Source organism: Athene noctua, chromosome 8 (genome assembly GCF_965140245.1).
Source record: "Athene noctua chromosome 8, bAthNoc1.hap1.1, whole genome shotgun sequence".
In the NCBI taxonomy this organism is placed as follows: domain Eukaryota; kingdom Metazoa; phylum Chordata; class Aves; order Strigiformes; family Strigidae; genus Athene; species Athene noctua.
In genome coordinates this window covers 7239306-7346843 of record NC_134044.1, presented here as the reverse complement: position 1 = coordinate 7346843, position 107538 = coordinate 7239306, and the positions used below count along the sequence as shown (strand labels likewise).

Here is a 107538-nt window from a genome sequence, read left to right as displayed (position 1 = left end):
CTGATTCCAGGAAAAAAAATAATTTTGGTTTATAATGTCAACTTCAACCTTCTGCAACATTGTTGAAATATTTTGTGCAGATCCCTATACTTAAGATATATCTACTTCTGAAATGCATCCATAAATTTGGATTTGCATCTCTCTTATCTTGCTGCTTTATTCCTTCCCCATAAATCCAGTCATTTCCTTGGAGATCAGAGCAAGTACAGCTTCGATGCTGAAATTTTTTCCCGTCCTGGGTATTCAACCTACTGTTAACTTACTGCTCTTTTAACTTCTTCCTGTTTCTCTTCCCTCTTTCCCTTCAACTCACTCACTATCCAACAGTGTTGCATAGTCTGAGTAAGAAGGTCTGGAATACAGCTAGTTTTCTACTGTCTTTCTTATCATTCCTTCCGCCCACCCAAATTTCACAATTGTAGTATGTGTTTCTATAACTGTTCTCTCTGGAAACTTCCTTCCTGTACACAAGGCTTACTTTTTCCCAGGGAATGCTCCCAGTAATTAGATTATATCCTTTCCTGCTCTGCCCTGTCCAGCAAAGGACGTTCTGCTCATTTGGACAATGCACACATTTGTGGCTCATTCCCACCATGAGCTCCAAGATGCCTTCCAAGAGGAGCAGAGCATACCACATTAGTGGCACTCTCCATAGCACCAAGTTCCAGTGCTAGAACTGGGCCCAGTACCCTAACAGCTCTACCAAAAGCCTACAACTCTAGGCTGGAGGCCACCTGGACCTCAGAAAGCTCCCAAACAGGGAGCTCCATGGAGGTACTTGCTTAGAAGCCCTAACCTCATCTGATTTTACAAAAGTCCTTCCTATAAAGCAAGGCACATGGAGGTGCTAAAAAGTAAACCCATGGTTTTGGTATAAATTTGCAAAAAGGGACTTCCTGGCTTATGGCTAGTGCCATAGCTATTAACCACAAGTTTTGTACCTTTAGTTGTAGTTAAAAACATCAATGCAAAAGACTGCTTGCTTGATCTCAGATCCTTGGTTATACGCATTTATAATTGGCCTCTGGGCAGAAGAGAGGACAGATGGAAGTTAAAATGAAATATCTCAAGCACTGATCTCTCAAAAATTATATTTGCTTAAGTTTCACTTTTGTCAGTATAGTTGCAGTATTACATTACTTATTTCTACCACTTGCTGCAAGACCTTGTAGTAAAACTAAATAATAATAATAATAATAATAATAATAATAATAATAATAATAATAATAAAATTGTTATTTAATATTTAATTAAATTAATTAAATAATAATAATAATTAAATGATAAAATTTAATTAAATGAATAGTTTAATATTTAAATATTATAACTAAATAATAATAATAAAACTAAACTCTGGTTTCAGTGTTCAGACCACAGAGGACAGATAAGTTGGTTGACAATTTTCTACTATCCAATTCTTAGGATGGCTCCACTGATACAAGTAGTAGGAGGCCTTAAGCAGCATGTCTCTTAGCAAGTATTCACAGTATACTGTGAATTCACAGAGGCGCAGACATACACCCAGGATAGTTTTCATCAAAACACAGACCAAGTTTGGAAAAAAAACTGTACTGGTGGTACAAACATAAATGTACTGAATTTGTGGCTTAGTTTAATCTGCTATTCATTAGAAACTTTCTTAAAGCTTGAGGCATAGCAAACAGGTAGTTTCCACTCTGAACGTAACACTTAGTGTAAAATATGTTAAGCACCAAGCCTGATTACTGATTTACTATTAATTATTATTTTACAGTACTCCAAGTTACTTCAAGTTACAGTTCCAAGATCCCACACAATTTAGAAGTGTTACTGTTCTAGACTACTCATGGAAAAGTTCAGTCCATCACTGTGCATATGTTACACTCTCTGTGCAGATCAGAAGTAACATGTAAGCAAGATTAGAGGAACTGCCCAATCTTGGAGTCAACAATCCTAATGCACTATGGCAACACACTGCCCTCTGTTCTAGTACTCCAGGTAGCAGATGATAGCCAATATCATCCAACAAGGTATTTAAAGCCTAATAAAGACAAGTCCAAAGAGAATACTTTCTGAGAAACCAGCAGAAACGACTGGAATATACTGGAGGACCTAGGAAATGAACCGAGTTTATGAAAAATCTGTGTTAGCTTTGCAGGGGGGACAAGATAATGCCGAGATGAGTCTCTTGAGATCCAGTTCAAATTTTCAGATTACACATCTGTCTCCTAATTCACAGATATAAATGAAAGATTTCATTCACATATTTTGAAGACAATTCTTACTTTTTTAGAGGTAAGAAAACTAAGACCCTTTTTATAGCATGAAAGTTAGGAAATAGCAAATTACCTACTTGCCAGAATTATACAAACATTTATTTTAAATTTCAGTGTGCTAATCCAAGGTTCCAATCACTTTAGTAAGTTCTAAACATGCTTTATTAGCAGTACTGTACATTCTTACAGGTTCAAGCAGTAAAATGTCCACTGAGACAGTGGACAGCAGATTAGGCAGAGCAATAGCAGTTTAAGAGGCTCCTCACAGAGAGGACACTTCTGCGTCCTGTGATTCCTCTTCTCTTCATCTGTTTTTCAACCTATTTTAGTAATAAAGATTAAACATTTAGTGTGACCCTCAGCTGCCTTTTTCATGGTATTTGTGATTGTTCATCACCTGATTTACCCAAGTCACTACATAACAAAAACAGGAAAACGATCAATTCAGGTTGTGTGCTTAGAACATGCAATGATTAAGAAATAAGGTTTTCACAGAGTGGAACATGAAAGAAGGATTTGAAAAGCATAAAGTATCTGCAAATGCAAACGACCAGGTACAGAACCAAAATCCTTTGTAGTGGCAGGACCTGTAAAGAAAACAGGATGGTCTTTTAAGAGTAGGAGGAGACAGAAGGGTGAGCAAGAGAGAAGAAAAATTAGCAGCACTAATATTTCAGATAATACAGATGATTCAGATGATACAGATTACTCTGGAGAAGAGGAGGCTGAGGGGAGACCTCATCGCCCTCTACAGCTCCCTGAAAGGAGGGTGCAGAGAGCTGGGGATGAGTCTCTTGAACCAAGTAAGAAGCGATTAGGACAAGAAGGAATGGCCTCAAGCTGCCCCAGGGAAGGTTTAGACTGGATATTAGGAAGCATTTCTTTACAGAACGGGTTGTTAGGCGTTGGAATGGGCTGCCCAGGGAGGTGGTGGAGTCCCGATCCCTGGAGGGGTTTAAGAGTAGAGTCAACATAGCGCTGAGGGATCTGGTGTAGTTGGGAACTGTCAGTGTTAGGGTAATGGTTGGACTGGATGATCTTCAAGGTCTTTTCCAACCTAGATGATTCTGTGATTCTGTGATGATCTTTTCATTTTAAAAATTAATTGTTTTCTGGTTTATATGAATAATTCAATATATACATATTCATTTTAGTGGGGCAAATACGGGTATAAAACATCTCAGTACTTGAAGACTGGATATTTGCTATAAGTGCAAATCTAATCTAATCTATACAAAATATATGTGTGTCTGAGGACTCTTAATTCTTTGTTTCTGTATTCTAGAAATCCAGGATTTCATAACAGATACCAAAATATTTGCTGGCACAAAACAACACAAAGTAAATCAGATTCCATTGCCTAAAGAGGTATGGTGTATAGATAATTAATATTATGAAATGAATTGTATTAATTAATCTTGTGAAATGCCTTTAATGTTGCTAGTACATTTCATCTTCAAATATATTCTGTACTACCATGTATGCAGAACAGCACCCTTTGTGATTTCCATGTAATATGACTAACATCATACCACAATATTCTCCCAGCATTTACTGATCTGTAGCTCAAGCCAAAAGATTTTATCTTTGTAATTAATATTCACCATATTTTTCTTTCATAAAATTCTCCAGTCACTTTTTGGATCAATTTAAACTTTTCACAAACACAACAGCCTCTGTCAGTTGTTGAGAAAATACCTCTTTTTGCTTGCTTGAACCTGCCATCTGCTATTATAATGTAATTCCTCCTAATTCTTGTACTGCAAGAGATACCAAAGAGCCATTCCCTATTTTGACCGTGCAACTCAGATTTTCTTTACCCCTAGTATCTCAGTAAGATAAGTATTCTAACAAAATCCGAGTCACTAGGCTTATTCCAGTGTATAAATTTGACTGTTTTCATTCCTAGAGGCTTTTGTTTAAAACACCGGAAGATCACAGTGTCCCCATTTCAGTCCACACCACTGAAATACTCCATGGAAACACATGGACTAAGAGCAACTCTTACAATCTAACCCATGGAAACCAGAACTGAAATAAGAGTTAGGGTTGCAGTCTACATTTATACAACAGTCAAATGATGAAAGACGGGAAAGAATTGCTTAGTGTGATCTATCTAACAGTTTTATTGTAAAATAAGCATGAGCAGGCTGAATGGCAAATACCTTATAACAAGAAGGTGCATTAGATTCCTAAAGAGCTCTCATGGGACTGAACAGTAGAGGCTCATAAGTCTACTGGCATGGCATGAATGATGTACTCCACTAGCTACATCCACTTTCATCAGTGTCTATCATTTGGTTGACTCTACTATATTAAATTTAAGTGAACAGTAACAGGAAGAGTTCTCCAGTACAACATGAATGAAACTTCCTAGTATGTATCGTATTGTATTGTATTCTTTTTTGGACGTTCTCATCTGTAATCACATAACAGATTCATGGCTATTCATCCATTAACACATTCCTCTATTAACACATTTGTCTTGGAATACTACCTGTGTGGTACTGCTATCAATTTTAAGGAGTTTTTTTAACCTCAAAACAAATGTTTGTTTAAATAATTTACTCCTGTCTAGCAAAAGTGCACACAAAAGTAGAGTCCCCTAAGGACCTTGTGTTTTATTATCAGAGCAAGCGTTTTCTCTATATTAATAGCTAATAATAAGTACCCACACTGAACGCTTAAGCAGAATGGCATTTCAGTTCTTCACAAATCCCTTCAATAGGACTGCCTGAAGATTAAGTTTCTACACCATGGAGGCACAATAAAATTCCATCTTTCAAGGGACACATTCTTATTAAAGGAGGGGAGAAAACAGGAATGGGAACACAGTCTATGGTTATTGACTCTGCAGTTATTTAGAGAACAAGAGACCGTTTTTCTTATAGTACAACACTATTCTAATGCTGAGCAAATTTAAAGGTCAATATTGTGACAAAAGCATTTCAAATTTAGAATATTTTATTTAAACGTTCAGCTATTTGACAGTTCAAGAGTGGAGCAGAAACATGAGGTGTTAGTTATGGGTGCATAAGCACTGTAGAGTAGCTAACATTTACAACTTTTTTGTGCATATGCGGAAATATAGAGAGCATGATTATCAGCAGTAAACTGCAAACGTGCAGTTCTTAAAAACGCTTTTATCAACATTGTGGAATCACTTTAAAAGCTTTCCTGTAACTGTTTGGCTGGCCTTTCTTTCCCCTCCCCTTTCGGCTATACAAAGCAACAGTACAGAAGTGCAGAGATGAAATACAAGAGAAAAGGTGAGGGAAGAGCTAATGCAAAATTGCACTGGAATTTGAAGTTACACTTAAACTGAAAGGTCCCTCTCCATCCTCATGTTCCCACCAAATTTTTCTCAAGTACTACTCAGTGCACTCACTACAAAATGAGGTATAATGCAATGCAGTCACCATTATGAGTTGTTAGGGCTTAGAACCATAGCGTATGGGGCGAGCCCACTGAAATGTAACATTCAATCAGGTGCAACAAGACTCAAAGCAGTTCATTGCTCCCCTTCTCTAATTCTAAATCAGCATGATTCAGTTTATCTTTTCTTATCAAGACACTGATGCTGATTATCCATAACCATTACAATTTCCAACACTTCTCTCCAGCTGGGCATGTTAAGGGCATGCAGAAGAAGTTAACACATTTCAGTAGTACTTCTGTGAAATGACTGTGTGATCTTTCACTCATCCTGTCAAGAAACATGCTGCCATTCTTGATGCTGACATTTCCAAGTTTATTTTTGGACAAGAAAAGGGGAGAAAAGCACCATTTTATACATGTTACAGCAACACAGCAAAGAACTTACTCAAACACACTATCAAGAAGCTCCTCCAAATACTCATTTTTAGATACAGCAATGTAGTTCCCTGTAATGCAGTCAGTCCTCTTCGCTGTATTGCTGATACCAGTGCTCATCAGGACAATCCTTAACGGCAACATATGGTCTAAAATACCACTAGCTAGAAAGCTAGTCATCCCTACTCCTTTATTCCAAGACATATGCTCCATTATTTCAGATATAAACACAGATACGTTCTCAGTTCCTAAGAGCTGCTCACAGATTACTCTGAAAGAATTCTGAGAGAATTACTTGTGAGTTTTAGACCTAGGATACCTAAGGAACAGCAGAAAGCACAGAACAAACTTTCACAATGCTCTGCAGAAGCAGCACATCATACCAACTTTGTCTGAGATCAGCTTCAACCAATCTCAGACACGGGGGCTGACTTAGGAGCTAGACAAACAGAACTGCAAACTAGATTTCACACTGTCCTAAATGATGCAGAAACAGATGACTCATTCCCTATCAAGTGAAACAAAGAATAAGTAGAGTTCCATAGCAAAATAGTCTCTGAACAGTCTGGTGCCAGCTCTGTAACGACCAAAACACACCAAATTTCCATTAGAAACTTTCTTTGTAATCTTTTGTGCAATGAAACACAAGGCAAGTATTTCCCAAAAACATACGCATGATTATTTCAGAGAATGTTTCTTGCAACATATGTCCTTTAGAATGTATTTTTCTCACACAGTAAGTCTGCCTTGTAGACATTTTAGGTATCACATTACAAAAAATTTAATTTCTGTTTCCAGCTCCCAGCATGACAGCATATATTTTTGACTATATTTCCAAATGTATTTTGGTGACCAAAGAAACAGATAAGCACTGCTGAAGGTCACTCAAAAACCTTACCAGGTGCTTAATTGTTAGATAAAACTAACAGGTAATAAGTACTTCATTTACTTGAACATCACGTAGATTTTTTTAGGAGAGCCTTTTTTCCTCTTCAGCCACATAAATGCTTTGAAAAGCTGGCCCAGTGTCATGCAGCACTTCCCACTCCAGCTTGTGTAACTTCAGGAATATCTAGTTGCCTTCTCAGTCACATATTCCCCTGAGGTAATGAATGGTTTGCAGTACAAAAAGACAGACCAATTCATATTAATCAGATTCTCTCATCAGACACTAAAGATTTGAAGCAGGACTACCTAAATGTTAGTGAAGTCAAGGCAGATGTAGAGAACATCCCCAATTAAAACAAATAACATTGTTCTTTTCAGTTGCCCTTGCACAATGACAATAAAAAAGCTCCACCACAACAAAATCATCAATAGCAAAATAAATACAGCTTTCAGTAACAGAGTTGACCAACAGTTCCCTGCAGTTCATCTCTGAAGCATAAAACCTCAAGACTCTGGATCATGTGCCTAAATACAGGATGGCAGGTTTCTTATCTTGCCTGGTAATTCTTCCTCCTAAAAATGTTTGTATAAGTCAAGAGAAAAAAATAAAGGTAGTAAATATCCAAAGAAAAGGGCACTTATCATAAGAGTTATTTCTTTGTGAAGTAAAGCTCTTCCTGGCCTCCCTAGAACTTTTCTGGAGCACATTATGTGCTGTTGTGCAACATGTGCATTCCATAGGGGGGGGGGGGGGGGGGGGGGGGGGAAAGTGTTCACAAAACAGCTTGGGCAAAACAAGATTTCCCTTTCTTCATATTCCTCTCCTTTCTGGTACAAGTGCTCCTTATTTTCAGAAGATTCAGCCTTGTAAAGCTGTTCCATGTGTCATTTCCGTGCTTATTTGCTGATAATTTGATCTCTTCACAATGAAAGTATTTGCTGAAATAACACTTTTTTTGTTGGGTTTTTTTTTTTTTTTTTCCTTGAAAGGATAGCAAAACTACCTGTAATTGCACCAAGATTTCAAAAGTAGGTATTTCCATGTTTAAGATTAATGCTAATATTGTTACTTGTTGTAATGAGAAATCTAAATTCAATCTACTGTCTGCATTGTAAATGTGCTTGAATGGGATTCTGCAAAGTACTGAGATCTCCACCTTGATATGAAAACTGTTAAAACACAATGCTATCCACTGACAGAAAGTAAAAGTTATGTAGATGTGCTGGCTAGATAAAAGGCAGATTACTCAGCAGCCTGCATGGTCAGGCACTAATGAAAAATGTGTTAATAGGAGGAAGAGGAACAGTTTTGGGCTGCTTTTGATAAATCTGAACTTTCAAAGCATCCCATTAGAGACTCAGTCTAATGACTGTTCATTTAATAGACACTATATAAAAGGTTATAGTAATGATACGATGTCTTCTTTGAAACTTCAGATATCTTTGATTGCCACGCAGTAATATAACCTTTACTCACAAGTAAAGGCTATGTTGTTGAACAGAGATAGCAAATAAGCCTTCAAAGGCAATGAGCGTATTCCAGGCAGGCATAAAGCAATTCCACAGCTGTCCATACACCTTACAACCATGTTGTACTTTGCCACTGTCACTGTTACAACATAGTGCTATTTGAAGCCTTAGGACTGCTGGCTGAAGATATTAGTCACAAGGATGAAAAGGGATTATTTTTTCCCCTCTCATGCTGAATATTGTTCTAACAGACTTTTTTTTTTCTACCTTTAAATGCCAATTAGTTGCAATTTCTTGATAACAGAGCTAATTCAGGCAGCAGTCCTCTCCCCAAAAAGTTCACCTTTCAACTGAGAAGCCATGGAGCATAATACCCTGATAACGAATACACTTTCTTTTCCTTGACAGGATTGTCTTTTACTAGCAACAAAGGCAACAATAAACATAATTCTAACAGATATGTAGCCTACCACAAAAACTTCTAACTTTGGCAGGTTAGAAAAAACTAACCAGATATCTTTATTTTTGCAAGTAAAACACTTCATTTCATCACATGACTTTATTCTCCCACTGTCATGAAGGGAGACTCCTTGTAAGGAGTCTAAAGGTACTGAAGAAATACCTCCCAGCTCAAGTTCTTTTTTCACTGTTGCTATCACAGGGGCCAAAGCTGACACTTCGCTTGCACTGCTTTCACACACCTGACAGTCTGTGTCTATGTTCATAAAAAGGAGATACTGGTTTCCATATTGTTTTTTTCTCTGCTCAGACCTCAGATCATCCGGAAATTCCCATACTATCAAGGTGAATCAAATAACTAATAACTTCAAATACAGTCTGAAAGGGGCAAGTGGGAAAAATCTCTAGAGACCAGAGGAGATACTTTGATTTTGCATGAAGTACCAAATAGTTTTAGCAAGACAGAGGCAAACATGGTTGTTCTGCCTCATTCATTCAGCTTCCTTAAATTCCTTTTGGCAACATTCTAGGCAAGCTGTTATACTCATTACATAGTGGAGTATAGATAAAAATGTACTTTTATGTCCATCAGTAAGGATTCGCCTGCCTTCCTTCCTTCCTTCCTTCCTTCCTTCCTTCCTTCCTTCCTTCCTTCCTTCCTTCCTTCCTTCCACCAGTTAGTATATGAAAAAGCTCCCTAGTGCAGTTCTCACCATTTCTAGGAAGCTTTTAATGGAAATTTGGAAAAGTAACTTTCAAATGTTCTCTTAAAAGCATGTCTTCTAATCAACTGGTTAACTTGCTTTTCACATATAAGCTAGAGAAACACATCATCATGATCATGACTGAATTTCTGCAGAATCCTTTTCTAATCTTACATATTTAGGCCCAGGTTTTTCAGTCTGGATATCATTTAGTTCAATTCTTTTTCTGTTTTATTCTCCTAGTGAAAGACAGTCTGCCATTCTGTTATATATATGTTTTTGTATATCTATATATATCTACATCTATAAATTTTCTTCTAAAATACACATTTTAAGAAACTTTATTTTGATTTGTATCTTCTATATTAAATGTACTCGGTACTTTTTATTGAAAACTGAAATTACCATATTTATCAATTCCCTATTTCAATTCATATATCCAATGGAAACATCAATAAATCGGATATAAAAGATCCTTCCCCCTGCTTTGCATGCATGTGCATCCACTTCCTGAAATCACATGGTATCGCTGCTAGTAACCTATCCTGTCAGATGTCTGAGAGAAATCTGAACTTCAGAAATGTGTCCTGAGTTTATTACTTGGCCCACCACCAATGATTCTTAAATTGACTGGTTATATACATGCTTAAAGGCTCTTGTAGTGTCAAGTATGTTGCATTTGCATTTTAGTAACAGAAAGTATACCAATTCATTTAACTACATCAGACAACACTGGGACTTTTTTAAATTATGTTTTTTAAAAGATTACTATAAATGTCCATCTTAAATGTTAGTTCTATCAAATAACTGCCAACTTGAAGACAGAAATTCACTACAAGGACGAACAGACATCTAAACGCCACTGTTAGTACAACAAATTATTTTCTAATATGTTCCAGGATGCCCTGGAGAATTAAACACTGGCTTCATTTCTCGGATAGGATATGGTAGGATGAAGCCAGAGCCTTCCTCACAGCAGGAGTGCTGTTGTGGAACTAGAGATGCAGGCAGAAAAGAATAACCATAAAACACTGTGAGAGGAATAAATTTATGAGATTTACAACAGAGACCATCCCTTAATCAACAGGAAATAGGGACTTATGCCTATGTTTGGAGACATGCAACAACACAGGATGATAGCATGCAGTTACCTAGAAGATTTTGCTTCTGGGTTACTGAGCTAGTAATTTTTTCTAGCTGAAGTGGTAAAACTCATTTATGGCAAAAAGAAAGCATTCAGAAAATAGGTATACTCACGTATCTAGGAATTTTCCTAGGACTAGCATAACAGTTCTGTAACTGCTCTACACTGGTAGCAGCATAGGGAAAGAAAACAAAAAGACAGAATATTATTGTGGGGTTTTATAAATTTATCTGGACCTAATTTACAGTCCTTGTGGGACAGTGGCATTAGGTCTTTAAGATTATCGCAATAATAGTTTTAATCTTTTTCTAAAGGGCTACTATGAATTCAAAATTGTGCACTAATTGCAACAGCTGATATGACTTTTCCTGTTTATCTGGATTCTAAAAATTTAAGCAAAATCTTTCCATCATCAAATTATACCACTTATGAGGTATGAGAAGAATTGACATCTAACATATTTGAAAGTATCCCTATAAAATGTTCTCCAGATAAGGTAAAATGACTATTTCTGTTTGATAAAATTGACTCTTTAAAATATTATTCTAATGGATGAGATCCTGCATTAAAATGACATTTCAGCTTTCAGGGTCAGGCATGAACAAGCTAAAGGAGATACACATTTTCTTAGCTAAATTGTGCTTGTCATAGAAGCATCAAAGAAAAAACTCACACTGCTTTCTATAGATTCTTTTAATTCAAAAACCATCAATCAGTATTCCAGTTCAATGTCTAAGCAATGCAACCTTTATCTGATGAAGATAAGAAGTGGCAGTTGCAATTACAAAACTCTGCCACAGAATAAATACAATTAAGTTATAGATTACAGTTACAGATATTAATGCATAGCTCATGCAGGGAATTCAGATCCTGAAAAAATCTTTGAAGGGAAAATTTAGGCAGCCTTAATGGCAATAACAAAGCACTTAATCTGGGTTCAGGTTTTCAATCTACATTAAAGTTAGCCCCGGAGGAAGCATGTCTCCGTGGATAACATAAAGAGTTATACTCACTAACTTGCTCTAACCAGTGGCTTATTTCATGACCTTGGCCAAACCATGTTGTTCCCTAAGTTCTTCTGATTTTACAAAGGGTAATGATTTTTACCTGCTTCCTTGAAGCCTGTGGATAAAGAGCACTGAATAAGTGCTAAGGAGAATTAAGGAGCAAAAAAATTCAATATTGCATGTTTATTTTGAAAATTGAGGTCAGCTTTATCCATTGGCTATTATTTCTTTACAGCATAATTTTTCATAACGCAAACCACATTAATAAGAGTTCTCATGGCAGTAGGATCCACTGGATTTTTTTTACTATCAAACTCAGCAACATGATCACGAGTGACATTTTGAAGTCTCTAAGAGCTAAGATAAAGTCCTTAGAGAGGAGGAAGGCTTCTAATTAATAAAGTGTGTAACACCTGCATCCAACTTCATCAGCAAAAGCAGATGGAGTAAGAGAGATAAGAATGACTGAAGACAGGCAGTCATTGATTTAAGAAAAAAAAAAAAAAATCCAATGGCAGAAAGCCAATTATTTAATTTCTAAAAGGGTGATTAAAAACATATTTTTGTGCATATTTGTTTAAATTGAAGGTAAACACAAAATATGTCAAACTCTCATAACTACAAGCTATGTGTACATCCTCACCCTACCACAGCATTTGCAACCCATCCCTACTGTTCTGTCAACAACATGTCAGACATGTTCCTCTACTGAGATACAAATGAAGTAATTCTCCCTTCTCTTAGGTGTCAGCAAAAAGTTTGCTCCTGCAGATTTCTGTTTTGTCATGATCAGCTAAGAACTGACATTAAACAATAAACGTTGAGCCAACAACCATATGTACAACTGGTCAAACTTCCATTCCCTCTCCGTAGAGTTCAGACCTGAACAAGCAAGTGAGCAAAAGAGTCAGAAGCCAAAATTCTAATTAACTCCAGGACACTGAGGTAGGCTTGGTTATACTTAGTTGTGACTGACCTGGCAAGAAGGTTTATAAGCTAGGGGATATTCAAGGTAGTTTAGTGACTTTTGATATTGGGGGAGGGCAACCATTAACAACTGGGCAATCAAATACTATTTGCTGAGCCCATTTTGCAGGTAACACCTTTTGATTCTCTCCTCTCCTGCTGTACACATCTCCTCTACTGCTCATGCCCAGTAGCAATGACTATCCTCACCCAGCTGAATCCTCAAGGCCTACAAGCCATCTTACATACTGACAAGAAGCGGATTGCCTCCCTCCAACTTACTTTTAGTTGTCATAAAGTGACTACTTGTGTTTGTGCTGAACACAGCCCCAAGCCTGGTGAGATAGCACCTCTGACAGTTTTTGCAGTAGCAGCCATCACTGAATACATTTCAAATGATTAATTTCCTTAAAAATAAACCTAGTGAGTGCACATGTGCTAACAAGTTAAAAATAATAATAGGTGTCTGTGACCGTGCTGCTTCTGTCTGAATCCTTCAGGGGAATTCAGTTGCTAAGAACAACTTACACAGCTTGCCATATTTCTATGTGTTAAACAACAACCAAATAACTATAGGCAAAAGTCCCAGCTGTCAAGTATGAGGAGTGTAGGGGCTGATCGGGGGAGTACAAGGCATTTTTCTCCTGTGTTATATATGCATATTAGATAATTTAAAAGGAAAATGAAATGAGGCAAGGACAGAGTGGGAACATGCTACCATCACTTCAAAATACCATGCCCAAAAGTTTACAGAAAAAATTCTGTTTGACCAGTAGCTTTGTTCTTTATATAGTGCTCCTAACAGTGCCTCACAGCATAATCTTTCCCAAGGAGAACACACTAACAGCTCTTTCAGATAGCAAGAAGGCTGAACTTTGTTCAGCTACCCATATAGGATTTCTCTTCCAGGCAGGTCTCAGATACAGTGAGAAGAACTGGAGGCAAGTGTTAGAAGTAGCATCCATGACTGCTGACTCATTCCACAGAAACAACATTCGGGCCTCACTTCTCAACTTGTCAGTCTAGACTCTTTTTATGAGAAATTTTGTTTCAAACTGCTACTAATTAACATTGATTTGTAGGACAGAGGCAAGAAAAGCCATCTTTGTTTCTTCATGCACAAAGACTGAAAAGATAACTTAGGCTTTTAACAAAAGTCTGTTGATTTTTCATGGCTTTGCTTTATTTCCAAGGTCTTACTACTCAGCCATAAAACTTATTTCTGGGTTGAAACCAGACACACAAGCCACGAGCTCAGAGCTTTGGTTTTTAACATACATACTGGAAAACCTGAAGAAGACACCTCCCTCCCCATATTCCCAGGGTTCAGTACATGCTATACATGTATCCCTAGTGATTTTACTGGTGGTCTTGCAAGGAATGAATGCTGAGAATAAAATACTCATGATGATTAGGAGAGGGCATCTTTTCTTCATTTCCTCACATTTATACTTGTGGCATAGGAAGGAAATATTGTTTTGCCATTTTGAGTGGTTTTCTCTATGTATGTAGTATATCAACAATAAACACAGCGCAAATAGAATAATTTCTAAGATTTGAAGTGGATAATAAGTCACATTTTAAAGCTGAAATCTGATGAGAGGCAGATCAGTAAAATTAGCACGGCACAAACCCAACAGAATCTTGAGTATAACGTGGGTCAGTGATCTGCAGACTTAGGATTATCCACACAGGGCCCTAAAAAAATTGTTAACAGCATCTGTACTGTCTCTTGGCTCCATATGATTTAGGCAGGCACTTGAATGTAGTAGAGGGTTTATTGTCTATGAAGATATTGATTCGTAAATGAAAATTCTCTCTGTGGACCTTAACACAATGCTCTTTAAAAGCTCGTGAAGCATTACAGAACTCTGTCAAGTCAATATTCCATGTTTTATTAATTACCTACTTAGCCAGTTCTTTGATTGGTTAAATTTAGTGTCTGTAAACCTCCTAGCTGCATATTTACCTGTAAAGTCTCAAAAGAGCTATTTCAGGCTGATGGATAAACACATGCTTAGAGAATTCCTAATAGGAAGTTTACATAACACACAGAATTTTAAAAAAGTTATTTAAACAAATAATAAGGGATAGGTATTAACAAAACATCATTATGAAAACCTGTACAATCATATGTGTATGCTGATAATTAATTATGGCCTTATATGTAAAGGATGTTCTCATCTCATAATTAATTTTCTCTGAATGTCCCTAGCTCTGCATCTACAGTAACAGAACTGTCTATCTCTTTACTAGTTCTTAATGATTGTTAATTGTTGATCAACACATGATACAGTTTCAGTCAGTTCCACTTCTTACCCAAATGTCTGTTATATAGGAAGTATCCTTCAGAACTAAAATCAATGGGCATATAAAATCTCTCACCATGAGCTTCTAGCATATGTTCTGGTTTTAGAAGGTAATTGTAGACATTCAGTCTGATTCATTCTTCATAAATCCACCACTAGGTATTTGGAGAAATAAGGTAAAACACTGAGTACCTGCTTATAAATTGGACATCAATCTTTTAGTACACTGAAGGAGAGAACAACTTCCAGTTGGAAAAACAGTGTGATAATGCACATAAAGATTATTCTGCATGTGCACAAGTGAACTGATGTTGCTTACACAGCTGATTTTGAGTGGTTGTGACTGGTTGACTTGGGAACAATACCCTTTTCTTTTTCTTGTTTTTATAGAATCTTTTAGTATACACATAAATGTATAAATAATAATAACAACGTATTTATTAATGTTGATGCAATGTGGAAGTTAAGAAAGAAAGTATACAAAGATATGTAACATCAAACCTGTTGCATAAGTATTTCATAATATCACTACAGACCAATGTGTTAAGCACAAAGATTTTCAAATTTCTCTCTCAACAAAACATCATTCATAGTGTTTCATCTAGAAACTCTGATAGTGGAAGTAAATACATAATTAGATTTCTTCAGCCCAATAAATTGTGCTTGAAATTAGGCATATGTTTTAGAAAGCCACCCTCTGACTATTTAAAGATTTCAAACAGTGATTACCAATTTCCCTGGGTAAACTGGTCTATAGACAAATTATACTCTACAGTTAGGAATGCAGTTATCTTTCTATGTGCATTCACATCGGAATTCACCTAACTTCGGTTTTCAGTCACTGCGGTTCCTTGAGCCTTTGCCTGACATCTGACTGAAAACCCTCTTAATATCTCCTGTAGGTATAGATCAAGATATTTCTTTTTTTTCTTTTAAAATAGCTCCTTAAGTATCATGCAAAGGTATTTTAAGAATTTGGCTTCCAAAAACTCTCTACTCTTTTTAGTTTTTTCTTTTTTAATTCCTGTATAATTTTTCAGTATTTGTGGAATTTTACATTGGTTTTACAAAGTGAAAGCATACAGAAGACATCATAAGATCAGTAACTCTTCAATGTACTTATTTCTGAGTCAGAGTTCTAAACCTTAATACTTTTCTAATAAAATTTTTAATAACAGTCCCATTAATTTAAAAAAAAAAAAAAAAGAGAGAAAGACAAGCAAGGAGTTTTGGACTCCTGATCAATTATTTTATCTGTAGAGCCATATATAAGTTATATTGACTAATTAAAACCAAAGAATTTAAAACCTTAACTTATATTAATATGCTTTTACTGCTTACTTTGTTTACTTTAAATTCTGATAAAGTTCTATTGCACTTCCAAATTCTCCATTCAGAAGCATTCTGAATATGCTTATTTGCACAGCTGAAATCTGTGCTCATCCTCACAACAATGTAATGCTGCTGGATGAAAAATACCTTTCTAACACAAACTGCTATGTTTCAGAGTAATTAAAAAAACATTTTTAGAGTAGGATTGATACTAATTATGGTTGATTTCTATTTACCTTACATTTGATAAAATTTCTGTTAAACGAAAAGATAAATTTGGAAATGCAGTCAGTGTAAGTGCAGCTATTGGTATACAGATATTTTGAAAATCAAGGGAAAACAAAAAATATTTTCAATATTCCCTTTTTCATCCTGCCTTGCATTTGTACATTCAAGACTTCCATCAGTTTTAAATGGGAGTTCTGGGTGAGTCAGCTCTGTAAGACTGGTTCTTCGTAGGGAAATGTGACACATAGCAAGGAACGAAAAAGAGAATTCACCTGGGAAACTTTAACTGGGTTGCACACTTTGCCACTGTGTTCAATATATTCCAAAGGTATCCCATAATAGCTAGTAGTTCTTTACAAAGGTCACTGTAAAATCATATCCTGTGTTACTACATATTTAAGAACGTGTTCCTTGTTGCCAGCTGTTCAACTGAACTTTGTTAATGAAGGCAAAGTTTTCTAGGGTTATCACTCTGGCCCTTAAACTGTATTATCTAGAAAACCATAAACCTCATAAAAAAAAAGATATGAAAAGGTGTATAAAACCTTCTCCTAGCAGATCCTGTTTCCAGCCTCACTTTTGATCTGAAGTTGGATTTAAGCTCTTGCCACCATGCCTGCTGATTACAATGGGACATGGGAAATGGAAACAAATGAAAACTTTGAAGGCTACATGGTTGCCTTAGGTAAATGAAAAAAATATTAACTATATAGAGATAAAATGTTTCAATTATAAGTAAAATCCTTCTAAAAATTAATTAGACTATTTCTGTAATGTGCATTGTGGCATAAGGGTTTCTGCCAGTCACATTCAAAATCAAGTAACTGTATTTATAATTACAATGATCTAAGTATATAAGAGATTTGTAGCCAAAGATATTAGTCTTTATTTAGATAAATGAAAAAACAGATACAGATGGGAGAAATAAAAAAAAATAAAATAAACAAACAACCAGACTTTCAGATACAGATCTTTTTTCTTCCTGGTATATACTTACTGTAACAGTCAAGCTACAACCTGATTGGCTCTGTTAAAAGAGGAATAGATATTCTATATCACTAAAGAAACAATGGTGTTTAGGACTTAATCAGTGCTTTGCACTAGTAGAAGTTACATGTACCAGCTGCATGGTAAAGGCCTTTAGAAGCATTCAAAGATAAATGGGCAGATATCTCTGTAAATTCTTTGTGGGACTCATCCTTACACAGCAAGGAGATTTAGGTCACAGGAGTTCTTAAACATATGTTTACATGGTTAACTAAGTTTAATTTCATTTGGCTATGACCATCATTGATGACAAGATATATGTACATGCAGAAAGAGATTTTGTGCTCTTTAAGCAACTTTCATTTACTACTTTGTTAGCCTCTCTATCATCAGAAGCCTGACAGCTACAGTTTGTATATCCATTGTATAGGATATTAAGCATAGTCTCTGTAGATGCTCAAATAGCAAAACACTGTTAACTGAATGCAAGCAATATCGTTGTCGGTTCATATTAAGATCAAGTTTATGTTGTTTGTAGATTTATTTTTCCCCACACTGACAGACTCAATTTTTGTAATGACTGGAGATAATTTTATGAGAGAAATGCCTTCTTCTCCTGCACCTATTACTTTCAGTGTAAATTGCCTTTCAAGTATTTTTGTTCTCATAAAGGCATAAACTTTTTGCTCCAGGTCATTATGATTATGCAAGTAGTGTGCAGGAAATTCTTCCTCTACTTAGTTTAGCAGAGATGTAGATCTTTAATTTGCTGAAAAGAAGAAATAATAGAAGACATCAACATTTCTCAAGAATTTCTTCAGTACACTCTGGATTATCATTGAAAGTACAGTTATCACCCTTCCACCACTGCAGTAATGTAGCTGCATTTCAAAAACCTCAAAAAATATGGGAGTTAGATTTACAGATGCATGAAAAGTGTAATCTTTATAATCGGGAATCTTCTCCCAGCTATACTACATCACCAATGAAGGACATAAAGGACCATTGCTTCCTTACCACACATGGTGTCTGTAAATCTAATACAAGAAAAGTAGTCATTAGAGTTGGTTAATTTAACCTAGATTGGAGGAATCTGTCTGGCTCTGCATCATAAAGTAGCATGTGGCAAAAATGAAACCTGTATTTTATTCTTATGCTTAAAATTGATAGCCCTCAGGGGCCCAACTGCGTCTATCCACTTCTCATTCCCAGATGTCTCATTGTTTTTTATCTAGTGGTCATTGATTTCTATCTTCTGTTCAGCATTTGCTCTTCTTATTTCTCTCCCTTTCTACAGCAGCTGACACCACTCTAAGAGTGATGCTGATAAACAGGAGCTTTTTCAGGTCAAAGTACCTGCCTTGCACTGTTCATCAGAAGTTGGGATCAGATTGTGGCTTCTTGTGCTTTGTTCAAAAGGTCGAGTCAAGTTAATGGAGATCTAAAGAACTTGTTCGCTCGGATTCCAAAATATTTACTTGTAAAGATGTAGATTATAAAAATAATTCAGTGGTTCAAAATCAATGAGTACACTGCATAGCCATCTTCTACAAGCTAAGAAAATGTATTTGTTAGGAAGAAGAGTCTAACACATGGAAGGTAATCAGGTAATTAAATCTAACAATTTTCAAGTAATTCTCAGTGTCTCAATGTCTACACTAGTGACTGACTTAGGGATAACTACCACAAAATCATTAACTGAGATGAAAAATTTGATGCTTTAACTGACATTCTACCAGTTTTACTCTCATTAAAGAATTTTAACCCTAATTTATTTATCTGTTCAGATTGAAAGAGAAGAAATACACATAAACACATAAAAATAAGATCTCATTATTCAACAACAATTGAAAATAGTTATCATTTCCTCAAATCCTCAATTCTTGTAAGAGAGAAAGTCATGTTTCACTATTCATAGTCCTTTGCCTTTGCATTGATGGAGAAAAGCTCAATAACCTTAAGAAAGCCTGTAAATACTATATACACATACACCCATGAGGCACAAAAAATTGTTACAAATGGTTATGCTAATATAATGAATTTCAGGAGAAAGATACTGAGTAACTGATTTGAGTACTGGGGTTTGACAGTTATGCATAAAGAATAATTACTGCTTTACAGGCAACTGAAATGTGATTTCAGCATTAAATATGCAAGTGAGCCATGGGGCCTGTTGTCAGCTCCTAGTTGTCACGAATTGACTATTCCAGGCCGTCTTCACCTACCTCAGGCTTCTCTTACTGCCTGCCTCAGCTTATGATCTCACCTACAATTCTTGGCTCTCACCCAGTTCTCTTTACTTTGGCTCTGCTTCAGTCCTGTCTCAGCTCTTTGCTCCAAGACCTGACCTGCTTTGATGGGGTGTTAATTTAACCACCGGTCATGATGGTCATCCTGCTCTAATTCTGCCTTGCTTTGTAGTGATAAATTTGATCGTATTTGATAACTTTTGATTATTTTTTTTATATAAATATCTCTTTTATTTTTTAGGTTTATTCCTTCCTTATTTTTTAGGATGTAAATTAGACACTTGTGGCGCACATACTTCTTTTCCAAAAGGATTTGCAATTATGGTGATAACTTTTCATTTGGTTGTAGTGGCCATCTCATTATTGTTCCTTTCTTCCTTTCCATGATATCACGGATGAGATTGTTGTATTGTTTATTTCAGCTGAGCTACAACATTTCACTTGTGTTTGTCTTAAAATTCAGGAAAAATGTCAGGGGAAAGGATACTAGCTGCTAAAAAGATGCATTTCTTTGAATTTTAATTTACCCACCATAGAATTTCAACTGTGATTTTCACTCAAATTCAGTAAGAATTTTGTGTCTGTCATAATACAAATGTTAATCATATTAGCTTTAAACTAAACTTCAATTATTGTCATCCTTATAGTCTGATCCCTTTATAAGAAGTAATCTCTTTTCCAGTTTTATTCTTTTTGTACCATAAATGCTAGCATGAGCTGGTCTACAGCAGTTCCTCATTGCATGTCAGTGGCATCCTTAGAACCATTTCAGTCAGTGGATAAATTGTGACTTTGTTATTATTAAATCAAGGGAATTTTTGATCCATTTCTGATCTTATATATCCCAGTGGAAACTGGGAGGAAAATGGATGGATTCAGCCTACAGTGGGGTCTGAACTACAGACATCCAATACTGGGAAGCCTGCTTAAAAAAAATATACTAACAGTTCATGAGAATAAAAGAACTTGACACACTTAATAGCCTGAAACAAAGCAAGAGAAAGAATGTGTTAGAATAAGGAATGCAATATAGATATATTTTTCCTGGGAAACACATTGCCTACTCTGGGCAAACTGTACTGGAGAGGTACTCACCAAACTTTCTGGTAAGATTTTGAAACAATTTTCCCAGTAAGAATACCCACAACTTGTTGGGATGAAGGAGCTATTTGCACCAGTTGTCTGGATCTGGATCTGGCCCTTCATATGTACATCACGATTTTTGTGTATATATACTATAAGTTATACTAATTAAAAACTGTCAATGAATTAGCAAAAAAAGACCTGAACACCATAAACAATGCAAAGATACGTATGGCTATAGGTAATGCTCAGAATGGAAAGAAATCACATGGAAAAGGTGAAAAGATATTCTTCTGTTTCTCAACATTTTCCGTATGGTTGATATTTTACGTATTAAAGTGCCCAGGTTTGAAGCATACTGAGACTTTGTTTTTTTTAAAATTCATCCATCCTTTTAATTAATGCATACCTATTTCTATACTTTAATTAAATAATATTTTTGCCCTTTAAGTCAGAAACTTTGATTTTATCATAAACATGTTACAAAGTATTTTAATCTACTATAATAGAACAATACATCATTTTTATTGCTTGTATTGTTCAAAATGCAGTTATGAAAACCATGCTTTAATAAAACCTCCCCTGATTTTTCTCCAGGAGCTACAAGACTAATATATTAGTCAGAAATAGCATTTCTTTAGAAGTCTAGACATTTTTTTTTCCTTAGAGAGAACTAAATTTTATTTTACCTGTCTATAATTCAGACCCAGAGATACCTTTAATCCACCACAGCAGATAAAATATACCCAAGAAGTCTTGAATATAAATACTGAACAAGAACATTATTCCCCACGTTAAAAAGTCACCATTTTTTTCAAGCCAATCCTCTTCCTCAACTCGATTAGTACTTTGCAAGTAGTATAATGAATCTACCGAAAGAAAAAGGGCTTCATTAGTATGTGGCATTGCTGAGCTGACAATGATTAACTCACATGCAAAACCACTAAAGGATGGCTAACAAACCAAAACCATTTTTCAATCTCTTGCAGAAGCATGTGAGATTATTTCATTTGCATATAGCACCATAATAAGATTCACTGCCAGCTGGTCAGAAATATTTATTGCAGATGGTAATGCAGCTGGCATTAGGTGGATTGTCTGGGGCAAACTGTCAGCATGGCAATATATATTCCTCTTTTGGTAACTTTCAATGCATTCAGTTGCAAGCAGTTGTTTACATTATAATGTTAGTCTTCATCACGAACAAAATAAGGATGTTAAGGAGATCAGTACTGCATAAAATGTTGACAGAATATTAAACAGGAACTGTCAAATGCTGTAGTTTGACACTTTTTTGACTTTTGACTTTGAATGTGTCTCCCTTTAACATCTAAACTACAATTTATTTCTGTGCTGTCTAACAATAATGAATGTCAGGCTTTTATTTGATTGTTTCTTTTGTATTCATTAGTATAATTTTCATTTTAAAATTAATTAATTAACCTCTTGTATACTCCCACAGACTATAGGTTCATCATAAAAGTAACATGCCCAAATCTCCTTGATTACTTACCCATTCTAACATGCTTATTTTATGAAAGGGCATATTATTCTCAGATCCTTCTTTTGGGGGTGGCCAACATTTATAACCCTGCAGGACATCTCACATGCCTAAGAGCTACACGATTTACACTGCATGCTTAGAAAAGGGAATGGCTCCCAGGCATAAGATGGTAATAGCACTCCTGGCATCCCACAGCTTCATGTGTGAGTGAGGCCAAAAAGTCTTAATAGCCCCTGTTGTTTCACATTCTCTGAGAAAACTAGAGATTCGGGTGATTTAACATGCCAGCATCTATTCACTACTAGTTGTATATTGTAGCTTTGTTCACAGCATTCCTACAGGTGTCCTGTTAATAAATAAATTTGTAATCCATGGAAGAACCTCAAATTGAAAGTCTACTTGCAAACAAACACAAGATTATTTTTATTAGAACTTATCTTTTTCTCTGCAAAATGTTGCAGGTAAAAGCATCATTTGTGGAGCTTTTTTAAAAATTATGTGTAAATATAAGTGCTGTGGGTTTTTATTTTTGGTAACAAATACTGGAATTTTCATTGTGATATTCTCTGTTCTGTTTTTTGGCAGACATTGATTTTGCAACTCGTAAGATTGCAAAACACTTGAAACAAACAAAGGAGATTATTCAAGATGGAGATAATTTTAAAACAAAAACAATCAGTACTTTAAGAAACTATGAACTGAATTACACTGTAGGAGTGGAGTTTGAAGAACATACCAAAGGACTGGATAACCGAGTGGTAAAGGTAAAAATTTGGTACCTGATATCTGTTTACACTACAGTCAGCACCAGGACTGAGCAGTTCCAAAAATCAGCTGAATACATGAAAAAAAAAACCCAAACCAATATTTTACAGACATCAGAGGATTTTTATAAAGCAGAAATAATTTGCATCTTGAGACAGTTTTCTTTCCTGCTCCAAGCATTTATTATAAATGCAAATCAGGATGGTTACTCAGATACGTGAGAACAATCATTAATTACAAGTTTTTCTAGTAGAGGATTTATATACCTTTATGTATTTAGAAAGTAGCTAAACTGTATTTTGACCTATGTATCTTTCTTAATAAAACTGTAAATTCATCCCTTTGAATTTAGGACTTTCTCTGTGTCAATATAAATTTTCAGTTTTGAATGGATAGGTTCATTTTTAATCTGAGCCTGTTGACCCTCAGCTGGGCAGTTTAACAGTTGGACAATGTTAAAAATAAACCTGAATTCAGCTATTAAGTTTAAAGGAGCTTTGGGAAGAGACAAGAAAAAAATGTAAGCCAAAGCTACCACTGATATAGGTGTCAGGCCTATTGGTAGTGGTAGACAGGTAAGGAGGCCCAGCAGTGAATGCTTTAATATTTTTAGGATTACAGGAGCAACCTGAGCTCAAAATTGCCCTAGGAAACTGTGGGCATATGTTCAGACACCTTTCAGTGAGATAAGTGGACAAGTAACGTTTGGATCAAGGACCATGTTGTGTGTTAGCCCACAGACAGAGTCAACTAGTAAGTCTGTTCCTGTGAGGCATTCAAACAAGACTATCAGTGAGGAAAAAAATATGTACAAGCACCAATTAAATTCACTTACTGAATGCAGCTTCATGTTTCTGCATCAATACTTCTTCTGTTTTACTCTCTTCTAACGCCTAAAATACTTAAGCAAGATTTTCAAGGGTAGAGAGGCCAGTAGATCTTAAATTTCTATTGACCGTTCACTTCAGAGTCTTGCCAATCTTGCATCATCTGCCTTTGTCATAATTCACTGTATCTACCCATATCAACTCTTCTGCCAATTACCACAGTTTTATTCTTCCACTCAGTTCTCAGCTCTCTTGCTCTTCTCCAAACATATGCTGTTTTTTCCATCAGTATCTTCTCAATAAACAAGGTTTCAGAACTTGTTGCCAAACTCTGAGAAGCTGAGATCAAAGCTCACTGTCAACAAGACCTGTTTTGTTTTGGCAAATGCCACAGGAAATTGGCAGCATAAAGGACATGTTTACATTTGAACTCACATCATCCTTCACTGCAGTGGCACAAATTTAACAGAAGACATTGCTGATTCGCTGTGGATCACTTATCATTCTCAAACCACTTCGTGCAGTGCAATTCCTGTGACTTCTTCCAAATTATTTCTCACTCACAGCACTGCAAGCCATCAAATAATGATCCGGGTTTGTGTTTTTTTTTCCAGTATCCTGAATATCCCTATCTCTAAATTTTCTTCCTATCACTTTCCTCAGTAAACACATATTCCTGCGACAGTTTATGCTTTAAAACATTGCTCCCACAGCTCTTTAGATCAGTTGAAAACATTACTGAGGATCTGAGGACTCAGTTGCGTCACTCCTTAAATCCATAGACTAATGCTCCTCTAGTGCTCTTCACCACTATCAAAGCCATTGCCTTTGTGTGCAAAATCATTTCACTTGCAGACTCTCCTCTTTATTATCAATTATTTGGAAGGAAGGAAACACAGCTTGTACAATTATAACCCTATCTGGTTTAATAATTTTTGCCTAATATTCTTTTCTAAACAAATTATTTGTTTCTAACAAGAGAAGAAGGGAAGAGGAAGCATGTCATGCCATTGTTCTCTGGACTGCTCTAAAAGAATGGTCATTTTGTTAACAAAACAATGCTTCAAATGCATTGAAGTTAGATGAAGGTAATAAAACTGCTAGGCAACATTTAAATGTAAAGAGGGCATGGATAATTTAAAGAGCATGTAGCTTAAAAATTCTGTAAATAAAAAAGAAGTTAACTGAAATGGAATGAGTTTTGTCTTGTTGTTAATAGAAAGCTCCCTCATAAGAGAAGTAAATCATCCAGTGCTGAACTACAGAATGAATTAAGCTCCCAATACTCTTGGAGGTTTTTAATAACTGAACTTCCACTGACTGTAACTGGTCTCTGATGAAGATTTGCCTGTGATACATGGTTAAATGTCTCCCTAAAGTACAATGGTTCAAATCTAGAACAATTCAAAATTGCTTTGAATGTACTCGAGCATATCTGAGTCGAGAATTTAGCCTGTAAAGAGAACTTTTCCTTACAGGTATTGTCATCCTGCTCCTGGACAAGAACCAGCATACCCAATACCCTGTTTATTAGTGACAGACAGGATCACACCAAATCATTAAATGGTTGGGGATGGAAGGAACCTCTTGAGATCACCTAGTTCAAACGCTCTGCTCAAGCAGGGTCAGCTAGAGCACACTGTCCAGCTTGTGATCATATCTCTTCAAAGGTCTCTTGTGAAAATGCATGAAAATACATAAATACATTTATTGTATGAGATGATATTAACGTATACTTCCTCTTGTTATTTTATGCAGAGCTAAGGAAGATGTTAGCATGGCACTAGTTGGCATAAGCCCCCAGGTCTTCACTCATGAAACCTTATAATCTTTTTATTAATGGCTTTAAAAGCAAGAAAAGAACAATACCACTTGCATACATTGCATGAGTACCTGTTAATTCACTCAGCAATTCACTAGTTAGCATGAACACTTCATATTCGTACATGTGAAGAAATACCTAGAAATGACAACAAAGCCTTGTAAAAGCTTCACATCAAAACCTTGCTGTCATCTTGAATGTTTTTTTGTTGAATGGCTGGTTGAATGGCTGGTTTGAGCTTTTTTAGGAGGAAGATTGGGAATGGTAGGAAGCAACTCTAACTGTGTCTTCTTGTTGTTTGATTGAGTTTATTTTCATGTATTTCTCATTAACATATCTGAGTTAATTATCTGATTCATGCAGACAATAGTGAACTGGGATGGTGACAAACTGGTATGCGTTCAGAAAGGTGAAAAGAAAAACAGGGGCTGGAAGCACTGGATTGAAGGAGATCTGCTGCATCTGGTAAGGGCTTCTATACAGATACATAGCTCGTAACTGAGACAGCAACAAAGGACAGTTTTCCATTTCAAAGGGTTTGTTATTTGTTCTCGTTAGAATGGTTTTTATTTAGACAGCTCTGATCTCTGAACTCTAAGGAAATCCCCCCTCTGCTACAAATTAGGAATGCTGAATTTCTTTCCTCCTGCTCCCAATTAAGTCATAACCCTGCAGTGGTTTTTTTGCTCCAGTCCACTGCCCTCCAGCTATTAACCCTTCTCGTTACATTGCACCTCTAACATCATCTTGTTCTTATATAATCAGTCGGAGACAAAAAAAAAAAAAAAAAAACAAAAGCAAAACAGTATGGGACAGGTTGCAGGAAAAATACTAATTTTTGTTCTGAAAGAAGCACTATGAAATTTTAGCATATTATGCTGTAATACAGATCAGATACCTCTGGATACTCAAGAGGATCCTGCAAACAACCTACACTGCAATTATTTTGTGCTAGTACAATAAAAAAGTCAAAACATTCATACATCTGAGTTAGTAAGCTGGAGCCCAAATATAAATGGCACGAGTCCAAGAAAGGCCAGAAGAGCTTGTGAGGGAAATAAACAGCCAGCAAAGTCCAGAATCATAGATACATAATTATAATGATTCCAGAGTTTCTTGGGAGAGTAGGTGGGTGCAGAAAAATTATGGAGGAGAGTTCATTGTTCTGTCTCATGATTTTCATTTAGATATCTACCCCTTCACAAGTTTACCCTACAGGTAGTTGGTATGGCCGCCACATTGCCTCAAGTCTGGATGCTTGAAAGCTCAAAGCAATGAATTAAAAAACCATCTGCTGCCTAACTGAAAGACAACTGTTCAGTACACTTTTTCGACTCTGATTTAACACATATTCAAAAACTGACCTAACAAAGGTTCTACATGCTGGCACCAGGATTCAGACTAGGACTGGTGGAAGCAGAGAAACCAGGGAGATTCTTACAGCAGTCTTCAGAAACTCTATTGCAGGTTTGGCCAACTGCTGGCCAAAAAGCCTCTTAACAGCTTACTTCAAAATCTAATTTGGCACAGGAATGCTGGCTAATTGGAAGACTAACTAAACTAACTGCATTGCAATGTGCAGGTGTGACACTGGGCAAAAAAGGTGTGTTGTTCTGGCCCCTGAAAAATGGCTGGGCACATCTATGAAGCAAATGTCCTCATCTTTTTAAAGCATCCTGCTTTTTTTTTTAATTTCCTTGTTTCATTGCTTCTCATGAATTATGAGGTAACATGTGAATTATAAACTATTACAGTATGTTGATTTAATAACAGAGTATGAAAAAGCCTTGCATTAAAGAGCAATTTTAATGCATTTTTCATGTTTATTCTTCTTAGAGCTCAATTCAAGTGTCAAAATCTAATTACTGCAACATGTGGTGTGTGCCTGCTGATTGGTTGCATATAATACACTATTCTTTTTGTTCTCTTTTTCATAAAAATATCTTTTTAATGCAGAGGTTCAGTTGTAGTAATTTGTGGTGGGGTCTGCTGTGTATGCAAAATACAACTTGTATCACTATATGCTTACTAATTGTTTTAATACTGTAGGAACTGATGTGTGAAGACCAGGTGTGCCATCAGATATTTAAGAAGAAAAACTAAAATTGACCAGAAAGCCACTCAGATCTTCATCGCACTATTATGCTGTTAGGTTTTGTTTAAAAAGAAGAACCAAGCCAGATCTGCAATAATTCTTTGATACTGCTATGTGAATGCATTTTGTGCTTGTTTATGGAAACAAACACGTTTTATAGAAATAACATCAGTTACAAACATCATAAATTCCTTTGCCTTTCAGTCTGGAGTTAAGTAAAAGTAATTGTCTTTCAAATAGCGCTTTCAACATCTTTGTAATAATTTCCAGAGAAATGTCCTTTAGCAACAAGGCTGAAAATTAGCAGTCATAATTATCTCAACCACAGTATATCTCTCCACAGAGCTGTAATGTCATAATATATTTGGATGACTGAGTAAAATTGGACATTCATTGGACTGTTTCTATTTAATTTTGTCCTGGATCACTAAGTCCACAGTCTCAGGCAACAGAATGGCTCACTGAACACGATACATGGCCTTTCACATCTAGGTTATTCATTTGAATTTGGCCCAGGTCTATAGCTGCTAGTAGTTATCACCTGATAAATGTCTCATGGCTGTAGCTCCTTAATATGGTCCTAACGTGGATCAGCGACAACGCTGCTAACCTGCAGTTAGAAATGGCATCCTACTAATAATCACAGTGGAGAAGTCCACCATCTGATGCCATCTCTGCATTCAAGAGTTGCTCCACGATATGAAAACTAAGGCATACTTATGGCCATAAGAGGAAAACTGCAGAGTATGCACAGACAGAATGTACCCTGTGCATAAAGAGTACCCAGCATGCTGCAATCTTCACCATGTCAGAGGCTTTAAAAAAAACAAAACAAAACATTTCCATACAACCTTTCTCAGTTTTATTTAGGGTTTCTCAAAAGAATTCACATCCTCTGCTAAAGGCAAGTTTAAGTTAACCATGGATGGTAAGCACTACTTCAGTGCATGGAAACCAAAATTATTCAACAAAATGTGTGCACATCTTCTGCAGAACTGAAGAAAGGCTTGTATGCCCAAAAGCTCATCTGTTTTCCCCCAACTATATGAATTATTGTAATAAAATATACTGTCTTTCCTACAGCATTGCCTTGCAGACATTTAAGCTTTCACATCAACTTTATCACCATTTCAATTCCCTCTTGTCCATTGGTCTCCATCTTCTGTTTAGTATGGGAGGAGTGGAAATTCACTAAACGGATCAGTGGTAGGGAATAGAGAAACGACGTGGAAAAAAACGTTGCAGAAATGGAGGAACACATGCTTTCTCCCCCTCCCCACCTGCTGCTTAGCCTACTCACTGTCAATAGCTCAGGATAGGAAAGGAGTGAGACAGTCTCCCAGCTGAAAACAAGGTTACATCTGCAAAAGCCCAAATCTGATTAATATGTCACTAATAGTTACCTGGCCATGGGCATATAAGTGCGGATGTAGATTTTTATGAATTGGACTTTGCTTCTCCTGATAAAGTCTGACCTGGTATCAAACTTCCTGTGTACTTCAACTGAACAACGCTCTAATGTTAGTTTGCATAGAAGAAACTGCACTTGGAGTTGGTAAACTCCTTATTTTTAATTATTCAGCCCTGACCTGCACTTTCCAGTAGAAACATATTTAATTCCTATTTCTAAGTCTATGATAGTTACTAGGCTAAGAAGTACCACAGTTCATTAAGCTTTAAAAATGTTATCAGAACTAAGTAATCACTAGGAAATAAAATGTGCATGTTTTAATCAGTGACATTTCTCATAGTTGGTTCTTGCCAGGCATAAGCCTGCTCAATGCAGGGTTTCATAACTTCACACCAAATCATAAAACAAAGGAAAAGCTTTCATGTATCACAAAGAACTATCATTGATTCACAAATGGTGAGTTTGAAGATGGAAAGCAAGCATTCCTCAATTGATTTCTTATTATGCTTACTAGTTTTATCTAATGGATATGGTTGGGAAGTAAATGAAGTAGGCAACTGGGGACTTGAGTAGACTGATTAGGAGAAAACTGGATCTGACCCTATTTTTTTCCAGAGATTTTAACAGGGAATGAGAAACTGTGCAAGTTTTTTTATGCTCCAAACATTTTCTTCCTGCACATACTGATAGGCAAGAACTTGCAGGATCCTTTACAACTGTATGCACATAACTGGAGACAGAGGAGATATTCATTATGTTGCACTATAATTACTTCCAAAGGTATATTTATTTGTATCATATTTGTGATGTTAGGCTGATCTCTAAGCTGTAAAAAGTCTCTTAAGTTCTTGTCAGCAGATTAAATACTTGCACTGGAGGAATGGACCTCGTCGGTAAATCAGAGAACATTAATTCACTTTTTTTCGGCCCTCTGGCATGCACTGCTGACTCAGGTGTTTTGAAGGATTACCATTTGCATTGATTCTTTTCCTTGTAAAGAATATTACTCAAATACAGCTAACAGGGAGGGAATTTACCAGCAACCTTCAGATCCAGAAAACAGAAAAGCCTGTACTATAACAAAAGCACTTCCTAGTGAGTACAGTACTGGGCAAAGAGTCAGTACCATCACCTGTCACCGGACTTTTCAAATTACAGTGATGAAAGTGTATGTAAGAAATGTTTATGGTGGAATTTCTAAAAATCCTTTGCATTGAGCCAAATCTCCCTAAAAGGCAACTAGCATTTTCTTATCAACTGTTAAAAGAAGAAAGCAACACTACAGGCAAACACTGTAGAAAAATGTTTAAAATGCTCCTACCAAAAACATTCTGTGGCTAGTTCCTAAGATGCTATCTTTCATTAAGCTCTGAAGGGTCACCTAGGTACTATGTGCATGGAATGTCTTTTCAATTTTCCATGAATATCCTATGTACTTTGCTGATTTGCTGCTTGTGAAAGACGTCTACTCCATTGCCATCTGGCAATAAGTCTGAGGTTTCTAAATCAGCATTTACTTCAAGATCTGATGAAGGCAAATAAAATGTCATCAAAAAAGTTGTTTACATTTATTTGTGTTGGTTTTAAGCAAGGGTACATATTTTGCCTCAGTGGGGAGAGATTAATAGAAAAGATTTCTTTGGAAAGTTTTTTTTTTCCACTAGAACACATTCTTTTCAGGTTTAATTTGTGATTGATTTGAAGGGCAGAGGTTGCAGATATTTTAATTTCAGCTTGCTGATTATACTTGTTATTCAGATGGTGAAGATTAGAAGAAATAATTTTGTGAAAAAGACATTTAAAATAAAATTAACCAGACAAGCATTTCAATAGCTGCAAAAATTTTGTCAGTTATTCTGTAAATACCACACTTGCTTTAATCATATCTCACACTGCTGTGCTTCAGCCATCATTAAAAAGAAATGGGAATGCAATAGATGATAGTACATATTTCAGAGTTCTTAGAGGTGGAGAAGACTAGGAGCTTTTCCTTATGTGACAGCAAACAGAGACTCCACTTGGCATAAGAACACAAACATGAAAGGCTGCTGCTCAATGAATAAGGGCACACTATCATCCATAACCAAAGACAGGAAAAGAAAGATGGGACGAGAAGTAACAGGCTTGAATTGCAGCATGGAAGCTTCAGATGGACATTAGACTGCACTCAAAAGATAATGAAGGACTGGAAGAGGCTGGGAGATGAGCTTGTGCAGTCTCTATGGTCCAACCATAGTATTCGCTTTCTTCCATCAGCAAATCAAGTTCAGTCTTTCATTGTACCTGCAGTAATAGTTTACAAAAAGATTGTCAGGAAGACCTCAAAGATATTCCATTCCTACCGTTTTTATGAAAAAAATGGCCAAATAGAGTACCTGCAGTAAGAGAAAGGCTACAGCATAAACTCATGTTTACCAAGACCCAGAAACAAGCCTTAAGAACCACTGGAAATTCTCCTTATCTGTTTTCATGTTGCTATGCTTTGAATCCCTGCTCGTTTTAGTTTAGGTAACAGTCTGTCATAGAAAGGCTTTCCAAAAATCTTATAAACCTTTCACAAATGCTTTTCCTGTAGTTATGATTTCAGAATTAAACCATGGCATCAAAGTTAAATAGGATATATCCCTGTGAAAGCTGCAAGTGGGATTTCTTTGAACTGCTTTTAATATGTAGGGCCCTTTGCTGCCTTTTGTCACTGCACCTGAAGTCAAGCATTTTCCTATAGTTTCTTAATTGATTTTTTTCTGTCTCCTCTATTTTTTTCACTTTTGCATTTATACATATGCACCTTTACACACACATGTATTTACATTTGGTGGGAAGAGGGGTTCGGTAGCCTCATTTGTTAAGAAAATTACGTATAGGTGTCCACAATATTTGTTTGTCTACACCTCCACAGCTGTTGAACTGGTTGCCTAGTGTAGATTGGCCAACCAAATCTGACAAAGACTCTCTAAGATCTAAGAGTTCTACAGTTTTATATGAAAATTAATGGCCAGATACAATGCCTCCAGTAAAAGACGGGCTACAGGATAAAACCACAATAATCACCTGTAACCATGGAGACCTTTTGGCTGCAGTTCGTATCTTGATGCCATGACACATCCATAAGACAAAATCCATGGGAAACCAAGCTTCAGTAGTTCTGCTGCTCAAAGTAGTAATTGTTTTATTGACTAACTTATAATATTTAATATTTTTGCTACTTACTCAATCGTCTGATTTGTCTTCTTCTAGCTATCTATCTCTAGTATCTGAGAACTTGTTTTTTCAAAATTTGCTCATCTCTTCCTATACATGTGTAGGGAAAAAAAAACTTTGATAACTGAAGAATAAGTATGTGTTTTTCCTGGAGGCGCCCTAAAGCCAAAGATTGCTTAAATCTTCTGGTGGCCAGATTAAAGCAATGTTCTTCCAACATGCCATCCAGTGCAGTAGTCCTAAACCACAACTGAATACTTCAGTATGTCTTTTCAACACATTGATTCATTCATTGAAAAATACCATACTCCACGGTCATACATTCTAGCTTGATCAGAGAAAGGCTATTGAGCCTTTGTCACAAAAGGATGACAAAAAAGTCTTAGTAAAATTCAGTTGGCATGAGAAGTCAGCCAACAGTATATTCTCAAAATATATACTTTTATCTTTTCTTTACACCTTTTTAATTAAATGTCAACTTTTGAAATAATTATAATGGCCTCTAACTTCAGACTGGAGCTGGTTTTGCAAGTAGTTCTACTTAAGTCAGAGCACTTCTGTGGAGCCATTTATTCAATTCAGCCAGATCAGATGCTGAGTCAGGTCATACACATCTACAGATAACACAGACTATAGACTCTGAAGCTGCAGAATTTAATGCATTCAAAGTATCAGTACCAGAAAAATGTGTATTGCTCTTCACTGTTATTGATATCTACTTCAAAGATTTAACAATGAAAGAATGCAATAAACTTCCTCACTGTTTAGGAACAAGGCTTTTAAGTTAAACATTTTTCTTCTCACTTACATGTTCAAAACACGCAACTAAAAATAAAAGCATGTGACATATGGCAATTTTTTCTGTTATCTCAAAAAATATTTGAGAATTTACATTTATTTATAAAAATATATATCAGATAATATTTTTTAAATAAATCACCAACAACTTAATCTAAATTAGACTCACATTTTCTAAACATTTTTAAGAAGCCACTATCAGTAAAATAGTCAGGAATAACACCTGGAAGATGAGCTTTACTGGTTAGAGGATTAAGGCAGAGTTGAATAGCTCCCTTTGTGAAATAACAGCCTTGGTTCTCTAAAAACACAGATTGCTGTTTGCTACTAATGGGTGCCTTGAGTAGCATTACAGCAAATTGCTTTCCTTGATGGAATAAACTGAATACACAGAAAACATGAACACTTAGTTAAAATGTTAGCACATCAAAAGTCACTAAAGGAAAATAACTGTTTTCCAGAGAAGGGCTTTGTATGATCATAACTGAACTATTTCTGTTTTAGTGAACCTGTGCCATTTAAAATGGGAAGCAGAACCAGATTTTCGGCTGCCATGCTGATTGCATAGTCATTCTGCAACAGAGCAAACCAAACACTTAACCATGACTAAATCACAATGGCAGGAATAAATTAAGTGTTGGCTAGCAGGCTGCAGGATACTATGTGGGCCCCAACGGAAGTCTAGACAGCTCCAGCCCTTGCCCCAGTATGGACTTCAGTTACAACATCTGCTCACAGCAATAGGGTTATCCGACTGTTTCAGTTACACCTCTTCCTACCTGATTCACTTTGCTTAGCTAGTGTTGTACCTGCACTTTGAGATTCTACAGGGGCAATGCAGTACTACAGGAGGGTAATATTTATCATGAGATGATCTCATACCAACTGGCTGAACTTTCTCCATGGAACAAGTTAACTCAAAGGGATTGCAGAACATATTTTAGTACAGTAGTTTAAACCTCTGTAATGTTCCAGTAACACAGCATGAAGTGCAAGGCAATAAAGATTCTGGCCCTTGAGCTCAGACTTGGGTTTACAGGTATTCATAACCTGTTTTTTCACAAGGATCAATCTCTATATTCTGTTGATACAGTTTATGTCTGCCTTTTGTTTCAAAGAAGAAAGTCAATCCTTCCCAAAGTCATAGATAAAGAAAAAAACCTGTTTGGCTTACTATAGATCTCAATATAAACAAACCATAAGTAAGGCTGTACATGAAAACACTATAATAACTTCTCAGACATGTGTTTTCATTTATAAAGTATATGACACAACTCTGTAGCTGTCCTAGTGCGAGTAATTTAAATAAAATGAGACCTAGAACATATTAGGAATCCTCCAGTGAAAAGCAGAACATATGTTGTCACCTTGGAATAGGGTTAAAAAAGGCCAAATAATCCCCCTTTCACTGCAAAATTGTTTCTTAATGGAAGTAAGCACAGATTAAAATTATTTCATCGAATAAATCAGTATCACTCTATTAGATATAACAACAGTGCAACAACTTATCCAAAAATGTGGGCTTGCAAAATATTTGAAACCTATGTAGTCCTTTGCCTAGATTACCGATAATAGTAACAATCAAGACTTCTAAATATATAGCCTCTGGATGTAACTCTGCAGTCACACACGTATGCAGATTCACACAGAATGGTTTCACCCTAGGCACTTTACAGTCCAAATCCCTTCCCCAAATGCTAGAGCTTTTGGGCTGTACACTTTAGTTGTTTTCTGGATTCCACTTGGACTGAACAACAATATATGGAAACATTTCAACCAATTGGTCTCAGATTGTTAAAAGATTACAACTTACCTTCCTGACTACTCCATTAGGTTTTGGTAATGAAAACCGTTACTACTCCTATCCTTTCCTGTCAGCTGCATCAGCAGTAATTAATCTCCACTGACTGAAGAGCATAAAAGTAGCCTGGTGCTTTTATTACCATTTTTTTCCGCTGCATTATAATGATTATGCATCAAAAAATATGTCAGAGAACATCTTTAGGTAGAAGAGGATTCAATCTGAGAACTTCTATATCTAGTCCAATGCCAGGTCTTATTATCTGGCAGTATTAATTAGAGAGGGGAAAAAAAAAAAAAAAAAAAAGGTTTATGTAGCTCTCCTTAATGTGTAAGACTGTAACCATGTCACTGTATGGTGAAATGAGCTGTGAAGTACAGCATGCCTGTCCTATCTAATGCATGATATAGGTAAGATTTCTTAAATACTTAATACTAATACACTCTATGGCCCTTTATGAAGTTACTTGAAGCCACAGAATAAATTTGCAGCATCTTCTCTGAAGTTTTAATTTAGTGATTATTTTTTAGACAAGAATTTATACAATCATATTTTTTAAAAAATGAGTAATACAATAAGCTTTTTTTCCTATACTATCATCTTCAGCAAAGAAAAATTTCCTCAAAAGTCTGCTCTACACTGCAAAGGCTTATTGCCAGAAACCTCCTTTGGTCACTAGAAGTATAAACACAAATCTGATGTAAGCTAAAAAAGCCCAGTTTTTCTCTCATCCAAATTAAATCTACTTTCCCAAACAACAGAATTCTCTCAGCCAACATACAGCCACCAAAAATACTGCTGACAAAATAACACTGGTTTCCAGTGTTATTTTATACAAGCTCTCATCTTCTACTGCAGTCAGAACCAGTCTTGTGAGTCCCATCTCTGAGAAGCCACTCAAACAACCCCATCACTAATTTTTATTACATTTAACATAGCAATATTCATCAGCTGTCATGAATTAGTTCACATTAAAAATTCAGATAGCATTTTCATTAAAGTTTATTTTTAAATAATTTGAAAGTTTCAAACGGTGTATAGCATCCCTTCCAGTTACAAATCCATCCAGTGAGGCTGGATGTTGCCAGCAGAACAGCCAAGTATGTATAGGAACACAGCAACATCCTATCACACAAGATCTGTCTTTGTAAAGGATGGCCTAGCGTAGCGCTTTGACACACAAAAACATTATCACAAAGTTAAATAGTTCCTGTTGGTCAACTTAATGCCAGGAATCACTCACATGCAACTGTCCAGCTGCAAATCTCTACACTGAAGTACTGCTTAACCAAAAATGAGGAAATCACCTATCTTCCATTGAAAGGGAGGCTGTTATGATTTTCCTTAGATTAATGGCAAGAAACTGCCAGGTAAAAACATGCACACAGTTTACTGTGGAGCACCTGACCCGTGTTACTTTGTTATACTATGGTAACCTACTTGTGCATCACAAACTACAGACATGAAGTTTATTAGTAACGAATGAGGAATATTAACTACAACGCTTGCCTTGATCTGTGGTTAAACAGAATATTTCAGTCTCTCTCTAGCCTAGTCCACACAGGAATTATTTACGGATATAAACATGTCAATACCAGGATCAGTGACAATTTTTACAAATGTATGAGTACATATCATACAATGGACAGTTATGCAAGTATTAAAATGCTTTACAAAAGTAGAGTTTATCCCCCCCCACTCCGGTATGGAAAAATGTGCACCAAATGAAGCATATTTATAGAAGCAGTTATCCACACATACTAAATGTCTGTTAATATGTGGTGTAAAGGACACTATGCTAACCTGCTTCTACTCTTAAGTTACAGCTGTAAAGCAGAGGGACATGAAAAAAAGTGGGGAAAAAATGTATGAAGAAAGACTATTTTTAAAGGGGTTTTGTCCAAGACAAATAAAGTATTAGTATAATAGAGCTGGCAAATTGATGACCAAAAAAAACCCCACTCCACCCCAAAACAGAACGGAGTTAAAAGAAGCAGTGAAAATTGGAAAAAAAAAAAAAAATTACTTCAGTAGAAGGTCTTCAAAATTATCGTTTAAAAATATGTGAAAAGCATTCTTTCCCAGACGGATTTGCTAAAGAAACAGCTTCTTGATTTCAGGTCCAGACATCAGCCAGGGGGGAAAATAAAAAACCCAAGAGTTTAACAGAATCAAGGCGTCATCTAGTGGCTGGTCTTTTAAACACTCAGTTAAGGGGTGCATCCTGTAGTTTTATTATCCGAGTTTCCTGTCCTCTTCATAGACTCAAAACAAAAAATACTGTAATTATTGTAATTTTATATCTCCATGGTAAATTGAATAACATTCTTTTTTTTTTTTAAGAACTATTAAGACATGTGTAGTTTAAACCACAACTTTACAAGCACTTTTATTTTGAAGGGATTAAATTCCAGCTACATACTAGCTACCCATTAAAATTCAACAGTTTTAATTTGGATAGCCATATAAAAACTGTACATATCTAGTTTTGATAGGAGAAGTCAATGTGCCTCTTCATAAAGGATATAAAAACGTGTAGGTGATAGTAATTATTATTGATAGGAGGGAGGAGGGAAGTTGACAATCTATTAGAGAATCATGGCATTTTCAAGAATAGCAGCATAAGAGCAGTTGAAACAGAAACCTTTAGGATTAAAAGCCTGAACTTTTTTAGCTTGAACTAAGACTCTATAGTGATGCTCATTCATCAACAGATACTTCATCTTGGAGAGTGAATTTGTCCAAATCCTATTTGGATCCATTTATGTAATATATTAAAAGAGGACTGAAAAAGGGCCATTCAAAGCTAAAAGCAATAATTGCTACAGTCCAACTTTAAAAATTCAAATGTTGGATAGGGATGATTGTGATAACTTGCAGTCTTTAGACCAGATGAAGAGGGTACATAGCACACACTGTTACTATTGAATTATATGACTATCTCTGAAAAAATTAATGATTCATGTTCTACTAGAAATGGGAAAACAAAAGAAACAGAACTTGTATAGGACTTGTATATATAAACACATTGCTACTTTTGCCTCTGGCAATACATTATTTATGTGTGATTATAATAAAAGAGCAAGGATAAAATCTAATACAGCTTTCACCACTGCCTGCTCTCCTATATAAATAACTGGTTACTGTGTCATTGTGAAGAAAAAGCTTCAAATACGAAGACATAGATTCAGTGTTACAAAAATGCCACACAATTCTCTGATTGCTAATTTATTGAACTACAGTGCAAACTGAGAAACCACGTAACTATGCAGCTCAAATCACAATGATAGAGTGGTCTTAACCTTTCCTAAAAAAACCATACATATTACAACTACTGAAAACAAATCAAAAAAATGAAAATAAAATCTTTTAAAAGCCCCAAATCTGCTGACAGAGACACTTTCCATTTGACAGGTATATCTGCAGAGAATGGTTCTGGATTATCATCATATTTTGGGTTTCTAAAAGCTTCTTCTGACACCCTACGTAAATTAGACTGACCTGAAAACAAAACACAGTAGCAGGGTTTTGGTTTTATGTGCCTAGCATGCCACAAGCTTGACCTGCATTTGAGTCCATGGTGAAACAACTGCTATCAAACTATAAAACACATAGCAGAACATTAGGTCATTGTCGCAGATGAAAGTATTGACACAGCAATGATTTAGTAAAAATAATCTAGATTTATTAATAACTAACAACAATTTGTCAATACAAAATAACTCAGAAAGAAAAGTGACTTATTCAGATTCTAAAACGAAAAGATTCACTCTAACTTAACGGTACCTTAATTTATTTATATATATATATATATATATATATACACACACATGCGCATACACAAAACAGACATACATACAGAAACAAAGGTATTTGGATTCAGTAAAATGAACACAGAAGGGACAAACACACACAGGAACAAGGGCAAGGGTACGTACCCACAGACACACCAATAAACAGGTGAAATAGAAGCTAGCTCAAAGAAAATTTCCCTCTTGAGAGCAAATACTCCCAATGCCTTGGCATTCCTCAATGGGCGATAACTGAGACTCAAGTGGGTGGACTTCGCCTTGGCCTTCCGTTTGGAGCAGACGACACCTTAAGGGTTTTGTTACCTGAGAGGCGTCCCAGCTCAGGGGAGATGCTGGTCACAGGCCGCTGCAATCCAGGAGAGCTCAAAGGGTCTCTCTGGTGGTCGCAGTTTATAGGGTCCAAGATAATTGACTTCTGTCAAATACTATCTGGTGCCTTCCCGCAGTTGCACAAGAATTTGAATAACATGCAACCCTGTTATTGTTCCATCTGAGCACATCCCAGGCAAGGTGTGCCAGACCATCAGGAGATGATGGGCCATTATAACCTTTTCCGAGCAATCAGAAGGGGGCAGGAGCCACGTTCGTTAACGTTATCAGTCCTTATCTCCACATCGGTGTATGGCTCGGGGGGGGGGGGGGGGGGATGTGGATAGCATCACACCTAGCACCAAGCAGCCCAACAAGGAGGGCGGGGAGGGATAAGAATTGTACCACCACAGTGACGCAGGATGAGTGCCTAAGCAATAGGATCTTAGTCACAAGAACTACAGCTACTCTTTAACCCCAATTTCCTTCCCACTGTTTGTTGAGAAACTACACAACTGAAAGATACTCTTATATCATTGCAGTCTCATAAAAGTAGTTCTAGCATCATTACTGTTCCTTTTGAACAGATCATAATGTAGAATATTTAGATATTAATACTGTTCAGTTTGTTTTAACTAAATAAATGTGTCTTGGCAGTTTGATTCTGCATGGTTATGTACATTGTATATGCAGATGTTACACCAGGGGCTGAAACCTCATCTCTACATCTGGAAAACACAAAACAGCCTGATCAAGAGAAACAAAACAACTTTGTTCATTCACAAACTACAGTCAATTATCAAAGTCTGGCCACTATCACATTGCCTAAGTGTCTATAATGCTGCTCCTAAACTTCTTTTTATTACCACTTTATAGTTGGATAAAAAGTAACTGTCAATCTTGTCTAACCTTAACAGAAAACAAACACAGTATTTTCAGTTTTCTAGAGTGCTGGCAACAGATCATTATGATGATTAGTAATACTATTCAATAAACATTTTTGGCAAGCTTATGGAAAGCCCTATGCTGAATCATTTCCCAAGCTGTCCAACTGTGGTTAGCAGTGATAATGTAATAATATATCATAGCAATTAAAAGTGAAAATAAATTAGTATATTTGTCCTGAAATCATTAATATCACTATAGAAATTTTTAAGTGGCTTTTGGACCGATGGTCCTGAGACAAGAAGATATCATTTTATAGGTTTTCTAGTTCGTGTTATCTCAAGACTATATTCAAGGCAAACTAAACTGCTTGCTGAATCAGATCTTAGAAACAGTTTGACAGATAGGTTTAAAGAAGAGCAGAGAAAATGGAGTAAGTTTATCTGAAGCCTCAAAATGCAATAAAAGAACATTAATAGCAACATTCAGCCACAGTGGAAGGCATTGTAAATCTGATAAAAAAATAAATTATATGCTCTAAATTTGGAATACCTGGGAGGATATATACTGCTGCATTCTAAAGCACTTCTGTGGTTTCAAGGCCTGTCCTTTTGCCACCAATCTTAATGGAAGTGGAATCATGCCAAATTGTGACTATGGCCTCCAGGAAATAAAACATGAAGAATCAAGTGTTAATAAATCAGAAGCACTAGTAGGTCAATCAAGATCATTCCTGCTAAGTGATTACATAAATGAAATAAAGATAGCACTTCTCTAATCAATCAAATGTACTCAAAGAAGCTGTGACACAAGGGGGTAAGAACTGGGGTCTTTATATACACTTTGTTCACTCTCACTGATAACCTCTTTTTTTGTCAGAGTTCCCTGTTTATGGACATCTCTCCTCATTTTTAGCAGGTGAGTAACCTCCTGTGCTACCACGATTAACACTTTATATTATATTCTCTGCTTAAATTAAGTCCATATTAGATACTGCTAAAAATATTGATGATTATCTTGTTGCTGATTTTTAAGATCTTTTTTGTGCTCCCTTAATATATATTTTTTAAAATTACTAAATCTTTATGTGTAACTTGAAAATACAAACTGATATAGGTCCCTTGTTCAGATGAAGACAGCCAATACAAAAAAAATCTAAACCTCCATGGCCAAAGTTTGGCAGAATTATAAGGTGAAAAGGCAGGTCTGTAATGAAAGGGTCAGGTGGTATTATTTTAGGTGACTTCACATATAAAAATCCCTTCCAATCCCTTCTTTACATACTGCAATATCTATTTTCTCTGTATGCACCACATATATGATTGTATTTGAACCCAAAACCATTTTTTCAAACTATCAGTTTACGCACCATCAGGCTGCTACTGGCAGGTTGCAGGTTTTGGACAGGACAGGGTTATTTTTTTTCTAATACAAACTCTAGGTTTTGACAGTTCTGCTAAAAGTTCTGATTTCTTTACTGGCATTTTAATTCCTCATTATGCTAATGAGTTTAATACTCTGACCTCTGTCATCTGTCAGGATTGCATCCAAGGCTAGTGTATGTTTCCAAGAGAGTGAGAAGAGACAAAGAGGCTGGGCATCTCAGACAGAGACAAACTCTATTCCACAACACTGATGCATCCCTGATCTGCAACAGAGTGAAATACTGGTTTCAAGGGAGCTTTTAATTCAGATTTACAGTGGGGTTTGTCTCACAGCTCTGCCACCTACATGTTAATAACACCTCTTCTTTAAACCTACTGTGTTCCATCAATCTTTACTATCTTCCAAGTTAAGGCTGCAATGAGTTTTACTTCAGTTCACTGCACTGCAAATATTAACTCTTAGCAATGAATAGCATTTCACGTTAATTTTTGCATATGAAATAAACACTTTACGATACTATAGAGTTGACCTAGACATCTAAAAGCCTCTGTATATTCTAAAAGAAAGGATCTAATGAGACTAATACAGTAATTTGGGTCACAAGGTAACTCACAGAATACTTAGGGAATTAGTAAGTCATACATAATACTACCTCAAGACAATAAAGTTAGTCAAGCTCAGAGACGCTGGCAAACTGAGCCCCAAAGTGAAATACAGTGATCTTGAGAGGTACCACGTATCCCATAAAGAAAATAAGCAATGGCTGAAGTCTGGAGAAACAATGAATTTACATAACAGGGGTGGTGTCCTGGGTAGAACAATCAAGGCAAAGAAATACTGGACCCTCAGGACTGAGCTGCCTACTGCAACAAGCAGCAGCACACACTATATTTATTACACTAGGTATGGATCTAGCTAAGGGCATCTGTTATATTTTTGCCCGAATATGAATTTCCAGGAATATGGATATGGCTCCTATTTACAGACTTCTAGTCTTTACCTGAGAGAAAAATAAAGTGGAATGGTGTTTTATTGTTGGCCTTCCCCTTCTCTGCTCAAATTCTTTTGGTACACTGAGGATAAACTATAGGTTCTTGTGACTGGTATCCCAAACTACTTTAACCTTTTTCTTTGGAAGAACAATATTGTACTATTTTTATTCTTAAAATGCTCTATCCTGTTTCCAGAAAACTTTTTATTGCCATATAAATTCAAACCCTGCCAATAATTTCATAGCCAAAAGGATCTAAGCTGAAATCTCAGAAAAGTAAGGTTGAATGGATTGGCCATCCTCAGAAGCAAGAGCCTTGTAAAGAAGAAATTACCAGCAGGCTGGAACAGTACTATAGTTGCTTCCTCCTTACAACTGTTGTATCTCTTGTTGCAATCTCATTATAGCTGCTGTGTTTCTCACTAAATCACCACCAACAAAAATGCGCAGAATTCTTCTATTACAGAACTCCGATCTATTTTTTAGTTTTACAAAATTTAATGTGTCAGAATGCAATTGCTTCAACTACCATCACTTAGCTGGCCAGTTGTCTAAAACACCCTTTTTTTGTAACAAAAAAGGTCATTTTTAATGCTTTGTGTTGAGAACTTTCAAGAGATTTAAAAGTAGCTTTGCACCTACAGGAAATGCGTCCTGCGACACCGTGTTACCAGTTCCTTTATTACACACTTCATTATGCACACATATCCACACTTTACAGAAATGCTGGTTGTGTTTCTAACAAGAAGACAGTTGTAGACCGGTAGTAGACACTGCACTGTAAATATTCTGTACAGCTTGCTTTCTGGCTTCTTAGGGAAGCAAGGTCTATCATTGCACTCTACTGATCTGTGGCCATCCCATCATTTTCCCTCCATTATTCTCCACCCCTTCCCTGTCTACGGTCTTAAAAGATACCAAGTAGCCACAAAACCAACAGGAGACAGACAAACCCAAGTTTGTGCCCTTCCTCCAAGGTAAAGAAAATGCTTTCAGGCCCAGGAGGAAATAGCCAAATCCCCAGCATCCATGTATGTTTCCCCAGGAACGCTTCAGCAAATGCTACTGCAGAGCCAAGCAGGCAGGAGTATAAAAGGGCCACTGAGGAAGTTCAGAACAGGGCAATGCTCACAAGAAGCAATGTTTCATGTTTCCTCTGTTCCACTACTCTGGAAGAAAACGTTGTGATGGGGTTTTCTACCTGAAAAATATCTTTCGTAAGCATAAGAGTAGCTGGGTCACATAAAAGAACCCAAAAGACAATCTGTTCTTCTTTAATATCTGTACTGAAAGTCTTCTTATAGACTCCATGTAGTTCTAGCTATTTTGTATATAACCCCCCATGAAAAGTGTCTACTACAGGATATATAGGAAAGAATATGAAAGGAAAACTAATACTTAATTTTATTTCCTCTGCATACCCATTTAATTTCCAGTAATTTGTGGATCATGGTCTTCTTGACTCAGAAGTGGTATCTTTGCATCTAACAGCTGTGAGGGATATTTCTTAATTTCATTGCTTTATTTCACTGCTTCTCTCCTACTATAAGGTCAGCCTTGGCTTATACCCCATGCCTCTTCTCTGCACTTCATTTTTTTCTGTTATTACAGCTTCCCAGGAAAAGCTAACAGCAAAGTATTTTCTTCCTTTCCCTGTTGTTATTTTCTTGATTAACAAGCTCTATTCCTTCATAGAATCATAGAATCATTCAGGTTGGAAAAGACCCTTGGGATCATCGAGTCCAACCCTCAGCCCTACTCTACAAAGTTCTCCCCTACACCATATTCCCCAGCATCACATCTAAATGACCCTTAAACACATCCAGGGATGGTGACTCCACCTCCCTGGGCAGCCTATCCCACTGTCTGACCACTCTTTCTGTGAAAAATTTTTTCCTAATGTCCAGTCTGAACCTCCTCTGTTGCAGTTTAAAGCCATTCCCTCTTGTTCTGTCACTAATCACCCGTAGCTACAGGTAGCTGTAGAGTGATGAGGTCTCCCCTCAGCCTTCTCTTCCTCAAACTGAACAGTCCCAGCTCCTTCAGTCGGTCCTCGTAAGATTTATTCTCCAGGCCCTTCACCAGCTTTGTTGCCCTCCTCTACATTCGCTCCAGCACCTCGATACCTCTCTTGTATTGTGGTGCCCAAAACTGGACACAATACTCAAGGTATGGCCTCACCAGTACAGAGTACAGGGGGACTGTCACCTCCCTACTCCTGCTGGTCACAGTATTTCCAATACAAGCCAGGATGCTGTTGGCTTTCTTGGCCACCTGGGCACACTGCTGGCTCATGTTCATCTTTCACTCACCTTGCTTGCTGTCTTTGATTCCCCTGTAAAATCCTCATCTCTCTCTGGACAGAACCTCGTTGAGGTTTTCAAAGAAAAATATACAATGTGTGCTGGTTTTCCTCCATTACCTACATTCTCTAATAGAGGTATCATTCCCCTACATCTCTTCTTTAGTGTTCCAGCCTGTTTTTTCAGTGTTCCATCTCAGCTGCCTAAAAATCATGAATTAAGACTCAAAAGTCATTAATTTCACTCATTACTTCTAAGCAAGCTTATCTAAATTGTACATCCTGAAATTCTGTTCTCAAATGTTTAAGCATTATTCTACAATCACTATTATAATGAACTGAACGTGAAAAGAAAGCCTTAAAGGAAGCTGAAAGTCACTTGTAACTGTTGACAACAAGGTGCCCCTATTTTCGCATCAGGCATTTCGCTTCTCACTTATTTTCATTAAGCTTTCATTTTTTCGGATTTTAGGTAATCTGTCTTTTCTGTCTTTGCTCTCTTAGAGTGAAAAACAAGAAGAGTTTAAGTAATCTCTGTCACCCTTTTTGTTTATGTCCTTCAAACTGTAAACACTCCAGGGCAATGTAATCCTCCTCACCGTGTGGTAGGGTAGACAGAGCACACAGTGCTCCTAATCCCCAGGTGAACACTTATCAAAAGGAGTATTTTCTTTAACTGAATCCTGATGAATGTAAACATACTCCGATCCTTTATACGATGAAACGTGGGGATTGCAGTTTTTAATTAAAGATGGAACATCAATCTGGCAGCAGTGCTGGGAGAAATTTTCTCAAAAGTGGTTCCTTCTGCTTTGGTGCTTCCCAGAATCTCATTCCCCACGGCGTTTCTGCTAGATGCTGTTTGGGGCTGCAGTATCGGCAGCTTCAGCTGACACAAAGATTAGGAAGTGTGCCAGGAAGCCTTTCACATCTGCAAGGTCTGCAGAACCGGCCAGGCTTGCGTCTTTCTTACGGAGTGGGAGAGGCAAGCTGGGCTCCGTGCAGGGGCTTGCTGCAGGGCCCTGCCGCTCGCAGCCACCCAGGGCCCGGCCGGGGGGCACCGTCACCGTAACGCAGCAGGAGAGACCCCGCTGAGGGGCAGAGGGCACCCGAGGCCCCGTCTCCTCTGCAGGTGCCCGACAGCCGGGCAGCGCCCGGCAGCTCTCCTCCTCCCCAGCAAGGCCAGGCCGCACACAGGGCTGTGCCGGACAGCGCGGGCCTCGCTTCGCCACGCGCACCGCCGCGACCCTCACGGCCGCCCTGCGGGGACGCTGCCGCCTCCCCGCTCCCCCCGCTCCCCCCGCTCCCGGCTCCCCGCTCCCCGGCTCTCGCGATCCCCGGGAGCTGCCGGCGCTGCTCTCGCGAGAGCGGCGCTCCCGGAAGCTCCACGTCGGAGGGTCGGAGCCTGCCCGGGGCGCAGCGACACCTCAGCCGTAGGTGCGGCCGCGGGGCGACGCGGGGCCATGGTGAGTCCGGGGGCCGCTCCGACAGCGAGGAGCGCGGCGCGGCGGGGGTCGGGCCTGGGGCCCCGGCCCCAGCGGGGAGGGTTGGGGGGCTGCCCCGTTGGGTGCCGCGGCCCGTTAGTGACGGGCTGCAGCGGGGCTGCCCCAGCGCGCTGCGCGCCAGCCCCCGGTGCACGGCGCCTGAGAAATGCTCCCTGAGCTCCTCGGTGGGGTCGCCCCGCCCTGCCCCGCGCTCTGGCCGGCTCCCCCCGCGCCTCCAGAACAACGGCGCAGCGCAGCTGGGCGCGAACTGAGAGCGAGAGGCCTGGCAGGGGTGGGGGCCTGAGCAGCCGCCCCCAGGACGAGCCAGGAGCCAGGCCCGGACCCTGCGGGGCCCTTCCGCACGCTGCTGGCCCGGCCTCCGGCACCTGGGTTTGCCTCTGGGCGGGCCAGGCCAGGGATGGCTGCGCAGGGTATGCTTGCTCTGGCCCGGGCTTCCCTGTTCCCGTGGTGTCTGAAGAAGGCGTACTGTTCGTGATTTCAGTTTAGTAAGAAGAAAGCATTTGCAAGTCGCCTAGCATCGTTATGCTTGAAGTCACAGAGCAGATCCCTTGGGCTGTGTTACCAGTGTGGTAGTCATCAGACAGACCTAACAGTTGTCAGAGTGTTTGAGTCCATGTTGCATTTAACCTCTTAGATCAGCCATAGTCTGGTCCTTTAGCAGCAGCAGCAGCAAAGAGCAGCTCCAATGATAAGCACAGAATCCCGTGCAATTATCTTGCCTGCTTTTCTGATATTTACAGCAGGAGAAATAAACCGCAAGTACATTATCTACCGTCAGATGCTATGTCTGTAAGTTAGAGGTACAACACGAGAGCTCGATATCCTTCTCCTTGCAGTGTGTAATATCTGTAACTGCATGTTTTATTAATGCTATTTAGCTACTAAACACATGCAGCATTCTTTGATCAGCTCTTACCCATAAGTTCTCTGAGGTAAAGTGTCAGCAGCATTGTGAGCCCAACAGTCTTTTGAGTGTCTCAACGAATCTATAATGCCTCAAATATTTTAGAAAATCACTTTGCTATACTTCATACCTTCTAAAGACTCTGACTTTACATTGCTAGTGGTGAAAGTGGAAGGTCAAAGTCTTCTCCCCAATTTTACAACATGGTGTTCCATTCTGAAACTTAATGTTGGAACTGTGAACAGAAGTAAGTTTATAATGGGCAAATGTTGTTGTGTTCTGTTGTGATAACTGTCGTTCTGCCTGTTTTTTCAGGTGAGGTAGCAGGAATATATCATTTGTATTAGAAGCACATTCACTTACTTCTTCAAGGACAACAGGAAGATGTGCAGTGCATCTTTTTTTGACTGTGCTGGAGATACTTTTTATAATATGAAAAAATTCAGAATTTTACAAAAGTAAATTAATGGACCTGTTGCTGTTGGTGGGGATGTGATGTTTCCAGAAACCACTACAAAAACAAATAAGCAGATGGATAGAAAAGAGTAGTAGTCTTCTGTCTGCCTGAAGAGCAGGATTGACTTCTTTTATTCCAAGGGTTATCTTCAGGCTTTCCTTCTTCTATCATATTTCTGTGCCAGTTTTATGTTGAATAACTCAGTATTGTCAATTCTTTTCCTCTCTAGCCTCTCCGACTTGATATAAAACGGAAACTAACAGCTCGGTCTGACCGGGTAAAGAGTGTAGACTTGCATCCCACGGAACCATGGATGTTGGCTAGCCTTTACAATGGCAGTGTCTGTGTTTGGAACCATGAAACCCAGGTGATGATTTTGGATTTCCTTTATCATGAAATCTTCATAGCTGACATATGTATGAATTCTATTTTTCAGTGCTAGATACATAAGAAAATTTTAAGTCACTGCCACTAATTGACTGTACTCCCCTGTCTTATTACAAAAGATACTATAATAATAGACAAGGAATATCTTTAGCTGTGACCTTAGTGATGTTTCTTTTCCTATAAATTTATTTTTCAAGAATTACTTCCTTTGTGGATACCTTGCAAACTAACACCTTTCCTTCTGAAAGATTAGATGCCTCTGTCTTGTACCTGCCATCTATATTTGTGAAAGTTGTAGGAACTGTTAGATCTCCACCTATCAAGTATAGTTGAAACTGGGCAGCAGCTCCAAAAATATTTAGAGGTGGGGTTGGGTTAAGAATGAAGGGAGTACATAAAGGTGATCTTAAAAGAACAGAGCAGGCAAGTATGTCCCTTCTTGTTCCTTTTAAATAAAAGTGTGCATGTAGTGTTGTAGGATTCTTGGAGAGCTGCCAAAGGCAATATACTGGACACTTAAGAAAAGAGCTGATTTCAAAACTGGTATTTTCTCCAGTGCTATAAACTTACTATTTTTATTTTTAGACTCTGGTGAAGACTTTTGAAGTGTGCGACTTGCCAGTGAGAGCTGCCAAATTTGTGGCAAGAAAGAACTGGGTTGTTACAGGAGCTGTAAGCTATCATTGTCTTGTGATTTCCATGTGCAGTAGTACTTTCTCTAACTGATATTCATGGCGTTCCTTTGTGCATCATATAATGTGATTTGATACGGATTTGTAGAAGAGAAAGGAATAGTTCACTATTCCAGTTTCCCCCAAATTTTCTCCTTTAAGTGAGCTTAGAAACTTAAAACTTTTCATTTCAAAGCAGAACAAGCTAATATGCTGGTTAATTCTGCATGGTAGGGCAAGGTAGATCTAGATTCAACTTTTACTGTCAACTGGAACACACTCAGCACCCAATTTTGACTAAATAGTAGTAGTGCTACTGTAACTAGCATGAAACGTGACTATCCTGGGTAAGATGACTTAGAAGTTACTTTCTACTTTTGTTCTTGGTTATATAAAACATAAATTTTTTTAGAGTTTTTCTCACCTCTTGAAAAATACTGTGCTTTTATTCAATGAGTCTGCTTTGAGGGGAATAGTTTTATGCTCATCTTGGTAACACATTTTTTTGATGGAATTAATGGGTTTTTTTGTCTAAATTGAGGTAATGCCTACGTTTTGTTGTCTCAGTTATTTTTTTTCTAGTCTTCTGCCCTGTACACAGAGTAAAACATTTCTTGTCATTTCACTGTCTTGTGCTGCCATGACCCAGTTACTTCAAGTGCACATAAGTTAGCACTGTTTCACAAGAAGTGCCTCTTTGGCAGCACAAGAGTTCAAACAGCTGCACAGGATCTGGATTAGTAACTGATGAATATTAGTCTCCATTTTTATTTTTATCAACTTAATTTCACCTGGATCAGTTTCTTGATCTGGCTCAGTGTGCAGATGTATTTGTCCTAGCTTTCTCAAGGGAGGCTGCAGTACAGTAGCAAGAAATGGTAAGGAAAGGGCAAGAGAGCTGCATTCAGCAACAGGGCCAAGTCTTAGTGACTATGAAAATGTGACCATAGTCATTACTTATTCTTTGTGTTCATGTTCCTTATGCTGATAGGCTGGTCTCAAAAGAGCATACTTGTCCTTTTCTGCCATTCCAAAGAGTGTTTTCTCTAGGTGTTGCTGCTTAAACAGGCATGTATGTGAAAGAGGAAAAGACAAGAGTGGAAAAGTAAATGCTTTGGATAAAACAAGTAGTGTAGAGTTTATCACTAAGTTTCCTTTACACTGGCCTTGTAAGTCATGGTTGCTTTTTAAAGTTTTACCTGGCATTTTATTCCTTGTCAGAGAGGTCTTCAAATTTATTTTTTAAAGGTTTAGGACTACTGCTTTTAATAATACTGTATTTGAAATAAATATGCCCTCCCCCAAAAAATAAAATCTCACTTCAAAAAAAAAAAGTTGAAATCACCTTTCCACTCGACTTAGAGCTACAACTTTCCTCCTGGCCCCACAGCATTAATATTGTTGGAAATTTTATGTTGGAGAACCTTGGTTTTCGTTTTCATACAAAGCATTAATAATTTTAAAAGCATTTCTGCACTTTCCTTTATTTTAAATACATCTTTTAAAAAGGAAATTTTAGTTGAAGTTTTTTTCATTTTGTAAATGCCTTGGTATAGGATTGGGTAATTTATAGACTTCTGAATCAGAGTATAATTTGTCATTAGCAATGTACAGAAAATACATTTTCTTAAACATCTCGATGTTAGAGGCTCTTCAATGATGGAATGTTTTTTCTAGCTGCCCTGAACTGAATATAAGGTGTATTATACAGAGTACTATTGTAATGGTGGCTTTTCTTCCCTTTCATAGGATGACATGCAAATTAGAGTTTTTAATTATAACACCTTGGAAAGAGTTCACATGTTTGAAGCACATTCAGATTACATTCGTTGTATTGCTGTGCATCCCACACAGCCTTTCATACTGACAAGCAGCGGTAAGAGCTCTTTGGTATATTCTTATATTTATTAACTAGCTATTTTTAGGCTTACGTTTCCTGTCTGATGAGGGATTGCATGTTTCTTCCTTTTTCTGCTGAAACAAGAATCCTTGAGTAAGTAGCCAACATGACAGTTGTCATTTTGTGTTACTTAATTGCCAGGTGCATTCATGGCTTTTTTTAATGGATTATCAACTGTACTTAAAATTTAAAATGTAATATCTTATGTTCTTGTCATAGAAGACCAAACAGCCTTGTTGCTTAATATCTTGCAGGGGAAAGGTTCATATATGTGCTAATCAGCTGTTATTTGAGAGTTTGCCACACTGAAGTTCTGTTTTTCGAAAAAATTATATAATCGTTTAGAGTATGTTTTCATCTGACTTGAAGCAATAGATAGCTTTCATCTTGTTTCCCAAAATACCACTGAGTTCTCTGTTATTTGAGGCAATCTATGTTACTCAGGATTGGAAGATCACAGTATCCTAACAGATCTTGCCCAAAATCTACATCGTGTTACTCAGTCCTTTTCATTTCTGGAAACTTCACTAATGAAGTCAGAGCTCTGCAAGAATGCAGAGAGCCTTGTGAGTCGGAAGCACTGTATATTTCTGTCTTTTGCTATTGAAGTTAATATACTGGAAATAAAGGTACTAGGAAGGCAGCTTGGTTGGCTCTGCTTCCTGTTCCTTAGCACTTATCAGAGTAGGCACTGCAGAAGAAAGCACAGGTCCAATTCCTTAATATCTACTCAGTATTTTAAGATTAATAATTCAATACCTTAATATCATTTCCTAATCTCTGTTTTTAAGACAAATTTATTTCTTACTTAGTTTTTTCACCATTTTACTGGACAGTCTTTCTGAGGAACTTGTACTCCCTGTGGTCCTTCTTCAGGGAAGGATGGTAATCTTACAGATGAAAATGACATTATTAGCAGTGCCTCTAATCAAGGGGGAAGGGATGAGTGAACCTTTAACTTGAAGTTATTAAGTATTATGTACATAAGGATATGTTTAAGAAGGTAAGTATCAGAATATATTAAACTAACTGAAGCTTGGTTTGGGGTTTTTTTCAGATGACATGCTCATTAAACTCTGGGACTGGGATAAAAAATGGTCTTGTTCTCAGGTGTTTGAAGGACACACCCACTATGTCATGCAGATTGTGATAAACCCGAAAGACAATAATCAGTTTGCCAGTGCCTCTCTGGATAGGACAATCAAGGTAGAGAAACTGTATTTTGGGGGGTTTCAGTCATTAAGTAAGTATATGACAGAGTACACAAACCAATAATACTGTATGGACAATGGCTCAGAATTCTTAAAAACGGGTGCAATAATAGTTTTTATAGAACAAAAACCTGAACGTTGGTCAAGTTACTATGCATCTACTATGTAATTCAGTAAATTTACAAGATTATATGTCACCTAGTCATGGAAATGTAGTTCTCTAAACTTAAAAGCACTGCATATCCATTATGTTACAAAGAAATATTGGGGAGAAGTAATGGTTATACTGTCAATGAGTAGTTTGGGAGAATTGAAGCTATTTATATATAGTGGGTAAAGCCTTTTAACTATGTGCATTTGAAAAAAAATAGTAAAGTCATTTCTCCCGTTATTTTCATGTCCTTGGCTGTCTATCTGTTGAACTGTTTCCAAAGGTGTCTTTAATCTTCTTATGGTAGACCCTGATGAGTCTCATTTGCTATGAAACTGTTACTAAAGTTACTTTATAAAACTGTTACTCATTTGCTATGAAACTGTTATCTGGGTCTATAGATTTACAGCCATCTGAGCAGTGAGACTTCCTCACATTCCCTATAAATTATTAGTATATTGGCTGTAAAAAGCCAGTTTTGATTTCATACATACTCACATGTTGAAATTAGGTACGTATAAATATTGATTTGATGTGATAATCATGGGAAAATAGCTGCATATCTACAACTTAACTTGCTTAATTTTGAGTCCTCATTTAGCATGACATTTAACATTAATTTAATGTAACTGGAAAAAATAAAATTCAGAACACAGTTGGGAGCAACCTGTGTATGCACAAGTAGTTAATTGATTTTCCTAGGTCTATTAATTAATTTTGTAAACAGATACTACTTACAAACAGTGTCTTACATGGGTTTATGTCCTTAAAAAAAAAAAAAAAAAGTTGAAAGAAACTTAATTCCATTATTTTGAGGTGTGAGCACATGTCCCCCTTGGCATGTTATTTCTGTTTATTTGTGGGGGGAGGATTGGTAGTTTGATAAAAGTTGTTCAGGTTCTTCACCTAAGAAAACAACCATGTCCTTGGAACTCCATATTCTGTATCTTTGGAATTCCAAATTGCATCTGAATACCTACTCTGTTTGGCAAAGTTGACCTGGGTGCAAAAGATTGATAACTATATGCAGTTGGATTTTTTTGTTGGGTTTTTTTTTTTGGGAAGGTGTGGCAGCTTGGCTCTTCCTCACCCAACTTTACTTTGGAAGGCCATGAGAAGGGAGTAAACTGCATTGACTATTACAGTGGAGGAGACAAGCCATATCTCATTTCGGGTGCGGATGATCGGTTGGTTAAGATCTGGGACTACCAGGTATGTGTTCAGCTCTTCATAAAATTTTATGCAGACTGCCATAGTAAAACCATTAGTGAAGAAATAGAAAAAGGGAGAAGGGACTTGAATACACCAACAGATTTTCCTCATTTTCACTTGGAAAGAAGGAAGTGGGAAGGAAATATTTCGTGACAAGTTTTGGTGCTTTTTTTTAAGTGAAGTCTTTGTTAACCCTTCAGAAAACCTGCTGTGAAGTTAAAGAGCCTCAAAGTTAAGTTTTAGAAATAAATTTGAGATAAGGTTTCTATGTTTAGCCTTATTTTTTTTCTTGTAACATAGTAATCCCTGACTTTTGCACTTTTTTTGTGGATTAAGGTGCTCCTCTTCTATGTTCAAATGTAAATATTGTTCATGTATCAACTCTTCCCATCCTTCTCACTAAATTTTTTTTTTTTTTAATTCCCTTCCCTCTCCTTTTTCATCCTATGCACATTTACACACATGCATGTGCTTCTACTTGACAGTGTGTAGGCGTCAAGGTGACTTGTTTGAGTGCTCTACAGGAAAGAGAGGTTGAATCCCAGGATTCAGTTCTGTGGCTGGAACGTAGAGCTCATAAGTTCTTGCTATATAGAAGTGTACAAATGGCCAGAAGGGCAAGACTAAAATTTGTTAGGTAGTAATTTCTGGTTGTTGAAGCATATCGCCCTAGAGTAAATCCAAGCTCAGAAGTTAAAGCTAGTGCTGTTAATTTATGTATGCACTGCAGTAATGACTGTTGCATAACAGTGCTTGAAATTTTGTCACCATGTACAGTTCTGTAGTCTAATCTTGATAGTCTAAAGCATAGTAGACTTTTCTTTTACAACTGTGTGAATGAACTTAGTGAAGACAATATTGTATCTGCCTTCACCTGTCATTAGATTCAGATGCATGTTTTGCTCTGATGTTTTGCAGTGAACTTTAGCTTTCTATCACTTTAATCTGTTGTGCTCTGAGAAAGCACATCATCTAAGCAGAAACCTATCTGAAAATAGGTCAAAGGAAATACTGAAAAACTGTCAAAGGAAATAAGTATTTTCTTCTGGGGAGAAGAAGTTAACTCTATGCAGTCACAGTTTTTAATATGTCTTATGCTGTTGTTTGAGCGTCTTGGAAATAAATGTTACTGTAAGAAATTTAGAGAAATATGTTTATATGTTTCCAGATAAATTTTGGATTTGGGGGAGATTTTTTTAAGAAATTAAGGCAAAAATGTACCAGCATGTTTATTATATGTACCTGTACTTTTAACTTTTTTTGCAGAATAAAACATGTGTACAAACACTGGAAGGACATGCTCAAAATGTGTCATGTGTCAGCTTCCATCCTGAATTGCCTATCATTATCACAGGCTCGGAAGACGGTAATTTTGTATTTTAATATATTAAATTTTATCATTAAATAATTAAATTTTAAAATATCAATTTTAATGATATATAAAGGACAGGGTGAGATCTTACAGGAGAACTCTTGGTGGTGTGGCTACACACCTTCTGCCTTCGCATTGTGAGGAGATAAAAGGCATGTCTTTGTTTTTCCTTTAGGAACTGTGCGCATTTGGCATTCAAGCACTTACCGCCTGGAAAGTACCCTCAACTATGGTATGGAGAGAGTGTGGTGTGTGGCCAGTCTGAGAGGATCCAATAATGTCGCTTTGGGATATGATGAAGGCAGCATTATTGTTAAGGTACAGTTAATGATTTGAAATGAGAAATGGTAATTTGTCAGTATCCTGTGTACAGAGCAACTGACTTCTCATTTGTGATAATGAGTAAAATGCTGAAAAATTGTCATTTCAATTGGCATTTTTAGGCAGAGCCAGGGTATTTCACTAGGTATGTTCAAATGGAAACAAAATCAAGAATGTGTTTTCTCCATCTGCTAAATTCCTCATGCTACACTTCCTAGCTTGGTCGTGAAGAACCTGCAATGTCCATGGATGCAAATGGAAAAATTATTTGGGCTAAACATTCAGAAGTCCAACAGGCTAACTTGAAAGCTATGGGAGATGCTGAAATCAAAGATGGAGAAAGATTGCCACTTGCTGTAAAGGATATGGGAAGCTGTGAAATCTATCCGCAGACAATTCAGCACAACCCTAATGGACGGTAATAGATTTTAGAACAAAATACTTCAAGATTTCTCATTTCTCTTTATTTTGAAAAATTTTTGAATTAAAAAAATCAGTTGCATGTGTGCTGGTAGCTGGTGGAGAACAGGTGAATCAGAGCCAGACACTGTAAAATCAGAGGAATAGATGGGCTTCACCTGTAAGGGCTCACAGCTTCAACACAGAAGTTGGACACTAGGCAGGGGAAAGAAGTATGCAAACAAAATGTTTAAGGTAACTGCAGAAAAACACATCTTTATTTATCACTTCTTTTGAATTGTTTTTTTGTTAATAAATAAGCTAAATTAAAAGAAAAGGTAAAGGGGTAGAAGGTAGAAGAGCCACTCGGTGGAGACCAGAAGGAAGAGGGAATAATAAGTAGCTAGCAACATGACACAGAAAAAAATCCAGTTCTGTGACTTTTGCAATATAGGAAGCTCTTTCATCCTGTCTGTGTTTGCAGTGATTATATTGGGCTAGGGGCCTTGAACTTTTCCGATGAATTTGTGTACTTGATCGTGCCTGTTGAACTGAACACAGGTACCTACCTGACAGATGCATCTTTCTCATGCTCTAGGTTTGTAGTAGTGTGTGGTGATGGTGAATACATCATCTATACAGCTATGGCTTTGAGAAACAAGAGCTTTGGTTCTGCACAGGAGTTTGTATGGGCACACGATTCTTCAGAGTAAGTGTTGCAGATTTTTTCTTTTGTATTAATTAATTAAATTTGCCGCTGCTGTTTTCAGGCTGTACAAATGGTAAACTGGCCTGAAGATGAAAACCTGTGTGGATACTGAACTTTCAATAACTGTCCTGCTTTAAAATTTTCCATTTGTAGCACTGTGCTGATTTTTTGAAGATAAATCAAATGTAGTTGTTTTGTAGCAATTTAGGATTTTAGTAATTTGCTACTTTGGAAGATGAGTAATTTTTTTTTTTTTTTTTTTACAACACAACCTCTGTTTAGATATGCCATCAGGGAGAGCAACAGTGTTGTAAAGATATTTAAAAATTTCAAAGAGAAGAAGTCATTCAAACCTGATTTTGGAGCAGAAGGTAAGTATTTATTTTAAAAATAGATATGTTGGCACATTTTTTGCACAATGTGGATTTCTTCCACCTTTATTTTCTTGCAGGCATCTATGGTGGCTTCCTGTTGGGGGTCAGATCTGTTAATGGTTTGGCATTCTATGATTGGGAAAACACAGAATTGATTCGCAGAATTGAAATTCAGCCTAAACATGTAAGTTTGTAGATGGGACTGAAGGTGTTTACCTGCCTGTTTACTGGGCTTTTTTTACTAGACTGCTGATTTTCTTGAATGAAGCTAAGCTGTCAGTCATAACATAATAACTTCTTAAGTTTATCTCAGTCATGCAGCAGAAAGGGGAAAAAAAAATCCCTGTGTGTGTTGGCTTCTCAGGTCCTAAAGTTTCTGTTAGAGTTAGTATGCTTTAATTTATATATCCTCATTTTTTAACCTGGAGTCTCTAAAGCAGTGCCATTATTGATTCTGGCGATACAGATTTTCTGGTCTGACTCGGGAGAGCTTGTCTGCATTGCTACAGAAGAGTCATTCTTCATTCTGAAATACCTATCAGAAAAAGTTGCAGCAGCCCAAGAAACACATGAAGGTGTCACTGAAGATGGAATTGAAGATGCTTTTGAGGTATCTCTATCTAAAAAACGGAATAAAACTAGAGATCATGGAAGCAGGTCTTCCCATAGTATAGCAAATTTAGTCCTTAACATAGTCCTATTAAAGTTCAGATTCCAAGACACTGAGTACCACACAGTATACGTCTGCCTGAGCAACACCACTAATCATTTTATTTGGGTTCCCTGGGGAGAGTGTCCCTGTTTGAAAGCCAGCATGACAGATCTTGATGCCTGCATTTCTCTTCAGATGTTTACTATTCTCACAGAGCTTAGAAGTTATGCTTAAAACACACTTCTGGGTAGTATGTTTACATAGGTTAAACTTTTTCTGCAATTTTCAAGTTTTGAAATTTATTGACGTTTGAGCAGAAGTGAAAAAACCTCGTGCTGTGAAACAAAAATTTCAGAAGGAAGGTTGTGTTTGATTATCTTGCTCAATGCTTAGTTTGGTGCATGTTTCCTAGCTTTATTAGTTCAGTTAAGAATTAAGGTAGAGATTTCATGTTACAGCATTTTTGTAAAACTGAAAGCATTATTTATGTACTTGAAAACTGTATCTAAACTTCTTTTTGCAACTTGTCCAACTATTTACTTAAATATAGAATATTCAATTTAATTTGAAAATACAGTTGTCTTACTGCTATCTAAAAGTATCTTTTTATGTATCTAAATCAAACTTAATTTGCAGGTTCTTGGTGAGATTCAGGAGATTGTGAAAACAGGTTTGTGGGTAGGTGACTGCTTTATTTACACCAGTTCTGTGAACAGACTCAACTACTACGTTGGAGGAGAAATTGTCACTATTGCCCATTTAGACAGGTAAGTTGCTGCATCAGGTTTAAAGAAACTGTTACAGGTTCTTTCAATGAAGTTAGGACAAGGTGAGCCTTGTCACCTGCTTGCTGTGCGTTACTACTTATTCTTATGTATAATGCTAATGTAGGTTCTGAGGCAGTAATGTAGTCTTGGAGGGAATAATCAGTGTTACTTGAAAGTGTCTATATAGTAAAAGTAGAATTTTTCATGTGAGTATTCTGGCAACTGTAAGAACTACTGGATTTATTTATAGACTGTTTGGTGGTAGATCTATTCAAGATGAATATTCTTCGGTTTGTTTCAGAACAATGTATCTTTTGGGGTATATCCCTAAGGACAACCGACTTTATTTGGGTGATAAAGAGCTAAACATTGTTAGCTACTCTTTGCTGGTCTCAGTGCTTGAATATCAAACTGCTGTGATGAGAAGAGATTTCAGTATGGCTGACAAAGTTCTTCCCACAATTCCAAAAGAACAGAGAACCAGAGTTGCACACTTCCTTGAAAAACAGGTAAGAAAACTACTTCCTAGTTATCAAAAACTTAATAAGTAAGTTTATTCACATTTCTAATTGGGTTTGCTAAGCAAAACCCAATCTTGTTATCTGTAAGCATAAACTCCAGTTAATCACTCGTATTTATTTGAGAATACTGTAACCTTCTGTTAAGAGTTTTTTTGTCAGAACTTCTAGGATGCTGTTTGACCTGATGGATCACAGCCTTACTTTCAGATTTTTATTTTAGGGCTTCAAACAACAAGCTCTTGCAGTATCTACAGATCCAGAGCATCGTTTTGAACTTGCTCTTCAGCTTGGAGAATTAAAAATAGCTTATCAGCTTGCAGTGGAAGCAGAGGTAAACATACAATTTTTGGTGATTCATACTAATTCTGAGTATTATCATGAATCTAAGAGGCCTTGTAAAAAAAGACTGGTATGTGGGGATGCAGTACAACTTCCTGAACACTATAAATGCCTCCAGCTTCCTCAATGAAGGTCTTCTGCCTGTAATTCAAAGGCATCTAAGCCATGGGATGGGGACAGAAGAACGTTGTCTGCTCAGAAAGCTACAGGAACTCCTGGAGAATATAAAACTTGAACCAAGCCTTAATCTTCAATATTTAACAGTGAGAGGAAGAATGACAGGACTGAAGCCTCTAGGCCTTTGTTCCAGCCTTGGCAAACTTTGCCTGCTGGTCTTCTTAGGGCATCAGTCTGTGATTTGTCCCATAGCCACTATTCCAAGAATTGATCTCTCAGTTCCTACTGTAAAATGATGAAGTTAGTGATAAGGAATGTTAACTTAGTTACAGACTTTCTTACATTCTAAAGGTTAACTTGGGAGCTTTAGGATATTGTTACTGTTTAAATTTCCAAAGTTATTTCTACCTCTTCCTTCCCTGTTTAATGAAAACCTGGTTTCTTTATGTAATGGTATAGCTGTTTAATGATCTACATATAACACTCCCTGTATCATGCTGTGAATCTGCAGTAATCATAGTATTTCAAAGGGAAGACTAGTGTCATGGTAGGATACAGCACCTTCATGAGTAAACTTACATTTCCATATTGAGTGCTCTGAAAATCTTTAAATGTGAGGGTTATTTTTTGTGTTTTCTTTCCCTCCCTCTCCCTTTTTTGTACCATTAGTCGGAACAGAAATGGAAGCAGCTTGCTGAGCTTGCTATTAGTAAATGCCAGTTTGGCTTAGCCCAGGAGTGTCTCCACCACGCACAAGACTACGGAGGACTTCTGCTCCTGGCCACAGCTTCAGGAAATGCTAACATGGTGAATAAGTTAGCTGAAGGAGCAGAGAAAGATGGCAAGAACAATGTTGCCTTTATGAGCTACTTCCTGCAGGGAAAGTAAGTACCAAACATGAGATTCAGATTGTTTTGTTCTGCTTTCCAAAATGCAAAGAACCTCAGGATCTTCAAAGGGTTAAATACAGCTAACTTAAAACTTCCTGGAGGAAGATCATGGCATGTGCCTTTCCAGAAAAGCCGACTCTATTTTATGATGGCTGCTATGTATAAAATCTGAAATGAAAGCACTTTAATGTAATAAACAGCTAACCTAATAGAAAAATTTGTCTTTATTAAACTTACTGGTTAAAATCACATCCTAAAATCTTCTAGGCTTGATTCATGTTTGGAACTCCTGATTAAAACTGGACGTCTCCCAGAAGCTGCTTTTCTTGCACGGACATATTTGCCAAGCCAAGTTTCAAGGTAACCTCAAAGCATATGCAGAGTGTGAATAGTGTTGCCAAAATTAGCTGTATATAACAGATACGGTTTGCATCCCCAGAGTTGTTAAACTGTGGCGAGAGAATCTCTCTAAAGTCAATCAGAAAGCTGCTGAGTCCCTTGCTGATCCTACAGAATATGAAAATCTTTTCCCTGGATTAAAGGAAGCTTTTGTTGCTGAAGAGTATGTTAAACAAAGTCTTGATGACTTGCGGCCAGCCAGGGAATACCCTCTTGTCACTGTAAGTAAGAAGGGAGCTCTTCTGTCATCTCTAGAAGGAAAACATTTGGTGCTGCGTGAATTCAGCTTAAAGCAAGTCAGTGCAACCACGTGAACATTCCATGAACATGTGTTTTGGTGCCTTTGTTTCTTTTAGCCAAATGAAGAAAGAAACTTACTTGAAGAAGCAAAAGGCTTTCAGCCCTCTGGAGTAATGGCACCTCAGGTTAGTGTTACTACTAAATTATGAACTCTGAGAGAGGCAGAAAACCAATTTCAGTTGCACATACAAACACTGCTCCAACTGCTGCAAGTTTTCAAAAGCTCAGTAGCTGGAACCTGGAAACTTTTTATATTACAGCAGTTAAAAATGCTTTCTATTCTTTGCTAGTGTACATGGTTATGAACAAAGACTATTCCATAACTGACTAGGAATCCTAACCGATTACTTGAAAACCTGTTCTAATCAGTATCTGAAGTAACTCAAACTGATTTTTTTTCTTGACCACCTCAGTTATCCACGTATTATGCAGAAAACATGTGTTTTATATATAAGGTATAAGCACACAAATTGAAACGAACACTTAAAATGCTTGTCAGAGCTTAAACAAAAGATGACTTCTAATTCTTGCTTATATCAAATACATGTTACATTTGAACATGAAAATCAGTGTGGGAGTTTCTTAAAGATAATGATATTGGCACAGCTCTCAGGCTAAGAACTTCTAAAAACTGCAGTGGAAACTGAGGGAGAAAAGAGTCACAACTCCATTCTGTCTGGGTTTTTTGGTGTAGGAGTTGCACTATGAAACTTCATTGACAATTTAGAGAAGCTAGCTTACTTTCAAGTATCTTTAGTGGCTGTTCACTTATTGTGTATCAAAGAAAGTATCATTAAAGCAAAATCAAACTTGTGTGCATGTTTGTTAAAGAAGATACAGAAATAGCATTGCAGAAGTTAGTTCTAATTTGGTTCAGATAGTGTGCATTAGAAGCTGAAAACAAGACCGCTGATGTTGGAAGTTAATGGCTTCTTAGAAGTCCTTAAATGGTTGTCTCTTACAGCCGAGGCTGAATATGGGAAGTTTTGTAGGATGTAATTATATAATTAATCTAAATACAGTTAACCACAGCTTCAGTAATGGTACTAAGTGTTGATTAATCTTAATACAAAACTTGTGCAGCAGTGAAATGAGGAGGGTGTTAAACCAGTTACTGGGTATAGAGCACAAAGGCCAGCAACAGAACTGATTTACCATCTTTGCTGAAAGGGCTGTGACAGTCTCAAGTAACCTAATCTCTCTTCTGCTGAGGTCATTGAAAATCACTTAACTTTCTAACAGCACTTCAATATTTGAAACTAACTGATACTTTCTGGAGATTGTATCAGTTTCATCATCAACTGCTTTAAATAAACTGGGTGGTGGAACAGTAGTCTCCAGTGGAATGAGGACTAGAATGCTGACTGGCTCTGAAGATGTGGCTCAAGAATTACTGAGGGAAACTTTGAAAGAGAACCAGGGAGAGAAGGGGATTATAGGTCTGCTGTTTACTTGCCTTTGTTGACAGAATTTAAACTCAAAAGAATTTATGGAATCTTTTTCATTAGAAGGCTGAAGAACCAGTTCCACCTCCTAAACAAGAAGTGATGAAGACAGTTTTGCATAGCTCTGATGTACTTCCAACAAGAGATCAAAAGGTACTGAAATATATGAAGGGAAGTATAAGCACTAAATTCATTTTACATTAAAGACTTATAATGTGATTAAACCAAGCTACTGGAAAAGGTCACTGTTAATAGACCCAGACAGCTTTGACCAGTACAGTGTATGGGTCCATTCATGTTGCAGGCAGAAACTGCACACAGTAATGAAGAGCAGGTCCTACAGCCTTGTCGATTTACAAGGAACAAGGGTGGAGTCCAAAGGTAGTTGGTCAGAACATGGTGAAAAGTTGCAACTCTGAGAGCTGCTTTCTTACCGAGCAGTCAGCTTCTCTGTACAGCTTATTTTAACTCTTATGTTCCACCTGACTACCTCAGCTTTGCAGAACATACCAATCATACATCCTATACACTGGCTAACATGTAACTGTAGTAGTATTCCCTGATCTAGTCTTTCCTTTTCCTAGACACTGCTGGACTTAGAAGATGACTTGGATAACTTGGATCTGGAGGACATTGATACCACAGATATCAATCTGGATGAAGAGATCTTAGATGAGTGAACATATTTTTTAGGTGACCACATCTATTACTCCAAACAAAGGAGTGAAGTTCTGTGGACTATGTCCCCCAAGTGAATTTGATTTTTATACTGCAAGTGGACCATGTACATGTAGAAAGATGGGTAGACCCAGCAACTTCAGTATGTTGAAGCTCAAGATGTAGGCCTGCTCCCATGCACACTAAAAGATGTTTTCATTTATCAAGCAGTTCAATAAACTTTTAAACATCCTATTCCTCAGTTCTCCATTTACTAATAAATCTACTACTCTCAAGCCCAGCTTCAATAGTGTGTATTGCAAATATTTGAAACAGGAGCACTCTCACCTTAACCTGCCTTTTCTCAGCATGTACACTTAGGTATAGGATTACTTTTTTTAGTTTGTCTAAGGATCAGTAGCTCAGTCTTCCAGACAACACTTAAGTCTTTTAGCTAAAACAGAACAGTACTATGGCTTAAGCAATGAAAGTGTCCAGACCCTACAGTTCAATAACTAAAATGAACTCAGGGCAATTCTATAGATTCAAGGTACAACAGTAAAGGAATTAAACTCTAGCTATATTGTCACCTCAAAAGTTGTGATGACTGATGTAAGTTCACTTACAGAACTTCTGAAAACAACAAGCTGCTGTAGAGATTCATACATTGTTTATTAAAAAAAATTCTTTTGTGGCATATTGAAAGACACAGACTCCTCCAGATGATGGTAAAGGAGAAGAGCATAGGCAGCTGTTTGAAGTATTTATTGTGGAATCCTGTACAGAGCATGTTTATAAACAGATTTAGACTTAATGGTGAACTAAGGTTTATTTCATGAAGCTGTAGAAGTAGCCATTGCTTCTTCATAAGCCTGGAGGGCCAGCTGTATGTAGCCTTCTTTCTGGGACTCAGTTTTCACAAATACCTGCAAACAGGGCAGGAGAGAGATCAATGTTCAGTATATGTTATGTGTAGTTGCATAATGAGCCCTTCATCATTCCTGTGGTAAGTCAGGCAGCTACAACTGAAATCCTGGTGCGGCTATATATAGTTTAAAAAAAAAAACCAAACAACCTGGCATGCACAACAGTTTCAGTTAAATATCTGCTTCTTAAGGTAAGGAGAAATTTAGACTATGAAGTAGTCTGCTGCTTAAAAGCTTTCTCTTCTGTAGTTAAGTAGCCTTAAAGTAGAAAGGCATACCTTGATCAGATCGACTCCCTGAAGTTTCCCTTCTTTAGCTTCTTTTGCTGACTGACATTCCGGATGAAGCATATGATACAGTGTAATTAAACTCGTAGTGTCATCCAGCCTAAACAAATAAAGGCCTATTTGTAGCAGTACTTTCTCTTACGAGTATTTAGAGAAAGCATACTTTGTGGTGTACTTTGTTCACCACAGGCATTCATAAATTTCTGCTTTCGCTGAGCATACAGTCATTAGAACACACAGCTAAACAGGCATCCCATCACCTACTGCAATGGCAGCCTGTTTGTGAGAAGGAAGAGCAGAAGCACACTAACACCTAGGTGCACCAGGTAAGGCACATAAATTTATCCACACTGCAGTTTAAACCTGATGTACTGTTCAGCCATAATACAGCTGAAATCTCTGTAAAATACAATTAATTACCCAGTAACAAGTATTTAGCAGAACCCTGCCAAAGAGAAACTTCCTAACACCGACTGCAGTAACTAGGATATTTTACAGTAGTATTAGAATCTTGTGACACCTAGCTCTCAGCTGAATTTAAACTGAAACAGGTGTTTTACATGAACATGAGCATAAGCAGGTAAAGATTATCCAAGTAATTTTAAATTGTCTAGATACTTGAATTTTGTGTTTAACAACTGTATTCCAAAATGAACTTGCCTGCGTTTCTTCTTAGCCTCAGGTGTAAAAGTAGTAATCTGACTACCTGTTGACAGTTTCTAACTTCAATGCCACTATCACTGCAAGTTGAGCGCTAATTGCACAAATTTCTCCTACTTCCAGTAACATTTTGAACGATATGGTTTGCTTCATGAAGTTTTGAATAAGTTTAGCAACATATCTTGCAGAAATCCATCCATTTAAAATGAAAGTCTATCTGTTCCTAAACTACTTAGAAATTGCTCTAAAACTCAGCATGTCAAACACAAAAATTGAGTTCAGTACTACAGAATTATTAGGCTTTAAGATCAGTAGGGCCCAGAGTGGAAGGGTACTGACAATTACATGGGAAACAAAAATAAAACCCCAACACTTACAAAAGGCTAATTTCTGCAGAAACCTAGTTTAATACCTCACAACTTCGCAGACTGCAGTTGGTGCTTCCATTCAGCATCTATATAGCTAACAGTTACAACTAGCCTGAAATTTCATGGCAATGAAAGCTTTTATACCTCCCAGAAATACTGTTTCTATTTTCAAACAATGATACTTCTTGTTTCCTATTTGTTTAGATAAGCAGAAATAAAAAAGTGACAAACACCACTTACAAGTCTCTGTGGATCATATCTATTAGCAAGCCATCCGTTTTCTTTCTGTTTACTAGATACCATACCATTCCTCCAAAGTGTCTTGTTGAACGGAGCAGATCATACTTGGCGTGTTTCTCAATGTCATCATATGTCCGATGATGAACCTATACACAGAAAACACTTGTTTCATCAGCATAACTAGAGCCCGATGACAGTTCCTCCCCTCCACCTCTTGCTGAGAAGCTTTTAATCTATTTTCAGACCTCCCTAAAGTGCAGGAATAAGCCACAGGCTGAACCACACTACCTTAAAACTATACATGTAATTCAGGGTAACAGTCAAGATTCTTAGTACTTATGCACACACATCTTGATGTTAAGAGAAAGCTAAATACTAGTTATGTACTGGAGATTCAGGGAGGGAGGGACAAAACCTCTGAACATTTCACTACTGTCAAGCTTTAATCTGTTTTTTTAATAAAGGAGAAAAATGCTAGAGCAAAGAGGTAAAATTTTACTTTGAAGAAAAGGTACTTGGAAAATTGCCTAATAGAAGTTATCTTCTTGCTGATTTGAAAAATTATTACATCTTAGAGAAGTAAAGATGATTAAGTCAAGTGTAGACTAACCTATTCACTAGTAACTGTAGTTATCAAATCTAAATATTTCAGATAGAAGTATGGTTTTGTACCTGGTCTTTTTCAAAAGTACTGTGTGTACAGTGCTCTCAGGTGCACTTCATCAGTTATCTACCTGGTCCTTTCAAATCCTAACAGAGCAGTTTTAGTAGCACAACTCTGGCTGTGCTCACATATTGTCGTTATCAATTCTGGTTGGATATCAAAAATACCTATAAAGACTATTTTTCTGCATCTGTGGTTCTTTCTATACTGTAGAAAATTAAACAAACAGAATCCTGTTTTACCTTCCTGCAAGAGAAAAAAAACAAGACTTATCACAATGATAACAGATAATTTATATGGGGAAAAAAGCCACAAGTGAACAACAGCTTTGGTGCCCAGATAATACTTATGTTTACAAAACAAACCCTTAAGTTCTTCACTAACACTTTTTTTTTTTTTACACTAGAAAAATAAAAAGTGAACTCACTCTGATATAGTCAGGTGAATCTGGCTCAAACTGAGCAATGCACATGTTAAGGATATCCTCATGACGGTCTTGCTGAAACACAGTCTAAAACAACAAATCAAATTCAGGAATAGATCCCACCATTCCAACTCTTCAACATCAAAAGAGCAGCCACAATATTTCTGTTCTGGGCAACACTTAAAGTGCGTATCCCTTTAACCACAAGACAGAATGAATAAGAAGTACAGTAACTGCCTTGATGACATTAGGACCATTTCTTGATTTTTTGTTTCTGAAACACCAGTTGACATCTTCAGATTAAACATACAATTTCATCAACACATAACAATTAAACTTAGTGGATTTCTAGTACGACTGAAAATTTATACTTACTCAGGATTTACTTGGCCCTAACCTGGAACTTTAAGTATTTTAGCTAAATTACAGTGATAAGCAATTGTTCAAAACAGAATTCAAGCATCTTGAAACATACAAGTGGACTGGCTTATACAGAGCTGCTCTGTCCAAACAGCACAGTTTTGCTATCAGAGCACATTTAAATAAAAATTATCACTTTTCAAAACCAGGAGGCTCTTACCACAAGGTGTTCGTCCTTGAATATCACTGGGGGAATAACTCTGCGCCCTTCTTTTGGGAAGAATATCTGTATCATTCTGTCTCTTTCTTCCCAGGTTGCTTTGCGCAATACACCATTTGGCTCTCTAACTACAATGAAACGTTCCTGAAAAGAAGGTAAAAGAAGAGCATTCTCTCCCAAAGTCTTCTCTCTTCACAGCCAGAACCATTGCAAGAAAGATTCTCATTTGACAAAGTCCTTCTATACCTAAACTCACACTCATAATACCAGTTTCTAGTTGATTGTTGCTATGTGCTAGATTCATCGTTTCTCCCTTGGTACCTGCTAATTAAGTGCTACATTTGCACCTTAATTTTACTCTATGGCATAACTGTGCATGGGCCTAGCTAAAAGCTATAGCTCTGAAGTTTAGACAGATAACATTAATACCCTAAGAAAGGTATTAGCTTTGCTGCAGGCCTGATTTTATGCATTTAATAACGCATACTAAGTTAAGAACGCAAGTGTCTTGTATTTTTAAACTTTGTTTCAGAGGTAGGTGCTAGAATCAAGTAAGGGCAAGTACAAAACAAAAAATACAACAAAACAATATACTCAGATCTATTCACAAGTACATTTAATTTAAGGTGGAAGATCGGAAAGTTTGTTGGGACTAGGAAGTTTTCAGTACATTGAGGCAGGAGAATAAAGAGCAGGTTCCTGGAGAGAGCTCTCAGGTGGATTAACAGATGGAAGACTCAGCAATTAATTTTGCAGGATCATCACTATATGCATGTCTGAACCATGGAGACTTCTTAGAATCATAACTACTGTTGAGAACTTTTCTGGCCTTTTACTACTAGTACTTAAAACAATCTAGATGTTTCATTATACAAAGAAATCTTTATCCCTATACTCCACAATTCTATTTGACAACTGTTTCTTCACAGCTTTCCTGTGAATTCATTTATCATTTACTCATCTTTCCACCAGACCTTTGCAACTGTGAAGTAGCTCCATCTTTTGGTTTATACACATTACTAAATAATCCAATTCCACAGAAAACTTCTCTGGGAAGCATGGAAGAACTCAGCACTCCTAGTATATACAAGCACCTGCTTTTAAAATAATTAACTATCCCACAGCTTCCCCCCCACAACATGCCTGCTTTTGAGCACTGGAAATCAATTTATCCTTATCAGTTAGAAGCAAACATTCAGAAATACATGTCTTTGTACTGCCTTGTACCAAACTGTACTAAATTTACAACTCCTCAGCCTTTTTGCAAACTGCTATATAACTACATTTTATTAAAACATAAAGCTTATTTTGAAATTAAGAATGGAAAGCTCTTAATATAAATTAATACACTGTTACTTACACGATGTGGAATGGAGTAAGTTAAATCTGTAAACACATATTTTGTAGTTTCAGTTCCTTCAAGGAATTTGTCTTCTGCTAAGACATCATCAATTGGCTCTCGTTCATTCAAAACCGGGGGCATGATCAATTTTACTTTAGCTTCCTCAATAGCTTTTTTTGTGGCCTTGGGGAAAAAAAAAAAAAAAAGTAGTTTGACAATTTAAAAAAATCATCCTATTGAAAAGCTAACATACAATTTTGGGACAGATGTTTTCATTTCGAGAGGAATTTAGAAATACTTTTTTTTCCGTATGCAGTTCAGAAGTGAGACACTAATTCAATCTCCAGGTAGATGAATCGCATGTGAACAATATACTGGTACCGTAACTGGGGCAAATTGCTGGAAGAGTTCCAAAACTAAAACCTACATATACTACTGCAAGCATCAAGTTTCATTCATGTATTTTTTCACAGTAAATTTCCCTCAGAGCATAAACCACAATCTACCGTTTATAGATAGCTGTGACTGTGGATAAAGAACTGGCTTAAGTCAGGCCCCTTTATCATCCTGGACCATGGTCAGACAACAGGGAAAAAGAGTATTCAAAGGATTCCTGGGGCTAAAATTTAAATATCTAAGAAACATGTTTAACACAACTGGGAAGCATAAAGAAAGAGAGTCTGTCACTCAAGAAAGCAAGCATCCAATTTCTCTTCATATTCCATAAAAATCAAGGAAAATTGGACAAGTAAAACTATATAGAGTGAAGAAACACTGATTCACACGAATTTAGGAAATAACCTTGAAACAAAGGAGAGAAACCGAAGTATTTATGCAGCAGCATTAAAGAAAGCAGATATATGGACTGTTACAGACTGTGCTAAAACCAAAATAAGTTGAAATCTCAAAACGGAGAGAGCAGCCTTACCTCTTCCAGCTGAGCTTCTGTCATCAGCTTGTACTTGGGCGGTTTCAGCTCCCTTTTCACCGGCCTAAAAACCTTCTGCAGGTTGAGCCCTGTCATTTTGTAGAGCAGATTTTGAACCGCTTCATCCGCAAAGGACGGCTTGGCGGGTTTTCCTTCTGCGGGAGGGTGCCACACGCTGTTAGCCCGCGGGGCTGCGGCGGCGAGGAGAGGGCCGCGGTCCCGCCTCCCCCTCCCCTCAGGCGAAGGCAGCCCCCCGCGCCGCGCCGCCGGCACACACACACACACCCCCCGCCCCGCAGCCCATGGCGCCCTCCACAAAGGGCGCGGGCGGGTAAAGGCGCCCCGCAGCCCATGGCGCCCTCCACAAAGGGCGCGGGCGGGTAAAGGCGCCCCGCAGCCCATGGCGCCCTCCACAAAGGGCGCGGGCGGGTAAAGGCGCCCCGCAGCCCATGGCGCCCTCCACAAAGGGCGCGGGCGGGTAAAGGCGCCCCGCAGCCCATGCAGCCCGCGCCCCCCCTCACGTACCGTCCGCGGCCCCCGCGTCCTGCCCGAGCCCCCGCCGCGCGCGCCAGCCCCACAGCGTACGCGCCACGCGCCCCATCCGCGCGGGCACCGCGGCGCAACCCCGCGCCCCCAGCGCCGCCATCTTACAGGCGTCCCCGCCCGCCCCGCCCCCGCCGCGCGCCGGGCGGTGCCCCGAGGCACGCCGGGACATGGAGTCGCGCCTGGCCTCGGCGGCCTGTGGGGGCCCAGCGGGAGCCGAGCGCGGCCCGCCGGGCCTTTTCCCGAGGGCTTCCTGGCTTAGTGGGCAGACAGAGTGGTAGGGAAGCAGAGGGATTTAGGGCACCGTGCACGCTGCCGAGATTAAACCCCCGGTAAACTGCAGCTGCTGAGAGATGAGGAAAGGTGCGAGGCAGTACGTGGGTTCCCTTCACCAGCAGCTGCCTGGTGCGATGCCCTGGTTCCTGGGCGGTCTGTGGTAGCTCACACACCTCATAGCCCGCTACTTTGTCACTTGCATGGTGACTGAAGGGACAGTCTCATCGGGTCGCAACTTTTTTTGTCTGGCCCATAATCTGTAGGAACTCCAAAGGATACAGCAAGTATTCATGCCTGAAAGTACCACCTGAGGATACCTGTGCCTGTATAGTGCACCGGCTTCCTCAGCCTGGTAAAAGCAGTCACTGGTGTTGGTGATGATGAGTTTAGCCTTCACGTGTTCAGGGAGCTGTAACATTTTTGTATAGGACTAAATAACTGTATTCAAGCATTAAACTAAAATTAAATTTTATATGCGAAATTAAATTTTATATAATACCAAAATTAAATTTTATATGCAATAGATCAGTAGATCAGATCTAATGGCTGTGCAGAGGGGGTATTCTGTTGTAATGGGTATGTTACGTCATTAAAACAATACCTGACTTCTTAAAAAACTTAAACCCTTCTTACAAGGGGTTGAAAGTTTATTATTACTTGAAGCTTATTTTCTCTAGCAGGTCTGTATCTTCTGTTGTGAATTTCAGTCTTACAGACTGTGGTTAGGGATGTGTGAAACAGAAAGAAAACCTACTTTCAGCAGGCAAGTCTCTGTACAGGGGCCCTGAATGCTTCCAGTTTTAAAAGGTTCAAAGCCACACAGTGATGCAAGCTGGCCGATGCCTTCCACTGAAACAGGAACTGTTTCATCTCCAGGAGGGAAGCTACGGAAACACAAGCAATGTGCTTAAACGCTGTAGATTTCCAATTGTTTTAGTTTAGTGGGTTGTCCATTGCTTTGCCAAATCAAAGTCAAAATTACGTTACTTTTGAAAATGGAGATTGAAGTCTTGGATAAAAGAAAGACTTTAGAGCATATATTGTCTTTCTTTAGAATAAAGTTAAGCATCAGCTGAAAAATGTATTTGTTTCTAATAATAGATCTTCATTGTACTAGGGAGTATTCCTATTTTCCTCAGCCTTATTCAATATCCAAACTCATGTGCTGGCTTGAATTTTATATTCAAGCTTTTCAACATCCTGGCCTTTGCATTGTGAGAAAGGTTACAGGACAGTGTATTCTTCTCATATTTGTAGTGGTACAATTAAGTTGGAATAATTGAGAACTGAAGAGTGCAAATGAACGCTTAATATTATTTTAATGTAATTTTGTGCATAATTTATTTAAATAATGATAGGAAAATGAAAAATAATTTTGAGGAAATGGAGAAGATGTTGTTTTTCAGTTCTTGCTTGGAAGATCTCCGGAGAGAGAGCTATACCCTATAAGGGAATTGGGAAGTTATTTGGCGACTTGCCTAAAAGCCGTTTCAGACCTGTTCATGAATTTGGATGGCAAGCCAACGTCCTTTTTAATTCACAGAAGTGCTTAGAAAAACAACAGAATTTATTGGTCTATATCCAGGAGAGGTTAAATTCCCATTCATTTTGTATTGGAGTAGTAACAGCTGCTGTGAGGATTAGCCTTTTGGCTGCTGGGATGAAAGGAAATATTAACTAACTATACCGTAGATGGAAGTACAGCAGGTTAACGTAATTTATAAAATAATATCAATTTATATTGGATAGGTTGATTATATTTTATTTATGGTTTAATATTTGTACTGAAGTAATTTTAAGTAGGATGGTTTATACTGATATACTTAAAAAGACAACACCATCTTGAAGAATCAGTGGTGTAAAAATTGATCATGAAATAAAGAAACTTTCTTAGCTTTTGTTACTATTTTGAATGCATCCCAGGACAGTTGCTGCTGGAAAATTACAACCATCTGATGATGGGTGGATGTCCCCTGTGAAACACATCGGTGGTCTAAGTCTGGATTCTATTGGAAAAGTGTCAATACAAAATCACCTCCACAGTTGGCATTAATTTCCTTTTTGTCGGTAGTTTCAGGAGAGCAAAAGGATCAGATGGCTGCTAAGAGTGAACCATTTTGGTTAACATCTCAGGGAAAGAGAAGGCAAATGGGGAGCTTAGGAGCTTGCATTGTTGCTTTGCCTATTTAATTGTTAAAATTAAAGGCTCTAGTTTACCAGTCTTTCTGAATAATAATGATGTCAAATTAGTAGTGAAAATTGTTAGGGAGAAAGAATTTTTTTCTTGGGAAAAATACAGTAAAAATACAAAATGTAAGGTTTGTTAACTCTGCCTCCAACCACTGTGAGAAGAAACAGAGTGAACCCAGTCAGGCTATGTGCATGTTCACAGTTGATGACACCACCTTTTTAAAATTAATTGTTGGTTCTCTTCTCCCTGATAAGAAATAATCCGGCAATCCTGTGGTACGTTTTGCTGAGGGACACAATGGACCAGGCTGGAAGCTCTTTTTACTAAACCTGTGTGGATTAGTTTGAAGAGAAATTATTTTTCACAAAGAAGGCAGCGAGTGTTGCTGTAAGAGAGGTGACACAAACCTTATTAAGTCATCAAATTAGTCTTTAAAGGAATAGTATATTACATGTGGTTGGTTTTGTTTCGCCATGCACATAGATCGAGTGGGGTGGACTTTTTTGCTAAAATTATTGGTGTGGTCATTTGTAATATGATTGTCTATTTTCAGGCATATTACCAGCAAGTAAATTCTTTTCCAGGATCTTCTGTTTAAGGAGAGAGCATTACTTTCTCTGGAATCGTCTTTTAAGGTCTGTAGCCATGGATTTGCATTGCCATCCAGAGCCCTGAGTAGCTGTTTTGATAATGGTGATGATGATGATGCATGAGCCTTTGCTAATACATCAAAATACCTGTTTTATATCTTAAGGACCATATAGAGTTCTGAAGCTGTTTTATTCTCAAATTTCATTTTGATACTTGACAGCAGGGATAGATCAATGTGGCTGTGAAACTCTGTCCCAAGCTGCTGCGCTTACCTCCAAGGGCAGAGTTATGGGTAGTTCTGCTGGACAAAGTCCAGTTTTTACAAATAGTAACTGAGATGCCCACTGAAACTGAAGTAGTTGAGCTCAACTGTAGCCGTTATCATCCTGCATGAACAGCTGCCTTCTGTAACCTATATAAATAACCTTGGTGAGACAGAATGAGTAAAACATTATGCAGAAGTCTTCCAAGCTTTTTTCTTCAGTGTGTCAGTTTTAGCAAGTGCTAACAGTAAGCTTAGGTTGAAGAGCAAATGTCCCTCTGGGTTTTATTTGTGCCTTGACTATTTGACATTTGTATTTCAAATTTGAAGGAAAAATGACAAAACAAAAAGGATTATATGTGCTCTTTATTTTTCATTTTCAGTCTAGTTTCGGACGAATTTACACTATGAATGTGTGTTATATACCTATGGGCCACAGGGGGGCAAGATTGAGATTTTAAATATGAAGAATGAAAGTGTCTGAGCAGTTATAGTGGATAATGTAAATGAACTCTTTTCAGTAATGACCCTGATTTGCCTCTGTCTCACATAAAGCTGCCATAATCTCACTTTAATAATGATAAATTAGATATATACAAATACTGTCTCCAGTAATTGAGATCACATACATTATTTATAGTAGGGATATAAATCCCACTTAAGTTTATATTGGGTTTTTTTGCTACACTATAAGGGCTTGAGCCAAAGCCCATTAAAACCATTGGAAGTCCTTCACTGACTTCAGCAAGCTCTGAATTAAGTCCATATTTTTCAAATAAATTATATTCTTCCTTTCTGCTCTTGTAATACTTATCTTTTAAAAAGGAATTGTCAGGAAAAAAATAATAGTAAATATTCAGTATTATTGAAAGTAAGGTAGGATTTGAGTAATTGTTGTTTTCCCCCTTCTTAATCAGTTTTTACCGTCTCTCTCATTCCATCTCTATTTGAAGTCCTGGCCGTCTGAAGCCAAGCACTCTCCAGGGCACTGTGAACTAAATCTGGTGTCCGGCACAAATTGTTACGTGTGAGCAGGATGGGATGTATCTGATACCTTTATTTCTACAGCAGAAGGGCAGAGCATGGATCCTGGCAGATTTGTCGGTTTGTTTCATTCTCTGGGAACAGGAACATTTGGAGGAGATAGCACACTCCAATTCAAAGGTTAATTACAATTTTTCCCTTTTCTCCAGTTGCTAACCCAGGTAGTCAGTACCTTGCTCTCATAATTGTACTTTTATCTGGTGTTCACTGAAACCTAACACCTGACAGAATATTCTGAAACCTAGACTGTCCAGATTAAACCTAGATGTGTATTAAGTGTATTGCCTGGCCTATTGTCAAAGGCTTCATAAAAATCCAAATCAGATGTGTCTACTAGTTATACTTTGTCATATTTTGTCACTCTCCCAAAATAGCCTGAAGATATGATTTTCCTGCTTTTTTTTAAATCAAATTTCATCAGAACTATTGTATCATTTTATGGTTTTTCCTTTAAGTATTATATCAATGAATTTACCTGACACAGAAGCATATCATCCTAGTTATAAACAGTTCTAATACCTATTCAATGGTAACTGCAAAATTTTTTTTCTTCCAAACTTTTCTGATAATAGCTGATTTTGTTAACAGACACAATCACTTCATTCAATTCTTTCTGAAGTAGGTGAATACATTTTTCTGCTGATGACTTGTCACAGTTAAATAGATTAATTTTCTGCAAAACTGATTCAGTCTCTATCATAAATTTCTTTGCTTATTTTTTTCTATTTTAAAGACAGGTTACCTCACAATTGGCCATCTTGTTGTTTAGTGATGCCAGGAAACCACTCTTAACCTTAACCGCATGCCATTCCCTTCTCACATTCTGTTTGCCTCTGATACTCCATCTGTCTCTGGGATTCTTTCACAAGTTCCCTTCTTCTGGTTTATGTAATTATTTTTCCTTAAACCTCCTAATTGTTCTTCATATTGCCCCTAAGCCTTCCTGTTTTCAACTTAGATTACTTTGAATTCATCTGGATTTGTTAGGATTTGTATTGTCCCCTTGTTTTCTCTTTCTTCTTTCCCCAAATTAATTTTTCATGGAAGTAAGCTCCTGTAATTTTCTATTTAACAATATGCATTTTTAAATTTACTTCCTTGTTGCTGTTGATAAGGGCAATGTGTACCTTTGGCTTGCTATTATATATTTAAATAGCTTACATGACAGGGCCAAATTTTATTAACCAATTTCTTACCCATACTAGACTAAAGGACTTTTTTACACTATTTAAAATAAAATCCCCACTCTTCTAAAGGTGGTGCTGGAGGGGTTTTCTGTTCTTTTATTTTTTTTTCTTTCCTTTGGGTCCAGAATGTAATACAAATTAAATTTGCTCAGGCAAACCCACTGTGCATTTTAAAAAGTCATTATAAAGACAGGATCCTGGGGGTCTGACAGAAAAGCTAAAACAGCTGCGCTCTCTGGTACAAACAACACATAAATCTACAGTATCTTCTCTTCATGATCAAATAAGTGAAAGAAAAGGCTCAGAAAGTAAAATATATTTTTATCTCACAGAAGCAGAGCTAAAAGAATTTAGGGTTAGTTTAAATCTCAGCCATTTCTACTAGTCTGTTAAAATCTAACATTTTTTCATTGGTTTTAAGCAGAAGTATTCTGATCTGCTAGTCAAACAACTCTATTTACCTGCTTGATATGAAGGGTGTCTTTAGGTCCAAGATTAAATGGTTATTCAGCTGTTTCGTGGAGGGTGTATCTCACAAGAACAGTTTCCAGTTGTGTCTATTCTTGTTACTTTCTTTCTATCCAAGCAAATCAAGAAACTCCTAGAAACAAAAATAGACATAGAATTAATTTGGTCAAATAGTTATCAGATTGTTTTTACCATTTATTTCCAAGTAAACCTCTTGACATTTATTAGATTGCCCACTAGAGTTAATAGGAAGAGTCCCATCCATTTTTGGATAAACTGTCTGAGTAGAGTACGAGATGTCACTAGATGATTTCCAGAACAGCATGAACAAAAATGATTCAGCTGGTGCTATACCTGCTTAATCTGGGGCAAAATACATATGTACATTCTTCAGAAACTGTTATAAAACTGTGCACTGAATGAGTGACTGCATTTATGCTTCTTTTTGTTTTCAGAGATTATGTATACAGATACAAACCTGCACACTGTGTTACCACAGCTCTTTCCTTGTGTACCCATAATCCCTGTATGCTTAGCCATGCCATTTTGCAATACATGATATGATCATTAACATATGTCAATGTTTGTACATTTGGACTAGAATAAGTGCTTGGATCTTTATGAAGGCACATATTACATATCTAAATAAATAATATAGCCGGGCAGCTGGAGAGATCTAGTAGTGGCTTTATAAAATGTTTCAATGGAAAAAAACCTGCAGACAGCCTAGCATGCCAGGAGAAATATTAGTGACAGAAACATAAAAAACACAGTCCTAACTCTGCCCCATGCACTGTGTGCAGCGTGCCCCCATTTGTCAGAGGGATGAGTGTATGAGACACAAAGTCAAAGCGTGGAATTCTTTCCTTGTTGGGGAAGGGGATGAAAAACAACCAGCAAGTAGACTGAAAATTAAGATGAAAAGCTAAAAGTGCTAGCTAAAAGCCCAAATGTTTATATCTGGCTAGATTTATTTGTTTTACAACTGCACAGCAAAAGGGGAACGTCTTGGTCCTCCCTTTTATTCACCCTGTTCTGGGCTGCCTGATTCACACACCCCATACACACACATCATATCTTTTCATGAACAGTCTCAGCTTATTATCCAAGTGGAAACAATGAATAATTTTCAGGTTATTGAGCTGAATCATATCACAGAGGGGTCTAATGAGTGCCAGAGCTTCTGAGAGAAAAAGAGTGGAAGCAGGATCTTCTCATTTCATTAGCAACAAGCCTCCAGATTGTGTCACAGCGTTTCAGGTAACTATAGCCTCAAGATGCAGTTTTATAACGAGCCAAAACTGATCTAAGACGATCCCACTCCCCTGTTCAAGCCCTCTCTTGGGCTGTTTTGCTTGCTGGAAACATTTTGGTCTTCACAACAGTCACTGAACAGTCAATGATTTTCTTCTGAGTTTTGGTTTAAAAAAATTAGTTTGGGCCGTGTACAAATTCAGGATCCGTCTCTGAAAGGGAGCTTATATGCTGCACGGAAAATTGAAACAGATTCTGTCCCCTTTGCATCTCTGCAACAGCACAAAGATTTCCTAAACCTTACAAGATATTACTGCGATGCAGCCAATCCACATGATATTTTACAGTACAATGCTGCAGCACTGAGATGACTTCATTTTCTTCCTGTATGCTCCAGTGCAGCAGAATTACTTCCAACCCAAGTACCATTTACTTTGTAAGTAGGCAGTGGAATTTTTGATTGATACTTACAAATAAGTAGGCTATTGCTTGGATGGTTTCAGTTTAGATCCAAAAACTAAAAGGACAATTTGAGTACTGAGGCAGCAGAAAATTAGGTCTGATCCTGTGAGCAACAGAGCAGTGTGAGAGCAGTACTGTGTAGTTTTGGATAACTATGTCTGAAATTAACTGTGCGTTTGCTGTACGTATTTCAGCCATAAGGACCAAATACTTGCCCTTAAAGCAAAGCATCGTTTTAATTAGTTCACTCTTTCTCCCTCTCCTCTCATCTCTTTTTTTATGGTATATCTGATCAAACTTCATCTAAATGCTGGTACAATATGGGATTATATGCAATATACTATAAGCTCTAAATATAATTATATCTCCTACTGATGACAGTTAAATGATGCTTACTTTATAGTCAGACATTCTTTTGCTTTCTCCTAATAATTTCCTCAGCGCCACCCAAAAATGAATGGTAGTTCAGAATATTATCTGCCTTGTCAACTATTATATTTGATTGTTTTATCGCATAGTACTGTATTTCTGAAAATCAAAACTAACCGGTGTTTATTATTGTGAAATCGGAATATCCTTTCGAAGGATACTTCGGAACGTTATTCCCTGTATGGCCACAGAACACTAGATGGCACTGTGTGGCTGCGTGCCATACACAGCGATGACCGTAGCAAAAGTCTCGTAACACATGAAAGAGTCCTGTCTTTCAAAAATATTTGTAATATTGCCTTTTTATTATGAAAACAATTAAAACGTGTAAATTCTCGGGTTTTACACTCTAAAAGCATTGCAAACCTTCTTTTTCCTTCATTATAATTACATGGGGAACATTGCTTAATGAGTGAGACTGGTGAGTACATTTGCTCATTTTTTGGTCCATTGTGTAAAGCTCTCCAATCGATTAATCTATCAAAAGGGAAAATTTTCTGTTCCTGATATCATCAGCATGCTCCTTACCATAGAACAGGAAGGAAGGAGTGACAGCTAGTGTGTTACCCTCTTCTATCTCCTCAAATAACCTTTACTTGGTGCCATGACATCGATGAGAATGGACATTTTAAAAAATTAAGTCAAAGCAAAAACGTGTTAGGTAGCAACAGCAACCTTATACCCTTATTTTGAGCTAGAGAGTCATCTTGAAGACAACCAGTGAAACAGTTTGTTAGTTTATCAGTATTTGGTTAGTTTTGGGTGGCTTGAAAAGAAGTGGTTTCTTAAATACTGATCTTACACTATTAACATTTTATTCAAAAGGGCCCGATCCTGCACAGAGTCTTTAAGAAAAAGATTGAGGGTGTTTTGATAATATAGTTAAATCACATGTGGTGTGGTGTTACTTTTCCATCTCATATCCTACCTCTGTTTCACTGGTTTGGGTGTCTCCCTTCCCCGCTCTGTGTGGGTCACCTGTTCTCAAGATAAAACCAATTCCTAGCTAGGAGTTGGGTTCTGTTAATAACTGCCACAGACTTCTTGGTGACTCTGGGTCAGTCACTTTCCCATTTTGTGTTTCTTAATTCCCCTAGGTTTAAAATACAGATAGGTTGGATGGATAGTAAAAGTGAAGTATTATTATATGTATTCCTACTTTAATTTTCATTAGGCCTAATGAAATATATTAATTTTTTAAAATTATTAAAGTGTTTAATGAGTAGCTGTCATGTAAGTTTGAGGGCTTTTGATTAGGTATTATTTTAAATTCTAATATAATTTTGCATTAACTGTGCAATGGCCTTTCAATTTTTCCAAATAGCCTGACTTTTTTAAATGCTGCCTCTTTAACCAGCCAGTCTCACTCTGTCCTATGTTTGGCAAAGTTAATTATCTCACCTGACAGAAATGCAGGCAGAGATAATTCTTAGAAGAATGAGATGATGATATGACTTTAATGTGTCTCTGTACAATTTTGCATGCAATGTATTATTGCTGTACAAAAACAGGGGTGAGATTTCTAGTGCTGGGGACCCACCAGGAGTATTACAGTTGGACATTATGCCTAAGACACCACAGAATGTTCCATTCCCTCTGCCCGCTGGTGTATTCTCAGCAGCAGAGGAAGGCTGTGTGTCTGCCTCTTGGGACAGGGGGATTAAAAGACTGCTTCGTGTTCTGTTTCAGTGAAACTGATTGAGGGACTGACCATGGCTTCTAGTTCCTATAGGATCTTAGGACTCAGTGATGGTAGGATGAATGTAGCGTTGTCTCATTCTTTCTCTTATTATAGGCAATGCTGCTTTCTAGGCTGAAAAGGAGAGGCATAGCATAGAGCAGCCATTTTATTTCCAGTTCCTCCCCCTTGTCCTTTCCATCCTATTGCAGCATTCAATGCTGTCTTGTGACAAACACCAGCAGTCATTCCATTTTGGAAACATGGCTGTCGGGGGGGGGAGGACAACGAACAGAATGTGAGGAAGAGAAAGTCTGCATGGGAAGAATAAGATGTTTAAGGCCTTTATTAATGACCCTTCTCCACCCCAGTTTCTTTTTTGCTGTTGGAGCTCTCTGCTCTGTATTCCCCACTGGTGCTTTATTTTGACATTTTTGATCCCTCATGCACTTTCTTTTTTTCACCCATCGTGCCTTTCTCTGCCCTTTTCCTGGTAGAAGAGCATACCCCTGTGGCATTTAGTTTTATTTGGTTGAATGTGATACCTGTCCCCACTGAGAACATTTTTTGGGGGGTACTCATAACCACTGTGTGTAAGTATAAACTGTTACCTCTGGTAGCTACAATCCTGTATTTCCAAATGAGGAACACGAGCAAGGACAACCCTTGCTCAGTGGAAATAGATTGGAGACTGCAGTTTATAGACTAATCAACTGTAAAATTAAAACTGAACGTTTTGGAGAGCAGTACTAAAGTAAAATAAATATCACTTATCAATCATGAAAGAATTTTCCTGATGTTTGAACTTATTGGTTGTCTTTCAATAACTCAAAATAAAATCAGAATCCAAACTAGCCACAGAGCTGCCTCCATCCTCTTACAAAGCAACCAGTCTCTTAAACTAAGCAAATATATGTTACGAACAGATGCAAATCTCAAATTGTCCCCAATAATTTAGAGCCAAGGATCTTTATTGCTTCCCTCCGACAGGGGAGGAGCATGCACAGCCTTTGCTGGGTCAGAGTGTGATGAGGCCCACCTGCTCTGACGGGCTAGGTCACAGAAGCACTGCTGCTTTCAGCAGCCAGCTGGGTCAGGAGCCCACCCGCTCTGCCAGAACACCACTGCCAGGAGCCCACAAGGCCTGACTGGGCTTCATTATGGTTTGGACTGAAAGGCAACCAGAGACATGGCTATTGCTTGGGAACAACAGCTGTGTTGCGAGATTATCTCAATGACCAGAATGTATCCCATCCTTACAGGATGAATTGTTTCCCCCCATTGACACCACCAGAACAGAGGACACTAAACCAAGTGTGCTATGTCTGAGGAGGTGTCCATGCCTCAGGATTCCCAGTGGGTGAGGAAAAAACCCTTCAAAACACCCTTTTGAAATCAGGTTGTTTTAATAGTAGCAGGACTAAATGCTCTCGAGTCTCCTACTTTTGCTTTCAATGAGAAAATGGCCAAGCAATAGCTGAAGCCCCTCACAGAAACAGGACATCCTGAGCTGTGGCAGATGGACTTCCTTTACAAAGGTTTCATGAAGTTTTCAACAATAGTTCTGTGTATGTGCTGGGGCGGGGGGTTAGCATGTGTACACACTTATGTACACACAGACAGCGCAATGCTACACAAGCTTTTTGAAATAACATGGAAAATACTATGGGGTGTGTAAATTTTGTTGGAAGAAATGTATTTTGTAAAAAAAAAAAATATTTATTCTGATATGGCATAAGGCAGGATTAGGTAGAGAGAAAATTTCAGGATGTGGGTGGACACAGTTGAAGGTCTTGTAGTGAGTGTTCAGTAGAATATCCTTGGAACATATAATAAATTAAGAGAAAACTTAAGCAGTGTATCAGTGAACACAGAAATCTTGATGCTAAATATATCTGATATTCTGAAGAAGCCAAGTTCAATAATTAGAAGGAGATAATTATGCTTTCTCTCCTTCCTGGAAGAGATAGATAATATTTTTTGTAATTATTTCCTAAATACATAGCAAAAATAACTAGTGTAAGATGCTAGTAAAAGATGACAAACCTCTGTAGAAGTTTATGATACACAAGAACTACTCCATCTGAAGGCCTGTTCCATGGTAATAATGACCGAGTAAAGAAAAAAAAAATTAAAATATTTTAAAAGTTTTATCTGCTATCATGTATAAAAAGATCTGGAAATGTCACATTTAATAAAACAAAACAGTTATATTGTAGTTTAGACAAGAATGGTGATAAAGCATGTTATTCAATTATTGATAAAGCTGTCTTTAGCTCACAGCTTTTCACACAAAAACAATGTGTTGCAAAATTCAAGGGGGAAAGATGGTACTGGAATACAGTTCTTCAAAAGTTTTTATATGTGTTCTGTACCTGGGTTCCAGCTCAAGCATCATTAATTACCTGTGCCTGCCCTTCTTTGCCACAGAAGGCTAGAAAGCCAGGCATGAGCTGGATTCCTGGGCCCTTTAGTCAGCTATTGCAGCACGAGTATGACTTCCAACACAAAAGAGCATCTGAGTCTCTGGGCTTGTGTCACTAAATGATCAAACTGGTGCTTTCCTCAGCTCTCACTGCTTTTTTTCATCAAACAAATGGTTCAAATCAATGGATAACTGTAAATGATATCAGTATGTCAAGGGCAATACATACCACATTTAAATGCAGGGTAAATGCTTATAAAAAGGAGGACTTTTAGTAATTGTCATAGAAGCTTAAAAGTATTCAGAGATTATTTAAAAAAAAAAAAAAAAAGGATTTGTTTTATTCTGTCCTTCACTCAGTTCCAGATAATTTGACCTTGTCGTGTTTCACATGAAGTAGTTGCAGATCAAATCATGTATCTTTAGTGGCAACCTCCCTGATCAGCACTTCTGGCTGAGTGTGGCAGTTGTTTTTTGACCTGGCTCTAAAGGAAAGTGGTTGGCACCCATATCCTTGCGCGTGTTCTTTTGCTGTAACTCAACTTTGGTTGTAAGGAATTTCATGGTGTTTCACTTCTGGATAAAGTTTTGCAGAACTGTTGGAGGTGAACACTAAAGAAATTAAAACCCTTTTAAGATCAGGTCATATAGAAAGGATGTTTAATTATTGAGGCATCAACCCACACATATACTTTTTACATGTCAGTACTTATTGGAACAAAAATAAACCGAGAGTGCCCTGCGCAGGCCTGGCATCTTTTCAGTGGTCAGGTAAGGAAGCCGAGTAAAGAAATTATATTGAAGAGATCAATATGTGGTGGGTTGTGGGGTGTTTTTTTTCATTTTTGTTAATAAACAGTAGGCTGATTTGTGGTGAGTATCTTCTTCCTTTTAGAATAATTATTTTATCTACCTAGTGGTATTTAATAGTATTTTACAAATATATATATAAACTCTCTCCTGTTTAGGATGTTGGCTTCCAGGAATTACTCTTCATAGGTTAGAAGAAGCATACAACCTTGTTAGAGAGTCCTGTGTTAAATGAGAATTCAGGAAGGCAAAGTGTAATTACTCCAACTGGAATTGGGCCAGAACCTACCCCCCTATGATTAGACCTTATTTCTTTACATTAATTAAGATAATTCTGTACCCATACCCACACTGAATCAATATAAGAGCCAAGACTGTGAGTTGAGCATATCATCTGAGACACAAGCACCCCTAAATAGCTGCCCTCAGGATTCTGGGAATCAGATTCACATGTAGAGCAATTGCATGTTTTGGAGGAGATTTATTTTTTTTTAATGTTGGTGACTGTTAGCTAGTTCATTTCTAAAGTGCCAGTTTTCTAGGACAGACAACAGATGGACACTGCTCTGATGTCAATTATCTGGTACAGCTCTGTGGAACTCAAGAGAGTTTAGATTTTCAAGGAATGCTGCGAGATAATAAACTATTCTTATGATATTTTAACAAAATTATATTGTTCTCAAAATCTAGTAACAGCATGAAAATATTTATTAAAAACTACTCTTTGCATTTTTGTCTTATATGGTAAACAATCTCGTCTTCTAATCCCTTCTGGATGAGTTTAGGTTCCTGCCCATGCTTAGGATACCCCAGTCATAACTGCAGTGGCACCTTTACCCTCTCTTCTATTTTAGTTTTTGTGGTACTGTATTCCTAGAAATCTGTGTCAGAATTAGAGGACCATCATGCTGTATGTTGCACAAACATACAGTAAAAAAAGACATGCCCCAAATTTGATACTACTGCAACTGAGAGACTCTTCTGTTGTTCCTATTATCACAATATATAGACTTCCCAAGATGCTTTAGACAGGATGACCAAGGCTAAAAGAGAACAGCACTGAAAGGAATGTTTGGTTTAGAAATTTTGTGTCATTATTGAAACTGTCATTTGTGTCATTATTGAAAAACAATAAGGTAAAGACTTTTTGTTTTTCTTCTCTTATACGAAGATGTGAAAAGTCTTTCTTATTTTTTATTTCCAAACTGGAACCTGGTTTTGCTATTCCTGGGAGACAATGGAACATGGGCAGGAAGTCTTTGCTGTTGAGGAGAAATGCTGTGGTGTGCCACATCACCTGGAATCCCTAAGCCCTGAAGGTATAAACCTGCGTAAATTCCACTTATTGTAGGTCAATAAGACCAACTCCAGGTAGGTTACAATTGCATTTAACACACAGTGATATAAATTAATAGGGAGATGAAGTAGCAATGCTAGTTCTAGAAAACATGGATAAATGTGAATGAGGTTTGTGTAAAGATAGATGGATTTGAATTCCTAAAACCAGAAAATAAAAACTTGAACAAAATGTATATCATACAGAAGTACGTTATAATCTTCTACTTTTGAGTTAATTTTTGTAGAGATTTGACTGACTTGCACCTCTGCAAAACAAGGGGTTTTTTACCATAAACTTAAATTTCCAACTGTCTGAGAAGATTCATAAAGATTCCGATACAACAACAAAGGAAAAAATTAATTGGAAAAATAAATGCCAGTCAGATACACTTTACTGGGACAGATTCTTATATGATCCATGCTATGTCCAACAGCAATAGAACTTAAACTGGAGACATGAGCCTGAAATCTCTTTATTGTTGAACTTTTTAGAGCTGTTACGGATTTAAACAGGAAAATTATGTCCAGGACATTTTTGTTGTAGTGTCCGTAGAGCCCTTAGGAAGAGAAAAGCACCCTGTCAATTAATTTGCTGATTTTTAATGCTGTATCTCTTAATTCCACTCAAGCAGTGGAATGCTTAATGTCTTCTGATGGATAATTAGGCCTGACATGTTACTTTGAATGCCCCTGTAGATATACATAGGAGCTAGTTAAGAGGAAGAGGGCTGAATGCTGGGCCCAAATCCGGAGAAGATTCTTTGGTTTGGCAAGATGTTGGAATCTGCATGGTGACTCTGCCACCCGGAAGGTGGTCGAGCTCTTGGAGGGTCAGGCTGCACATGGGGCTGAAGAGGAAGAGAGGATGAGTGTGAGAAGACAGTGGAAGAATGTGTAAGGATGTGTTTTGCTCCCACACCAGAAGGAGGAGACTTACAGTGAACAAAAGGACTGTGTGGCCCCGTATCATGAGCTTCTTGTTATATAACAAAGCTTTGATTTTGAGGTTTACGTTTACATCTCTATTCAAATCTGATTTCAGTCCTGAGCCTGAAGCCTAGAACACAAGTTCTTATCTTGCTTCCTGTTTTTTCTAGAGTTGTGCTGCTTGTGGGCCAGAATAGAACCAGCATCCACGTGTTTCCAGTTATAACTTTCAGTGAAATGACTGGTTTCTTACAATTGCCCAGCAGACCCAGTTGAGAGACATATTGGAAGAATAGCAACTGGTATCTCTGAGAAACCAGGTGCCTCATTTTCAGGGGTGAAATGTGGTTTCAGGTCTCCTAGAAATTTAATCACAGTCTATAAAGACAGTTTCTTAACTAAATTTGTGATTCAGGATTATATGGATGCCGCCATATGTTGTCACATCTTTCATTTTTTAGGGTGATATAGGAGATTGACATGTAATGTTGTATTATGACCCTAGAGTCTGATGCCAGTCTTCTTCCCTGAAAACAAAAGCTTGAGCAAGTCATTCTTTGGTTTAAAATTTGATGCAACTCCTAAAATAAATCAGTTTACTTCAGAAGTTTGGTAAATTCTTCTTCACACAGATCAAATTCAAAATAAGGCTTTTCTAGACTGCATTTTCTATTGCCCCAAATACTGGGTTTTATTTGTTTATTGACTATAAATAACAAAAGTTATAAATGCATTAAGTGCTCTGTTAGCATTTGAGCATCTACTACCATCACTGAACCAAGTAAAAATGCCTACTGTGGTTTAATGACCATATTGGCTAGCAGGTAGGAAATTCAGTTTATAACACCTTGTTCAAGACATGTTACACTCAAGCTGAGAACAACATTGGGCATCTTCTTGATGTTTTATTTCCCTTGTAGATAGCAACACTGAGTAGAAACAAAACAGCTCAGAATGTAGAAGATAAAAATGGATCATCTGAGAGTGACCTAAAATACAGGATGGTTTATTGTTGTGGGTTAGTTATTTTAATGTTGGACTAGTCCTCAGAGAATAGGTGGAACCTTCTCTCCAGCCAGAAGAACCCAAAAGGGTATGAGCTCACAACAGGAACATGTGGGATTTATTCTATTTTGCTCAAATCTGAGACTTTAAGCCACCCAGGACTGATAAATAAAACTGACCTGTTGAAATGACTGTAACACTTTGTGTAACTGAAAACTCTGTGCTAATTTTGTAATGTATGTGAAGATATCGTACAGAAGAATGAGTATCTTGGGTTCCCACCACTGGTGGCTAGATTTCATGAGGAGGATGTACTCATGTGTGAAAATAGTAAAGGAGGTACAAGGTTTTTTTGTGGTTTGGGTTTTTTTTTTTTACATTTTCCCCTTCGTTTTTCATCTTGGAAGGAAGCAAGGAAATGGGGTGTTGGCTTCCAGTGAAAATAGATGGCTGCTTCCTGATTCCACCTGTGTAACAACGGCACCAGTCAGTGGCTGCACTGCTTGTACTTTTTATTGCCTCCCTGCTAGCTGCTGGAAAGGGGTATGTTGTCTGCCTTTGTATTTGTACTTTTATTGCCCAGCCTGCTTTTGATCATAGTGTTTCACCTGTATTAGATCCTGACTTTGCTGTTGCTTATATACAAAAGTTGCTCTAATAACATCTTACCTTTTGTGTTAATTAGCTCACACTACAGAGGGGTTGTCAAGATATGGGTACAAGCTGCTCTCAGAGGAAAGAAAGCCTCATGGCTGAAGTTAACCCCACAGGACTTTCTCAAAGCCACACAGGAAATCTGTGACAGATCCCAGAATAAATCCCAGATTTCCTGTCTCCTCCACTTGTGCTGTAACTACAAGGCCCATAATTTCTTAGCTGAAGAAAGTGTTGTCCAATAGTATCTCTCTTTTTCTCATATACCGTTGCTTCTTTTTACTACACTAGTTGCTGCCATATGTTAGGCTGTGGTAGTTCATCCCTGTGACTCTTTCTTTGTTGTATTTTGTGGGATATGTGTGCATATTGTACAGTGAACAGTATCAGTGATGAGTTCCAGTACTGTTCAGCATAAAAGAAGTTATTACTAGTTAACCATGGGATATTTGCAGGTACAGATAATTTATTGTCTGATTCCCTCCTCAAAATAAACTGCTCATTCTTCTAATCCAAATAGCATTCAGAGAAACATTTTTAGTTTTTATAAAATGATAGCTGCCTGTGCTAAAATAATACATTTTGATAGAGTTAAATTATTTGAATAATTTTCATTTTTGCTTATGCCACTTTGTACTTTGTAAAATTGACAGATTCTGTCATTCTAAAGCATCAGTCCTCTTTAATGAATTATAAATTAATAGATGCAGTATTAGCAAGGGAAAGTAGTTCATTGTGGATCTATAATTGAATGAGAAACTCTTAAGATTTTATGACTTTTACTATGGCTTGATAAATGGAGATTAGAGGAATTTGGTGTGCTCATTAGGTATCTTACTTGTTCATGTATTCAGATGTATTGCTGAACATCTAATCTTTTTTTAAATACTTTGCCGCTAGGTTAAACTTCAATAGTTTTCATTCTGTGCTGCTCAATTTGCCCTCATATGGTTCTTCTTTAGATAACATTACTTGTACAAATTCCAACTGAAGCAGAATCAGTAATCTTCAGCCAGTCTTGACAGCATTTCTAATGCAGTGCAGCTATGGAATTTCATTCCGTTTTCTTGTTTTCTAAATTACATCTAAATAACTGAACAGAAACATGGGAACAAATAGCTTTGCTAAACACCCTCTTCTTAATGTGAAGGATGACATTCAGAGCACTTATTAAATGTGTAATTGTTTGGGTACAAAACCTTTGTAGACTTCAGTGGGAAATTCCACAAGTAGTAAGCTGAAGATTCTGGCTTTACAGATGTTTAAAAGCAAAAAGTAACTTCCAGAATATTTTTAAGTATTATCTCTTTCATTCTCAAAAAAAAAACCAAACCAAACATTCATCCCATGTCACAAGTTGCATCTGTCTTTAGAAGTAGAGTAAGGATTTAAAATTCTTTCTCTGCCCAGTGATGTCAAGGTCAGTTTTTACTGAATTTGGTGAGAGAAAGACTGCGTCCTAGAGACTCCATCTTAGTAAGGTCCCTGGGTATGCAGCAAACTTGCAGCATATGTGTAGTCCACTTGAAGTAATGATACTGCACCAAAGAGAAAAGTTGCATGTATGTCCAGGTGCCAAACAACAGGTACTTAACACAAAACAGGCTGTAAAAACATTTGGAGGAAAAAAAAGAAAAATGGACACTGTTGAGGTTAGGATAAATAGAAACATGAAACAGCTGTATCTTCTAAAACCAGTTTATTTTTAACAAAATACCTTTTTGCCCTTTTCATAGGATTTTAAGTATCTTTGTACTGGGAAGCCTAGTGATATGATATTAGCACATAAAATTTAGAATGCACAGGTGAGAACAATATCACCCAGTTGCTGGATTCAACAGATAAGTGAGATGTAGAAGACTCGCTTTTTCAGTCAAGTTGTGATAAAGTCAGCAAAACTGGCTCCTAAACAAAGATTTCACTGGCATGCTACATAGGCTAAAAGTGACACAAAATAGTAGTTAGAATATGATTTTCAAAGAGGCCAGAGAATATCAGAGAATGATCTGCAGTTTGGCAACTGATTCCTATCAACATCTTTGAATATCCAACACTTTTAAGTCTAGCCTACTAAGTCATTCATTAAACTCACTTAAGAGTAAAAATGATCAAAGATTGTGAATATATTCAGCAGAAAATCTGAACTTAGAAGTTTTTGTATGTTGCTATAAAACTCTGCAGGCAGGTTTATTTTGAGATTACTGTAAATGGAGAAGCAGAAGAGTGCAGTTAGCTAGGCCTTTGCAGATCGCACAAACTATGCCATGATAATTAGAATCCAGAAGCTGTATAGCTGTACTTGAAAAACTTACAGAGATATCAGACTGCTTAAACTGGAGCTGATTTTGTACAGAACAAGTCTCATCACTCTTTCTGGAATTGTCAACCCTGTGGAGTGAAATGCAAAAACACTTTGGTGGTTTTGCAGGAGTCCTAAGGGACCATCAGTTTGTTATGTCCACTCATGCTGGACTTGAGTTGGCTTGTGGTGCCACAGAAACCTGAGCAGCCTTCTGAGGAGGGGGCTTTAAAAGGATTCAGCACTGCCAACTCAGCGATACTAAACCAGAGTATATGATAAACGGTGCCAAGACTGACTCAGTGCTCTGCAAGGAGCTGCAAAAAACATAACCTAACAAGTGCTAAGCCAGAGAGACACCCAAAGAGAGCTGAGTGGGCCTGTGTGCACTCTCTCCAGTATTCTGGGTCCCAGAAGGCTTGTCCAAGAGTCAGACATGGTTCCATAAGAGGTCTGATGCTCTGCCACATCCCGTGGATCCTTATAACCAGGAACAATTAGCACTGCTGTGCAGAGACTCTTTCCTCTGCAGGAGTCATTTCAAACCCAGAGGGATGAGTTACTTCTAACTCACCATTGGCTCTGTTGGATCTAGACTGGCTCCACATAGCTGTTTCTGCACCATGCAGTCTGGTATCCATTTTATCCATATTTTTTCCATGACTTTACTGTCCCAGTTCCAATTTCAGTGGATAATGGAGAATCAGCTGTATTACACTCGTTTTAATGTAAGACTGGTACTCTTTGTGGTGAGTAGAGTTACTCTTTAGGATGAATGCCACCACTGGTGGCAACATGTGTACTGATCTGAACATAATGCCTTGCAAAATAAAACAAAAGATATCAAATTAAAGAATAACAGTGCTCACTTGAGCCCATTACAAAGGCAGAAGGATAATGAAGATTTGGAGGATGATGGTGTTCATTTTTCCCACACACAGAGCTCTGATGAACATGAAAGTGAAATGGCACAGATCCAGATATAGAACGCCAGCTTAAATTAAAGTGGAAGGCTTTTAAGCCATGTCATTATTACATTATTAGACTGTAACAAAGCATTAAGAGAGTTATCACACAAAAGATAAAACTTTAGCCTGAATATGCTTTTGAGGAAGGACATACTGTAGTTCTTAATTTTTCATTTTATGAAAATTTGTTGATATCCTACCTGTCATCTCCTGACCAGTGCTTTATATTGATCTCAGTATTTGCTATTCATGGTAGATAAAGGAGGCTAGTAGCTCACAGCAGATTCCAAATAAGGTGTGTGTGAACTGGCACCCAGCCTTTGAAACATTTTTCCACAGCTGCTTTGTTTCTGAGCTGGCTAGACTACATGATCTACCAGTCTAAAGCCTAATGTTCATGGAACTAACCATGTTAGCCTTTCGGTCACTCTTGTTAGAGTATCTAGGAAGTCAGTCCTGAATGAAGGCACGGTTTAGAACTGCTGAGTAGATGTTTCTGCATGCTGAGGAGCTTACAACGTCAATCTTCAAGGTAGATGCTGTTGGGAGAGGGATATGATAATATGCTGTCTGGTAACTCATTAAGAAACGTTGTACTTCTACTCTAAGAGGAAAAGATGCTTCCCTTAACACTTCTATTTACTTCCCTTCATCTCTGAGCTGATTTCTGACCACATTTCCTATAGTAGCCCAGAAAAGGATAGAGTAGTCCCAAAAGCAAGGTCTGCATGTGTGGGAGGAGCTCATCTAGTGTAGATACTAGATGATGTTCCCTGGTACATGGGACAAATCAGTACTTGGGCTGTAAGCATGACAGTCTTGCCAATAGCAGGCCTTGAAAGTGACTGAAGGCATTTGTCTCCCAGCTGCTCATGCCCACGGCCTCAGAGAGCCGGGACAGCCAAGCTAGCAGAGCTCTGTGCTGACACGGAGCTCCTGAAACTCTATCCACAACAAAATTTTTATTCACTTTTCTAAATCAAGTCATTACATTCACAGGAATGGAACAGTCTGCTAAATTACTGTATTAATAGGCTATTGTAATGAATTAACAAGTAAGATGAACAGGAACAGACTAATTATACATGAATAGACATGACATACACTTTTTGGTCTCATAGCACTTAGTGTTTAGCTTAGACTTCGAATATGGAAATGTATTTACAAGCTGTTACTCTCCATATGAATGAAGACATGGATCTTTCAAGGTTGGAGATTTAGATGATACCAACACATTTTTCTGGCCCATAATAGTCAATTCAGGCATCCTTTACTTTGATCCTTACTTGTAATACACAAAACACTATCATTTCTCATGCTGCAGTAGTACATTAGCCAACAAAGTAGTGCCAGCTTCCGCTTAGACCCAGTAATGTATTAAGGAATAACGGGATAACAGGCTGGTCACAGGTCATCTTAAAGGGATAAATAAGTTTCAGAGACACAGGATTTTCACTGACAACTTAGAGCTGAACTGCTCTGTGTTCAATAGTTATCTCTAGCCTCCTTTTTATCTTAGTAGTTTAAAAATACTTACATGTCTTTGTAGCTGCGCAATTGTTCTTAAGATTGTGATACTTTGTAAATCCACAGTGATATGATTAGCAATTTATCTCATTATTTTGATTGCAATTAAGACAGGCTAAGAAGAAAATAGTTCAACTTCAGTTAGAATGTAACATCTCTCATATAAAGTACTCCTTATTTAATCTAGTTGTTTATAATGGCTCTGTCTGATTAATGAAACTGCATGCAATAGTGGTCTTACTATAAACCATTAGGACTTTTCATGCTGCTGTTTTTAGTAAGTCTGATTTCTTTGTGAAGAACAGCTGTTATGTACTTGGACTATCTGAGATCAAAGACATAATGAACGAACCTCATAGATCTCCAGTCAGAAAGCTGTTCAGTTCTGAGTCTGTACTGATTGTGGAATTAGAAATATCCCTAATAACAGCTGGATGCATCTGGAGAGTTACAGAGCCACACTTTCTTTCTTCATCTCATTACAGTTGATGTTTTCTATCTTTGCATTTTCTTTCCAAATTGATCCGAGCTGCAAATAATTTTTAAATTTCAATTAAGTTTCCCAAATGAAACCTAACTGAGATGCCTGTCAGGATTAAAGATAGAAATATAACCATCATGTACCCATATACACTTTGTGAAGGAAATCTCAAATATTATTTGCTTTTTATAGCGATATAGGGGCATATGCATAAATCATTAATAATGCATATCATAAATTAGTATCAATTAAAACAATAAAATTTTAATCAGCAACATTTAACACAGGTACAGGAGTTCAATTTTACATGTGCGATGAAGGATATATACCTTAAATGGGTAGTGTAATAGTTGCAACCAGAAGTACTGCACCACCTAGTCAAGCACATAAAATTACAACCATTCTCAATTTACAGGCTAAAGTGGCTCTTTTTCTCCTAATATCCCTTTGTCCTTCTTAGGCATCCAAATGACTGAATGTACATTTCAGAGATGAAGACAGACCCTTGTTTTAATACCTTCCTGATTTGCAAAGCCAGTTCTGCTAGGCAAGATGGAGCTGGATTGGTAATAGGTTTCTGCAGTAAATGTGAATCCATTCAGAAATTGTAGTAAGTGATCACCTGAGGAGCTATATAACCAAATTTATATAAGCTTTACAAATAAAGCGGGTTGCTGGAGAGTCACCTTCAATTAGACCATTCCCCTTTACTGTCAGAGCATACTTTTCCTATATGCAGAACTCTTAGGGAAGAACACCAGTTTACTCGGGAAGGATTCTGTCTTCTGCAGGTGGATGCAATCTCTGAGCTGATGAATATGGTGTATTTGGTGGCAGGAAGGGAAGCAGGATTTGAGGCAGTACAGTGTTTTATCAAAAACCTTGATAGTCTACCTGTGGCTTGAGCTTATTAGTTTGTGAATTTGTTCTTATGCCAGCACTTGCAGTTTAAGATTCCTCAAGTCTTTAACAGCATGAACTGGATGGAATTGCAGAGTTATTTTCCCCAAAAATAATACATGCAGTTCTGCGATATCTGTAAAGCAATCATCCGAAGCTGTCAGGTAAGATTTCTTTTCCTCAAATGAATATGTTTTAGTCAATTAAATACTAACATGCAGTAAAGTCCTTTAATTTCTGATTGTTTATTTTGTCTACTAATTATTTTCGAAGGTGAATTTTTAACCATAGCACTTACATGATTTTATAGGACTTTATCATTAAAACACATGTATTCAGTACTTTAATGCAGGCTAATAATCATTAGTGCAGTATTCTTTGGAAAGGAAAATAACTCACTCTCGTTCTAGAATAATCTGTTGTTGTGCCACTTTGTGAAAATTCTTTAATTAAATTATTTTCCCAGAAGGTGAGCAAAGATAAATGTAAAAACTAACAGCAAATAATCAAGAACTGTTTTGATTACAAGCTGTGTCCCAAAATACTTTAGACAGACAACAGAAGACTGCTTTGCTTGCTAAACATTTTGGCTGGCCTAAACTCTTTTTAATCTTCAGACACATAGAAGCACTAGCCCTTACATACATATGAAAGAGGCAAGAAAAAAAAAAATTCTTTCAATTTGTGGCTTTGAGAGAAATGCTGTGTTGCTTGACTAAATGCTTTGGAATCACGAAAAGCATTTCTAGTTTCATTCCAGTGGATGTTTTCTTTTGACAAAGTTTGTTGCTTCTAGCAGACTGAGCCCCTCTTAAAAATGTTCCTGAAACTTCCTTGATCTATTATAGAACTGAGTTCAGAATTTGTGGAAACTTAGAAATCACTGTTCCCAAGGAATACCCATGGTATCTGCATGAGTAACTTCCAAAAGACTATCTCTTAACTGGAAGGATCAACCCTTAATCCTCGTTTTGCCCCTCTTTGTCCTGTCATTGGTATCTCCTCAGTGTGAAGGAGAAACTAGAGCAGAAGCAAGGCAACTCAAAGCTACTGAAAAGTTATTTTTGAAGACATTCTTTCCCCTGAAGCCACCACTCTCCTTTACTAGAGAAAAGGCTGCTTTATACAGCATCCCCTTTCTCTAAGCTTCTTAAAATGATAAGGAAAAGAGCAGGGCATATCTGCTGAGTCAGCTGCTGCTTTATTATAAAACCAACTGGAAGGGGAAAAAAAAGTAAAAATACCCTGGCGTAGAGAGTTCACTGCAGAGTCAGTTCAATAAAACTTGTGCTTCCCTGTTCTGGCAAAGCTTCTGGACTTTTCAAAGGGCTTGATAAACAGCAATAGCCTTGTCTCCCACACATTAAGGCTTCATCGACAACATTATATGAAAAGAAGAAAAAAAACTGGCAGAACAGTAAAGCAAAGGGTAAGGTGTTCCTTAGATGGGTCAAGGTGCTCCGAGTTCCTCTTGCTTCACTGAAATAACAGCCTTTTTTTCTGGCAGCAGAACATCTGTAACCTCTGTCTGTGTCGAAGCAGCACATCTGTTCACAGTTATGGGTCAGTACCCATACAGGAAGCATAGCTGTACTGCACTCAGAGATGCTGGATCATAGATCAGAAAAAGCATTTTTAAAACTTTAATTAGTGAAGGGACAGGGGAGTAAAATGAATGCAAATCAGATCCATGAAAGTTAAAAAACTCAACTGCTTTCAACCAGATGAACATCTAGATAGAGCTATAGGTGACAATAGTAGGTTTTCATTCAAAGTTGTATTTTTTTTTTAAATTATTTTAGTTAAAAGCCCTGATTCTAAAAAATACTGAGGAATAACATTTGTATCAATAATGCAGCAAAGCACATGGTGAGCCTGGTGGGCTATCTGCTCATATAGAGTTCATAGCACGTTTTCTGATATCATTTTGGTCCTGTCAACTCACAGCTGTCAATATTACTCCTCCATCAGGTAGCTTCTTGGAAATACTTCTAACTTTAGAAGGAATATTGAAGCATACAACACACAGTTTGCAGTAACATTAAAATCAGTTTGCTGATGCTAGTGTTGCCCTATAAGGAACACATTTATTTCTTTTGGTTCCCTTGTGAGAAAAATATTTTGAGAGGATTAAGGGGTATATTTTCAATCTTCAAATCTATAGGCCTATGTAGATGCAGCTGTCTAATTATAATATCTACTTTGAATCAAGTTATTCTAAGTCTGCTTAAATTGAAAAATGTAAAGATTTCAGAAGAATAGTAGCATCAAAACCTTTTGTCCTGTGGCAGGAAAGACACATTAGAAGACAGTTTAGAAAGCTAAAACATTTTGTAATTGTTCAAAAATACTAATGGACTTGGTTTGAAACTTACAGATATTAACATAGACTGAGCTGATGTTTTCCCTTGGATTAGTTTTGCTTCTTGATAACCTTAACTATGAGGCTGACCTTCTTCTCCACCTTAAACCCATTTAATGTAGTGCAGTTTTATTGCTGTAAATTAGAATCAGCTGATAACATTGAAATTTGACTATAAGATGCCCCACTACCCAGCTGTTGGAAATATGGTGTTAATCTTTCATTAAAAAGGAAATTACACTTCCATTTTCCCATTTCCTCAAAGCATAGGCACTTCAGCACTTAAGTGTTCTAGCAGTGTCTTTTTTATGAACTCTAAATTCCATCTCACAGCCCTTGAAGAAAGGTCACTGCTATAGAAGACAGCTTCTAACACGCCAGAAGTTGTAATTACTGAAACAAATTCATCTAATGACTGATCTTTCATTCTTAATTGATAATGGTAACTTGTAACAAGAATACTCATCATGACATTGTATGCATTCGTGTGGGCAAGAAGTGCTGTGTAACTTTAAGAAATAATATATAAGATATGACTAGGACATAAAAATGTCTAAGTTATTTACATAAAGACACTTGGGAGGTTTATAGTACTCATTTCTGGCTTAACTCTTCTAATTGCAGTTAATAAAATCCATGCCTTTCCCGAAGTTCAGAGGGCAGTGATGTTCTTGCGAGTAAGTTGTAGCTGAACCTCTAGCTTCTGAGCATTAGGTAATATACTATCCTACAGTGAAAATTTTTTTCTTTCTCTGTTGTAGGAATTTTGTCTGGCATGTCTATCCACTTGTCAACCACATACTAGACCCTAGAGGGTCACTACATTGCATTAGACAAACTCCTGCTCTGATGCAGCAGAATTTGGGGATTCCCTTATCATTTAAGCAGTTACTGCAAAAGTACATAACTGTGAGGCAGTGTACTCAGTCATCGGGAGATAACTTGATGCTGGTCTTATTGTCAGAGAGACTGATGCTTACATTTACTAACCTGTCATTAATAAACCATCTAAACATTGACCCTTATACATTCAAAGACAAGTCAATATTCTAATGAGTCTTCTAGATTTTCTGATAAATATTTATATAGGATATGTGATGCCTTCTCCTCCAGTGGGGATAAATTCCACAAAAACCTGAACTCAAGCCCAATATTTATGCAGTTACACAATTCTTCATGTATTATTGACCTGTACAGCTCAGTCCTTAAGATGCATTTTTTCCTGTGTAAAGTCTTAGATACATTCAAAGTACATAAAAAGAAAACTAACATTATCTATCACAATGAGACATGGTAAAAAACTAGAAAAAAAACATTTGCAAATATGTAAGTATTTGTACTTGTATTAATAAATACTAGCAGTATATTAATTACAGTAACTGAATAAAAACAGTTTAAGTTTTCAGTTGATAGTAAAGCTCTAAATGCAAGACAGTAGGATGAGAGGGAACAGCTTTCAGTGTGGATTCTCTGCTTCGCATGTATTTTGGTTTTTTGAGTTTGATAAATAAAATCTTCAGAATAATTTGTCACTCAAAACTGACTTCAGACATCAGTTTCCAAAGACCTTAGTGTGCAAGCCAGCTGATCCTATATAGGGATTGCTAGCTTGCACTGAAATGCATGCTCTTGTATCTCTACTATTTGATGAATAGTATTTTTTAATGTCTCGCCTGCAGTGCAGGCATATTTGAGCATGCTTAGTTTTGCATGCATTGCTGCAGTTAAAGCTCACCAAGTACTTAGGTTGTGGGAAGAATTAGGTTGAATCAGTCTGTTTTTCTACAACTTTCCACAAGCAAGCTAAGATACAGGGAGACTTTTTAAAAGTGGACACAACTGTATTTTTATACATCCCGATTTTTTTTTGAGGGTAATTACCTTAAGGCTATATCAAATACCACAGAAATAGAGGCTATACAAAAAAATATGTTCTTGCTAGGCATAGTCTAGAGAAAATAACAGTGATAACTTTGGCGTTTAGATGATGATGAGAAACACAATCATAGCAAATGTTATTATGATAGGTCTTAAGACACCAAGGTCAGAAAGCTACAAAAAGAGGAAAAAAGTGCATAGTTATAGAAGAGAGTTCTAATTTTTGCTGTCCACAAGCTGGGGGGGGGGGGGGGGGGGGGGGGTAGAGACTATCGTGATCATAATAGAAATAAAGCCTGTTAGCTGCATTAAAAAGCTTATTTTAGAATTAGCAAATATAAAATCCCTGTGGGAAACTAGGCAAAATCAATCAAAATATATTTGAAGACTGTGGATCAGACTGAAAGAGTTACCATACTCTATGTAGTTAAATTCAAGGCTTGTTATAATAGCATATAGCTGGAGTTTCCTCTTTAAAAAATAATTTTGTCTCTCAGTGACTAAGTATGCTGTCTGGCAGGAGATACCAAAATCTCAAAGTATACTATGGATTGCACTGGCTAAAAAAATTACTGTAGTAAGTTGTTGCTTTCTTCAGAATCTGGACTGTAATAGTTGTTACTATCAGACATTTAACAAGGTTGTTATTAACTGCAGATCTGCCTAATTACCAACTAGAACAACAGCATGGGTAACATATTGAGTGGGGTCATTCAGAAAATGGGATCATAAAGTTTAATGTGGATGAACTGTGCACCTGTGTGCTTTGCATGGGGTTGATACTGCATGTTAAAATAAGTTAGAGAAACCTGTAAATATTCCTTCAGTAAGCACAGTACCTTGTAGAAAAGAAAGCTGGCAGAAGCGTTGAGAATAGTTAAAACACTGTAGGCTATGATTTATATTGATGTTTAAAGCTGGAGAGAAGCGTGATTGTTTTATCGAATGTTAGGAGTTTTCCCAGAGGAACTTTGCTGGTTTTGTTGATAAGTGACCCGTTGCTTTTACTCTAGCAAATTATTCTGTTGATTGATAGTTCTGTTAATTTCAAAAGTAGCCTTCTTGCTGCAGATGCAGCTGTGAATTCTAATCAACTGAAGCAATTAAATGCTATCTCTGTGGCTTCAGAGGACCCAACTGGAAAACCAAATGTGCCAAGAATGGGCTTTTGCAGATAACTGAGTGAATTCATGCCTAACATTTACTCCCTATAACTTTCCCTTAATTTCCAATATTTAGTAACTGTATTTGTCTCTGTATTACTTGATCAAGCTTTCTATCTTCACTGTATTTAGTTTTACTTAGTTTAGCAATTGGTAAGTGGGATTAAACAAGGAAGATTTTATGCTGTGATTAGGTTAAATAACTAACTTCCACATTTTTAGACTGGATACAATTTAAGTAGTCTATCCTGTGTCCCGAGTGGACTTTTAAAGATAATCTGCAACAGGCTTCACTGAGAGCAAGCTTGGTACTAGAAATAGGTAGAGTAGTTAGTGTCAAAGTGAGAGAGAAGAGTAGGGAAACACATGTTCTAAAGTATTTGTGTTCTGGGGGGGGGGGGGGGGGGGGGGGGGGGAACGGGGGACGGACGGGAGGGACCAAGGGTCTGACCACATGTCATCATTTTATAGCCCCCGGCACCTTTTTAAAAGCATGAGTGTTAACCTTAATGTCCTGACCAGAACCCATCTTGGTTAAATCTAACTTGCCAATATTAACTTCCATTGTAGTTTCAGCTAGTTATGATGGATTTTTATTTCCTGTCCTAGGCTTTCAAACCGTAGCCATACTTCTTTTCTTTTTTTAACGTAAGGTAAAAGAGAGGCCAACTTTAGGATTCTTTACAGTTTATTTCGTTCTGATCTAAATGGGTCTTCTCCACTTGAGAATTATTTGAGACCAATTCTCCAGACTATATCAGGTCATGTAAAGCCCAATGTAAGTATATCAAGCTATACTAATGTAAAAAGTTTTCAGGATAAGGGCTTTATCATTTGGTGTTGAGATACAGATGTCCTAGTATTTCTTTACAAGTTGTAACTGATAATAATACTGAAAGTCACATGAATAAGAAGTAAGCAGAACAAGAGAAAAGCAGATATAGTTTTTCAGAACAGATGAACTACAGCATAAAAATAGTAGCACTGAATAGAGTAGTTAACCTGGCCCATAATATTTTTCCACGTACAACTTTTCACTTTAATGTTAGTTAAATCCTATTCTCACTGAGTGGGAAAAACAGCAATTTTAAATTTTAAAAATTGACAATTATTGACGAGAATAATGACATTAAAGCTTTATCTTATATGAGCTTAATACAATCATATCCTTTCTTTTTATAGTCTATATAAAGAAAAAGAATTATTAAAATCGTACATAAAGAAGTCAGGTTTCATCAACAAGCATTGTATTACCTCTTACAGCTGCCACCCTTAAGTAAAGCAAAGACCCAAAATAACTAGCTGTTACTCATCCTGTATATTGGTTTTCATTATCTCATTTGCATATTGCATTTGCAAACTAGCAAGAGAAGGGAATTGTGCCCATGTTTCAAGAACTGGGGTTACCTGGCCTCCAGCTGTTCCTGATCTTGAAAACTGCAAGGCTGTAAAATAGTAAATTAAGATTTACCAGAATAGCTGAATTGTACTGGCTTAGAATTGAACTAAGAGCAATTAATGCTGTTGCTGGGTGTTTTAATCTGGAAGGGGAAGGAAGTGGTTATTGATTATTATTTTTTTTAATACTCAAATTTTAGGAAGTGTTCAGATGTGCTCAGGACAGTTTACGAATATATACAAATACATTTACCGATATGGTTTTGGGTAATGATTCTTGGTGATTTGCTAAAATTCCTTCTGAAATACTTATTATTTTTCCTTTTTTTCAGAACAGGGCAGAGTTAAGGTTAATGGGGACATTTCTACATGCTGAAAGAACATACCTTGATATATGGAGCTAATCTTGCTTTTGGAGCAGAAGTGAGGGAAATTATTGTGATTTAACCATTACTTACTTTCTTTTGTATGAAATAAAGCCTATGCTTATGTTATATACCTCCTAATTGAAATTTAGTTTAGGATTGCTTTAATGCACTTATTTAGCTTCAAGAATTCAACTGAGTATTTTTCTGGATCACGTGTAGCTATTCCCTTTCAAAGCATCTTAAACCACAGCTTCTCTCAATGGTATCCAGTTCACTGTTCCCAGCGGGGTCCTGAGGTCACTAGTACTGTGAACGGCCCTGATCAGCCTCCTCTGGGGACTCCAGCCGCGCACACACACCTCTCACCATTCCAGCTCAGCCCAGGGCCTTTCCTTCACGCCTGACTGTGTTATAGGAGTGCCTGTCTGCAGCTCTTTTGCCTGTGCCAGTGTCCAGCCACGGACCCCACTGATCCAAACTCTGATCTGATTTCTTGGCCTGGCCTTGGCCCTGCCTCACCTCTTTGGCCTGCCCAGCAATCACTGGGCTGGGTCTAACCCTGGTTACCAGCACCGGCCTTGATCCTGTTTTGTTGACTTGTGTTGCTGACTAAACCTCAGACCTGCTTATCAACACGATCTTTCTTGGTAATTTTGTTGAACTGGTGCTGCCCAGATCGCCATGTTCAGGTACTGTGGGGCTGGTGGGGCCCATGCCCAGACAGCTGCATTACCGTGCTCAGCTTCCCAGCCCCTGCACAGCAGCCGGTCCTGCTGCTCCCTGCCCGTCCCTTTTAGCAAGGCAACTGTTTCATTTGCATGCAGAATTCATACCTGCATCACCTGGTGATCTTAAATGTACTTTCTAATGACATGTTAGAGAAATTTTAGTTTTAAAAATCTATTCATCATGGACAAGAAGTGTAAGCACTAAAATAAGCTGAAGACTTCCCAAGTCACTGAATTCAGAATCCAGCAGTTGAAGACAGCTGTATTTCATTCAGAGTAGTCCAGGGAAGATCTATTCTCTTTTCTCTCATAGATAGCTAGCGAACTGTATAACTTCCTCTAACGTGCAATAATATCCATCCAAGCTTTAGTGTGAGACAAATTGCAGGGTGTCAGTTACATAGAGGAAAGCAGGCAGTATGGGAAAAAGCAAGCTTTTAAAGTCTGGCAAATTTAGTCCTCATTCATCCAAACTTAAAATTAACTGCTGTTGGATCAGTACTACATTATCTGTAGGGTTTTTTTCTCTGTTTTCAGCTTTTAAAAATCAAGACAGCTTTCCAGGGGTTGACTAATCTATGCACCCAGCTCTTTCCTTTAGTTCTGTTTGGAAAGCTGATTCTGGAAAGACTCAGAATTCTAAAGCCAGATTATGCTGGGCAAGTTCCACTGATGGCAAAAAGTTTCCAGTGGTACAGATCTGACCTAGCTTTTGAACTGCCCCTTTATAAATAGATCTGTGTATGCCAGCCCACTAGCAGGTTCACTACTGATAGACACCCCATAAAGGGTCTTTTCATATGATTATTTATAACTATAAAAAGCACTAATTTTTTTAGACACATAGACACTGGTAATGTTTATGATAAATTTTGCTTCCTACTTGCTGTGACTGATGTTTTACTCATTGCTTTTTCCAAAAAAATGAACTACATCTCCTCTTCAATGTCCTAAATCCATTATGTTTTATTTACTATCCTGGCATAGAAGAACTTTCAAGAGGGTAGAAATAATTTTAGGATAACTGAAATGCCACTTTTTTTTTTATTGCATCCAACAAAAAGAGAAGTATTTTAACTTCAAAGTATTTGGTCAAGATGTACTGCTGTACCCAAATAAATTCCCTGTGTTTGCCAAGAAAAAAAAAAAAAAACAACCCAACCCTGTAGAACAAAAGAAAGTTTGGAATGAATAAAAAGTTCAATAGGAGTAGATACTATCAGAACTGCTTTTTCACTTGAAAGGAACATGCAAAACCTTTTGTAGTGTTCATATTAAACTCTTAGAAGACACTAGCTTCTCGGAAAAGTCCTCCTGTTTGTAATGTAGGTATGCATCGTCACTGACTCTCAAGCTTAGTATCTTACTTTTAACCTACCATCTTATTGGAGTTTTTTAGCATAATCAGGGATTTAACAGTCTATAGCAGTAGTCTGGTCAAGCAATGTCTTTGTCAGTGATACTGGTGAAAGGTTCCCCTACACTTTCAATTCCAGCAATTTGCTCCATGCCACAATCACTGGTCCCTCAATTGTCACACAGGGCACAGCCAGGCTATGAATGGTGCTAAAGAACCATGTTTAGGAATAAACATGCATTTTTCTCATTTTTAAAATTACTGTTGAATTCCCATCTGACTTTAGCCTCTCCTTTCTAGACATCTGGATCTGGAGTACTACCTTTATTTCTTGCAGTTGACAAACTGCTAACAGATATGTAAAAACTCTGTAACTTAACTTCCGATGTTCTGAGTTACAGATTCCCTTTTAATAATGAAAGGCTTTTACATATTTTGAATGGAATATTGACATCTATTTTGGCAGTCTTGGTTGAGTGTTTTCATAGTAATTATTCTTGAAAAAGGAAAAATAGTTTGAAATGCTACTCTAGGCTGAGTTCCAACTGGGATAATTACATGCTACCTCCTTTAATCCCCCTCCAACATTGCTCCTTATGATGTTCCTTTGCTGTTGTCTTTAAACTGTTGTTCGCTGCTGCTCAACAGAAGCCACTCTTCCTTTCAGAGATGGATATGGTGCTCCACTGACTGACACAGTCTTTGTATATCATTATGTTAATCAAGGAGTCCTGGAGTTTCAGAATTGCTCAGTTTTGGTCTACATTCCCTCAGGCAGACCACAACAGATCCAGAGGAAATCCTATTCTAGCTCTTCACATCTAGAGTCATAGAATATCCCAAGCTGGAAGGGACCTATAAGGATCATCATATACTTGGTGTACTTCCATGGGTGGACTTGCTTTTTTTTTTTAAAGGTGGGATGAAACTGGTGTGAACTCTTCAACATTTATTGAAGCAACCCAGTTATTTTATTGATTAGCTGTGGTGACCTTCTAAGCTGAAGACTGGTGAGCCTGCTTTTAGCTTGAATGTGCTGTCCAAGAAACAAGACAAACTGGTAATGGCTCACAGTGTCATGGACACAGGACAGGTAACACAGTGTGATCAGAGAACTGATTTATTTTGCCTACTCAAAAATATCAGTCTCTCTCTCATTCTTGCTTAATCTGGTCAACACATGAAATATCTTCTTACCACACTAATAACAAATGTATTCAGAAGAGGGGTCATATTAACTCTAACTAGCATTTTATAATAGCTCTTCTTTTTAAAAGAAGCATTACTTTGAATTTTTGATCCACAAGGAGTGAAGGAAAAGTGAAGGATCTTTCTTTCACTATGATTTAGCCTTTGTATCAGTAAATGGTCCTCCAGAAACTATAATATCCTTGGTTTTGTGACACCTCCTCTCTGTTTCACGGTTGAAATGAGAATCTTGTAGCTATCTCAGAGTGGGAAAGGCTGTTTTGTTTTCATTAGCCAAATCAGTAGCCTTGTTTTTAGAACACAATGTCACTGATGGGAATAACAGTTCTTTTTGGTGAGAACGAAACTGGTTCACAGTGTAGCAATTGTGATAAACGTCGCCTCTGTGGTCTGACTGAACCAAAACAGCTTCGCATTTCCAAGCAATTAAAATGCAAGCAATGAAGATTAGACTATTAAAAAAAAAAAAAAAAAAGGGGGGGAGGGGGAAGACAAAAATTGAAGACAGATAACTAAATTGCAGCTGTGGCAGGTCAGATTTACAGCATAAAACCTGGGCCAAAGTCCCATGTGAATTCAAAAGGGATGAGCTAGCAACTGATATTGTAGGTAAAAAGGGACACAACCTTCCTATTTGGAATTTTGATCCCACTGATGTGGCATGGGCTCACCTCCCTGTCTCTTCCAGAAAGCTTAACTGCTTTGCTATCTTTTTTCCCTTTCTGTTTATTGAAGGCAAGGGAGAACATAGCAGACTTAAGAAGCGTATTGCAAATGATGTGGCAGAATGTAGAGGACATTCTCTTAGCAGAGTGTGTGCAGTATTTAATTCCTTTGTAAATAGGCAGTGGGTTCAATATTCCTCAATATTGTGCCTTTTTACTATCTTTTAAACCCTTCATTGAACTTGCTGAGATCTTAAAAGTTTGGGAAATCGCTTCACAAACTGTGACTGATTACTGATTATTGTGGCTGTGTTACAGTAATCAGTATTAAAAGGTTCTGCTTCATCTTTCTCTCTCTCTTCCCTGTAGTTTTGCTGGGATAAAGTTTCACATAGATTGAACTGCAAAGATGGGGACATTGGTATAAATCACTGTTATGTTTCAGTGAGTTGCATGGGGCTGAGGGCCTGGTCCACCCAGGTGATAGACACTGAAGGATGCAGGAGAGTAACCCAAGATTCACAGGGGCTGAGGAAAAAGAAAAATGGGAAGGAACATGGAAGATGTGGTATACTGTGTTTCAAGAGTAGCTGACTGAAGAATCACACCTGGTACCATTTAGAAGGGAATTTAATATGCATAAAAATAATTGCTGGAAGACCAGTGAAAAAGTTTAACCACATTAGTGGTTAGATTGACAGGCTGTGTAAGAAAATGGGAATTTTCCAGAGAATATGCTGTCTAAAGAGAGGAGAAGGTAGCATGGGCTAGGAGGCAAATCCAGTTGCTAATAAATATGTCAAAATAGAAAAACTCCTTGGAGAAAAAGACAAAGAATGTCGCAAAAATATAGTACATGTAACAGAGAAAACCATCACAGTAATAATGCTATCAATCAAATGAGTGTGTGATGACTGATTCAATAGCTGTGAAGTTAGTGACATAATATAGTAGTAATAAAGCCTTTAGCAGTTATTGGTGTATTTAGGTTTGCTGTATTTTAATATGTTAGTCAGATGAGTAATTTACTTCTGCTTTATTTCTACTTAAGATTTTAACAAGCTCTAACAGAAGTTAACCAGAGAATGCAAAATGTAATTTTTGTTAGCTCCAATCATAATGACTCATTTGTAAGCAAGCATAAAAGCTTAGAGATATAAATACATAGCTTTAACATCAATGGTAAGGTTCTTTGGGACTTATTCTTTGACCTCACTTAGTTTATGCAGCCTCAGAGATCTGACTTTTGATTTTCAGTCAGAAGTTTATGGGAAGCATTTTAACAAAAAGTAAAGCCAGGGGAGTTTCACTTTAAGCCCAGTGTATCTTATGTGAAAAGTATTGTAATCTTCATTACAAAATATATAACTTCCCAGACATTGATGATGACCATTGTGCATCCAGAGAAAAAAAACAAAACAAAACAAAACAAAAAAAACAGTTAATTTTGCTTTTAATTCATGGAAAGATTCATGTGTTTGAAATTTGAATGAATTTCCGTGTTCAGACCAAAATTGGCACATACACATGTGTCTGTCAACACACACATCTGTCTAAAATAATAATTTGAAAATTTGCAGGCTTGCAGAGATTTTGTGAGATATGCAGAGCTGGTCAAATGATTTGACTTTTTTTTTAAATAAAACAAATCATCAACACAATATATTTTCCATTGCAAGCAGGTTTGCTTTTCAATTAAAAGAATTTGCTATAGCCTATTTTGATATTTTTCTAAACCAAGTAACATAATTTTTAGTTCGAAATCACTGTCATAGCTTATGATTCAATTAAAATTATTTAAAATATGACTAGAATCACTCAAATTTCTATCCCAATTTCACACGGGGAGAATTTCTGAAACTCCAAGCATGGTCATATGACAAAAGACAGTTTCCCACCTGCCATTGGTGTCTGTTTTGAAATTATTAAATGCAGTGTGAAGTGTTGCCCTGATTGGCTACACTAGAAAGACTTTCAGAAAAATTCCTTTAATTTCACTGTTATGAAAGATAAGTCACTTAAATATAAGCCTTACTCAATAGCATAATATCCATGATACTTGGTAAATATCACCATACTGAGTTCAAAGTGCACCTTCCAGTAATGTACCTGAAAATAAAATTAAGATACCAGAAATTATGTTTATAGATTGCTCCTTTATATTATAAACTTCAGAACAGAGGCCCCTTTACCCACAGCCAATATATTTTATCCTTTGCATAAAAAAATTCAAACCCCTCTTCAGACTAATCCAGTCATCAGAATACAGCAAACAGACTGTGACTAGAGCTAGACTAATTTGAAGAGGAAATAGATTAACTGATTGCAGCTTTTGCTCCCACAAAGGGACTATGTGACAATCATGAACTTTCATCTCATTAATCCTGATGTTTTACCCTTCTGTTCTGTATAGCTAGTGAGGAATACCACCCTAAGAACAATAACAAACACATAAGCATAAGAAGAAAATGCAATTGCTGCAACAGTTCTTAACAGGAAATGCCTAAAAAGATGTACAGGCTAAAGCAAATTTTTTCAGTGCTTTTTGATAAATAAAAGAACTACAAAAGAACTACATGAAGAATACCAAGTAATAACAAAAAATGTTTTAAATTGCATTAGAAATTTTTTCTCTTTTATATAATTCGACTGTTTCTAGAGTCCTATATCAGAAACCCTTAGCTTGTATAGGATATGAGCTATTTACATATTTACGATCTGTACAACATGGTCCCAGCCCCAGAGTACCCTAAAGTTTTGCCTCTGGATTCTTTAACGTTATTTCAGGGAACTTCTACTGATTTAAATAATCTACAGCCTCATTTATCACAAGCTTTATAAAATATTTAGATTTGGTAGCATTCAGAGCTACAAATTCCAGAAAGTATTGCTGTAATCCTGTAAATATAAATATGAAACTGGGTTCCCGGTCTTTCAAAAAAATTATTGTAAAGTCACTATGAAAGTTGTAAGTGTCTGGAATGCAGTAATTGGCCAATCTATTTCCATGGTATTGCCCTCATTTTTCAAGCATGAATAGTCGTTTTGGTTGCATAATTTAAGACATGTTAAACCCAGTTCTCAGCAAATGCCAAGAAGCAGCGTTGTGCTATAGATACACCAGAAGAAATTGCATTAATGCTATGACCCATTTGGCAGAGACTTTATATCGGAAAGATTTGCTGCGTTCTGTATAATCTGAGCCACTGACTCAAGAATTGAAAGATGTGATTGTAATGCAGAAAAAGAGCCCTAATATTAACATTGTGAGTCTGGGAAGGTATAGTTGTTAGGTTTTCTGGGGGTTGTTTTTTAATCTTATGGTATTTTAATGAAATGTGGAAACAGATCCAAGTCTTAAGTGAGTTTTTGAGACCTCTTGGGTGGTTTATTTCTGGTAAGATGGAACTTCATATGAAGATGTACCTGTCTTTCTACAATTGGTTATCCACAAATTCCAGTATTTTTCTGGCAGTTTTGCTCTTTTTTTTTTTTTTTTTTTTTTTTTGTAGATTTCATAGTTTTTTTAAGAGCTGGAGGAGCACTGATACTGGCCTTTTAGGGACAGCACATCACATGCATAGGGCTGGGACATCTCAGGTGTATGATTCCCAGTAACTTTTATTCTTGTTCCTGAAAACTAGTACTGGAAGAACTTGATATCCAGTGTGCCAACCCATTCTTAAAATCTGGAGGCAACAATTTTCTGCTGAAATACTATTAGTGGATAGACATTGACTCACACAGACAGATGGATAAGTAAAATGTGTAAAAGCTACAAGAGCAACTCTTTAGAAAAGATGACAGTT

At 37.4% G+C, this 107538-nt stretch overlaps 3 protein-coding genes across 5 annotated transcripts; 2 read left to right on the top strand and 1 right to left on the bottom strand.

The window, feature by feature from the left end:
• The first annotated feature begins 17187 nt into the window (after positions 1-17187).
• On the top strand, positions 17188-27915 carry RBP2 (retinol binding protein 2). The gene is made up of 4 exons (XM_074912296.1): positions 17188-17260; positions 22984-23162; positions 26176-26277; positions 27862-27915. Exons 1-4 carry the CDS (start codon positions 17188-17190, stop codon positions 27913-27915), a joined length of 408 nt encoding a protein of 135 aa, XP_074768397.1.
• An 18221-nt stretch (positions 27916-46136) lies between these two features.
• On the top strand, positions 46137-62759 carry COPB2 (COPI coat complex subunit beta 2). 2 transcript variants are annotated; one of them, XM_074911681.1, is made up of 22 exons: positions 46137-46269; positions 47899-48036; positions 48642-48728; positions 50477-50603; positions 51685-51833; positions 53055-53201; positions 54468-54567; positions 54749-54891; positions 55113-55312; positions 55892-56002; positions 56285-56373; positions 56454-56560; positions 56843-56986; positions 57665-57795; positions 58097-58304; positions 58537-58647; positions 59442-59656; positions 59930-60022; positions 60102-60282; positions 60418-60486; positions 61873-61959; positions 62391-62759. In XM_074911681.1, exons 1-22 carry the CDS (start codon positions 46267-46269, stop codon positions 62484-62486), a joined length of 2736 nt encoding a protein of 911 aa, XP_074767782.1. In that variant the 5' UTR covers positions 46137-46266; the 3' UTR covers positions 62487-62759. The 2 variants fall into 2 exon arrangements, with proteins under 2 accessions (XP_074767782.1, XP_074767781.1); XM_074911680.1 differs by having other exon boundaries at positions 61870-61959.
• Positions 62760-63111: 352 nt separating this feature from the next.
• MRPS22 (mitochondrial ribosomal protein S22) lies at positions 63112-69532 on the bottom strand. 2 transcript variants are annotated; one of them, XM_074911683.1, is made up of 8 exons: positions 69408-69532; positions 68883-69037; positions 67973-68137; positions 66613-66756; positions 66036-66119; positions 64945-65090; positions 63668-63776; positions 63112-63389 (listed from the first exon to the last, which is right to left on the bottom strand). In XM_074911683.1, exons 1-8 carry the CDS (start codon positions 69526-69528, stop codon positions 63297-63299), a joined length of 1017 nt encoding a protein of 338 aa, XP_074767784.1. In that variant the 5' UTR covers positions 69529-69532; the 3' UTR covers positions 63112-63296. The 2 variants fall into 2 exon arrangements, with proteins under 2 accessions (XP_074767784.1, XP_074767785.1); XM_074911684.1 differs by having other exon boundaries at positions 68883-69034.
• Between the last annotated feature and the right edge of the window lie 38006 nt (positions 69533-107538).

Coding starts and splice junctions, on each gene's coding strand:
- RBP2 (XM_074912296.1), top strand. CDS start 17,188: ATGCCTGCTGATTACAATGGGACATGGGAAATGGAAACAAATGAAAAC. Junction 17,261..22,983: donor AGGCTACATGGTTGCCTTAG/GTAAATGAAAAA, acceptor GTTTTTTGGCAG/ACATTGATTTTGCAACTCGT. Junction 26,278..27,861: donor AAGGAGATCTGCTGCATCTG/GTAAGGGCTTCT, acceptor TTAATACTGTAG/GAACTGATGTGTGAAGACCA.
- COPB2 (XM_074911680.1), top strand. Junction 51,834..53,054: donor CTCTGGATAGGACAATCAAG/GTAGAGAAACTG, acceptor TTTTTTGGGAAG/GTGTGGCAGCTTGGCTCTTC. Junction 58,305..58,536: donor CACACTTCCTTGAAAAACAG/GTAAGAAAACTA, acceptor TTTTTATTTTAG/GGCTTCAAACAACAAGCTCT.
- MRPS22 (XM_074911683.1), bottom strand. CDS start 69,528: ATGGCGGCGCTGGGGGCGCGGGGTTGCGCCGCGGTGCCCGCGCGGATG. Junction 68,138..68,882: donor CAGAAGCTCAGCTGGAAGAG/GTAAGGCTGCTC, acceptor TTTTTCCCCAAG/GCCACAAAAAAAGCTATTGA. Junction 63,390..63,667: donor AGGGAGTCGATCTGATCAAG/GTATGCCTTTCT, acceptor CCCTGTTTGCAG/GTATTTGTGAAAACTGAGTC.